The sequence below is a fragment of the Panthera onca genome, chromosome C1 (genome assembly GCF_046562875.1).
Source record: "Panthera onca isolate mPanOnc1 chromosome C1, mPanOnc1 haplotype 2, whole genome shotgun sequence".
NCBI lineage: Eukaryota > Metazoa > Chordata > Mammalia > Carnivora > Felidae > Panthera > Panthera onca.
The window spans coordinates 44,329,436-44,465,263 of NC_138346.1; the positions used below are offsets into that span (position 1 = coordinate 44,329,436).

Below are 135,828 nucleotides of genomic sequence, written 5' to 3' on the forward strand. Positions count from 1 at the left end.
TTTAATAAAAATAAGACTCAGATGGCTTCTGGATAATCTCTAGCTACAAAGGGACAGCTAAATCACCACGACCTTCACTGCTGGTGAAATTCACCTTTCCGTTGAGAAAGATAAACCATTTGCACGCCAGCCACAGAGAAATTATATTTCCTAACTTTGCTTACAACTGAAAAAAGTCTTCTGATTCGAGACAGGGAGTCACAAAGGGGAAACTAAGCACACAGTCCCGGGAGTGGGGAACAGGGCTCTTCAGAAAGGAATGAACACACCTCCATGTAGGGGGAGTCACTGGGGAATGGCATGGAAATATTAGAACTTTCTACAACTACTTTTTATCTCTTCTTTTGAATATCACTATTTATGTCTGTTCTGTGATATGCAGAAAATGTCAGTATAATGTACATGCATGTAACATATACATAATGACACATAAAGTTGAAGATTCATGTTCAAATTTATTTGGGGGTACATAAACGAGAACATTTGAAGACCACTGGCCCAGAGTATACAGTTTATAAACTATGAATAGTTCTCTATCCCATAAGGAATAAAAACTCTTGCTCAAGAATTTTCTCTTGCTCCTGTTTAGCCAAGAAACCATCTATTGATTCAGCTATACAATCTATAAATTCTATTGAATGTATTGATTCAGCTCAAAGAAGAAAGGAGAGGAAGCCTTGTTATTATGTTCAGAGACATACATCAAAGGGGGTAGGAGACACAGTAATCTATTTTTGCTGTAGAGAGCCAAGGATGAGACTTTAATTCTGCCTTAAGGAGGCAGAGTGGGAAAGTTTTATGGAGGAGGCTTCTAAAAAGACGTTAGGCATTTAAAACGGTGGTAGAATCTTGATAAGATGGGTAAGGGACATTTCGAAAGGGAATTAATAGCATAAACAAAGGAAAAGGAAGCGAAACCACAAAGTTTGTTTATTAAGCAACCTAAACAAGGCTACAAATGTAGCCTAATGAGTGGGAGAAAATAAGACTGGCATAGGGGCTGAGGCCAGTTTATCAGGGCCTTGACTGCCTGGCTGAGAAGTTTAACATTATTCTCAAATCAATGAGGAAAAAACTGAAGTTGTTTTGGTTTGGGTTGGCTCTAAAGTTAAAACCTCACTTATTCCAAGATATACATTAGAAAGATTAACTTGGTAGCCACGTATGTCAGTACGATTGGGAAGAGAACATTTAGGGAACTAATACGATCTACATGGAAAGTATCATGGTCTAAATTACATCAGTAATGGTGGTGAAAATGTAGAGGACACATTTAGGAGATGCTGAAGATAGAGATACCTTTGGATAATAGAGACATATCTGGATGGGCTATCAGGCAGTTGGATGGGAGGGTTTTGATTCTGAGATTATAATATTAGTGGACTGGAAGAATGGTGGTACAATTAACTGAAATAGAGCTGCAGGGAAAAATAGGTCTTGGGTAGCAGTGAGGAAGGGGGCCACTTAAGTCAGTTGCTCTAAGATACTGGAGATTTGCATGCAGAAAGTTTTAGGGGGATTTCAGTGATTCACTAGAAAGACTAACAGGACTTGGCACATAGCTGTAGTCACAGATATATGTTATTACAATGAAAGGATGTCAAGAAAAATCAGCAAGGGGAAAAAGGTGCATGGGACAAAGTCCTGAGGAAACCAAGCACAAGCTTCCAAGAGTCCTCTCCCCACAGAGTTACACAGGACTTGTGGGGCAACACATGTGAAATTGTGTCTACTGGGGAAGCTCATTAGAGATTCAGTGCCTACATATTTTATCGCAGGCTGGTCACATACGTATCCCTGGTCTAGCACATACCAAAATCCAGACTCCCAGAGGGAAAGGAGGTGTTTAGCATACATCACATTGTTTTTGTAAATAGTTTAGGCACAGTGAACTGCTCTTATCAGTTCTGGGAATGGTATAAACAAAACTCAAGTTCCCAGGCCAGCCAAGGGCCAAACGTATAAGCAGGTGTTTCAAAGGATAACAGTCTCAGGCTGCTAAGTTAACTCTTTTCTGCATAAGTGGAATATCACCTATATGAAAGGAAAGGAAGTAGGACTGGGCAGAGGCAAAAGTTGAACCATGAAGTGGTTGCGGCAGAGGCCTCACCCAATCCCACAGAGAGCTCTGGAGCTGAATGGTCCTTTAAAGATGTCCTAAATGGAGCCCAGGGGTCAGACCTTCCTACCCCCACATTGACCAGGCATTGTCAGCTCCCTTCAGCTGAGAGAAATTCCTAGGCAAGGAAGAAAGGAATTGAGCCCTCTGAAGGCAACCCCCCAGAAGGCTGGTTCAATGAGTGTTTTGGTCCTATGGTCAGCATACCCCAGCATCCACCTCAGAGGGCATGATGAATTGAGTTGGTTGTATAAACGGCACTATTGCTTCTTTGCTAATTTGATCCAACCACTTTGAAGACATTGGAATTCTAATGGCAAAAACTCAAGTTCCAGGGTATATAAATTCAAACCATAAGGATGTATAGGTATATAAGACAAGCTATAAGAGTATATAGGACACCTAGGACAGAATATTTTTAAAGCATCTCAGCACCTAAGGGCCCTCAGTACAGCCCTGACTTTTCTCCAGAAAACCATATGGGAAACTTCACTGACCAGACATTGACATCTGCCTAAATCCTATTACCAACACCACCAACTCCTTAAAGGAATTCTACATTGGAATGCTTTGCCCAGGAGCATGGAATCTGCTTCTTGGGTAGACAGAGGTAGCACCCTATCCCTTAAGTGAGAAAGTGTCCAGTTTCCAAGTAATCACACTCACAATAATATTGAGACATTATTTTGCCTGATATCTTGGTGTTCACATCTCTTTTGCAAATATGAAGTCTTCTGATCTCATGTAAGCTTCAGCAGGCAGCGTGACAATTCTTATAATTGAGGAAATTGAGGCTTAGGGGTTACAGGATGAGCCTAGAGTTCCACTGCCAGTAAGTAACAGATGCAGTCCTGAGATCTGATGAGTCTGATCTCCGGTCTTCTTTCCGCTACCCCACACATGTCTCTTCTGCATCATCAAATCCCTCTCCTAGAAAACAGAACCAGAGTCCTGGATGTGCATCAGGGAGACTGGAGATTTTTTTTTTTTAATGAAAAAAATTAACATTTGAAAGATATATTCTTTGTTTTATTTGGGGCTGAAGTGCCAGAATCACTAGCACAGAAGAGAGCAACAGGCAAAACACTTCATGAATGAGGAGATTGTGGAGGTCTACAAAGAGCAATTCCTGCCTTGGGAATTCAAATATTCTGCTGTATGAGAGAAATTCTGTTGGTTTTGGAAATATCATGAATCATTTCCTGAAAGAGCGAAATAATGGAAGCTTTTCAATCCAAGTTTCCAAGAAATGTTGTCTAAAGGCAGAAGACACTTGGGAGCACCAGGCCATGTGTAGAGGTCTTTGTTGTGTCCTGGGCAGGACTGGATCTTTCCTTTTATACACTGGGTACCTACTAGCAGGGGCTTCTTCCTCCCAAGTGGTCATGTGGGTAAAGGAGAAGATTTGTTTCTCTTTGTTCTCACAAGTTACATTGGTCAGGGATGCATGGCTTTGATGGCCAGTGACAATATCAGAGCCTGGAGACCCACTTTTCAGAATATTAGTAAGGGTCTTTTTACCAGGGAATTTCCAGTGAAGTCAGTACGTGTGGTGTCTCTCTCATCAGTAACCCCACAAGAAACTCAAAAGTGCAAGATTCGTGTTTGCATCTGTGAAATTTCAGTGGAGTAGCTGCTTGTCAGCATCAGTAAAGTCAGAATGTGGTCAACATTTCCATTCTAACAGACCTCTTGTGCTCCCCCTCCGTCTTTAGCACTTTATAAGTCAACCATAACAATTCACCACAGGTTGAAATTTGAGACCATTTTTTTTTCAGTTGGGAATGTTTTTCTCAAACGATAGAGTTGAGATCAATGTGATCTTTCCCAGTGAGCAACAGAGAAGGAGTGTGGCTATGAGGCGTACAGGGTCCTGTCTCCAAGATGGAGACTGAGTAGGTAGCGATTTTGTCCTATAGGGACCATCTTTTTGAGTTTCACCCAGAAGATACAGAAAATTATGAGAACTCTGTAGAGCCCAGAACGATCTTCTCCCCAGAAGCCTTGCAGCTATGAAGAGGCAGGTAGCAGTTAACAAAGTCAGTCTTTAATTTAGTTGTCAAAGATGATTTCCCAGTTCTGCCACATTGCCTCTCCTGATGATCAAGATTAGTCTTCTCAGTTTGACTCAAATCATCTGTTTGTATTTCTATGCTATCTTCTTATTGGGGAGAAGTGAAGAGTCAAGTTTTAATGATTACAGTTGGCAGTGAACCCCTCTAAACAAGTTTCTTTTCTAAATTTTTTTATATTTATTTATTTTTGAGAGAGACAGGGTGTGAACAGGCGAGGTACAGACACAGAATGAAAGCAGGCTCCAGGCTCTGAGCTGTCAGCACAGAGCCTGACATGGGGCTCAAACCCACAAACCGTGAGATCATGACCTGAGCCAAAGTCAGACACTTAACCGACTGAGCCACCCAGGTGCCCCTCTCTAAACAAGTTTGTTAGACATTGTTGAGATCTTTGTTGCTTTTTAGAACAAAAGAATAGCAGGGTATTATAGGGGTTCAGGTGACAAGAAATCGTGACCTCCAGTGGTCGCTTGTTCAGAAGTAAAAACAAGCTAACATGCTCAGGTGTGCTCTGTTCCTGCAGTCATGTCCAGATGTGACTTTTTATTTTGATAGTTATCACCTGTGCCTCACACACTGGACAGGTGTCTAAGGAGAGGATTATGGGACTGGTGGAAGCTTCTCAGGATTTCTAAACTTTTTTTTAAATGTTTATTTATTTTTGAGAGACAGAGCATGAGTGGGGAGGGGCAGAGAGAGAGAGGGAGACACAGAATCCAAAGCAGGCTCGAGGCTCTGAGCTGTCAACACAGACCCTGATGTAGAGCTCGAACCCACAAGCTGTGAAATCATGATCTGAACAGAAGTCAGGTGCCTAACCGACTGAGCCACCTAGGTGCCCGAACCTCAGGATTTCTATAAACACCAAAGATGCCTCTAGTGGCTAAGACTTTTACAGCCCTCTAGCTAAGCTGCTTGTTTCCTTAAGCCTACATTGAAAATTTGTTTAAGGTAATATATATGTGAACTTGATGGGTTGCATGCAAACCAATGAACCGGACCTATATATTTTCACTGCACCAGGTTATGGGGTGTTAGAGTCACAAATCGACACTGTGTCCTCACATCACGAAACTGAAATGCTTAATTGGGTATTATTACAAAAATCACAGGCTTTGATCGTAACACCCTGGCAGTATATTTGAGAAAGCTGAGTAAAACAGCAACTTTTAATTAGGCAACCAGCTTTTGTATAATGATAATAGGCATGTTACAAACACATTCATTTCAAGAAAAGCCAGGTAATTAATAGAATTACAGATTCTTAATGTCGTAAGGAATCTCCCTAGCCTCAGAATGTTGGGATGTTCTTCAAACTCCAGTGACCTTTACCACCTGTTTATTTCTGACAACACTGCCACAGTGACCCAATGCATCTTCTCATCATCTGAAAGTGCTCCACCTCAGAGATCTTACGCTCCAAACTCTGCTCTCGGAAAGCAACCTCCAAACATTTCCGCTGTCCCCACAGCTGCTTTTCTTTAACCATCTGGCTCATGGTCTTCCAGGATAACTACAGCCTCACCGGCACTCCCTGACTCGCCCTTTGCATTTCTTGCTGATGAGTTTGGAGTGTCCCCACTCCTGTCTTTGAAAAGCTATGTTGAGTCTTGACCTGTCCATGCTGTCATTCAGCTACTTCAACGAATATTTATTGAACTGCCCTTGTGGAAGAATCATTTCCCTGGCCCCTCTGTCTGGAATGTCAGCCTCCTTTCACCAACCCCCATGATGCTCCCTCCTTCTTCTAACTCCCACACACCATTTAAGACACAGTCTTGGAGACACATCCTCTAAGAAGCCTCTCCTGACCATCCACTCCATTCCCTCTTCTCCTTCCCTTATGTTATGTGCCCATAACAATTTGTGCATATCTACACAGTGGATCAGTCTATAGTTGTTTCATCCTCCCCCACTAGACTAGTGGGCTCTAGCATACTCACCTTTGGAGTGAGTACAGGGTAGTGGTTAGAGTTCAACAACCTGTTGTCACACCCTATCTCTACTGCTTATTAGCTGTTACGATCTTAGACAACTTATGTAACTTTTTTTAATGTTTATTTTTGAGAAAGAGAGAGAGTGCATTATCGGGGGAGGGGCAGAGAGAGAGGGAGACAGAGAATCGGAAACAGGCTCCACACTGTCAGCTCAAAGCTCAACATGGGGCTCAAACTCAGGAAACCTGATATCATGACCTGAGCCGAAGTCAGATGCTCAGCCGACTGAACCACCCACACGCCCCTACAACGTATGTAACTTTTAAGCCTTGGTTTCCTCATCTATAAAACTGGTTACTAATAGGGACTGTGAGTAAACTTAGCATAATGCTTGATACACAGTAAATGCAAAATAAATACATTTGAATAAATGAATGTCACAGGAACACCCTTAGAAGATTCCCTAATAGGAAAATATTTATCTTTCAAATACTTGTAGCAGCAAGGAGCTCATTCCATGGTTGGATAACTCCAATTATAGCACAGCTCAAAAGTTTTGGCTTGGGGCTCCTGCGTGGCTCAGTCGGTTGGGCATCCGACTTCGGCTCAGGTCATGGTCTCACAGTCTGTGAGTTCGAGCCCCACGTCGGGAGCCTGCTTCAGATTCTGTCTCCGTCTTTCTCTGCCCCTTCCCCACTCTCACTGTGTCTCTCTTTCAAAAGTAAAATGAAAACATAAATAAATAAATAAATAAATAAATAAATAAATAAATAAAAACTTTTGGCTTGACTCACACTAGTTTTATTGACATAAAGCAGTCCCCCACCCTCAGCGTCCCCTGCTGTGCTTAAGAATCTTGAGAATCTCTCAGCGTACCCTGTCATGTGCATCAGCAACCTGTCCCTCGGGTACCCCTATTTTTGCCACTACCTCTGGTGTAATTGGCTGCTGTGAGATTATCACTTCTGGGCAAAGCTCTTCTCAGCTAGTACCCAAGGCCGGCTGCACCTGCCACCACTGTGGCCTCAAGTCAGGAGTCACAACCCTCCTCTGTACTGGTTAAGTACCTTTCCCTTTAATTCTCAGGACATCAGAAGTCAAAATATGTAAGAAGTTGATCAAATCTTAATGACAGTCAGGGACAATGAATGGGAAAGGGAACACAGAGAATGAGTCAATGCTCCAGGAGGAAGCACGTCGTGGCTAGCAGCCCAAGTGCCCAGGAGCTCATCAGTGCCTCAGAAGGTGCCTTTCCTGGGAAATCCAGCCAGTCTGACTGTAGATGCGAGAGTTCTGATTTCCTGCCCTACCACTGACCTCTTCTGAGGACAGCTGGCTGCGAGAAGTTCCAGTCCCTTCAGGGGAAACCCACCCGCATAATCACACAGTGACTCATCACCAGCGCATTTTCCCCAAGCTGTATCATTCAGTCGTGCCTGTTGCCACTTTGTTGTTAATGAAAATATTAGCTACCGCATCTGGTTTATCAAACACTCCTAGTTCATAGGAGGGTGAAACCTGGAAAGATTTTGTTTTTCTACGATCCCCGTCTTCAACTCTGCAAAGTCTGCAATCTCCCTGTTGTGTCCCCTGACAAGATCTCTGGTAGACCTGTAGAGTTCTTGTCACTTTCAGGGATAAAATGCCCTGTCCAGTTTAGTCCAGTTAAAAATCTGGCTTTAATACAATGACCATGTTCCCTCTCCCAGCCCTGGCCAGCTCCCCAACCACGGAGGGGCTTCCCTGCCCCCCTCTGCTGCCTACTCTCCTCCTCTCTGTGTGGAGACGGGGAAGAGGGACGGAACGGTAGACAAGTGTTTCTTACCCACCTGGGGTGTCGAAGGCCTCTCTGGCGGTGCTGGCTGTTGGCTCCCTCTCTGTGGCAGATGTCCAAATCTGTTTCCCTCACTGTTGCTTATGTGAATTTTCCAGAGGCCCTATAGGAGGCCCCTCACTTCACCTTCTGGACCATCTGCCCCATTCTTGGTGATTCACCCCACTGTTTCCTGTGGCCAGGGTCTACTTTCCTGGCAGCCAGTTCTCTTGGATGTTAGTGAGACAACCTCAAGCCTGGCTGCCTGCCACAGCATCCCTCTGATCCATGGTAAAATCATACATCTATCCCCAAATGCTAAATGTGGGTCATGGAAGCTTCTGGCCTCTACCCTTCTCTCTGCTCTGCCCTCCTTCCAATTCTCTTTTCCACTTAACAAATAGACAGAGGTAGACCAGCCCACTGATGGTACAAGCAGATGCCCCATTGGTAAATGTGAAGAAAGCAGGAAAAACATCTGATCAGAATGTACCCCCCAAGGATACAATGACTCTCCAGAATTCCCTCCTCCTGGCTCCTGCCTGCTTCTAGGGACTGGGAGCAGGTGGCAGAGATGAAGGATAGAGAAGCAGGACTGGTTTAGCCACTTCTTGATAAGTCCTGAAAGGATATCTGATCTTTGTTCCTTTATTATTGTTGGGTCCTTGACATCTTTGCCCTCATCTTTGGATTCCAACTGTTAATTCCAGAGCAACAAAAAAACTTCCCATTAACATTCTGTTTTACTTGCTCAATGCTAGACATTATATTTGGGCCTTTATATAAATGATCACAGATGAGCCTCAAAATTGTATTATTACCTATATTTTTTTGGTGAGGAAATATTTTACTGATGAGTTATTCTTTGAGTAACTCATGGAGTTTAAGTACATTTCTCAAGATCATACAGCTATTAGTGGTAGATCCAGGACTTAGACTCAGTGCATAAGATTAAAGCCCTTTTACCCTGATAAAATGTCCCTCATACAGAAAGTTCTTCTTGTGGTTGAGCTGAATTCTTGGAGGGCATCCTTGGGACTTTAAATCCCTCAATTCTAATTCTGCTTCTAGAGCCACACTAAGGAAGTCTAACCCCCTCGACATGCCAAGAGTTTTGGATATTTCTTGCTCTAGAATTTGGAACATGGCTGGCTTTATCAGAAGATCAAGCAGTTAAGACTTTTCATTCAAACATTTACACACAATTGTCATGGTCCCTGTGGCTTCTTTTCTCCAAGCTAAGCATCTCCATCTCCTTCACCTGATTCTCTCATTCATCCAGACCCTGAGTAGTATTTTACAAACATATTTAAGGACTGGGAGGGGCACCTGGGTGGCTTAGTCAGTTAAGTATCCAACTTCGACTCAGGTCATGGTCTCATGTTCATGGGTTTGAGTGCCACATTGGTTTCAGTGCTGACAGCTCAAAGCCCGGAGCCTGCATCAGATTCTGTGTCTCCTTCTCTCTCTGCCCCTCCCCCGCTCCTACTCTGTCCCGCAAAAATAAATGTTACCAAAAAAATTTTTTTAATTAGAATTTAACATATTAAGGGCTGAAGGAAATTTTTTCCATCCTTTTTGTCCTTTTTCTTTCTACCCACTCTTTCTGGTCTAATTTGCCTTAACAGAAGAGTCAAGATTAAATGACCAATTCTTATATATCAAAGTTTAGAGGTGAAAAAGGGATATTCTGTATTCATAATATATATTAGGTTTTTAAAAATATGCAAAAGAAAAAAAACTATGAAATTTAAAAGTCACAACAACATGCAAGCAATTGCCTTTTTAAGTCTGATGGAGTTAGAATTGATTTCTTTCATTTCTAGTTTCTGTATTTTTAAAATATGTGAGTATATTTATAATAAAATTGATTCATGCTTTGAAATGTCAGAAAATTAAACTAATAAAATTAATGCTATCTTTTAAAAGAAGACAGGTTAAATTTCTTTTCTGTATATGTTCTATCTTTGTAGGGTTTTATATAAAATACTCCCTGGGTGATATTGAGACAACGGGAATATCGAGTTCCAATTTATAAGAAACGACTAGGTTAGTTCACCAGGGTTTAATTTTGAGGATCCTGAAGACTCTGATGAGAGCTTAAAAAAAAATTAAAAGATTTTCTCTTAGAATGAGTCTAAAGGTTGAAGAAACAACTATTTCTCCCAGAATCTTTTCTTAACTTTGCAGTAGGTCAGATCCAGTTGAAACCCTTGCTTGGCCACTATCTGTTATATTTTACAGGGCATACCCACTCTGGACTTCCCTGTCTTCATCTCTAAGTGACCTCTATCTTGCAAGCCTATTGCATTTGTTGAAACAAAATATATAAAAGCACCAACTGCCTCGTACAAAAAAAACCACTTGCATATAGTTCATTACAGTTAGGATACTGAGATCAACGCAGTTCGTGAGTTTGCCTCACATTGGGCTCCTCGATGACAGCTCGGAGCCTGCCTGGGATTCTCTCTCTCTCCCTCTCTCTGCCCCTCCCTTGCTCATACTCTCTCTCTCTCTCAAAATAAATACAACTTAAAAAATTTTTTTTTTAATATTTAACATTTCCGAGATAGAAATCTAATGTTCTTTTAATCCTCTAGCACACTTTACCAATATTCCCCCTTTTATAAAGCATGTACCATGCAGAATTGAACACTGTACTTCCTCATCAAAGATTTAATCCATCACAATTGTAGTGACACTTCTCAAAGGAACATACAATAACTTACACTGCAAAACACATCATTGAAAGGAATGGCATTTACTCATGAAGTCGGTGAAAATATTTTTTTCTGAGAATTCTAACTTCAGTACATGTAAGTCTTCAGTATAGTAAAGACTCTATTCGGTAAGCAAGGAGGCTCCTCCGCATTCTGACTCCCCTCTGAAATGCCCTGAGGTATCTCCTGGCACAAATCTTACCCAGTATTGGCAATACCTGCCCAACCTTTCCGTGGCCTCAGAATTTCCTTTACTCATGATTTCTCATATTTCATACAATAGAGGATAGTTGGAACCAGATGATTTCTGACTTTGTTTTCATCTCTAAGACTTGATGATTCTAAAACATAATTAACTTTTTTTTTTTTTTGTAACTGATTGAATAGCTGGAGAAATGGGCAGGTCTTACCTAAACTGGATTATAAAGTCCTTGAGGGTGCATTTTTCCAGATATACTTCTTGCCATTTTCTGTATTTTTGAAATAAATAATATTAAATTTATAGCAAAGAAATGTAAACAAAAGTATATATTCTACCTTTGTGCATAAATTGTACTCCTATGGAAAGTGCACATTATCAAAAAATTTGTTGTAAACATAATTATCTCCATGGGAGATGGAGTTAGGATCTAGAGACTCTCTTATACACAATTCTTATCACTTCCATTATTATTACAAACAAAACACAAAATTAGTATGAGATTACAAAAGAAAGCAGAGTTAAATGAGCAGCCAGGCACACAAAGCAGCAATGTATTCCTAGCCCGTGTGAACCATAGTATTTCATTTTTCTTATTTTGGTGCTAGTTCTTGATTATAATTGTAAGAAATTTCTGTTATGCAAAACATGTTCTTTAATTAGTCGATTGTCTGTCTTGCAGTTCACATTAAGAAAACTTGCTCTGGAGAAATAGTATCTGTACTCAATACCTAGGAATGGGGGTACCTGGGTGGCTCAGTTGGTTAAGCATTCGACTTCAGCTCAGGTCATGATCTCGTGGTCCATGAGTTCAAGCCCCACATTGGGGTCTGTACTGACAGCTCAAAAGTGAATAAACGTTTAAAAAAAAAAAAAGCCATGAATGGAAGTGTGGTCCACCTCATAACAAATCTTTTAAAGGGACCCAGTCCACCCCAAGCCCTTCAGAATCCCTGATTTTGGCTCTTTGTTCTATTTTGCTTCCATACCTTGGCTCTCAATCTCCCCACAGACCTCCAAATTGGTATCCTGATTTCAGATTTAGTATCTCAGAAGCCTCTTCAGGACACAGTTCTCAACCAACCCAACCATGGATAAGAAGAGATACTCTGTCCCTGAGCACTGCCATAGCATGTGAGATCTTCTGGCCTTTGTCCAGGTCTCACGTCTTATGAGAGGAATGCTGTATAGGTGTCACCAGTAAGAAACACGCATTAGCACTCTCAGGTCATTTTTGCCCTCATCTGTGGATGCTTACTGATAGGGCTGATCAGGGCAAGACAGATTCTTGTCCCTTTGAAAGGTTTGATCCAGTCTAGTTCAGAAGAAAAGACTAGGATTTCTTCCATCTGGAGATTCCATAACCTATTCTTGTCAATGCTTGCAACTACAGAACAAAGTTATTTTGAGGAAGGATTTGTAGTTTTCAGCTCGATTCCTTCAGTGTGAATAAACAGTGCTATTTATAGTTATCTCATTTTATTGCTTTAATTTATGTATCTGCAAGAATCTGTCCTAATTGTGGGTGATTATCAGGAGGGAAATGTGCTCTCATGCACCTCAGGGGATTTGTTTGTGAGCCTCTGGTTTTAAATAGCCCATTTATTCCCCAGTGGGTAGAAAATCAATTTTATGGATCTTCAAAAATACATAGTAACCATCATGAATAAGAAGGTAAATATTAAAGTGATATTAGCACATTATTTGCTTTAATGGTTTTTCTTTTCTAATGATAAAGTCACCTATGTTTCTATTATGTACTTTCAGAGGTATTTCAAGTGTGATATAATACAAAGAGAGACTTTGACCCTTTCTATGAATTACTAGAATTCAAAATTGGTTAATGGCACTGATAGGGAGATACAAGGCCTGAAACAACAGAGAAGATCCTCCAAGGCATAAGAAGTGGCAGGACTGGATTTCTGCTAGTTACAGATGACCTTAAGGAAGCATGCTATGTCTAAGCAAAGTTCACCAGCCCTATCAAGTATTTGATATGTGTCTTTCCAACCCAGTCTTCTCATTAACATAGAGTTCTATTTCTCAACAAAAAATTAGATGAGAACAGTCTTTTCTCAAGACTGAAAATGCATTTTTGTTGCTTTACCTGTACTGTTCCCCCAACAGTGCCATATTCTCCATTACTCTAGGTCTGTGTATGTTATTTCATCTACCTTAACGCCATTGTTCACCTATTAAAACCCTACTCATATGAAGGACATTAAATGACACCACTTCCAAGAAATCTTTTCTGATCAAAATCAACCCTCCCCAGTTAAAATCAACATCCCTCCATCCTCATTTGCAACCTGTTAGTTATGTAATGCCCCCAATTTCGAATCCGAGAGACCACCAAGGAGCTGATACCGATGCAAACGCATGAGGGTTTATTTACAAGTTCGATCTTGGGACCAAGTATACCCGACACAGCGGAGCAGGGACTTGGACCCCTAGGTTAAGAGGCGTAGCAGTTTTATGGGGGTCAGTGGCCAATGAGGTTGTAGCACACACAGAAAGTTGCATAGTCCTGTCAGTCCACACGCAGGTGGCCAATTGAATTACAATTTACCCTATAGTAACTGTTTGAACTAGCCTATCACTCTGGTCAGAATTGGCACGCGAGTTTGGCGAGCAAAAGGTGGGGTTTACATTCTTTGGTGGTTAGGGGTTCTGCATTCCTAAGTGAGCCAGTTTCCAGTAAGGGTGTGCTCAGTGTCTTGACTAGGGTGGGGGAGTATCTTAAGCAATAAGTAGGTCATGTGGGGGTTATACATGAGACGGTGGGTGTAGCACAAAATGGAGTTAGTCTTGCTCTGCTTGTCCAGGGGTAGGGGATTTTTGTAAAATTCCTTGGGTCCCACAGTTATTTCATTTTTTATGTCATGACTAGTTGCTGACATAACTTACATCATTTGTTAGCTTCTACACTCCTAGAATTCAGATTGTCCCATCTATCTATGTATATCCCACAAAGTCCACATGTATCTCCTACACATGAGCTGTAAAGGAGAAGTTATATAATTGCTATATGAGCACCATAATAGTGAGAGATGGGATAAACTAGAATATCCCCCTTATTGTCTCAATTCTATCAAGGGGAAACTTGGAGTCCGAAGAATTTGAGCTAAGCCTGAGCCACCTCTCTTAGACAGTTGATGTGGTGACTCAAGTCTTTAAGTTGGGTCCAGTAAAGAAACAAGTGTCTCTTGCCAACAAAAACAGTGGGTTCCATTTTTTCTGAAAAGAGTAAGAAAAAAAGCCATGCTAATAGGAGAAATATCTTGGGGCGCCTGGGTGGCTCAGTGGGTTAAGCATCTGACTTCAGCTCGGGTCATGATCTCGCAGTCTGTGAGTTCGAGCCCCACGTCAGGCTCTGTGCTGACAGCTCAGAGCCTGGAGCCTGCTTCATATTATGTGTCTCCCTCTCTCTCTCTGCTCCTCACCTGCTCATGCTCTATCTCTCTGTCTCTCAAAAATAAATAAACAATAATTTTTTTTTTAAATAGGAGAAATATCCTTTCTTCAAGGTGAGTTTACATTGTGTTATCTTAACCAAAAGTAATGCTTGCTTTGGTGAGGTGTGATTACTAGCTAGGCTACCAGCAAGGGAAACTGATTGCAGTTCTCATAGTGGGGAAATGAGACTGGGGTTAGAACATCCACTTTCACCCTCATTCGGGGGCTTGGTGTCTGTCCCTCCCCTCCAGAGCTGACCGAACCAGCCTCAGTGCCCCAAAAAACACTTTATCAAAGCCTGAGGACCTCAACTTTTCAAGAACCAAAATGCTTTCTCTGGACAGTGCCTCCTCTTCCTTCTATGGAAGGAATTTCCTCAGAGAGAGGATAAACCCCTTAATGAAGAGTAGGGAAAGATGGAGGGAGGAAAGGACAGGAAGATGGGTCTATGGAAGACATCTCTCCTTTAAAGACCAAATTGGGAAGGGCCTTTTTTGTTTTAATTTTTTTTTAATGCTTATTTGTCTTTTGAGAGAGAGAGAGACAGACAGACAGACAGACAGAATGCAAGCAGGGGAGGGGCAGAGAGAGGGAGACACAGAATCTGAAGCAGGCTCCTGGCTCCAAGCTGTCAGCACAGAGCCTGATGCGGAACTCGAACTCACGAACCACAAAATCATGACCTGACCTAAAGTCAGACACTCAACCGACTGAGTTACCCAGGTACCCTGGAAAGGGCCTTTCTTAAGATGGGACAAAGGGATACCTTGGATAGAAACATAACCACTGTTTTTCTCACACTGCCCTGCTAACCTGGGATCTGACACCCTCATGGGGGAAAGCAACAATAACAGCAACAACAAAACATTTCACTGAGGCTCTCTATTTATTTCATCAGGTAGAGAATGGCAAACCAAGAGGTCAGACAGAGACAGAGCTGGAGGGGACTCTGCCCTCAAGTGGATTACTAGACCTGGTCATACGTGGTTAATGGCAAAGATGAGGAGACCTATTGTCTACAGAAACAACATGATGAAGCAGAGAGATGGTCATACTGGATTCCCAGATTGTATCCATATGTTAGTAGAAACCATCCTAAAAAACAAATAGGAGGGACCTCATCATTCTCTGGTGATGAATAATAGGGATTCTGATACAAAATTTTCCTTTGGGCTGTCATAGTTGGGGGCTTAAGATAGGTGAGTAGAGATTTAGGGTACCATAAGGGGACTCTTTGCTGAAATAAATCATTTAGATAGGGAGGAAAGGCAAAAAATATATGTAGAGGCCATATTGAAGAGAGCGTTAAAGGCTATCTGATCTCCCATTTCCAGCTGGTGAATGCTAGAGTGTTGCTCCCCAGCTGAGTCAAATTTGTCAGAGGCTATCATTGGCTGCACCATATAGAGCTGCATCTCAGAAGCCCCTATTGGGAAGAAGCTCAATCCAAAGCCAAGCAGGAATCCCAGCTCACTATACGTCTGAAGGGACCGGGCAATGAGAAATCTGGTGATGAGACACAGGACAAAGGTTTGAAGTGCCAGGTAGGAGGGTCATCTGACCCAAAGCCCTTAACTTTGCTTTTTTCAGTGAGCCAGGGTCACTGGCATTTAACTACAGAGTAAACTTTTAAATTTTTTTTTTTTCAACGTTTTTTATTTATTTTTGGGACAGAGAGAGACAGAGCATGAACGGGGGAGGGGCAGAGAGAGAGGGAGACACAGAATCGGAAACAGGCTCCAGCCTCCGAGCCATCAGCCCAGAGCCTGACGCGGGGCTCGAACTCACGGACCGCAAGATCGTGACCTGGCTGAAGTCGGACGCTTAACCGACTGCGCCACCCAGGCGCCCGCAGAGTAAACTTTTAATGGTACTGAATTAGCCTAACAAAATGCTTATCTAAGGAATTTTGATTTTGTTCTATTAGCATTGGAGATTCATTGAATTGTTTGTTGTGATGTGTTTTCTAAATTTAGCAAGGCAATGAATGAGAAAAGTAGTGTTGACGGGGAATTATTCTGGGAACAATATAAAGAATGGGTTGGAGGATAGAAGAAATAGAGGTTGAAATTGCATGAGATGAAAAGGGACTGAACGAAAAGGTGACAATAAGACTAGGAAAAAAATGCATATTTGTGTGAGAAAATACAAATGAAGAATTAACAGGACTTGGTATTTGACTGAATATAAAGGATAAAGAAAGATAAGTTTCAAAAATGACTCAGGTTTCAAATTTAAGTGAAGAGAAAAATCTTGGCACCTACCAGGAGTAAGCGTAAGTCACCCTTTCTTTGGTTTCCCCTTCAAATTTTTCCTGAGCATATTTTGGGGGAAAAGCTCATTTTATGGAAGTTGATGAGCCAAAAATATTTGAATCAGGTGATTAGAGCAGAGAAAGAATCAGTTTTTTCCCTAATCACAAAGTTCTTCTAAGGTACATAGGGAAGATAATATAGGCAGAACTTAACAAAGATATAAATTCAAGCCAGTGTAATTTAAGTATTGTTACGCATATATTTTTAATAGGGTTGGAGATAAATGGATATTTTACTAGCAAAAGCTTCTTTGTATTCAAAAGAATTGATTTATTACATGACCTGAATGTAGCATAACATTTTCAGTTTTCAGTTGCTACTGTCATAATATCAATCAAATTTATTTTGCCAGGCCCACTGTAATTTGCTTCATTTGGAAAAGAATACTATTCCGGTTTCAATTAGTAGTTATAGAATATTAAAGTAATTTTCTGACCCAGCAGACATCCAACATTGTTCTATTTAATTTTTTCATGTCACAATTGGAAAATGAAATGTATTCTGTACAAGAAACCTTTAGAGAAACAAAAGAAAGGCACCTTCATTTAGGGATTTTTTTTTTCCTGTAGCCCAAAGTCAAGAGTAAAACAATTTGGCCAGAAGATCCCACTTTTCTGTAGTTCTCTCTCTGTCCCACTGTCTGTTTGTCTTTCTTTCTGGTTTTATTTTGAAGTTTTTTTGAAATAGGAAACTGCCTGGGTATCTCTATATTAAGTGTTCAAAATGTAGGCAATAAAACAAATCGCTTGTTTCCAGTAAATAGCGTCATGCTTTGCCATATTTGGTGAGACTTCAGGAAACTGTCAGCTGATCTCATGTTTGGTATACAACTTGAAATTGCAGTATGCAATAGGCATTTGTATTTTGCAAGATACTCACCAGAGATTGTTTGATATTTCTGCTCGAGAACACCAAAGGAGCAGAACAACTTACAATTAGCCTATTAATGCCATTAACCATCACCATATTCTCAGTTTGTTCTGGTGTGTCCATGTGAATTCCTATAGACTGGAGTCCCGGGATGGTCAACGAGCACCTTTCAAGGCTGCTCTGAGTTTAAAATAATCCTTTTGTGGGAAATCCTGTAGGACTCAATAATTAAACAGCTAGTTGGTTTCTTTCAGAGAACATTATGAAATCACTTGAAACTGGCCATTTTACTATTTGTGATGCCATCAGTCACTAGCTAGGCTAAAGGTGTAGCTCTTTTTTCTGTTCTGTTGTGACATGTTTAGCTTTACGTGGATAATACTAATGTCTTCTCCCTGTTCTTAAAACACACACACACACACACACACACACACACACACACAGTTATAATTCAATAAATCTTTAGTCTGTTTTATTAGGAAGTTTATAAAGGGCAGAAATCAAGAAATTTCCTTCAGAAAACAATGACCTAGTATTAGTTTTCTAGGGCTGCTGTAACAAAGTACCACAAACCCAGTGGCTTAAACAACAGAAGTTTATTTTCTTACAATTCGAGAGGCTAAAAGTCCAAGATCAAGGTGTTGGCAGAGTTGGTTCCCTCTGAGGGTGATGAGGGAAGGATCTGTTCCAGCCTCTGTCCTCCTCTTGTAGATGACCATCCTCGCCCTGTCTCTTCACATCATCTTCCCTCTCTGTATGCGTCTGTGCCTAAATTTCCTCATTCTATAAGGAGACCAATCATATTAGAGGAGGGTCCACCAGAAGACTTCATTTTAATTTAATTACCTCTTTAAAGATCCTGGCTTCAAATATGGCCTCATTCTGAAGTACTGGGGAGTTAAAACTTCAACATGTGAGAGCATCTGGGTGACTCAGTGGTGAAGCATCCAACTTCAGCTCAGATTATGATCTCATGGTTCATGAGTTCAAGCCCCGCTTTGGGTAAGCCCCACTTCTCTCTCCCTCTCTGTCTCTGCCCCTTGTGGGATTCTCTCTCTCTCTGCCCCTTGCTCACATGCGCCCTCTCTCTGTCTCTCAAAATAAATAAGTAAATAAGCTTCAACTATGAATTTTTAGGGACATAATTTACCCCATAACATCTGGAAACAAAGTTTTGTGGCTCTTAAAGGTCTTTCGTGTCTATTTGAGTCAGTGCAGCACATTGGTTCTCAGGTAAAGTGGGTCCTAAGTAAGCAGATTCCCCAAACCATGCCAGCACCCTGCTTGACATGTACTTTGGGCTTGCTTTCTTCTTCTTTTACTTCAGCTCCAGCTTCATGACATCTACTCCTTATAAGGCTGCAGGGAGACAGTTCACCAGCCTCTGACATCTCCAGAGTCTTTGTCCAGGGCATAGGGTCTGCTCCCACAGCTGCCAGTCTTTAGGGAAGTCTCAGCCACACTCCAACCACACATGTCACCTGGGATTCTGGAGCTGCTCTGCTTGTACTCAAAATCTCACGGAGTCTTCTTGACTAACTCACTCAGCTCCAGCCTCCAGGCCCTCACGGCACGGAGGATGCCAAATCAGACCAAGGGATTTGGAGGAGACACTTCACTCTGCCCTTTCCAGCCTTCTCTCTCCACCTCAGCCCATCTGTCCCACAAAAGTCCCCTCTCCTCTCACAGTTCCAAGACAAGGACTTTAATCCTGAAGAGTGGAAACAAGCAACCTCTGACATATGAATGTGTGTGTGGGTGGTGAGAGTGGGCAGTATGACCGGGTAGTGCTGTGCTGTGCAGCAGGTAGGTAATGTGTTTGCATGTATAGAAGGTATTGGTTATTTGAGCACAGAATTTAATTTTTCAGTACTGGCTCTCTGAATGATCAGCCTGTAGCCATCTACAGATAATGGTGAGATAAAGAGAATCATAGAATCTTAAGTAAAGACAAGAAATTTTGAGATACTTTTGCTAATGTCTTTGTGGTTTTAAGTGGAAAAATCTGGGGCACAGAAATATTGGATCCAAGATTACATAATAGTTCATTAAATTTTATAAGTCTGAGAGCTAACTAACATATATGTGATGATCTGATGCTATGAAGTATAACTGTGGAAAGAGTTTCATATGAAAGCACCCTGGAATATATGCCCAGTCTGTGACATCACCATAAAATATCCCCACCACCTAAAGTAGATGAATCTCTACTTCTCTTTCCACAGTTGGTTAAACAGGTGTGTACACTTGACCCAGACAAAGCCATTTAGAATCCCTTCCCTGACAATTTAGAACTGGACTTGGAGATAGAGAGCAGCAATCTATGTGACTCTGTGACAAGGTCAAGTTCCCCACTGTTCAGAAATAGCCAAGTACAGGGGCAGTGGCATCCTTTCCCCACTACCACTACTGCCCTTTGAGGTCACCCACCTTCTCCTTTGGAAAGCTTAGGAATATCCTGCTCTGTTGAAAAGGCTGATTATCAGTGTGGGGAGATCAGATGGAGGTCCTCGAATTCCTGAGTCCAGGAGGGCCCCTTCTGCTGGATGGGCCCAGGTGATGTGATGTGCTCACTTTTGTCAGTGGAAGGGCCTCTACAGGTAGCAAAGCAAAACGCCCAGCTAGTTGTGGCTCCTTGGCACAAAGGATCAGGGTAAGTGTGGGCTCACTCCAGTAGTGGCCCATGATCTGCAGGCCAGCTGGGCCCTCCCATGTGGCTCCCAGCCCTGGTGTAAGGTACTCATCATCTCTCTAGACCAACTCTGCCTCCATCCACATGGTTCCTCAGAGATCCTGGTCCCTTATCCCAGGCTCTGCTGACCTCACCTCCCTTCTCCCTGGGGAAGGGGTGGTTACAGTCAGGAGTTTCTTGCAGCCTCTTTCCAATGTATTATTATTAGCACATAAATTCTCTGCCCTGCTTCCTTTGAGGCTTTTCCTTCCAATTCTCACAATCCTTTTCTCCCTTCAACAAAAACCTACCTCATTCAGATCAAAAGCTTTGGCTTCTATGCATGTGTGGGAAATCTCTGTTAAGTTCCCCTTAATTTTGCTGTGAACCTTAAGCTGCTCTTTAAAAAAAGAAGAAAAGCTTTGGTTTCCAAAACTATTGTTTCTGAAAGACTCTTACAAAAAAAGCCCCTTTTTTAAATTAAAAAAAAAAAAAGAAAGAAAGAAAGCATTAAGCATTGACTGTTTCATTATCTTTACATACTGTCTGGAACCTTCCTAATTCTCTTTTAGTCAATGTAGATGGCTCAGGGGGGTGGGAGGCAGAAGGAAGTACAAAACAAAATATACACACAAATTCATATTTCAAGAAATCACCTCAGTAAGTGGATAAACTCACTGTTGTTAGCGGTCATATTCCACCTTATGAATTAGAAGCAGGTAAAAGCCGGTTGTCAGGGAAAATAATGAATTAGACTCTCAAAAAGAACCAGAGAAAACTGTGGGGGAATCATGGGGGGAGGATGATGGGGTTCCTAATACTTTTTAGCTTCCTGGTTTCTGCCCAGCTAGAACCCTTTTAGCCTCATATCCTTAAATATCACTGTATTTTTAAAATCAATTTCTAATCTTTCTGTAGCTAGCTCAGGTGAACTTATATATTTAGCTAACCAAAATGGTGCTAAGGAATACAGTTTCATAGTTTCAAGGCTAATCTACACTTTCCCAACTGTCTTGAAAAGACACTATAGAGATTAATAAATAGGTGGTTAAATGGTCCAAAACTTATATTATGAAAATCTGTATTATTTATTGTAACTCTGTAGTTAAAATTTTCTTGATAAGGATTTCAGAATGTGGTTGCCAACATACAATCCTAACTGTTGGTACACATCTGGAAAGAGATATGGAGCAGATAATATACTCGCTTCCCATGCTAACTGGGAGTTGCTGGGCTATAGATATCTTCTCTAGACAAAGGCTTCTTCTGAGTGTTGAGGAGTCGTAGCAAGAAGAGACTGGACCTTGGGAACAAGCATCAGTGTTCCGTCCTCAGCTACTACAGGATGCTCTGGATACTGTTGATTACCTTGCCTTGCTTTAAAATATTTCTTTTATTTTATTTTATTTTATTATTTTTATTTATTTATTTTTGTGTGTGCATTGTCTCGTTTAATCCTTTTAGCTCTCATCAAATAAATGTTTTATTTATTATTTATTTATTTATTTAAGTATGAAATTTATTGTCAAATTGGTTTCTACACAACACCCAGTGCTCATCCCACAGGTACCCTCCTCAATACCCATAACCCACACTCTCCTCCCTCCCACCCCCATCAACCCTCAGTTTGTTCTCAGTTTTTAAGGGTCTCTTAGGTTTTGGCTCCCTCCCTCTCTAACCTTTTTTTTTTTTCTTCCCTTCCCTCATGGTCTTCTGTTAAGTTTCTCAGGATCCACATAAGAGTGAAAACATATGGTATCTGTCTTTCGCTGTATGACTTATTTCACTTAGCATAATACTCTCCAGTTCCATCCACGTTGCTACAAAAGGCCATATTTCATTCTTTCTCATTGCCATGTAGTACTCCATTGTGTATATAAACCACAATTTCTTTATCCATTCATCAGTTGATGGACATTTAGGCTCTTTCCATAATTTGGCTATTGTTGAGAGTGCTGCTATAAACATTGGGGTACAAGTGCCCCTATGCATCAGTACTCCTGTATTCCTTGGGTAAATTCCTAGCAGTGCTACTGCTGGGTCATAGGGTAGGTCTATTTTTAATTTTTTGAGGAACCTCCACACTGTTTTCCAGAGCGGCTGTACCAGTTTTCATACCCACCAAAAGTGCAAGAGGGTTCCGGTTTCTCCACATCCTCGCCAGCATCTATAGTCTCCTGATCTGTTCATTTTAGCCACTCTGACTGGCGTGAGGTGGTATCTGAGTGTGGTTTTGATTTGTATTTCCCTGATGAGGAGTGATGTTGAGCATCTTTTCATGTGTCGGTTGGCCATCTGGACGTCTTCTTTAAAGAAGTGTCTATTCATGTTTTCTGCCCATTTCTTCACTGGGTTATTTGTTTTTCAGGTGTGGAGTTTGGTGAGCTCTTTATAGATTTTGGATACTAGCCCTTTGTCTGATACGTCATTTGCAAATATCTTTTCCCATTCTGTTGGCTGCCTTTTAGTTTTATTGATTCTTTCCTTTGCAGCACAGAAGCTTTTTATCTTCATGAGGTCCCAATAGTTCATTTTTGCTTTTAATTCCCTTGTCTTTGGGGATGTGTCAAGTAAGAAATTGCTGCGGCTGAGATCAGAGAGGTTTTTTCCTGCTTTCTCCTCTAGGGTTTTGATGGTTTCCTGTCTCACATTCAGGTCCTTCATCCATTTTGAGTTTATTTTTGTGAATGGTGTAAGAAAGTGGTCTAGTTTCATCCTTCTGCATGTTGCTGTCCAGTTCTCCCAGCACCATTTGTTAAGGAGACTGTCTTTTTTCCATTGGATATTCTTTCCTGCTTTGTCAAAGATTAGTTGGCCCTACTTTTGTGGGTCTCATTCTGGGGTTTCTATTCTATTCCTCTGGTCTATGTGTCTGTTTTTGTGCCAATACCATGCTGTCTTGATGACTACAGCTTTGTAGTAGAGGCTAAAGTCTGGGATTGTGATGCCTCCCGCTTTGGTCTTCTTCTTCAAAATTATTTTGGCTATTCAGGGTCTTTTGTGGTTCCATACAAATTTTAGGATTGCTTGTTCTAGCTTTGAGAAGAATGCTGGTGCAATTTTGATTGGGATTGCATTGAATGTGTGGATAGCTTTGGGTCGTATTGACATTTTAACAATATTTATTCTTCCAATCCATGAGCATGGAATTTTTTTCCATTTCTTTATATCTTCTTCAATTTCCTTCATAATCTTTCTATAGTTTTCAGCATACAGATCTTTTACATCTTTGGTTAGGTTTATTCCTAGGTATTTTATGCTTCTTGGTGCAATTGTGAATGGGATCAGTTTCTTTATTTGTCTTTCTGTTGCTTCATTATTAGTGTATAAGAATGCAACTGATTTCTGTACATTGATTTTGTATCCTGTGACTTTGCTGAATTCATGTATCAGTACTAGCAAACTTTTGGTGGAGTGTACCAGATTTTCCATGTATAATATCATGTCATCTGCAAAAAGTGAAAGCTTAACTTCATCTTTGCCAATTTTGATGCCTTTGATTTCCTTTTGTTGTCTGATTGCTGATGCTAGCACTTCCAACACTATGTTAAACAACAGCGGTGAGAGTGGACATCCCTGTCGTGTTCCTGATCTCAGGGGGGCAGTTCTCAGATTTTCCCCATTGAGAATAATATTAGCTGTGGGCTTTTCATAAATGGCTTTTATGATGTTTAAGTATGTTCCTTCTATCCCAACTTTCTCGAGGGTTTTTATTAAGAAAGATGCTGAATTTTTTCAAGTGCTTTTTCTGCATTGATTGACAGGATCATATGGTTCTTATCTTTTCTTTTATTAATATGATATATCACATTGATTGATTTGCAAATGTTTTATTGAACCAGCCCTGCAGTCCAGGAATGAATCCCGCTTGATCATGGAAAAAAAATTTTTTTTAATGTTTATTGATTGATTGATTGAGAGAGGGAGAGAGAGAGAGAGAATGAGTGGAGGAGGGGCAGAGAGAGGGGGGCGGAGAGAGAAATCCAAGCAGGCTCCATGCTGTCAGCACAAAGCCCAACACAGGGCTCAAACTCAAGAACTGTGAGATCGTGACCTGAACCAAAATCAAGAGTCGGTAGCTTAACTGACTGAGCCACCCAGGTGCCCTTACCTTACCTTGCTTTGAAGTCTGCCATATCCTAGGGATGAAAGTTGTTTGCTTTCCCTATTGTTTTCACTCTGTCTGACTCTTTTTAGGGAATCTGGGCAAGCCCCCTTCTTGGGAATTTTGGTCCCATGGCTCCTTCTAAGCAGGCAGTGATGTGACCTAACTTCTCACAGCTCACTGGAATGTGTTTGTGCCTTGAGTTGGAACAATCAGATTCTCTCAGCAGGGAATTTGGAATTGGGCTTTCAAGACTCTCATCAGTCCTGGTTGATATCTGGACAGAAAGTCACTGTCAGGCTGAGCCAGGCAGACATAAGCATCCTGAAGCAGACTGCTAGTCTGACAGACGTGCGGAGGGAAGGGGAAACTGGGAAGCATTCAGCTTCTGTGATACAGCAAGAGAGAACAACTTCCGCTTCTAAATTCCCAAATCTTGGGCTCCAGTTCTTCCTGAAGTTACCCTGACTTCCTATCCTGGGTTCCTTGAGATATCCTTGTATTCTTCCAAAAAACTTTCCTGTGCACTTAACCTGATTCCAATGGGCTCTGCTGCATTCAATAAAGAACTCACTGTAGGGGCCAGTCATTATATAAGATAGAGTATGTAGCCTGACACCCGTTCTCCTGATTCTCAATACAGTGAATAGCAAATAAAAAGAACATAATCCAAGTTTATTTTTCCCCTTCCCGAGTATTTTTTCAAGCAGAGTGGGGGTATTTCAATTTCTTGAATTTGCTTTTCAATATGAACAGAGATTTAAGAATTTGTTTTACCAAATGCCGTTTTATTTTAGTTGAAGGCCTAGATGTGAGAGCCGGAAGTCACATATGCTTAAGATATGAGGTAATAGATTCAGGAGTTCTCATTCTAAATAATGTTGAGGCTGGGGCACCTGGGTGGCTCAGTCGGTTAAGCCTCTGACTTTGGCTCAGGTCATGATCTTGCAATTTGTGAGTTCGAGCCCCACATCAGGGTCAGTGCTGACAGCTCAGAGCTTGGAGCCCGCTTCGGATTCTGTCTCCCCCGCCTCTCTCTCTGCCCCTCTCCCCCTCTCTCTCTTTCTCTCTCAAGAAGAAATTTAAAAAAAACATGAAAAAATTAAAAGAAAATAATGAGGCCATCAGATATTTTTCCTCACAAATTTCAACTATTTGTGGAGTGATCTAGTGCCAGAAATCTCTTACTCTGTGTAGGATTCAGGTTGAACTCTAACGAATAAAATAGCTAACTGGAAATGGAATGCCATCTTTGTTCAAAATTGATAAAGTTATAGATTTCTTAGATGATTAAAGCTCGAAGAGATCAGTGAGGTTAGGACTTGCTTACCTGGAGTCCATTATGCATTAGATGAGGCAGTGAGTCCACTGAAGTTTATGCAAAAGTTGAGGCCTGTGTACATTAGGAGGAGGGGATCAGTAGACTTCACTGGATTATCAAAGGGCACCTGTTACCAGAAACCAGTGAAAGCCCAGCCTCTTTTTACAGATGAGGAAATTACAGCATGGCAAAGACCCCATAAATGACATATAAAGACAGTGGCAGAGCCAACGGCTGGAATCCTGGGGTCCTGAACCTTATTCAGTATTCTTTTGCTGCATGGCGGTATCTCCTAAGTGCTCAAATAAAAAAGCCCCTTTATTATTATTTTTTAAAACCTCCTTGATTTTTTTTAAGTAGGACTGTAACAAATAAGTAAAGCATGTTTTCAAATGGAAAAGATAAGTTGCAGACTACAAGATGTTTTTTCCTCAGTAACTCGTAGCAATAACTTAAACATTGTAAGAGTAGCTTCATGGGTTCTCAGGGCACTCATGGAACCAGCTGAGGTATATGCACCTTATAAAAGACGGACCATTTTAGAGCACCTTTATGGTTTTTTACATGCCATGATCACCACAGTCCTGCAATTTGGAGAGCATCCCTTATGATTTACCTTTACAAAAGGGAAACTGAAGGTCAAAAAGCTTTCATGACTTGCTTAAAAGTCTCATCACCTGAAGATGAGCCACTTATGAAAAGGAGGGTTTTTGACCCTGAGTCCTTTGATCTGTAGCACTTGGCTTTGAACCGCAAAGTGCACTTCTCTGGATGAGGGAAATGCAGCTTTGGATACAAGATAAAAGGTGGCTTGTTGGTGGCAGTAAATAAATGGTAGGTGCACAGCAGGACTCACATTCATGTTTCCTGAATTGTCTCTAACCACTAATAGTCAACAGGTGTTGGTTGGTTGGTTGCTTGGTTTGGGGAAGTAACACAAACCTTCCCTAGTGGAGAAGGAAAGCGGTGCAGGAGAGACAGCACTAAACCAGGGAGACAGTCTCGCCCTGGCTCTGTCACTTGGGGGAGGTGGGACCTTTAACAAGTCACCGAACAGGTGCACCTCAGTTCATTCTGAGAACTGGGCATGTGATCTCAACATTCTGGACTCTTTCAGCAGAAAAGCTTCCTTAGATTCTTCCATCTATGTGTGTGTGTCGCACTCATAACATTCACCATGTTAGAATTCAGGTCCCCATCTGCACTCAAGCAAACATAGAATGGACATCTTGTGAGAGATTTTGAGAGAATCAAGTGATTTTAAAAACATTCTTTTATGTTTTATTTATTTTTGAGACAGAGAGAGAGAGAAGTGGGGTAGGGGGTAGTGGTAGAGAGAGAGGGAGACACAGAATCCAAAGCAGGCCCTAGGCTCTGAGTAGTCAGCAAAGAGCTCGATGTGGGGTTTGAACCCACGAACTGTGAGATCATGACCTGAGAAAAGTTGGCCGCTTAACTGACTGAGCCAGGTGTCCTGAGAATCAAGTGAATTTTAAAAGATGCTTTTAGGGGCGCCTGGGTGGCGCAGTCGGTTAAGCGTCCGACTTCAGCCAGGTCACGATCTCACGGTCCGTGAGTTCGAGCCCCGCGTCAGGCTCTGGGCTGATGGCTCAGAGCCTGGAGCCTGTTTCAGATTCTGTGTCTCCCTCTCTCTCTGCCCCTCCCCCGTTCATGCTCTGTCTCTCTCTGTCCCAAAAATAAATAAACGTTGGAAAAAAAAAAAAAATTTAAAAGATGCTTTTATTAAGTGAAAGAAAAAAAGAAAAAAGCAAATTTCAAAGAATGAGGCTGATTTCCTTAACTCAGAGGTTTTTATAGAAGTTAATTACCTTGTAGACTACTAACATTTTAATTTTTACAGCTCTGTGGTCTCGATTCTTATGTTCTTTGAGTTTGAGCAGGCCTATCTTTCCAAACTGCCAGGGCACATACCTCTTTTTAGGGTCTGTTGTGTCAACATACACCCCCTCCCTTTGGTGGCAGAAGCAAAGAGCAGATGAGTCAAGTTCACTTTCATGGAATTAAAGGCAGCGAAGTTCAGGGCATGTGAGATCAGGGAGAATATGTTTAGGCTGAACTACAGCTATCAGAGTGTTCTATTCATACCTCAAAGCTGCCTTTAGCATGAGGAAAACAAGCACATTCTAGAGGTTAAAACGTACTTCAAATCTTTAAAAAATATATTGCTTGATGGATTGTTTGGGTTTTTTTTAAGTTTGTTTATTTTGAGAGAGACACAGACAGTGTGAGTGGGGGAGGGGCAGAGAGAGGGAGAGAGAATCCCAAGCAGGTTCCAAGTTCGGTGCCGAGCACTGATATGGAGCTCGAACTCACATAATTGTGAGATCCTGACCTGAGCTGAAACCAAGAGTCGGATGCGTAACTGACTGAGCCACCCAGGTGCCCTATTACTGTTTTCTTCTAAACATTCTCTTCATTCTTGATTTTCACTACTTGTTTCTACCTGTCTCGCTACTTCATCTTAGCCAAAAGGCTGAGAAGCGATGGCTACCTGTTTCTGAAACCATAAAAACCGCAAATAAGCAGGGATGAAATAAAAGTAGTGTTCAAAAAGAAACACAAGATTATAATAAACAGCCAGATGTTTGTGATGGTGGCCTGGCATCATGGGTTGAGAATCAGTAGTATTTTACTGTTAAAAGGTCATTTTACTGAAACACATAGAAAAACCGAAAACAAAACAAATTTTTTCTTTTATACAAATCTGTTCTGCTGTAAGGTCTGGTGTTTCCAATTAGTTGTTACAGGATTCTACTGCAGCCTTTTGAGATGCAGACTGTGATGGCAGCTGGGATGAGTTGCTTAAGGATTCTAGTGCCCTGCCTTCTGGCTTGCATAGTAAGCTTAAATGTGTCCCATAGTTTTAAGTAAATCTATCTTAAGTTTCTGTGATGAAAGGGGCACCTGGGTGACTTCGGCACAGGTCATGATCTCATGGTTCGGTTCATGAGTTCGAGCCCTGTGTCGAGCTCTGTGCCGACAGCTCAGAGCCTGCTTCGGATTCTGCGTCTTCCTCTCTGTCTGCCCCTCCCCTGCCTGCGCGCTCTCTCTCAAAAATAAACATTAAAAAAAAAATGTTTCTGTGATGAAGGAAGGATGTGGTGTTTTATCAAGGTTTAAACAACCTTAGATTTGAATAGAAGAGGCCTGTATGAAGCCAGTTGGTAATTTTCATACTCTTTGTTTACTTTTATCACTATATTGTTTTACTTTAATGGCATTAAACAATTGCATCAATTACTCTTCCCAATTACCCTCTTTGGTAGCACTACCTTAAAGGTTAACAGTGACCTACTTAGCAATAATCAAATCCAGCCTGTTCTCACCTAATTGATTCTTGTCTAATTTGACCTTACTGCTGACCTCTACTCAGTGGCTGCTTGATGTTACTCTTAGTCCTCCTCTCTCTCTCAGACTGCTCTGAGTATCTTTGGTGGCTCCTGTCATCCCACCTGCTCCATATGAGCTAATATTTCTCAGGATTCTATCTTTAACTATCTTCTATTTTTGTCCTCTTCACTCTCAGGGCTTCAACTACCATCTGTGAGACACCAGTACCTCCCAAATCTATGATGCCAGTCTTGACCTGAGCTCCATATTTTTCAATGTCCAGATTTTTGTTTCCAAGTAAATAAATCCTAAGTACCTCCGCTAAGACAGAGAACCTCAAACTCAACATGTCAAACAGGACTCACTGTGGAAGTCAGCTCTCACCATGGCCTTCAGTGATACCGTTTTGGGTACTCATGCCCTTGAGTGGAGGCAGAGCATGGGTCTGGGTGGTGGACACAGTTTGTAGTTCTTATTCTTTGCATTTGTTCAGGTGATAATTTTTGTTGTATTTGGGAAACCTTTGAGTTCTTAAAAAAGTATTTTAACAAAACATTTCTCGATCTTAAAAACAAAACAAAACAAAAAAATCCTCAATGGGGGTGTCTGGGTGGCTCAGCCAGTTAAGCGTCTGACTTCAGCTCAGGTCATGATTTTGAGGTTCATGAGCTCGAGCCCCAGCCCAGAGCCCACTTCGGATCCTCTGTCCTCCTCTCTCTCTCTGCCCCTCCCCTTCTTGTGCTCTCTCTCAAAAATAATAAACATTAAAAAAAGACCCTCAATTTAAAAAACACAGTATATATTTATATTTGACTTTGAGTATCTTAAGCCATCAGTGCCCATGCTTCTTCCTCAAATCTTCCATAATTGTCTCATTAGTGCCTCACATTGGCTCTCATAAAAGAGCTGGAGGCAACCTGTATTTTTTTTAAATGTACAGTCTAATTTTTCTTCATTAAGGACAGAAACCACAGCAGAAATAACCATCACCTGCAAACTAATTCCTTCTCTAGGTATCAATGGGTTCCTAAAGCTCTTGGTGCAGTTTTTTCTTTCAGAGAACAAGGAAAATAATGCCAAATTTGCAGGGTGTGAAAAGGATTTAATTAGGTCACAATTGTAATGATAAAGATAGCCTTGCAAGCTTCAAGTGAAGGCGCTATTTCTAGAATTTTTCCACTCAGTTCAGGATTTCACAATAGTAAAATTCGCTTTTTCTCTTTGTAATTAATAATTTGTAGGTGAAATTTGGAGATGTAAATGAAGTTAAATGAAGCAGTTCCTAATCTAGCTAATTTGTTTCCTTCACCGAACCCTTCCTCTCTTCCATCTAAATACACTGTAAACACACCTTAGCCTTTCATCATGGCGTTTTTCTTTGTGGGTTTATCAGTTTGTGTATACAAACTTTGCTCTTGGTGGAGTCTCTCCGGGAACAGGACTTCAAATTCTCAAAAATCCGGAACTCCATCCTGGACCTTTTACATGATCTTTGTTTTGATATTTCTTGCTGCCTGTAAGGCAGCCCTAGACATACAGATCAACAACACCAAAATGGAATGTATGTGAAACAAAATATTGAACACTAAACTCTTTCCTAAGTTCTTTTTTAGAAAGTGGCACTACTATTCCTTTTCCCAGGGTCAAAGGCATGGTAGTTTTCATCCGATTGGTTAATATGTTCCTTTCTCATGAGCCAGACATTTATTTTAATCTGTTGTCAAGTACTGCCACTTTATCATCAATGATCTTGATTGCTGTCTTCCTCTAGTAAATAGTGAGTGTCCCTCAAGGGCAGGGACCATGCCTGGAGATCTTTGTGTGCCTAGTTCCTAACATTGTGCCTGGGTATTTTTAAGCAGGTGGCTTAATGAATGATTGCATGATTGGGTAGCTTTCATTCTTGTTCTCCCTGGTCCTGATTCTCACTGCTCACTTTGGCCACCTGAACGTTGGACACTACTGTAGTATCCTAGCCACTCCTTCCATACCTCAGAGCCAGAATCACACTCTTTGGGGGCTCCTTGAAACACCTTAAGGATCCAATTTGTATTACTTTGCTCTTATGTTCCAGACATTTTTGGACTGTTTCACTACCCTCCCGAAAAGCTTCTAATTGCTTCCCAAATTAAACCAGAACTTTGTGGGAGTTTCAAAAGATTTCACTGAATGGACATGATCTCCTTTCTAGATGTTTCCTCTCTAATAAAATTTTTGTTTGAAGTCTTTGCTCTAGTCTGTTAAATTTTCTAACGGTACTTGAATGTGACTTTTCTGCTCCCCCATTGTGGGCCTATCCCAAAGCAATGCAATGTCCTTGTACTCCTCTGCTTAAATACCTGCCTTCAGAATGGCTTGATATTTCCTTCCTTTAGGAAGTTTCTGCTGGAATCTAGACACCACTAACAACTTAACCAGCTGATCACTTGGTTCAAAGGAAATTTAACAGAACGGGGTGCATGTGGTCTTGCCATCGAATAAGCAGAATGGCCCAAGTTACTACTTACTAGCTCTGTGATAACTAATTACCTAATCTTAAGACCTGTTTTCTCATCTGCAAAATGGGTTGTTACTTCCTGGAGTTGGATTAAATGTACAGCAATTGGCCCAGTGCTAGGAAATGGTAAATGTGATACATGGCAGTAACACAATTACCACAGGATTAAGAGTATAAACCTGTTTTTAGGTCATTTGCTTTCCAAAGCAGAACTAGTTGTCTTTTTAATAAGGGAACATAGAAAGTGACTTATTTCTCCTGTTCAAAGTCGGGAAATTCGATATTTCTTCTTACTTTTAAATATTACAACAGAGGCACCTGGGTGGCCCAGTTGGTTAAGCGTCTGGCTTTGGTTCAGGTCATGATCGTACAGTTTGTGAGTTCAAGCCCCACATCGGATTCTGCACTAATGGTGCGGAGCTGGGATTTTCTCTTTCTGGCCCTCCCCAACTTGCACGCTGTCTCCAAATTAATAAATATATAAACTTTAAAAAATACATTTTTTATTCTCTTTGAATAAATTAGGTAACCTCAAATTTCTTACCTTGAACTGTTAATTTTTGAAAAGTTAATTTTTAAATAAGTGCAAATTGCTTTTTTAATACCCTAAGCGTTGGAGTTAAGTAGGTGGCTGTTTCTGTGGTATCCTTCTCATTGTACAAGCTGTCTTGTCTTCTCATCAGTAAAAATCAGAAAGATGTGGTCCAATCTGAGACTTAGCCAATGCACGCAAAAGAAATTCACTCAATCCGTATATGGATGTGTTCTGATGAAAGAGTTAACTGGCTGAATTCAGAAAGGAAAAGGATGACCCAGTTCATTTTAACTGCTGATGGAAAACATCCTTACCTTATGCTGTTGGGAACCTGAGGGTGGAAAGTGTGTGCTTTAAAAAAAAAAAAAAAAAAACAACTAAGTAAAATGATGTGACTTCTGGAGGGCCTACAGTAGAAGAAGATGCTACCAAAGAAATCACTGTCTTGTGGGAAGGGTAATAAATAGGGTATGGGGCTAGACCACGAGTGTCTGGTTTAACAGTTCACAGTTGACGATGGTAGGTCGTCTCAGAAAATTAGAAAATGCTTCTGCTGAGCCAGTTACCGGTAAGATCCCACCTACGTATGCACTACTTCAATATCTTCCCACATACTTGAGCCTAAGTGACCTGTCAGCAGAGGGTATCTGTGACAGTCGTAAGAGAATGGCCTTGCTTGCTTAGGATTGTATGTGGGTGTTGAACATGGCACTTTAAACATAAATTTATGAGGTGCAAACTTCTAATGCAAAGATGACTCATAAAGTTTCAGAATGTGTAAATATGAAGCACAATCTAACTTACCCTGTCACTGGTGCTCACCCACAGCAAAACTGGGCTGTTTACCAAACTGTTTGCACTGCCAGGACATTCACAAAATTGGCCACCCTTCCTGAGTTGGTGAGAAAAATTCTTGGGCTGGTGTTAACATTTGTGTGGCACTACCCTCTTACCTTGAACAACTGTTCTGTTTATGTAACCTGCATCTGCAACATGTTTGGTGGCAATATTCAATTAACTCTATTTCTCTGAGTTTGTGAAGAAGTCAGTTGTTTTGGAGAAGTTCCACTGGAAAACTTAAGTAGACAGCAGTTGTATAATAAAAAAGTTAAGAGGAAACTTCTCTCTAAAGTGTCTGGAATCGGTCAATAAGAATAAAATAGAAAGAGGATTGTAAATACACATTTCGTATGTATGTTGAAAAAAACCTAAGATTAGTATTTCATGTGATTCATTTTCGAGGTTCTTGTTGGAGAGTTTTATCCAATCGCTACGAAAATGTCATAAAAATCTCCTTTAGCTGAAGATGAACTAAACTTTGAAAATAGGTATTTAGCTGTCAGAAGAATAACCTTGGAAACTGTGACCAAACATACACAACCAGGAGACCCAGAATTCAGTAAGATGTTGTTTTAATACTTAGAAGTTTCATGGCCTTTAAAAGACAGGGAGGATATGAAAGAATAAAGAAAGAAAGAAGCTTAGTTAACCAATTCTGTAAGCAGAACCAGTCATTATTCATTGTTCCCTTAAAAGTGATTGTTAAAATTTTCTCCACTGATAAAGACTTGCCAAGTTGGAACTTAAAAAATAAATTTCCGATTAGCTTTTTCTGCACACATACAAAAAAATAAAAAGACCTTCAAGGTAATTAAAATTTTTTTTTCAAAGGTCGGTAGAAATGGAAGTCAGAGAAGAGGTTTTAAAGCTTTAACCAGTGCATACTCAAAAAGTAAGAAAAACTCTGGCCCTCGCATTTAGCTTTTGGTCACTTCTATGTAAAATAAGCATCATCTTACAGAGTCAGTAAGGAAATAGTTAACAGTAGGGTTTTTTTAAGATTAAACGGGTTTACAATAAAAATAAATTTCTGAACATTGGCTCATTCTTTTATTAATTTTGGAGGCCCACTTGAGAATCTCATTTATGAGGACACCCACGGATAATATAATAAATAAATAAGCCTGGATTCCCTGAAACAACACCCAGGCACACAGCTGGACCATAAGGTGGTTTTTAGTTAAATAGCAGCTACCATATTTGGTTATATGCTTTAAGCTGTTACAAACACAAAACATTTACTCAACTCTAACTTTAGCTGTTTACTTAACCGAATTCATTTCCTATAAGAGACAGACCTCCTCAATTTCAGTAGGTTAATACCTTGGTTGATCTTCTTTTGAAGTCTCAGTGCAATAAGTGAAGTTACACGCATACAAGTAAAAGAGGTATCGTGTCAATAATACTTTTTAACATTTGAGTAACCAAGTATGTGAGAAAATTCCTTGCATGCTTATTTAGGTTTTAAGTCTTAAATACCGCCAACTATAATTATAAAGGTACACTAGGTGCTAGTAGCCTCATAATCACCACGTCCTAAAGCTTTTACCCAAGTGGTTTTGTTAATCAAGGAAAATCAAGAAAAAACACAATTTCCCCCTGCCTTTTGACAGGTTCAGTGGGCAGGTCAAAAGAACTACTATCCTGGCAAGCAGATGTAACTGGTATTCAACTTAAAAAAAAAAAAAAACAAAAAACAACAACCTAATAATTTTTTTTTTAAGTGGCCTCAAAGAGAAATGCGCAACTGCTATGGCTTTTTATCACATCTCATGGCCTTCTGTTAACTATTCTAGTCGTGGCTGATCTCTTCTGCATCTCAATCACTAAATATGCTTTCTTTCACCTGTGAAGTGCCTACTCCCATAATGCCTACTAAACACAGAATACACATAAATGTCAGCTCCTTATTCATCCCAAGTCTGTAACACATGAAAATCTGTATTTTTATCTGAGTGGTATTAGTTCCAATTCAACTAGGTATTGGATTCACAAAGGGCAAGGATCATGTCTTAGGTTTCCTCTGTGGCCTCCACCCTCATCCTACCATCTAGCACAGTGTTGGGACACAATGAAGCTCTTTATTAACCCACCAAACTCATCAATTAAAACTTCACTGCAAAGCTTTTGCTAATTCTCTACCACAGTTTGGCTCAATATCATGTAATTAGCTGTAACACTGAGGCCAAATCACATTAACACTTTATAAATATTAGTGTATCATAAATGTTAAATCCTAATGTTCCTCCTTTAATTTATTAGTTGGTTAGATACGGTGGATAGTTTTTACAATGTCTTTGTAAACTTCTCTTAAGTGAGAACAATATAAACCAAACGCCATCCCCGACAGAGTGAAATTAAGTAACTGTTTGCCAAGTAACTTTCTAGAAATGAAGGCAGACAATGATATTTAGTTTTGACTTAAAGAGAGAAGTCCTGGCCCTGGCTCCTAACACCCAAGTCCAGCCCAAAAAATCACAGAGGGGAGGCGGAGAAGACTACTAATACCTACTGTGAAAAGTGCTATGCAGAAAGTTCTATACACATAAATGTGTGAGGCACAGAAAATCTTTATTGCCACAGGAAGCAAGTGCACTCGTCCCACCTCACCAACAGATTTAAGAGTCACAGAAACGCAGACTTCACATAATAAAGTACAACACAGACTTGGGGAGAAATGGTCCCTTGGACTATATTGGCTGTAATACTGAGGTAACCAATTGACCTTGTTCAGTGAAAATACCTCCAACACAATGAAAAAAATCAACTAATTATAACATCCAATTCATATATACAATTCAAATAAAAATATATATTATTTGCTTCAATGTATAGCAAATTTAATACATTAGTGTTTACAAAATAAAAACTGTATTCTACTGAAATTTTTCTTGTGCTTCCCCCTTATCACTAAGCTTGAAAGACCAGGAAAGTATGATACTTACGGAAACTTATTTATGGATTTAAAGATGCAGTTTGTGGGGCCATGAAAGATGGATAAATATTAGTTGGAAGATTACCGCATCTTTAAAAATTGTTGCTTATTAAAATCTACAAACTTGAACTGTAAGACACAATTAAAAAAAACCCACAAAATTTCTCAAAATAGATTAGAATACAGGAAACGTTTCATGAAACTACTGAGATACTAACCAGTTCTATGGCTAATATTAAAAACTGAACAATCTATTTAAATCATACTCCTACTATTTCTACACAGTGAACAATACCACCACAATAATCAACCTCACGCTAGCAACGAAGTTGCAAGGTCCATAAAAAGCTTCTTCAGTGGGCTAAACACTATGGTACAATTAAAACATTTAGGTAGGGGAAAGAGCCTTTCAATAGTATAAAAGTTGTTTACTGGTGTTTCTACTGTAAAGCTATTCTACATATCAAAATGAAAAAGCAATTATATATGTGACAGTGATCAGAGACTACAGTCCTGACATTTCATCCAACATTTGGCTGATGAATTTTAGTATAACAGAGTACAACTGAGTATTTTGTACACAATTATGACCTAGAGCAGAATTAAAAACAAAAAAACCCCACATATTCAACTCAGTATGCTGTTGTCAGCAATATCTGGGTTTAGATGAATCTGGAGGAAGTAGGTAAAGCGGTCAAATGTCTTCTTTTAAACCAAAAGAAAAAATGTAAATTGGTAGAAATAGTATTTGGTTCTTTTAAACTATGGATTCCAATGTGAAATTCTCCTAAGTATGCAAGTACATTATTAACATTTAAGCACACCCCCATAAATATGCACACAGCCCACTAATTAGGGGGAAGAAATTAAAACATACTTTCAAGCTAAAATGAATTTTAAGAAAAAAACTGCAGACACAAATATGAAAGGTCCACAAAATTGTAAAATAAATAACAAATACAGGTGTCAACTAAATGTCCACAGAATTATGCCTGCAAATGTGGATGTAGTGATTGTCCACACTTGTTACGGTCTGGGTGGTGAGACATTCCCCAGGGAGAGCCACCTACTTTCTCAGACTTTATCTAGGACATAAAAAAGAATTTCTGGATATAAAATGGTTCTTACTCTATAATATTATATATTATAGCCTTTTTACTAGTCACCATCCTTATCACATTTGGGGTTAACTTATTATGCCTTAATCTATTTAACACATTCTTAAATAACAATGTTTAAGTCAAGGCTTTTACACATCAGTTCACTTGTTTCAAATACTCTGTCCAAGTAATAGCTTCCTATTTTTGTTACGATACAATGATATAATGCAATCTGAGTCGACTAAGAGATTTGCTACTCTAGTGCCCATTTTTAAACTTACTTTAGTATTTATAATTGCATAAATGTGCCTGATTAAGCCAGCAAAAGTGACATTTTACTACTAAAAAAGACACATTTCCTATTAAAATCAGTTTTATCAAATATTAAATACACAATATTTTTCTTGGTTTAAATTAAGCCATTTGCTTTCCATTTTTCCAAAGTCATTGCAACCTTGCCAATAACTACATCACTTAAACTTTCTTTATGACTGCAAAGATCTAAACTCTAACAAATAATAATATCTATGCTAAATACACTTAAAAGTAGACAGTGAAATTTCAAGTAAAATAAACTGTATCCACATCTATTGGACCAAACAGGTCTCCACATCTAGCTTTTACTTCTATAAATTACACAAATACATTGTACATTCTTAAATAATGAATGCTTACAATATTAATTTGTAAGCTTTTCCACGTAAAATGACTTACACAGGAATGTGAATGGATCAATATTTCTGTTACAGATTGCAACATTCTCTCAATTTTCTCTTTTGTGGCTGTTGTTTTGTCTTCCTGGTTTCCACAGACTACTGTATCAATCCTTATGCTTTGGCTATGAAATCTGTTTGAGCTGAATGAGGCAACGTTGGTTATTAAGGCTTATTTCTATGATGGAGCATTATTATCCTTAAACTGAATGCCATTTCCAGAGAACAGTGGGAGAATCACAGCTATCTTGAATCTTCAGGCTCTGTTTTGATGACTTTCTTTTCTAAAGTAAAAGCTGAGTGAGGGTAGTCTTTTAAAATCCCAAGACTCTCTGCATAAAAATGGAAACAGGGTGTGTTGATACTTTAAAATCAATGGATCACAAAAAACAAATTCAAACATATGAAACAAATCCCCCAAATCCACAGCAAACAGTATCAACTATTCATAATTCTGCAATTCCATAAAAACATTTTATGTTTATAGAGTTTGTGATTAAGAGCTTCGATTCTGGATTTAAATTCCATCTCTGCCAATTACTAGCTGTGCACATCTCCAGGCAACGTACACACCTCTCTAAGCCTTAGTATCTTTCTTCATCTGTAAAATGGGGATAGTATCTATATAGGGCGGCATGAGAGTTAAACGATGAAAGGCACAAAAAAGCATTTAACAAATAGACCATATTTTTATTTAACATTTGGTTCAACATGATAAAAAAATATATGTGAAATAAAATGGGTCACACGTATACAAAGTTACTGGCTAAAATATTTAATCACTATCAATGAAAAAAAGAGACAAAAAAAAAACTTCCACATTTCAACACAGAACTATCTTTAAAAGTATCTCCAGCCATGACACATGATAGAAGAACGAAGACTACTTTCATAAGGAACCATTTCCTGGAGTCAGGTGTGTGCAGTTATTTCAACCTCACAAAAACACCAGAGAATGACAGCATAGAGCACTGATAGGAAGCACTAGCACTAAAAGACAAATATATATGCACACACTTTGAAAAGGATTCTAGAAATGTAACCAATACGAATAGCTGATCCGAAATTAGGCAGTTCAATTTATGAATTTACTCTCTCTATGAAAAAGTAGATTTTAAATTTAGCAAGAGTATAAAAACAGTAGCTACCATTTACTGAATTCCTATCAGCCAGGCAATTCTATATATATATATGCTATCAGCCAGACAATTCTATATATATGCTACCTGTAGAACACTCATTAACTCCATGCGATAGAAATGATACTTGTTTTACAGATGAAGCAATGGACTTCAAGTGAAGTTACTTTAACTCAAAGGCTGAGTGATACTACATATTTTCAAATGGTGTTGTTCTCTAATACTGTGTCTAACTCACTTTTTCTTGAGTGAAAATAGGTAAACATCTAACAGTAATAAGGAATAACTTTTCCTTTATGGAGTTCAGTTTACTTCTGAAATATAAATATCACCCCCAAAATGCATCTGTAAGAAAAGTTTAGACTTGGTGTACAGGGTTTTCTTAGTATGAAAAGAAACATGTAACCCCTCAATTTCACATTATGAAAGGCTGGAAAAAGGTAATTACATAAATCAGCCATGTATTATTTGGTTTTAAATCTTGTATAAAAGTAACCATTCGTGTAATAGCTAATCAAAATAGTATCAACCTTCATAAGCTTCTGTCAATTCTTTGGAATACCATTTTCTAAAAAAGATTGGCTAATGGGGCACCTGAGTGGCTCAGCCAGTTAAGACCCTAACTCGGGGTCAAGCATCCCGAGTCAAGCATCCCAGGGTCATGAATTCAAGCCTACTTTATACAAACAAACAAAAGACTTGCTATTATTCGAGCAATCTATTATTTCCCAAAGGAGAAAAACTGACTAGTAACATTGTTAGTAAATGACCTTTTTTTTTTTTTTTTTTGGCGGGTGGGGGGTGGACACAGGGTTGGAGGGGAGTAGGGAATGACAGTGGAGGGCAGGAAAACAGAATTTAAAGATATTTTATTCAAGTGTTACTCTAATAATATCCCATATTCTTACCTGACTGGGACTTTGCCTCACTGGGATAAAGTCTACTCAGCTCTCCATCCACCACAAAATGATGGGGTTGTCTGTTCTGTAAATTAGGCATTCGGAGATTCAAAGGTCTTTCTCCTAATGAAAAGGGGGAAAAAAGCAACATGAACAATACTAAAAACACTTTGTGGTTTTTCTTAAAAATAAGTTTTCACAAATTGCCTGAACACTCCTTAGGAAAGAAGTAAGGAAGGCCAACAGGCACTGAACAATTTGAATAAGAGTTAGAGAAATATCTTAAATGATAACTTAAGAGGGAAATGGCAATTCACGCTAGTTCCAAGGTTTATGAATCTGTCGGGACATTAAGACTGAAACATGAACTAAACAAAAGACTGGGATTTCCAGTAAGCACTCCAGCTTTAGCATGTAATACATCCCCCGAGTAAGGCATTTTCTTAGCAGTGCAACCATTTTATTTACCAAGACATGTCATTAACTATATAATAACACTAGAGACAGAGAAGGCTTCAAGCAACTTCCTGTTAACAACAAAGTCTATGGTAAATCCATGAAGACGGAATTAGCACAGATGTGGTAATCACGCTTAATGCACCAAATCCTATTCTCGGTCACAATCCTAAATCCATCACACAGAGCTGACTGCTACCCCACAGTGCACTGTCCTGGTTTCACAAATTAAGAGTCACCAAATCTTTCATTAATTTTGCTTTTGCTTCTTAACCCTTTTGAGTCTTAACTGTCAAGGATGACTTAGAGAAGTTAAACAAGACCTCAACTATAAAGTTTCCATAATATTTTAAAAAGGAGGAATGTTCTTCTCCTCCAGTACTCTGAAATCAGCTGACATATTTTACTCTACATTTGGCGAATGCTTATTAAGATGGTATTGTTACTGGGGCACCTGGGTGGCTCAGTTGTTAAGCATCTGACTTTGGCTCTGGTCATGATCTCACAGTTCTGAGTTCAAGCCCCTCTTCGGGTGAAGCCCACTTCTCTTTCTTTCTCTGCCCTTCCTGGGATTCTCTTTCTGCCCCCTCGCTCACTTGCGCCCTCTCTCTCTCTCTCTCCAAAAAAAAAAAAACAACAAAAAGATGGTATTGTTACTTAGAAAGAAATCTAATATTTTGACAGTAGTAACCACTCTCTAGAAAACTGTAATAATATGTAAACAAAACAAAAAAGACGGTCCTACAAAAATTATTGTTTTTCTTCAGACACATATCACTATTTGAAGCTAGTTATTATCTTCCTCCACTGCAGCATAAGCTCCAAGCCAGCAGGGACTTAACTTCACTGATGCATCTTCAGTGCCCAGAAGGATGCCTGGCGGCACCCAGGAAATACTATGAGTAAATGACAATGACTTGAGATTTTCTTCATGTGTGAATACAAAAAAATGAAAATAATTTTTAAAATGATAAAAATACTCATGAATCATAGCTTTCTAAACCTAAATGTCTAAGAGAACAATCTCCAACATACCACACAAAATATTTTCATAGGGACTGTAGGCCAATCTAAAGCCTGAGAGAATACAAAATTTCTTCAAGTCTCTCCATTTGTATACTATCTCTACAAATCTCTACTCTCGTCACAGTACTTTAGAAGCAGTTAACCATATTCCCTTAGAAACCAAATGTTATAAATTTCATAGATAAATCTGTTTTTGAAGTCTAAAAAAGTATGAAGTTGTGGTCTTTTAAAAAATGACAAACGTCTCCCATGGAATCAGTTTCTTGGGGGGAAATGATCTGTAATGTTTACGTTCCCCATTCCCACTCACCCTTTACAAAATACATGGCAAATGCATGTGTCGGCTACTGTTTAGGGATAATAAGGTAAAAACCAAACATACAAATAAAAAAAAAAACCCCAAATAATTACGAGTTACATTTGCAGGATGAATTCCTTCTTTTTAAAAAAGAGACAATTTACCAATTAATTTTTACACAGAATGTATAAAATAATCTCTCTAAAATATTAAGATTTAAAAGTAGGCAAACTTTTGTTTCTCTCTGACGTGCACCTAGCAACTGCGCTAGAAGCGTAGGCCACTCTCGAGAGGTACCTTGTCCGTCAGAGCTGTCAGCAGCCAGGCCATTAGGGCTGTGCTCTTCCGACGTCTGCCTGTACAGCCCCGCGGACAGTCTTCTCTCAGCATGCTGCAGTCTCTCACAGCCAGCTGGGGCGCAAAGGAACTCGATCTGCTTTGCCATCACCTTTTCAGGCTGCTAGTAAGTAAAGCAAAAATAAAATCAGTAACTAAAACATTCTACATGGTTTTAATGGTTTAAAGATGCCAATTTCAGACTCCAGCAAATATATTTAGTATTCATTAAATTAGTTCACACTTCATGTGGTATACACATTCCATAAATATGCTTAGATGTCTATATCATCGTGGTAAAACATAAAATGTTGGATTTTGTGCAAAAGAAAAAAACCTTCCTGCTCATCCTTGAAAGAGAATTCCACTTCAGCTCAAAGGCAAAATAACCTTAGCTTTGTTTCCCAAAGTACTGAGTCCTTTAAAATATTTTTTTTAAAAAGGAACCTCAGAGCAACAGCAACATCTGCTATAATCTGCTTCTAACACACAGGGTGACATCTTGGCATTTTTTATTTTAGGATCTGGCACTACACATGCTCTGATATGATGACAGTATGTTTGGGGGAGAAAAGGTGTAAAATGGCTGTCTAGAAGAACAAGACAAATACACCTCCCACCAAAATCAAACAATGCAAATTATGCAGGAAACACGAGTGCCAACAAGAATCTTCACCTTGCTTGTGGAATGAGACTGCGGTATTTCCCAACCAATCGTAAAAAGACATGCTTTAAAAATCACAATTAAGTTGGCTGACATACAAATTTATCTCTGTGTGTGTTTTGTAAGTTTCTTCTTTATGTATTGCTTTAAGTTACTTACATGTGACACTGAAAGCACTGTATTTATGTATTTTGCCAAGCAGGTAATAATCAAAATGCAGATAGGAATCACTACCATTCCATATAAAACAGTAGCACAAGGAAGCTCCTATATAAAATTAGTTACGAAAAATCCTGATTCACAGTAGTAAAAATCAACAGGTGAAAAATATTAATTCAGAGACTGGGATAAAAGCTTATGCTATTTTTCTGAATGCACATAAACCAGATCAAAAGAACAGTAATGTCGATTCACTCGAGCTTATTAATTGATAAAACTTCAGCAAGATTTCTGAGGAGGAAATGGAGTTTTCATCCTCTGAACAAGACAAAAACAAGACTTGGGACTACTGAATTTGACCCGAAGCAGTCACTAGGCAGAAGATCAACAGGAATAAAACTTACAGTGTTTTCTAAAAGGTTAAATTAAATTAACACCTTTTAGAAATGTTAAATTAGATTTAAATTAAATGTTAATTTTCACATACAACAATAACTCAATAGCAAAAGCACCTGAAGCTACACATTAATTTAAGGATTTTGTTACCATACACGAATTGAAATGATTTAACAATAGCTACCATGGCAATTGATGTTGTGTTGAGAACGAGTTCTAGTTTATCTCAGAGTTGTATTACACACAGCCATAGTCAACATGGCTGTTTTCCTGGTACCAAATTGAGTTTTCTTAGGTAGAGAATCTGTCTTTCTTCCTACAAACTACAAAGAATAAATATCACTCTATCAGATTCTGCTCATAACCAAATCAAACTACATTGTTGTTGCTATCTTGTTGATACAGCTGTGGATCAGATGACATTTAAAAAACCACCAGAAAGGAATCCAATCCCTGGATGCTTAAAACCGAAGCTAACCGAAGCAGCCATTTATTGTTCATCGACAGACATTATTAGGAAATGTTAACTGGTGGTTTACGTTACCTGTGAACTAAGAGCAGCAAGTTCTTCACTCTTAGCTTTAGCCTGCTGGAAGAGTGTCTGCACAGAATCCTGGAAATCTGGAAATCCATCCTATGGGCCAAAGCATAAGTCCTTTTTAGTTGGAGTTTGTAAATAAAATATCAGAACTGGGAAGACAGGCCCAAGTAAACAGCTTTAATCCTACAGTTCAAGTAATCATGATTAAAATTTTAATGTATAATACTTCACTTCAGACTTTTATGGTACGAACTTTATTTCTACAGCTGTAACATCAGTAAAAATACAAATGAAAAAGAGAAAAAGATTTATACGTTTATACATTTCACATAGCATTTCATTCATCTAGTGGTTCAACTAGTAATATTCACTATCTTCATACTGGACATTCTTTTCTTTTTCTTATTTTTGGTTTGAAAACCACCACAAAAATATTTTCATGGAAATAGCATTTTCCATAGCTTAGATTTTCCGATACAATAGATTGCAGAAGTACAATTACAGCAAAGGGATGGACATTTTTATGAACATTTTTCTTTCACAGCCTCTACCCAAGGGCCTTCACTGGTTAATCTTACCATAAGTTTTCTTTGCCAGCACTGGGTGGTGTTGGCTTCTTAATTTTTGCCAGTTTGCATTTTGGTATCAATATTCAAAAATTTTTGTTACATTTTATTTACTGTAGTTGTGTATACATTTATTTTGTAAATTCTTCTATCCCTATAAACTTCAGAAATGCACTCTGCTTTACAGATTTGATAAATACTCAACTCTACCCTCCAGTTTTTCTAAAGCTTTATCTTGTTTGCTTTGTTTTTTAAATTGAACTCTCTAGTCCATCAGGATTTTATTTTGTTATATGTAATATCGTAAAGAACCAATGTAAATTTCCTTCGAAGTGCTACCCAATAATCCCAACCCGAATTTCAGAATTCTTCCATGTTGACTTGTGATTTCTCCTTCAGCATTTCATGTAAGAGGCAATGGGGATTTGAATTCTCAACACCTGCACTCAAGTTCCAATTCTACCACTTAACACTGGATGAGTAATTTAACCTTTCAGAAGGTTAGTTTCCTCATATGAAAAATAAAGATAAGAGCAACTATCTGTTAGGGTTGTTGTGAGGAGCAAATGAGATACTGCCTTCAGCATGTAATCACTGCTAAATAAGTGTATCAATGCATACTTAATTCTTACATAAAACAGAGCCTACCTCGGGCACTCTACTCCTGGACAATATACCAACTTACATTATTACCACTGTACACTATATGTATATATAAAAGTGTCAATCTACTACTTTTCTCAGTTATTTTGTGGGTTTTTTGGTAATTTATTGCTCCACATGAAATTGTTATCTACAAATATCATGACAGCATGGTTTTAGTAACCTTACTAAAAACTACTAAAGGATTCTTCACAGAAATGGTCATTGACCTCCAAAACATTTCTCCCCTTGTTTCATGAACTATATATTTGTGTAACAAAGGGTAAATCATTAAAAACCAAAGTTCTTATAATAGCAGCAGAAAGAGATGTGATAATAACAAAATATTTTATCTTATTTGAAATAAGAGATACGGATTCAAAAGTTTTTCCCCAACAGGGTCTTGTTTTTCCACTGCAAAACTCATGTTTTCAAAGATTTCATCTACCAAACTTCCTTTCTTAAGTAGTAATTTACTATTTTAAAATTCAAAGACATGAAATGAAACGGAGTCAGAAGCAAATAAATTTGACATCTTGAGATGGTCTCATGTAGCTTTATGGTGGGTAAACATATAATCAATATTTTTATTTTTTAATATTTATTTATTTTGAGAGAAAGAGAGAGAATGTGAGCAGGGCAGGGGCCCAGGTAGAGAGAGAGAGAGAGACAGACAGACAGACAGACAGAGACAGAGAGGGAATGCCAAGCAGGCTCCACACTCTGCATGGAGCCCAATGTGGGGCTCGATCTCACAGCTGTGAGACCATGACTTGAGCCAAAATCAAGAGTAGGACGCTTAACCGACGAGCCACCCAGGCACCCTAGAATTTTTTTAGTATTGAAAAAAGCTTCCTGTCTAGGCCCCTACAAGACCAAAGACCCTTGGCTCAGAAGAATGTATGGAAAATCATTAACGGAGCCAGAATGAACTTTATGCAAGTGTATATAATCTAAGTCTAAATCAAAAGTACACTTTTTTAGTCATTCAGTGTTTCTCTCAGAACTTAATTTAGACCTAAAAATCTAACTTTCTGTTTAGCAATCTCTCCTTTAAGTTCTGAAGTTCAACAAGGTAAGGTAGTAGAAGACTTGGAAAAGAGAAGCTATCATTTTCCAGGTGACTACCATGTACCACCAATTCCCAACTATCATTTTACATATATTATCTCATTTAATCCCCACCACAAACAACCCTGGGTTTCTCTCATTTTACAGCTACGGACATTGGCTTCAAAGCCCGTGCTCAAACGATAAAGTCCTAGACTTACATACTTAATGAAACTCCTAACAATAAACAGAGGCACATCTCTTGGATTTTCATAAGCTGAACGGGTTTAACCCTCTGATTTATACTGAGTTCCAAATCCAATTGTACTACTTATTTGCTGTGATACTGGACAGACCATTTCATCTTTCTGTGTCTACTCTGCTAACTTTAGAACCATTTTTTTTTTTAACGTTTATTTATTTTTGACGCAGAGAGACAGAGCATGAACAGGGGAGGGGCAGAGAGAGAGGGAGACACAGAATCTGAAACAGGCTCCAGGCTCTGAGCTGTCAGCACAGAGCCCGACGCGGGGCTCGAACTCAAGGACCATGAGATCATGACCTGAGCTGAAGTCGGACGCTTAACCGACTGAGCCACCCAGGTGCCCCTAGAACCATTTTAAAGAAGCAAAAATTGATAAAGAACACTTAGCACAATGTTTGGCACACAGATATTACCCAACAAATGTCTGCTACTGATATTTATTAAGTTCCCTTTAAAAGCTACTGGATTTAACCACAGTAAAATAGAGAACACGCTGTTAAGTGACTTACTGCATTTCTATGATATAGCATAAGCAGCTCAGAGATTACTTACATACTAGACATCTTGGGTTTTTAACACTAAAACCAGCAGGACAATATTGACCATACTGGTAGGGAACTGTTCTAGTGGAAAGAACAGTGGAAATCTGGAAATACTTGTTTGTTCATTCATACAAAATCTCTTGTTTGCATAATAGGTTCTAGACTCAGTACTCGATGCCTGGACTCCATGCCTCCTGCCCTTCTAGCAAACAGTCTAGAGAAGGCAAGGACGAAGAGATCCCGAGCACAGACGCCGTCAGGGAAGGCTTCCCAGAAGGCATGACATCTAGGCTGAGACTTGAAAGAAGAGAAGGCTCTAGGGAAAGAGAGCAGCTTATATAAAAGCCTGGAGGCAAAAAGAACAGGAGGGCACACTTGAGAGGCTGGAGACTATTTAACATAGCTCAGGGAGAAACATAGCTCTCAGGGAGAAAATGAACCCAATCTGTGTTTCTGAAAGTCCAATCTGAATGTGATGGGGGCAATGTACTGAGGGGGCAAGGATGGTGGTAGGGAGACTGGTTAGAAGGCTGTGACCAAGACAGAGAATAGTGGCCTTACAACAGAGAAACACACGAATTCCTAAGATACGGCTTTGGCAACCAGGAGTTTGGTGGTAACATTCTCTAAAATAATGAATTCAGCACCAAGAAGGAGGCTTGGGAGGGAGCAGAAGGTTGATGAATTCAGTAGGGGACAGGCTACATCTTACCCTCTGGAGACCTCTGTGTAGGTAAGTTTGCAAGGCAGGTTCACGGAGTTGTGAACTTGGGGCAAGAGTCAGGTTGGATAACTACACTAGAGAATTCCAGCTTCTCAACAAGCCCTGGGTGGGGGGTGCCCAGGCCAGAATCTCCAATATTCCGGTATTTTTAAAGGAACTCACAGAAGAAAGAGTGATCTATCTAGTCTTCTTATGTTAAGAACTAGATGTGTGATCCCAGGTAGGAAAGTTAACTTCATTATTGTTCAATGGAGATTTAAACCATCTGCTTTATCTGGCCAGTGGAGATTTGTGGGGATTCCATGAAGTAATGCAAACAGTGACTCTTGGAAAAGCCCACATTGCTATACAAACATACAGTGGCATCACTGTCAGGATTATTCAACCATGAGAATTTGGAAAAGCTGGAAGGGGTAACTTCAAACTCTACATGCGTGCGCAAGTTTTTGGGAAATGGACACTGCTCCTTCATTAATAAAGAGAAGTAAAAACATGCAATAAGCAATAAACAATATCCAAGTAATGAGTGGTCTGTCTCTGTAATGAAGACATTAGTCATTCTGATTTTCTCCCACAGTCTTTGATAGTTCTTAACGGAAAAATACAGGACTGAGGAGCTATCACTACATGATCTAGGTTTCAGGTACCCAAAATATGTGGCTTAGAAATAAAAGTGAGAACATTCCCAAGAAACTGGTGTCTTTCATATTATGTTTGGTGCAGGACTTTTGTTATATGTCTCTCAAGCTTTTTTCCCAAGAACCAGCTGTACCACGCTATGAGCAATTTATCTTCATGTCATATTCTTGGCTGCTGCCATTAATCACAGTGTTCCCTTACTGGTGAGACTCTGATTCTGAGCACTGAGAAAATAAAAGACACAGGGTGGGATGCTGTTCGTGACCTAATTACTCTCATCCCATTGGTCTCCACCCCCATTCCTCCTCAACTTTCCCACCAAATACCGGCAAGCTTTAAAGCCACTGCTTAGCTGTCTTTAAAATGACTTGTTCCAACAGATGTTCTCAGCCTCACACGTGCATTTTCCTTTTTTTTTTCTACTCACACTTTCTATATGAATAGCAGATTGTAATGCTTCTGTTTTTCTGATCCAGAGGGGAAGAGTCTACATCAAATTAGACCAGCTTTCTCTCAATAGCTTAGTAACAGCGTAGGTGGATGTTCTGACCCTCTTCCCTCCCCCTGCCTCCCTCTCCCACCCCCACCCCCCTGGAACTGCTAGCAGATGTTTCCTCTAAGTCTTTCTTCTTCAAAACCCCAATTCTCTGACTTTCTGGACTCTATTAACAAACTGCATTTCTTTCATGCAGTTATCTCTGATTGCTTGGCACTCCCAGCCCACACAGGATCAAGAATGCTGTCACCTCCCATCTCTCTCCCTAGTTTCCAGCAATGTCAGTGAACGAAGAAAACTTACAGATGAGATTGGAACAGTAACCACCATATCCTTCCTCTCTTCCAAGACACTACTTACGACACTGAAGGTAATGACAGGGTTTGTTCTGAGAACATGTTATGTTCTTAATGAAAAAGAAAGGCTATCAACTCAAATCTATTTTAATTAATATTAAAAAAAAATTTTTTTTTTTTTAATCTTTATTTTGAGAGAGAGACACAGTGTGAGCAGGGGAGGGGTAGAGAGACGGGGAGACACAGAATCCAAGGCAGGCTCCAGGCCCTGAGCTGTCAGCCCAGAGCCCGACGCGGGCTCGAACCCATGAACTGTGAGATCATGACCTGAGCCAAAGTCGGACACCTAACCGACTGAGCCACCCAGGCGCCCCTAATTAATATTTTTTAAAAATGAGGGAAAGATATGAGTGCCAGGGACTTTGGCTGTTGGTTTTTCACCCCCTTTAGTTGTCAAGCTGTCTTAAACACACTGTCCTAGGTACAGTATAAGTAAATCAAGCTAATTTTTCTTGATTTACTCGGTTTAACCTCCTTCCAAAGACAGTGCTTTTCCTCATGCTAAGCATTTAGTTTAACAAATGGTAACGTCTTATATTTAAATACATTTTGTAATTTATGTTGTTAAATTTTCTACTCAAAACTTAATTGTTCGGATAAGCTTCCTTGAAACAGAAAATGGTAACTGCCACCCTTTCCCCTTTCTTCAAAGACTTCAGTTGCTATACACGCTTGGCTTTTCATACTAGACTAGCAGGAGAAAAGGTATAATTCTAACAGTGTTTTTATAGCCAAGGTTCATGAGCACCCAGGAAGGTAGTTCTGCTTTGCAGTTTAGGAGTCAGACCTAGATTAGGAGCCCTGGCTCTGCCACTAGATAGCAATGTGGCAACTTGAGCAAGCTCCTGAGACTTCACGGGTGTCTCCTTGGCTATACACAGAAATCATAAAGCCTCCATATAATGAGAGACAGGAAGGTTTGTGATCATGAATTTCAAATGCCTAGCAGGGACAGGCATACAATACATTCAGGAAAAAGCAGTTATTTTTCCAAGTGTCCCAGAGCTTAGGTTTGGGGTTTCTGATAAAAAAGGAAAGAATAAACAAAATTCATTTTTATTTTAGCTGAAAGTGGATTTACACCAAGGGTTGTATTCCAGGTGGACAAGTTATTCATCTAGCCTTGACAGGAGAAATATTCCCAAGCCTTGCTTACTAACCTACAGGGTTGAAGAGGTGCCTTCCCTAGAGGCTCCACTGAGTTACCCTAAGGCCTCCCCAAGCTAGCAAGCTTTTCCTCTGTGTCCACTTCATTATTCTAGGAATTACAGAAAGAAAGTTCAACATCTTTATGTTGTTTTGTTTTTTTAATTTTATTTGAGAGAACATGCAAGTGGGGTAGAGGGACAGAAGGAGAGAGAGAATCTTAAGCAGGCTCCACACTCAGTGTGGGGTGGCCTGACCCGGGGCTCCATGCCATGACCCTGGGATCATGACCTGAGCTGAAATCAAGAGTCAGAGGCTCAACTAACTGAGCCACTCAGGCGCCCCTAAAATCTCTAGGTTTTTTAATGTCAAACTTTCCCTGTAGAAAGGAGTGCTACTTAAGGACAACAGATTATGCTGAGTACTTTACTATAATATGTATCCTGTATTAAACAAAAACAATCAAATAAATAGCTAACTATCCTTCAAGGGGAACAACTGGGGTGCTTGGGTGGCTCAGTCTGTTGCAAGTCTGACTCGATTTCAGCTCGGGTCAGGATCTCCCAGTTCCTGAGATAGAACCCAGAGCCGGGCTCCATCCGGCCAGCAAGAAGCCTGCTTGGGATTCCCTTTCTCTCTCTCTCTCTCTCTGACCCTTCCCCACTCGCACTGGCTCACACTCTCAAAACTACCATTACAAAATATCTTTCGGGTGGGAGGGAGGTGAGGGTGGGTGATGGGCACTGAGGAGGGCACCGGTTGGGATGAGCACTGGGTGTTGTATGGAAACCAATTTGACAATAAATTTTATATTAAAAAAAATCTTTAAAAGGGAACAACTCACTACATAATAAGAGGAAAAATATCAGACAAGGATTTTAAAACTTCTAGCCAATCCTTCACAAACAGTTCAGGAAATTACATAATTCAGCAACAAGAAAACACTTTCATTTAGTTTCGTTAGTTTATCCTAATGCACTGATAATGGCACGCAAGAAATTTTTTCTTTCCCTTACGTGTCTATTTGTGATGTCATTTCTATTTTATCTACTGACATTACATTTCTTTTTGTTCATTATAAAAATTATCTTTTTTAAGGGGTGTCTGGGTAGCTCAGTTGGGTAAACGTCCAACTCTTGGTTTTGGCTCAGGTCATGGTCTCAAGGATCCTTACTTTAAGCCCTGTGTTGGGCAGGCAGGCTCTGTGCTGACAGTGCAGAACCTGCTTGGGATTCTCTCTTCCTCTCTCTGCCCCTCCCCTGCTCATGCACTCTTCTCCCTCTCTCTCAAGAAAAATAAATAAACTTAAAATTTTTTTTCTTAATTATCTTTTTAAAATGAAAAGAAGTCAGCAACTTGGCATGTATGCCAATTAGTTACTGTCAAGGATTTCAGAAACATGAAAATTAAAGACAAAATTCTCATTCATATGGACCTAGTAATTAGTAATCTGCTGTCATTTACAATGTGCTAAGGTTATCTTTATAGTATATTCTTTTAATAGAGAATTAGTAATTCAAATGAAATAAGAAACACTATGTTAAAAGAATTCTAAAATCTTTCTAGTTGTACTTATGAAGTCCTTGGTGTCAGTCATATATTCTGAACAAACTGTTCTCACTGTTCTCTAAAAATGCACAGGATTTTCTCCTCTGTGTCTTTGCCCATGCTAGATAGACTACCTTTGTGATGCCCTTCTACCCTCCACCCCACATCTTTACCTTCTGAAATCCTACCCTTATTTTAAAACCCAGCCCTGGGTGGCTCAGTTGGTTGGTTGAGTGTCCAACTTCAGGTCATGAACTCGCGGTTCATGGGTTCAAACCCCGCATCGGGCCCTGTGCTGATAGCTCGGAGCCCGGAGCCTGCTTTGGATTCTGTGTCTCCCTCTCTCTCTGTTCCTCCCCCGCTCACACTCTCTCTCTTTCTCAGAAATAAATAAAGATTAAAAATTTTTTTTAAAAATAAAATAAACCAGCTCAAACAGTTATCTACTCAACAGAGCCTCCCTTAATTTCTCCTCATGCCAGAAACTCTCCCCTTCGCAGTAGCCACATAGAAAGTAGATCTAGACAAAGCACTAATACTTGATGAAAAGTCTTAAGGGAGTAACAAACCTATACAATACTAACTAGCTCAGTACCAGCTTCCAGAACCAATGAATAGCTCCACTATCTCAAATCTGAATTACAGTACACAAAAGAATTTGGACAAGGACTTATGCCAATACTGTATATCTTGCAAAGGATTACAGTGGATACAGGTGTAGGTACACACATGCATAACACACACACTCACACACTCTGAAGAGATACTGTCACCCTGCAACACAGGAGTGCTTTTAAAAAACTAAGCAAAAACAAAACAAAATTAAAAACAAACCAACAAAAAAAAGTAAACTGCCCTAAATTCAAAGTTAAAGTCCCTATTTCTTTCTGGGAAACATCAAGAGTGGTCTGTAAGAGCATTTAACATTCAACCTCAGCTGAGGTCATGATCTCACGGTTCATGGGTTCGAGCCTCGTGTCAGGCTCTGTGCTGACAGCTCAGAGCCTGGAGCCTGCTTCAGATTCTGTGTCCCTCTCTCGCTCTGCCCCTCCCCCGCTTATGCTCTGTCTGTCTGTCTGTCTGTCTCTCTCTCTCTCTCTCAAGAATAAACATTAAAAAATAAAGTAGCCTGCAGTTGACTAGTCATGTATCTTATTTGGGAGAGGTTAGAACTGTTATTCACAGAAAAATAAAATGCTGATTATCTTAATTCTAAATCCAGAACCCTTCAAATGGCTTTATGAACACTAGTAAAACAATAAACTAACCATACAGAACTATCATTCAATTATCTATAGTGCAACATATTTAAAGGAATAGAAGGGTCACATCTAATGCTATAACCTAATGCTCTGAACTACTAAAATGAAACTCAAAACATTGTGACTGGATACAAAAAATATTTTGCTTAAATTTCAGATAAGAGCCACTGAGAAGGTCAGAAAGATTTATCAATACAGCCTAACAAGAAAAAAATTACAGATCAAACAGTCCATGAGATTCGTGATCTCAAACTTTCTTTTTTTTTTTTTAATTTTTTTTAGCGTTTATTTATTTTTGAGATAGAGAGAGACAGAGCATGAATGGGGGAGGGTCAGAGAGAGGGAGACACAGAATCCGAAACAGGCTCCAGGCTCTGAGCTGTCAGCACAGAGCCCAACGCGGGGCTCGAACTCACGGACCACGAGATCATGACCTGAGCTGAAGTCGGCCGCCCAACCGACTGAGCCACCCAGGCGCCCCATCGTGATCTCAAACTTTCAATGTTCAACAGTGATCTCTGCAGACAGACAATGAGGGAAACTGGGGCTTAAATGTGAGAACAGCCTGAGTCAGGATCACAACAGGTCCTGAGTCAGGGCCAACAGTGGGAGAGGAAGGTGGTCAGAACTTCTAGCCTAGCAGCTGACTACCTTTCCCAGTCACTGGGTAGGTTTTATACCTTTTCCTCTAAATCCTCTCTCTGATGGCACGTGCCTTCTTAGCAGTCTCTGTGTTTACCTGCCTTCCCTCTCAGTGGCAGAGTCACCAAATCTACAGGGATTCTCTCTCATTATCTTGGGATGCAACAGGATAAAACTATTTCACTAGTTAGATTATCTTCTAATGGCCTTTTGGATCATTTCAACAGTTTTTTTTTGCATAGTATCTGAAGCTAACCCATCTTAAACATTACTCAAGATCTAATAAGAGGTTGATTACAAATATAAGCACAACGTTTTAAATTCTTCCCTTCTTTAAGAACCAATGCTTTAGGCTAAAGTTTTTAAGAAATCAAAGATGCTTAACCATGGCCATTCATTATTTCATCTAACAGATTTTATTAAGTGCCTATTAAGTGCAAGGCACTATTATAAAATCTGAGTATAAAGTAGTGGACAGATAAGAGCTGTACTCTCATCTAATGGGGAAGAATGACAATAAAAATAAATACATAATAGTTTCATGTACCAGTAAGTGCTATGAAAACAAACAAACCAGGAAAATGAGCCTAAATGTGATTTTGAGGTAAAGGTGCCCTTTTAGAAAGGGAAGCAGCTATGTCAGAGCAAATTCTCAGCTATGAGCTAAAGCCAGGTGAAGAGCTAAAGATCTAGGTAGGGGAACAGTGAGTGATGAGGCACAAATGAGTTTGGCATGTTCCAGCAACAGAAAGTGGGTCAGTGTAGCTGGGACACAGTAAGAATGGGGAAGTGTGGTAGCAGATGAGGCCAGAGATACAAAGTTAGAGTCAGATCATAGAGGATCTTAGATGCCTCAGGAAAAAGTGTAGATTTTATTCTAGGTACGGTAGAAAAGCCCTGGAAAGATTTAAGCAAGGAAGGGATTTATGTTTGTTTCTTTCTTTCTTCCTTTTTTTCTTTTGTAATTGTTTGTTTTTTTTATTATTATTTTTTTATTTTTGACAGAGCACAAGCAGGGGAGAGGGGGACAGAGGATCGGAAGCAGTCTCTACACTGTCAGCAGTGAACCTGATGTGGGGGTCGAACTCACTAACCATGAGATCATGATCCTAGCCAAAGTTGGATGCTCAACCGAGCCACCCAGGTGCCCCAGGATTTATGTTTTTAAAAGATAACTGTGGCTTTGGTATGGCTGAAAGAATAGTCCAAACAGATGCTTAGTTAAAATAATGAGACAATTTAGGATAGTCAAACATAGTTTATTTGTTTGAACTTGAAATTAAATAATGGATGGCTAAGAGAATTAATGACCCCCCCCTCCCCCCCCTTGTCAATCCCCTGCCCAAGAAAAAAAGGAAGGAGCTCTCTGACTTCAAATTTCTACTCTGCTTCAGACTGGCCTTTAAAAAGTATTTATTCCAAATTAAGGGACAGTGGTTTTTAAACCATTCTATAGTTCTGACAGCCCTAACAAAAGCACGTTTTTCTTGCTCAACTCCCACCTTACCTCTTGCAAGCCTAAAATCTGAAGGGACAGCCTCAACCACAATCCTCTAAGAGGCTTAATTATAGGCAAGTCTCCATTACTTGCAGCTACTAAATTGTCATTTCTCTCAGATTGTTAATATAAATAAACCTTGGCTCCTCTAAACGTATTTGATAAGATGACTAAATGATGTAAATAAGATTATAAAAGAAATCATTTGGAGCCCCTGGGTGGTTCAGTGGGTTTAGTGTCCGACTCTTGATTGTGGCTCAGGTCATGATCTCACAGTTTGTGACTTCGAGCCCCACAATGAGCTCTGTGCTGATGGTGCAGAGACTGGTTTGGATTCTGTCTCTCCTTCTCTCTGCCCCTCCCCTGCTTGTGATCTCTCTTTCTCTCAAAAAAATAGATAGATAGATAGATAGATAGATAGATAGATAGATAAAGTTAAAAAAAAAAAAAAAAGAAAGAAATCATGTAACCAGGAGAGTTTTAAATCTATAAGCAACACCCACCGACATATCAAGCTGTAATAAAATGACTGGACATCAATCTCATCATTGTTTTCTAAGAATTTCTTCAGTTTCCTAGTTCAAATTAGATACTTCAAAGCAACAAAATTCTGTATTGTTTTAAAGATTCCAAAATTCACATTTTTCACTTGTTCATGGAATATCCTTTTTTTTTGGTTTGAATTAGTAAATAAACATTATTAGCATGAAAATATATAATGCATAATCTTACCTCCACTTTAATTCTCTTCGGAGATAATTCATCTCTTTCTCCACATTTTGACCTGAAGAGAAAAACTTGAGAAGGTAAAAAATTTTATCCTGAAGACATCTCAATCTATAAACTTCCACCAAAACATATACCACTGGAACCTTTACACTGGAAATAAGAGATTCATAGTGAACATGGACATAATAAAGAAGAGACTTTTTATCACTCCTAAATAAAATTAGAAAAATATGCAGACACACTTATACACTTTAAAAGGCCACTACCTAAGAACTACCCACAAAGAAATTACTTAATAAATATGTAATGATCACAAAATGAAAAAGGAAAAAAAAAAATCAAGGAGGTTTACACTGCATGATATCCTTTTATGAATCAGTAGAAACACTTCAGGATAAAATGACCAGTGGCTCTTTAAGATGAATGCTTAAGGCTACATAAGATTAAAATACATTTTGTCTATCTATTGAAACTACAGAGGCATTTTCCCTTGACCTACAGATCCCTCTTCTGGGAAATCTCCCAAAGGTACCTACAAATATATGAAATACTATGGCCACTTAAACTACAATAAGCCATCAATTCTAAGTTATCCCTCAAAATAAAGACATTAAAAAGTAAAAAAAAAAAGTATATCTCAGAACCAACAAAATACGTATGATGTTATCTATTATGGTGCTATTTATAATGATAAAAGACTAGAAATAACTCCAGTATCCATCAATAGGGGACTGGTTAAATAAATCATGGTATATCCACGCAATGCAATACCATGCAGATGCAAAAAATAATGCTAGATCTGTACGTACTAACACGACAAGATCTCCAAGATACGTTAAAAGCAAGATATAGAATAATGTAAATATATGCTGCCTATTGTTTTTTGGAAAAAAGGTAAAAATGAGAAAATATATTTATATTTGTTTGCAAGTGCATAAACATACACTAGAAAGCTGAAAAAAAACCTAATAAAACCGTTTACACACTGAGGAGAGGAAGAGGGTAAAAAGACAGGAACCAGAGTGCAACTTTTTTATATTACATATTCACATAGTTTTGACTTTTACATGATGTAAGAGTCTTATATACTTAAAAATATATTTAACTTAAAAAATATAATGTACATACTACAAGAAATAGCTAAAAACTGTTGAAAGCAGCTGCCTCTAGGATGTGATGTGGTACTCAGAAGGGGGAAGGCGTGGAGCAGAGAAACTGCTGAGTTTCATCATAAGCCCTGTGTACTGCATGACTCCCTAAATCCTGTATATGTATTACTCTGATTAAAGCAAATCATTTAAATAAAGCAGTCAGAGAGGCGCCTGGGTGGCTCAGTCAGTTAAGCATCCGACTTCGGCTCAGGCCATGATCTTGAGGTTCATGGGTTCAGTCGGGCTCTGTGCTGACAGCTCAGAGCCTGGAGCCTCCTTTGGATTCTGTGTCTCCCTCTCTCTCTCTGCTCCTCCCCCCACTCGTGCTCAGTCTCTCTCTCAAAAATAAATAAACATTAAAAAAATTAAATTAAGCAGTCAGAAATTTTGTAGAATACAGTGAAAAAAATAAATATATCACTGAATCAGCTCTTGATTAGCTTGTTCATTCAGTCTGCAGAATTTTACTTTGTGTCAGTTTGTAAACATGTGGGATCTTTCTTTAGGCAGGGTAGCAAATGAGGCTGCTAGGAGTTAGGGGGAAATCATGACAATGACAGCAAATGCCTACAACAGTGGTTTTTCAATCTGGAGCAGGCACCAGAATAATCTGAGATACTTGTGAAAATGTGGATTCCAAGGTTCCATCCAGAAACTGTGATTTATTAGGGCCGGGGAGGGTGCTCAGGATGTGGTTTCTGAATACACATTCAATTACTCCAATGCCAGTGGTCATCAGCATCTCCTCAGAGAAGCAGTCGCACATACAACTGATGGTGAACGAGAAGTTAGGGTCCATGTGGAACCGAAGAATACAATCAAAATGGTACTACACCATTTTGCTTAGGGTTTAAGTGAGGATGAGATAAGAGGAATAAGATATTTATATCAAATTTTAAAACCACACTGCTTTTCAACAATTAAGTTTATTTCAAATATTCCATATTGCACTTCCATATTTTACATGTCCATATTCCACATCATCTGGTATCTTTCAATTTTCCCTTAAATACTCATCAATGGAGTCTTTTTTATCTATTCTGCTAATCTCATTAGCTTGCAAACACCCTGCAGCAAAAGGAACCCCTGTGCTTCCTCAGAGAGTTCAACAAGTTCATATGGTAAGCGAGTATACAAAAAAGCCTACACATGCTGACTGACTAAATCCCATCCTCACACTCAAAACCAAAGCATCTGTGTGCGAAGAACATCTAAAACCACTACCAGAACAATGTTGTGATACTAGGGAACTGTCTTTCAAAAGAAAGACAAAAGAGGATTTCAACAAAACAAGAAAAACCACTTTAGCAATGTCTGGAAAAATGTCCTACTCCCATAAAGCAATGTAAAAATATTGCCAATTAGTTAGACACTTACTTGGTGGTTCTGTAGGTATATTTGTAGGTGACTTCTCGAGAAATCTGCCTAGCCAGGGCAAACAGTTCATCTCTTCTCGTCAGCAGGGCGTTATCCTTCACACAGAGCTGAGCAGCCGCTTCATTAACAGTGAGCTGTGGATCCAAAACCAAGTTTAAAAGTTATAAACACCCTCATTTCACCAGTATGAAAAATGCTTCACTTAAGGATATAAAAATGTGAGGTCATTATATAATGAGATCGTAATTTATAAAAATCAGGATGGGCTTTTCTTTATTCCTTATTAGTCCTAATGTCTAATTTCACAAGAAAATCACATCATCTACCATCTCTCAGGACTCAAATTAATCAAAATAGCCATCTTGGTTTTAGGTATTTATATGCTTAAAATACTTTTGTTTAGGTATGAGAATTTATAGAAAGTAAGCAAAATAAAATAAAAATAAAAAGTAAAAAATGTTCTGTATCTCATTTTTATGAAAAGCCAGGGGATAGGATATGATTTGGTGATAACATTCCCCTAATTAAAAATGAGTATACGTGGTCTGACACATTTTTCAAAGTGAACGGATATGAAAATTCTTAGAAAGGAATAAAAATTAGATGACTGGAGTTAAATATTTATCAAATCACTTAGTACCAGAGTTATCGCAAATTAGGGCCAAAAAGGAAAATCACTGTCTTAGAGTCAGTAATTCTCTAAAATTCATCGAATTCTACTTTTTCATCAAAGTGTTAAATAATGCCAATACAGAGTTGCCACCTGACAAAACATTCTGTAATGAAATTTAAAGTAGCAAATGTTACCTTTTGAATTCAAAACCTATTAATTTTTTCATAAATCAGAAAAAGTTTTTTTCACATATTTTTACCAACTTAAATTGATGGAGGGAACTGCGAAGAGGTATATCACACTTTTTTAAAAAGCAAGAAACATGCTGGTTCCACACATGACTGATGGCAAGATGAGAATGGGATTTGATGGCAGACAGATCTGAGAGGAGTCTTGCTCCATCACTTAGCATCTGTAGGACTTTGGGCATGTAAAATCTTCTCAGAGCCTCAGTTTTCTCAGAGGCAAAAACAGGATAATCAAAACGGGAACTACCTCAAGGGATTTTAACAAGAGATAAATGAGGAGACACACGTGGCACAAAGTTGTTCTTAGTTCTTGGTTTCCTTTCATAAAAAGGCAGGCATTTACTTTCTCCCTACCCAGGCATCCCACTTTATTCATAAAAATCTTCTGCATTTAAATTTTCAAAAATAGAAGCAAAAGAAGAAAATAAATGCAGAATGCACACCTTCCATCTACTAACATTTTCATGTATATAGTCTACTATCTGTGAACATATAAACATACACGTGAATATAGATTTGCAATTGCCTTTTCTCTAGTACGCTACATTTTTGTACATCACGTATTAAGGCAGAAAGGTGGTTTGTTTACATCAGTACCTGGCATGTAAACTGATAAATGAATTTAAGTATTCTTTATGATCTCATTTTTACTAACTAGAAATATTCCATTATAGTTAAGAGTAATATATTATTTAAATCAACCTCACTCTGAACATTAAACTCCCCAGTTTTTCATGTACTACAAAGAAAGCTGCAAAGAACATTCTTAATTGTATATCTCTGCACACATATTCAATTATTTTCTTGGAATAAATTCCTATGAATAAACTCGTAAGGCCACAAAACATATTACATTTTAAAACTTATATATTTCACCAAATTACTCTCCAGAAAAATTGCTCCAAATCATAACGCTAGCAACAATTGTATGAAGATCCATTACTCAGAATTAACTAACACTGGTTATTTTATTTTAAAAGCTTTACCAATTTAATGTATTTTCAGTGACATTTGATTATAATTCACATTTCTTTAACTATAAAACTGATCCTTTTTTAATGTTTTTAAGTTGTTTTAAAATCTGCTTGCTCATGGCAGTTGCCGGTTTCTTCTATTGAACTATTTTGTTTCTTATGGACTTCAGGAATTCTTTACGCATTAGGAACATTAACTCTTCATGTGCAGAGGTATTTTCCTTTTTCAGTTTATCATCAGCCTTTTAATTTTTGTCTTGGGTGCCAAGCATAGAAATTCCATTCACACCCTAATAATACATAAATGTTTTCCTGTAATTTAGTCTAACAGCTTTATTTTTTCCACTTAAGTACTGAAACCATTTAGAATATGTTACGATAGGGAAGCCTGGGTGGCTCAGTCGGTTAGGTGTCCGACTTCAGCTAAGGTCATGATCTCACAGTCCGTGAGTTCGAGCGCCACGTCAGGCTCTGTGCTGACAGCTCAGAGCCTACAGCCTGCTTCAGATTCTGTGTCTCGCTCTCTCTCTGCCCCTCCCCTGCTCATGCTTTGTCTCTCTCTGTCTCAAAAAAAATAAATAAAAAACATTAAAATAAAAAAAAAATTTTAGAAAGAATATATGATATAAATTACATACCTTACATCCTCCTCCCCAGATTTCCACCTGTAATTTACACTGGTTTATTCTCAAATAATTTTGCTACTGACAATGTTATAATAAACCCAAGTATCCTATTTTATTTTTAATGTTTGTTTATTTATTTTGAGAGAGCCAGTAAGCGAGCAGGGGAGAGGCAGAGAGGGAATCCCAAGCAGGCTCTGCACTGTTAGTGCAGAGCCCAAAGCGAGGCTTGAGCTCATAAACCGCTGTGAGATCAGGACCTGTGCCTAAGTCAAGAATTGGTTGCTTAACCAACTGAGCTCCGCTGGGGCACACCCTCCCCCCCCAATCCCAGGCTTCCTATTTTAAATCCACAACTGAATAGGAGAGCATAATAGAAGCAATGTATTTTCAGTCTTTTCCCTCTTCCTAAAGAATCATCAATAGACCAATTTCTTCCCTAAGTGCTTTTGAAAGGCACAGTGTTAATGGAGCTAAAAGTGAAATATACTTAAAGAATGATTTCCTAAATAAATTAACTTCAATTTTGGCTTAGTAGTAGCTACAATGACCTTGAAGTCCTTCTCAAGCTCCTTCTTATGTAGCCTGGTCTTTCCTGTATTCATAACCCTAAATTAGTATGGAGAACTTCTGACTGTCATTAAGATATTTTAGTTGACAACACTTTAGAGGTACCACCTTATGCACAACCAGAGAAAATAACCTTTCAACATAAACTGAAAACAGTATTTGGTATTCTTTCCACCATCCTATCAGGAACCAAAAAAGCAAACAAACATAACACATCCTTCGTTACTTGAATTCAGGCTTAAAAGATAAAAAAAAGTAGACTGAGCACTCCAGGCTGTTAGGGAGACCTCTGGTATTAAAACTGAGGTTGCAGAAATAACTATGGCCCACTCCAAGTTATAATAAGAAGCTGACTCATCAAGGTTACCCGTCAAAAATGTATTTTCTGTCAGTGTTTTCTAGATTTCATACTAATTAATAATTAAATCAATAAATATTATGATATATTTCAAAAACTTATACAAATACTCTAATACAGTAGTCACTGCAGTACCACACTAGCTTTTTAAAAATTCCAAGTGTCTAATTTTGTTAAAAGTATAAAATATTCTAATTGTTTACTTCCTCCAATTCCTCTTTTTGTGGCTAAAAACACCAAAATTCCATTCAATCTTGATGTAAAATATTTCTTGAAGTTAGCTTTCTATCATTTATAACTAGACTTAAAATTTCCTTTACTGGTAGTTAAAATTATAATCTTTAACAATCACATGATTTGACTTTCCACTGAGTATTGTTAGCATAAAAATACCATGAGAACGCTGTGTGATAGGGAGGCTCAAAAGGCATTCAAGGCTTTCATTTTCCAGTACAGGGAAGGCATGACTGGCCCCCTCAAAGGAAACAAGTAAAAAATGTTGGATGAAATGGAGGGGAAAAATATCTTAAATGCATCAATAAGCCAGCAAGACAACAGTAAGGGTTAGTCAGGCTCAAATGAATGAAGACAGTATCTCAAAGGAGTAAATTGAGGACAGTTGCTAAACCAGATGACCCTGAGTTTCAGTCTTCACGGCCTGAAGTGTGGGAACATCTCTCTGGGAAGAGAAGAAGAAAAACGCAGGATCCACTAAAGGTGAGGCGTCTAAGACCCCTCCTCCACAAAGCTGAAATTCCAAAGCACTACACACCCACTATTAGCCTGAATTAAAAATACACCTGTACTCCCAGGAGAAATGCACCTGTACTCCCAGGAGGTAATGCTGGGGAAATTACCTGTCTTGACCCTTGTTACTATGAGTGGGAGAAAACAGAAGATACTCTCTGGAGATTTCATAACTCCAAATCAGCCCTCACATGATTTTTAGCCCTAATTCACACTAAGTGGGCTGAGAAGTTTTTTCAGGGGGTCCCAGAGTTGTATTGCGCAGAGAACAGGTGCCTGGTAGAAGCAAAAGCAAATAACCTCTAGGAGAATCCATTTTCTTCCCAGACCTCCAAACATTCCCACAGTTCCAAGAAATATGAATGGTAGAAATCATAAAACATCCAAAGAAACAAGGCATCAAAAGTAATAATCAGCAGAAATGACAGCAGAATGAGCTCTCAAAGATTTCATTTAAAGAAATAAAAAGAGTTGAAAACATGACACGAATAATACAGTAAAGAAAAGACCAAGAAAAACTGAGAAATCAGGAGAGAAGAAAACCAGGGAGAGGCAAACAGAAGATTTCAAAAGCAGCCAGTAGTCAGATGACCACTGACTTGCAAACATAATAATGAAAACCAAAAGCCAAGGAAGTATATCTTCAATTACTAAGGGAAGATAACAATATAGAATTTGATACACAGAATAAACAGCAGTTAAGAATGAGGGCAAAATTAAGCTATATTCCAGTGGTTGGGGTAGGTCAGTAGGCTTTCATTAAGAAATTCTACAATATGGGGCGCCTGGGTGGCTCAGTCGATTAAGCTTCCGACTTCAGCTCAGGTCATGATCTCGTGGTTAGTGAGTTGGAGCCCTGAGTCAGGCTCTGTGCTGACAGCTCAGAGCCTGGAGCCTGCTTTGGATTCTGTGTCTCCCTCTCTCTCTGCCCCTCCCCCGCTCACACTCTGTCTCTGTCTCTCAAAAATAAACATTAAAAAAATTTTTTTTCAAGAAATTCTACAACATGTACCTCAGGCTAAAGGAAACTTAATTCCAAATAGTAAACCTGAGATCTGAAGAGGGGGAGGCAGGATAGAAATATAAAATAAGGGAAATGAATTCAAAATATTAGTCATTATAATAAATGTAAAAAGGTCAAATATTACAGTGAGAAGACAAAATTTGACTCGATTTTTTTAAGAAATCCAACTATTGGTATTTACAAGAGATGTATGTAAAACATGGATTCAGAAAAACTGAAAGTAAAAGGATGCAGAAAACATAAAGCAATTACTAACAAAAAGAAAGCACATGTATTTATATTAATATCAAACAAAATGGGCTTTTTTTTAATATTTATTTTTTGGCAGAGCGCAAGCAGGGGAAGGGCAGAGAGACGGGGACAGAGGATCTGAAGCAGTCTCTGCACTGACAGGTTGTCATCGCAGACCCCAATGTGGGGCACAACTCACAAACTGCAAGATCATGACCGGAAACAAAATCTGATGCTCAACGAACTGAGCCACCCAGGTGTACCCAAAATAGGCTTTTAAAGCAAAATGTGTTATTAAAGACTGATATAGTTACTGCAAAGTACAAAGAGAAACAGACAACTCCACAATCACAGTAGGTGATTTTCACACAAAAGTCTTCCTAATAGAGCAAGCAGACCGAAATGAAATGAAATGAAATGAAATGAAATGAAATGAAATGAAATGAAATGAAATGAAATAAAATACTACTTTAGAAGGTCTAGTGAAGTTAATAAGCTTGTTAAAACAGACACAGAACGCTCTACCAACAGCTACAGAAGCACATAAAAAACACCACATACTGAACTGTAACTAAAATCTCAACAAATTTTAAAGCTTTGGCATCATGCAAACCTTGTGTTCTGACCACACTGTAATTCAGTTAAAAATCATTAGAAAAATAATTAAGGGAAACCCCTCATATTTGGAAATAAAAAAACATATAAATAGTTCATGGGTACGAAGTCATAAATAAAAAGAGAAGTAATCAGAATTGGAAAAAATAACTTCATACCAAAACTTTGGGAATTATGCTAAATCAATATAACCAGGTCTTAAGACCACTGCTGATTCTTTAGCTTAAAAAAAAAGTTTATAACAATGATTAATTCTGTAATTCTTTACTGCCCATGTACAGTGCATTTGGAAACAAATATAAAAATACATACAAGAAAAAAGAATTTTAAGTACCTGAGAAAGTTGAAAAAATGTTTTCAGGTGTAGATAACTTCTTGATTTTCATCCACTAAAGACCTACATACAGCTCTATGTCTTGAAAGATTGAAAGAACAGTATCCACTGCGTGTATATGAAGAAAACTCACAAACAGGAACAGTGAATTAACAGTAAATAATGTATTTCTATATTTGGAAATTGAAGACAAACCAGTATCGTTCTTTAATCTTAGGAATTTAGAAAAAACTCAAATATCTTTCATTCATTTTAAACAGTCAAGTGAGAAGATGTGAAATTATCCTACTTAGATGGTACACTTAATGTAGCACCTTCTCTTTTAATTCTCTCAAGATTTCATAATTTCCACCAAGCTGTTGAATGGTTACTAGTTTGAAGGAAGCATCCTGATTCATAAACATCTATCCTAAGCTATAATTTTGGACCAGATTCACATACTTGAGTTACAAATAACAAGTGGTCTAAGTTTCAAAAATACAAGCCACATATTCTAAAGCCCCCACCCCCACATCTCAGCCTACTAGCATTCATTTTGAGTGTTCTCTTATTTTGGGAAACCCACGATAATCTCATTACCTAAATACCATCTGTACCTATTTATCTACAGAAGCAAAGAACCCTTTAGCAAAAACCAAGTGTGAAATAATTTTCTCTCTTTTAAAAGTAGGTTAGGACTTCTAAAAGAAAAAAGTGAGGTTGATTTGGTTTATTAAAGTCATCTCTTTAACATACGTTTGCTTTGATAATAATACTGGCTCAATTCTGTGTTTCATCTGCTATGTTTAAAAAAATCACATAAAAACTAGATTAAAGCATGAAACTAAAACTGCCAACATGTTTTGCCCTTTGTTTTCTACTAATGACAACCACAACAACTCCTCTATTAATTCACAGGTAGTGAAAACGTCAAAGTGTATCAGAATTATAACACTAAGTGTATTTTCTGGATCTATTCCTAAATCCTTGTGAGTCTGTTATTGTATGGCAACAATACGTATAACAATTGCAAAAGGATATGCCCAACATATATCAAATTACAGACTCGCTGTTACTTTAAGACATTTTACTAACCAATTTCCTTTTCTGAGCTCCATTATGCATCCAAATCTAAAGCATTTAAAAAGATGAGGTAGTGAAATTGTTGAAAACAAGGTCAATATACAAAAATCAGCCAGTGATAGTAATTAAAAAAAAGTGGGGAAAAAAATTTCATTTACAATTATATCCCTTTTAAATCCTATATATTTGCATACCCTGTATTAAACAAAATAAATTTAAATATATAATAAACATTTAACATGCATATATATAGTACGCAATACTTGACCTAACAAAAAATGTGCAAAACCTATATGATATGTGAATAAAGAACTATAAAATTACTGAGGAATATGTAAATATAGACACTATACTTATTGTATGGGCGTTTTCATTATTGTAAATATGTCAGTTTTTCCCAAGTGAATCCATACCTTTAAGGAATTTCTAATAAAAATACCAACAGAAAATTTTGGGAAATTTAACAAATGCATTAAAAATTTCATTTGAAAGGAGAAATGCATATGGCTACCTAAAAAAACAGAAGCAACAAGACTACTGAAGGAACACTTGCCTTTCCAGATACCAAAATATATTATTTAGCTATACTAATTACTGTAACTCTACACTGGTATAGGAATAGAGTTAGACTAATGAAATCAAACAGGACAAGATCAGTAAATAACACTACATAAAATCAAACTTCAGTATGGCAATGAGTCTGAAAGGTCAAAGGACAAATGATAATCTGTGAAAATGTTTACAACGTGAGACAAAAGGTTAATATCCTTAAAATATAAAAAGTTCTATCCAATCAATTTTTTAGAGGTTAAGAAAAACAACCCCAACATTAAAACAAAGGATAAGAACATAAAATTGGATGTCCATTACACATATAGAAAGACACTCATCCTCCCTAAGGAAAGTAAATATGAGCAATGAAAATTTTTCATCTGTTAGACTGGCAAAGATTAAAAAGAATGAAAATTGTAGTATTAGCAAGAGTGTGGAGAAATGGATACCTGCATATAGTAATGGCAGTATAGAAGTTGCAGAAGGCAATTTAGCAGTATCTACTAAAATATTAAATCTAGATATTCTCTGATCCCATAATTTTATATGTTGGAAGCTATTCCATAGAAAATATGCATGAGTCTGTCTGTAAAGGACCAGGTGTATAATATTCATGTACCACCACACATAGTATCGAAAAAATAGAATGACCTAAATGACACCAACAAGTGAATGGTTCAGATAAATAAATAATGGCACATTCACATTATGGAATATAATGCAACACAAAAATTAAAAAGGCACCTCTACGTTTACTTACTTGGAAAGATATCTAACGGTATATTCTACTGTGAGTGTACTGTTAAGTTTTTTGGAAAAAAAAAAAAAAAATGAATTTGGAGGGCCACCTGGGTGGCTCAGTCGGTTAAGCATCCGGCTCTTGGTTTCCGCTCAGGTCATGATCTCACAGTTTCCTGAGTTCAAGCCCTGCATCCGGCTCCACGCTGGCAGCACAGAGCCTTTTTGGGATTCTCTGTCTCCTCTCTCTCTGCCCCTACCCCACTTGCTCTCTCTCAAATAAACTTAAAAAAAAAAAAAAGGAATACCAATGTGAAAATTAAAAAAAAAAAAGGAATTTGGAGAACAGTGTGCAAAATATGATCCCTTATTTGTATGTGTAAAGAAAACTATCTGAAAGTTTACAGATTCAATTACTTTACATCCTTTTGTAATGACTGAATATTTTTGCAGTAAGTATACATTCTTTTCTGTGTTAAAGTACAAATCTTAGGAGAAAAATCTAACGTTTCTTACATGGAATACTATATTCAACTGAACATTTTTTCAATCTTTACAGGATAAAAGCTATTTAAAAAATCAGCAATAAAATCGCCTTTTTAACTCTTGAAAATGCGTTTATTTTCTAAGCACATATTGAGTGTGTTAGACTCTGAAGATATAAAAATGAATGAGACATTACCTCTGCCTTGAAGGAACCCAAAGTAAACTGTGAAGGACAGACTAGTATTCAAATAAGTACAATGAAGTGCCGAAGTTACTATGACAGTAGTATACGTAGGGATAAAAATGGAAACGGAAAGGGAGATCATTCTACTTGTGGGAAAACATATCAGAACAGACTTAAGCTTATGCTTGAGTGAAATCTTAAAGATGATGCACTGACCAGATGGACAAGAAGAGAAAGGAAGTACGTGCAAAAGAGATATATATGCATTCTTCTAATTAAGGAAGATATTTCTGGACAGAGTGCTACAAATATACAATGATGAGAATTTGAATGCCAAATGTCAAACCAAAACAATTTTCAAACCTATAATAATAACGTTCATCTAATATAATTTTATTTTCTGTGCTAGCTGAAAATTCCTTTTAAGTTCCAGCTATTTTTTACAAATTTTTTTTCTAAAAAAGGTCTACAAAAATGCTTTTTAAATGGTTGTATTTAAAATCCTGTTTTATTTCTTCATTAAAATACAAACTGCCTTCTAAGTGCACAGACTTTATGCTTTCCCTGCTTAAATTCTTCCCCTACACCGTAGTTCCAAAGCTCAACATGTTTGAGTCCAACGCAAAAACACCCCAACACAATAAACAAGGTCTATTTTCATAAAAGAGTTCATATTTTGCGAACACCTAAAGGTTCTTAACACTGCTTTCAGGGAGTGTATCTCCTTCGCTGCAAAATATTACCCAACTTACCTCTAAGGAACAAAACCTACCACACACATACAAAGAAAAATGTGGGCTTTTTACCTCATGAAGCGTGAGATGTTTCCCATCCTTTCTCTTGGAGTCAAACCTGCCATATATTGCACTGTACTTTCGAATTTCCTCCTCTTTGTGTGGATCATCGTCACTCATCTCAAAGATGTGCCCGATCATTTTGGCCAACTTCTTGTTGGTTTTTAGCAGCTCTTTCACTTCATTCAAGTCACTTTTTGGCAGCGTGGGGGCCATCCGCTCCACACACTCGGCCACAGACAGCGCAGCGGCAGCGTCCAGGGCCTCGCTGCTTTCCTTCGGGGAAGCCGGGGAGCCAAGGTCTGCCGGAGAGAGGCTGTGCTCGCTCTCAGTGGCGTGGTGGCCTTGCCAGAGTCTGGACTCCCCGATACCCTGCAGCACTAAGCTCCCCACCACATCTGATTTCCCCTGTCCCAAACTCTGCACACAAGTGGTGGCAGCGCACTTGGGGATTTTTAAGTGAGGTTCCCGGGCACTGCTACTCCTGTCATAACTGCTGCAGGATATCCCCAGCCACGTTGGTGATCCCTCTGGTAACTTATAGATGGGTATGCTACTGACAGGCAGGGAAGTCAGTGGCTGATTGAAAAGGCCAGGGTTTGTAACCCAGTCTCTCAAAGCTTTCTGTAGCCTTCTGACATGAAGGGGTTTGCTAGCCATGCCCACGAGTGCCATGATTTCCAAGAATTCCTCTTCTCCAGCTTCACAGAGCTGCTGGACATCATCACCACCTTGTTGAATAAAGGCATCAAAGTAAGACAGCAGATTGGCTTTTTGTAATATTCTATACAACTGCAACTCCCCCAGGGTCCTGGGTAAGGCCGCAGCCATTACTGTGGATGGTCTTAACCTGCAAGAAGAAGAGAGGAAATACTCATCTCACTTGCTCCAAAATTCTTAAACCTGTTTTTCAAACACCACAGGATTTACAAATACAGTGTGGGAAGAACAAAGACAAGGAGCATTTGCATAGCAACTGTTAAGGAAGCATCCCCCCTCTACATAAGTTCTCTCATTTTATTCTCCTACCAATCCTAGTGGTCAATATAATTGTTTCCATTTTAAAGTGAAAACTATAAAGAATGCAAGTAATTTGCCTAAAATCTCACAACTAGTTAAGCAGAAGTCTAAGACTCAAACGAAGGCTTACAGGGCTCTATATCCTCTACTTTTGACTTTTCACGTTGCTGCTTCCATGGTATGGATACAGAGGTGAAGTGAAGGATAATCAAATTCAGAAGGACATAATAAGTATGTTATACTGCCATTTGCCGAATACTTATTTTGCCTCAGACAATATGACAAATACTTTACATTACATCTACAGATGGTCCCCAACTTACAGGTTTGACTTACGATTTTTCAACTTTGCAATGGTGCGAAAGCCATATGCATTCAGTAGAAACCATGCTTCAGATTTTGAATTTTGATCTTTTCCTGGGCTAGCAATACTCTCTTGTAATTCTGGGCAGCAGCAGTGAGCCAACGCTCAGTCAGCCACACAATCATGAGGATAACAACCGATATGCTTACCATCATTCTGTGCCCATGCCAACCACTGGTTTTGACTTTCAGTATTCAATAAATTACATGGGTATTCAACACTTTATTATAAACTAGGCTTTGTGTTAGATGATTGTGCCCAACTGTAAGCCAGTGTAAGTGTTCTGAGCACGTTTAAGGTAGGCTAGGCTAACCAATGATGTTCAGTTAGGTTTGGTGTATTAAACGCATTTTCAACACATGACATGTTACAACTTACTGGAATGTTACCCCAACTATAAGTCAAAGAAGATCTTTAATCCTCTCAACAGCCCTGCGAAATTGGTACAGTAATTCCCATTTTATGAAGAAAAATTAGCAAGATTAGTCTGGCAGGCAGAGGAAGATAGATTTCAGTATGAATTGGAGGTGAGAAGATAGAAGGTGGTGGTAATTTAAGAACCAAGAAAAAGAGAAGCAGGAAAAATTCAAACAAATAAATGACAGGATTTGGTGATCACTTAGATGTAAGTGATGAAGGAAAGGAAATGGCTACCATTTTTTGACACTTTCTGTGATTCCACGAAGAAAAGAGTTAATAGATGACTACAGGATTACACAGTCTAAGAACCGCGACAGGCATTGGGGATACAGAAAAATCAGGATGATGAGATTCTCTTTCAAACATATGGCACTTGAAGATGGCGTAAGGTAGAATGCTTAAATAGATATGCCCTGCATGCAAAGTAACAGACTGGAGCCTAAGTGTGTATAACGGTTAGAGATACAGAATGGAAAAAGGGAGGGTGGAACAGCCCTCCAAAGAAACAGTGGAGAGCCTAAGACAGAGTCCAGGAAGAAACATACTCTTAGAACCCAATCAAGACAGAGAAGCCTGCTTTTAAAGAGACAGAACAAGACCCAGCAAAGCACTTCTTGACCTCTTAGCAGCCTTTAAAAGTTATTCACAGTTGCCTGGAGACCTCCCACATACAAAGAGGAGTTGGCCAAGTACTTCCATTTAAGAGAAACAAACAAACATGTTGTAATCAACCTACTCCTTTAGGATTAAAAAGTATCCTATAGCCCTCCATGGAGAAAGTTACCGAAAGCCAAAAGAGTATGGACATCAGAGGAAAACGGAAGCTCCACTTGCAACTCAAAATTGTACAAAGCAACAGTTAACTGGGAGATACGGCAAGCAGAGGAGTCTTAGGAACATCTCTAAAGGCCAGGAGGTCACCAAATCTGGGACTTCTGTTTTATGTCATCGACCAGAATGCTATACAAAATCCTAGTCTCAGTCATCCCATTGAAGAAGAATGTAACTCCCTAACACCCTAAGGACTGACTTCTAAGGGGACCTCTGTGTCATCCACAATCTGCTTGGATCAAGTAGTGACTTCCTCAAATTTTATGGTTCTTTATTTTACCAGGGTATTGCCAGGTGACTTGATGACCTGTCACCAAGGGTTATATCCCTTTATAAGGGATATAAAAAAAACAATTTAATTGGGGAGCAGCAGCCATCACTTGGGGTGCTACTAAAAAATACAATTTCCTACGTCATAGAGTTGTACCCTAGGAGACTCATGATTTGATAAATTTGGCAACATACACTAGAAGATCCCTATTTAGTATACCTTCTGGGTACCACAAACTCCTACATATTGTGATCATCCAGATTTTTTAAGTCTACCTTCATATTCATGCCACCTCAGCCCTCTGGCTAAAAACATTCTCGCATCTTCCAAATCACCCACAAGAGGATCCGCTTGCCCTCCCACTCCAGGGAGCCTCTCCAGGGAGAGAGCGTTTCATCCAGCTGGACACTAACCCCTAAGAACACAGTTCTTTGGAACTACAGACGCAAGATAAAGTTCGTATTGAACTACATTATACCAAATAGAAGGACTTCTAGAAAGTGTCTGAGGTAGAAAAAAGGAAACCTCCTTTCCCATCATGCACCTAATGCAAGAGCTTCAAAGACTTTCAGCTCAAGAGTATACAAAAAAAAAAAAAAAAAAAAATACAGGTACACACACAATCTTTTTAATAAAAGGACTATAACTTTGCAGGGTTTGTGATGATTTCATCATATGTGCTCCCCCAAATTATACAATAAAGGAAAGACTACATGAGAAAATCTGTAAGAATAGTTTTTGAATCTTTTTATTAGCAATTAAGAAAGGAAAGGAATATATGTTAGACAAATATAAAAGAGAAAAAACTTAAGAACTAAAGACCCAAACTTAAGTTTTATTCTTCTGACATTAAGTCTATAAGTTTGGAAAATATTAATTTAAAATGTCTATCCTTTCTCATCCTTACCTAGAAAGAAAAGAAACCCTCTAGTTCCTAAGGGGGTAAGAAAGTGGTGCCATTAAGAAAGCAGTAATTATCATACTGCCTCCGTAATGACTGATAGGACCAAATGTGCATTTCCAAAGTCAAGATACCAGATGAAAGATAAATAAGTCAACTATTTAGAGTCCCAGGAGGCTTCTAAAGGCCCACACTGACTGCTGGGAAAGGAGTTTTCTCCTTAAGCTTTTGCTTTAGGAGAATGTTTCAGTTTCCTACAAAAGCCAGTTGTGATAATTTAAACACCCACCACTTCATACATTAACTTGATTTGATTTAAAAGAAAATTCTTATGAGATTTTCTGTTTTTACAAACGCTGTATCTATTCATGCTTCAACATGAAGGTCAAACAAGAGCAAGCATCTATCTACATCTCTCCAATCTTTAGTAAATATAAAAAGATCCGAACGACAACACGATAAGCAGGTAGCTAACAGTATAGTAAATCTACTCAGCTGAAAACTACTGCTACCTGGCCTTTGTAGGATGCTGAAACAACCATGCTGAGTCTGACCTTTTTATGAATTCCAAAGTTAAGAGAAACCGGTTACTAATTTTTACTGCATTCAAAATCTCAACCAAAGGCCTGCTGCCTATATACAGCAAACCTCCACTTGTACTAGCTTGAATGTTCTCAGCCTGGTCAGTTCAAGAGGAAGAGGAATTAAACAACAATGGATTCAGTTAAGGCCATTTGTTATTCATTAATCTATTTTTAATGGTAATAATTGTTACAGAACCTTAAAAACAAACTCACTTTGCTTCCTTACTGGATACCATCAGTCACCTGTCAGATTTGAATTATGTTCAATAAAATAAGGGGTTAGCTTGGCCCAGAAAACTTGACAGGTCAACTCCTACTATTTTGTCCTTGAACCACAACGAAGCACTTAATATGGCTACAGGAAACAAAACTTCTCTGGCATTTAGTGTAGGACAGAGGCCTTTACTGGTCACTAGAGAAACGAACCTTTCCCTTAAACCTGCCTGAATCCATTCCAAGAAGCTTCAGCCTGCCTCCTGGTCCTACAACTCTATCAAAACTCTCAGGCAGCTATTATCATTAGCCTCTCTCTTTAACCTCTCTGCAGCTTGACAGAACTCCATGAAACACTCTATGCCAGACTTTGGTAATGGCAATGCCTTCCTTAAGTGAAAGAGTTCTCTAAACTTTTACATTAAATCTCTTTTCTATTGTCTTTCCATATTCTCCATCAAAAGAGAATCTCAACCACTCCCAGGCTTCAATTATCACAAAAAGCAGACTGACCTCCAAATCGTTATCTGAAGATTGGACCAGTGCCAGGGACCATGGGGTTACTGGCAAATGTGCAACAAGCACTGGCTAGTGAGTAAAAAACATGTCTTTCACACAGGCCTACTTTGTAAATGAAAGTAAACACTTTGTGATTTAATAAAATAATAAACTTATTTAAAAGTGTAACCGAATTCAGGGGTGCCTGGGTGGCTCAGTCGGTTGAGCGGCCGACTTCGGCTCAGGTCATGATCTCACGGTCCGTGAGTTCGAGCCCCGCGTCGGGCTCTGTGCTGACAGCTCAGAGCCTGGAGCCTGTTTCAGATTCTGTGTCTCCCTCTCTCTCTGACCCTCCCCTGCTCATGCTCTGTCTCTCTCTGTCTCAAAAATAAATAAACGTTAAAAAAAAAAAAATTAAAAAAAAAAAAAAAAGTGTAACCGAATTCACAGTAGTGGTCGAAGTGGTCACAGTAGCTGTTGTCATTACAGTATATGTTTCTCACTCAAAAATACTAAAAATTATCAATGAACATGTGCAATTTTTTAATTAAAAAAATAATCTTCGTAACTGAAAAGTTTTGAGAACCATCAGACCAAATCATTTTTCTGATAATTTCACATTTCAACTACTACCTGGAAATTGTCAAAACTTCACATTTTCCTCCCTTCTTCCACACTCCCAAATCTACTCTTCCCAACTCTTATTTCTTTAGTTGCGCCACTACTCTTTCATCTTTGTTTTCCTCTTCCTTTCTCAAATCCTCATCTCTTTAAACCACATCACCACCCTTTTTCTTTCTCTGCCTCAAAAGCACCCAATTCTAGTTTTGACTGCTTCTTGCTTCAACTTTGAAAACAGCTCCCCCTTACCTTCAATACATCCCATACTGCAATACCTACTTTATCTTCCTAAAGATCTTCCTCTTTACTCCACCTGTGCAAATGCCCCCACTGCAAGGGAAAGAAATCCAAACTACTCATACAGGCATCCCAGACCCAAACCTACCTTTCCAGCCTTCTCTCTGGTCCCAAACATGCCCCTGTGCTCATGCCAAACTGATACACCGGGCATTCCTCGAATGTGCCTCCCACTTCCCTGCCCCTGTGCCAGGCACGCTCCCTCCCACCCACCTCCACTAGCCTTTTCCATAAAGCCTTTCCCACACCCCCTTGGTGTAGGTGTCCTCTCCCTTCTCTGAACCCCACACTACTTCCTGTCTCATTTTTTCCCCACTTATTCAAATATGCCAGTTACTGACCTAGTCCTGGGGATCTGGAAGAAAGATGACCTTCATGGGGAATGAGTTAAGAGGGAGTAGGAAGACAGATAAGCAGACACTTAAACACTGTGACAAATGCCATTCTAAGTGTTATACATAAGAAGCCACAGAACAGAGAAGCAACCCCACCTGGCTCTGCGGAACAGGTTACTGTCAGGCTATAAGCTCCCTGAGGGTAGGAACCGGCCTTGTTGTCCCCCTCTGTTCCTAGCAAAGTGCTCAATGTAGAATAAAGTCTCTATGAAGGCTGCTGTTGAATGAAACCAACATTTGAGACAAAATCTGATCATTGGCCCCCTTTCACATACCAAAAGGGATGCTCTCTGTGTAAATTGGTGTCCTGAAGAATTTCGAATCTAGTAACAGTGCTTTAGCTGTTACTTTCCCTATAATCTCCTACATTCTCTCATCCTCAATATTTATTTCTCATAAGGCTGTATGGTTGATTCCCATAACATGGCTATTTTTCCAAGAGATCAAAGGATGCATTCCCTGATGCAGAAACTACACATGATTAGTGTTAGAATATACTTCATGTGTTAGTCCAGACCCAGCACCAGCATTTTAAGAGATCATGAAAGAGAAATCTTTTCCCTCCATTTCTACAAATAAAAATGCAATAGAAGCTATCCTCAAATAACAAATACCAAATGGATTCATAATCACTACTCTTGAATCCTCCTCTTCATGACATAGGAAATATACACACTTTTGTGAAGTCGGTGGCATTCCAAAGAGGAGAGACTCTTCCAGCAGTGAGGAGAAAGCAAGGGCAAAATCCCAGTAAAATGTGACTGATTTTTTATGCAAAGGACTATAAATTCCTTCCTCCCAACACAGCCTGAAATTTTTACTTTAAAATTGTCTAAGTTAACAGCAGCTTCTTACAGATTTATAAAAAATGTGAAAAAAACTTGGGAAGTTAGCTCATGAGTCATTTACAGATTAAGGTGAATTAGTTCCACCAGACTGTTTTCCTCTTAACATCTAGATGAGATCCAGTGTGTGCCAAAGGAATGAAAGATAGGGACTGGAAATGGTAAGGAAAAAACAGGAAACTTGAGGGTAGAGGCTGCATTTAAAGCCTCTGAAGTACCACCAAGTTCGGAAGACTGTAGCTTAAAGGTATAGGGCCTGGGGAGAAGGGCTCAGTGGGTTACAACACAGGTTGAAACACAAAAGGTTTACGAAAAGCCAGAACTGAGCTTAGGAACGGATGAGCCTTAAGCCTAGGAAATGAATTCTAACTTTCATCCTAGTCCTACAACTCAAGTTAAAATAATTAAGTTTAGTTACATCATGGCTTACACTTAAGACTGCAGACTTGGCCTAGGCACTAACTCCTGTATGTTCCAAGTGCCAAATAATTTACTTAAACACATTTACTACTAAGCATTTAGTGATCTTAAGGTATTCTGGATCTCATTGCTGTCATAGCTGTGAATTAAACATATAGCTCCTAATGGATATTAGTCATAACTTGGGTAACTTAAAATGTTCCCTCCTATTGATTTTTTCTGATTTCTGAATGAAGCTGGAGAAAATGTCTTACAGACCCCTTAAAGTTTTAATTAAAGTATCCAATGCTTAAGTTTAATCTATTAAATTAGAAAAACATTATATTAGATTTATTTTTTCAATTAAACAATAACTACGCATTAACATAGGTATTCTATAGGATACGGCTGGAAATTCTTCAATTAACTCACAGCCAAATCATTCAAGAAACATTGTCCCCTGAGCACACAGAATGCATGTAGTGTATATAAATGTTATCACTTTTTTCAGAAATTTCTCTTTGGGGCGCCTGGGTGGCTCAGTCAGTTAAGCGTCCAACTTCGGCTCAGGTCATGATCTCGCGGTTCGTGAATTTAAGCCCCGCGTCGGGCTCTGTGCTGATGCCTCGGAACCTGGAGCCTGCTTCGGATTCTGTGTCTCCCTCTCTCTCTGCCCCTCCCCTGCTCATGCTCTGTCTTTCTGTGTCACTAAAAAATAAATAAATGTTAAAGAAAGAAAAAAAAATTTCTCTTTAAAATTAAATTAATGTACTGTGCAAATTAACGTGCAGCCCCCTAAATAGAATGTATTGAGAAATGACAAACTATTTGAAACCCTAATGGTATGTTTTAGCTGTGAGAATTCTGACAAGATGAGGATTACTATTTTTTCCCAGCATCAACTTCTCTGATTTCCCACTTGTTCCATTATTAAGTTTAAGAGAGTTTAAGACATTCTACTATTGTACTAGTTTTTTGAACATGTCAGATCAAAAAGGAAATTTGCATTTAATATCGTAACTGTGCTAATCTTCATTCTACTGAAAAGTATGAAAGAAGCAGGTAAGATAAAACTAAATCCAAAGCAAAGGGGCTAGGGACCTTTTATTATGCCTGAATGGGGATTATTTATTCCTTAATAGATTTAAAGAACTCCATGATGAAATATTCATATGCAAGACAATTATACATTAGCAAGATCTAAACTGTTCAAAACATTATAAAATGGTCCTTTCCATGAAAGAAATATAAAGCATAAAACATCATATTCATAATGCACATGAAGAGCACCAACAAAAATAAACAGACTTCTAATGGAATAGATGAGACCCAAGTCTTAGAAGAGTCTAGGTCAAGAGACACACAAACCTGCCATATTTGTTTCCATTCAACTACCTTTTACTTTAAATATTTAAAGCTCATGCAATAGATTCTTCAAAGGTCTCTCCCACTTTGTAATACATTTAATTTCTTCTTTCAGAGCATCCACAATGCAAACCCCCAAAATCCTTAATAATAAACCATTATGTCCTTAAAGTGTGATTAAAATATCGGAAGCTTTAGCTGATTCTCAGAGGAATGAAAATCTATTAACTTTCCTATAGGAAAATGGGTGTTCCTTAATAGTCACAAAAAAAGGAAAATTTTAAATTATTTTAGTTGAGATTAAATTATATCAATAATTCTGAAAAAGGATGAGATTTAATTAATATATCAAATTACTTATTAGACACATAAACTCACTAAATCTTCTTTTATCAGGTTTAGTATTCCTAAGGATTTCTGTCATTTTAATTACATCCACAATTAGCAGGCAGAATGACATAAAATTAAAAGTCTACAATGCCTCAATGTTATTATTATTAATATGGATTAATTCACATATAACAGAGATCACCAGAGACAAGGAATAGGAGATTTTTCTAATACCAGGATGGCATATTAACTTTTGTGCAAGATGCTAAACTAATAAAATTAAAACAAGAAACTTTCCCATGGTTCCTTGAAATTATTTTCTTTCAAGACCTAATTTTCCAGCATCCAACACCCCAACAAGAACAAAGAAGGCTGACCTTGCCAGACAGCTATACATTCTTAAGAGGACTTTTATATGTATTTTAATACCTAGGGGTATAACATAATTTTTAAGCTTAAAGGACAATATTAAATGTCTCAAATGATATTGAAAGATGGAGGAAAAAGGATACCCTTGAATCTAAGAGCCCACTTCTACTGGCACTTAGGTTAGAAGCAGCTCTTTTAAGCCTTCACCCAAAATAGAGAAAGTCCTATGCATCCTTTTCCAATATTTCTCCTTAAAACCCACACATAAATTGTGACGTGTCATAATTTGGTATGTTTCACAAGGGAAAATCTCCAAAAAAGTGAAAATCTAAAAAGGTAATTCACTGTGTGCACACTTTTCTAACAAAACAGCCTAGCATTTCCTACGTGACTAATCTATTTTAAATTCCGTTCCTCTGTTCCTATGCAATCTAATATTATCTATTAAAACTGCCAAAATATTTTTAAACAAGATCTGAGAATTTCCCTCTCAGCTTCTGATCTTTGCACTCCTTGAGTTTGCAGACACGTCACTGGCAAACCAATTGGTAGTGACAGGTTACTCCAAGTCAATTCTTTGGGATGCAATCTGAAATTGAGTTACCCCAAATTTTCCATGCCTCACGGATCTCAATGAGTGTGGTGGGATAAAGCTACATGCAAGTCAAAGATTCCTTCAGATAACCTGCTGCAAACTTGGTCTGCAGAATCTATACCTGCATCTTCCAACTCAATTATCCTTTTCCAAGACCTCGGAATATTTTTATATTTTTAGGCTTACTTGGAAGTGTCGTTTCATATCTTAAGCCTTGTGAACCCTGAGATTGAAAGCCATAAACCTGATAGCACTTGCAATGTTTCTCCATGAATAAGATCACACACCTCTGCCTGCATCCAAGGCTTTTATGTCCCACATGTGTTTGCAAATTCCACACTCGGCCTTAGTGAGCACGAGTCTCTCGCTTCCCTGCACCTTGGTGCCAAGTTTCTGTAAGCCACTTCCAAGCAAAACTCTCCTTCCGCTTTTAAAAAGAAAACTACATTTGGAAGGAGAGGATACCCAGGAGAAAAATTAAGACTGAGTGTAACATTTCTATAAAGTAAACAAATCAACAAAAAGATTCCCCCCCTGGGGAAGGTGGCTGCAAAAGTCAGGGGCCAGCGCGAACACCCACCACGCACAATACACCACGCACCCCCGAGCCCCGCGCGACGACCCCAGTCGCGTTAGAATGGACTCGCACCCCCGGCTCTCTCGGAGGAAAGACGCACAACCCAGGCCCGCTGCCTTGCTCGCCCTCTTCTCGCTGCCCCGGCGCACCGAATTTCTCCGGGAATCGCCCACACGAGCCAGATGCCGCCCTCTCCTTCCGGTGGCGGCCGCGCGGGGCCCGCTCCCCAGGACGCCGGCCCCCGAGTGCCCGCGCGGCCCGGCGACTCTGCCGCCCCAAGTTCGCCCGCCGCCTCACGAGCGCCAACGCGTCTCGCACTTGGCAGACAGCGAGCAGGTACGTACTCGGCCAGCGGCTGCAGCGGTCTTGGCACACTCTCCCGCGAGGACTGCTCAGCCCCAACTCCGAAGTGACGGCCCCCAGCTCTCCCTCCTCAGGCGGCAGCGGCGGCCGGGACGCCCCCGCTCCCATCGAGGGGGGAAGGGAAGGTGGTGGGCGCGCTCTCCCTGCTTCCCCCCCAGCTCGGACCCGCCGCTCCTTCCTGCCCGCCAGCCCCGACGGCGCTCCGCTTGGCCGCGTTGGCGGCGGCGGCTCCTCAGGGCTCCGGCGCGCGGGCGGTGGCAGCCGTACCTCCCCCGCCGCGTCCTCCCTCCTCCTCCCTTCCCTTCTCCTCCCGGCGCGCGCTGCACCCTCCCCCTCCCCCGCCCGCCTCCGCCGCCTCCACCCCCCGCGCGCTGTCACATTGGGAGATTCCGCTCTTGCTACATTCGCCGCTCCGGCTCCCGCCCACGCGCGGCCGAGTGACGCAGATCCCGGCGTGGGCCGCTGCGGGGCGGGGGCGGGGGCGGCGGCCGCCGGGACCCGGGCTCGGCCTCTTCCCGCCGCCCCCTCCGCGGAATCCGGAGGGCGGCCCATTCACACGGCAGCTGGGAGGAACCAAGTGGGCGCCCGGGAGGGGGCGGCTCCCGCGAGTCCCGCTCCGGGCGGGGGGAGGGGGCGGGAAGGAGGGAAACGGGGGTGGAGGGCGGGAGGGGACGCCGCCTCGGGCCTGCTCTCCAGCTGCCAAGTGAACCGGGAAGATTTGCAATTTAAAAAAAAATTCTTTTTTAATGTGTGAGGTTCCCAATATAGTATTTCAAAGAGCATACCCCGCCAAATCCAACATCCTCCGGGAGGCTGACTTGAAAAAAAATAGAGAGCGCCCTCGGCCCACTAATCTGGGCGCCGTCCTCGCCCCCGCAGGCGAGGCGGGTGCGCCAGGTGCGCCCCTTGCCCTTTGGTCCCAGGCGGCCTGCGGGAAGTTAGCCGCGACCGCACTGAGTGGGGGCGGCAGGTGCGCAGAGCTGGGAGAAAAACTGGCGATTTTGGAGAATCTCTGCCTCGCCCATCTTGCCCCCTCCCCAGCACTGCCTCGGCGTTGGGGGTGGGGGAGGAGGGGAAGAGTGAGAACCCACAAACCCGAAGTGCGGATTTGACGACTGTACTGCTTTGCCCGGCAACTTAATTCCACCCTTCTCAACCCTCCTAAAAACCTGCCTGTGTTATTTTACTGGTTAATATTTTCTATTTCCTGGGTGAAGAAATCCGATGGTGCTTAGAACAGTTCTGGGGTGTATTTAAACAGAGTTCCCGAGGCACGCTATAGAATTTTTGAGTTTGGTTCGCATCAACTTTTCTAACCCAAGAAAGTATTAAAACACCTCCATAAATGTACCTCAACTACTGTCACAATCTTTGGAAATTTGTTTTAGAATCTATTATCTCTTTACAAAAACGGGAAAATGAAAGAATTCCCCGAATGTTTAGCAACGTGCTCTTGAAGGGCAGAACACATTTAGTAAATCTAAACTACTGCAGATACAGGTAGAATTCCGTTTTAACATACATATAAAAACTCAGTTTTATAGGAAGCCATTCCCACATCCTGGCTGGGTTCCCAGTGTGCCTACTTCGCTGATGGGGATACAAGGCATTCTTTGAAATGGGAAATTCTTCATACCACATCTTTATGTTGCAGCAACGGATAGGATGATAACATTGAAAGAAAAAGGCCTTATTAAAGTACTGAACTTCTTTTTTTCTTTCTTTCAAAAACACGTTGAAAGAATGAGTATTACCACAACGGGATATATATAATTAAACTTCTTTTTCCAGTGTTACTGAAAGGTTCTGTATGGAGTAGTTGCATTGACATATCAAATGAATAAGCATGCTTGCTTCCTCAAATTCTTCAACTGAAGAAATCACTGCTGGAAGTTTGTCTTAGCCTAATTGTCATGGTTTTGAAGTTGTGGACCTTGTTCTGCTAAAGAGAAAGTTAACAGGTTATGAAATAAAGACAATTTCTTGGAAAGATACAGGTTAACAAATTTTCAGGCAATGAAATCTGCAAACTTCTAGTTTCTGTCTGGAATACTCATGTTTTGCAAACATTGTTGGTTCTGAATAGCTAGAAAAAAAATAAGTTTCTTCCATAAGTATGTACAGTTAGTGATTCACAAGTCATGAAATGAGCAGTCTTAACCTGGACTGTTGAGCCTCCCAGTATAATTGTTTCCAGAGTTGGTAGAAATGACATTAAATCCTTTTCCTGAGCCTTTGTATGTTTGGCCAGTCTTGAACATGCGCTGAAAAGGAAATATGTCACAGCAGATATTTTTTCTTCCGACTTGTAACTGCTTATAGTTGTTCCCCCTCACCCATGGGGATATGTTCTAAGACCCCCCAGTGGATGTTTGAAGCCGCAAATAGTACCAAACCCTATATATATTATGTTTTTTCCTGTATATATCTATGATAAATTTATAAATTAGGCACAGTAAGAGGTTAACAACTATGACTAATAATAAAATAGAACCATTATAATAATATACTGTAATAAAAGTTATGGAAATGTGGTCTTTTTTTCTCAAAATATCTTATTGTCCTATACTAACCCTTCTTGGGGTGATGAGATGAACTGAGGTGAATGACTAGGTATTGTGACATAATTGGCCTTCTGATATATCAGAAGGAGGATCACCTACTTCTGGACGATGGATTACTGAAACTATAGAAAGTGAAATCTGGGGCTACCATATTTCTACAGTTAAACACTGAAAACCTTCTTGTTTGTTTTGTGGGCACATTTAGGTAGCCTATTCTTCCATCTTTGCATTGCCTTAAACACTCTATGGTGCTGGGGTAAGTGATGGGAAGAAGGAAAATGAAGAAAAGATAAATTTTTAAGCTTTTAGGCATCAATTTCTATGCTTGTATAGTGTCTATATGACAACTATATAGCCAACTAGTCAGTGTGGCTGCTCACAAAGAGAATTCATCTGTATCTGATAAAGAAGCATGATTCTTGAGGTGCCTGGGTGGCTCAGTCAGTTAAGCATCTGACCTCAGGTTAGGATCTCACGGTTTGTGGGTTCATAGCCCCCTGCTTCCGATGCTGTGTCTCCCGCTCTCACTTTGCCCCTCCCCTGCTCACATTCTGTCTCTCTCTGTCTCTCAAAAATGAATAAATGTTAAAAAAAAAAAAAAAGTATGATTCTTACTTACCTCCATACCACTTGTCATCCATACTGCCCCAAACACCACCTCCTGTTCCACCTCCACCCCACCCCATGTCCAGACACACACAGTTATCTTCCATTGCCAGGCCCTGGTGGTTTGTTAAGGGAAGACATTCCATCCCCTGTGGTAAAAACTATAAATTCTGATTGTTCCATATTCCATTCCATCTTGTAAGTGTGTCTTATACTTCTCTTGAATTCAATACATATGTGTTTAACAGGATCTAAAAAAAAAAAATATGTTATCAGAAATTCTTCAGTGATTGGGGCACCTGTATAGTTCAGTCAGTTAAGCTTCTGACTCTTGATTTTGGCTCAGGTCATGGTCTCACAGTCCTGAGATCAAGCCCTGCATCGGGCTCTGAGCTGAGCGTGGAGCCTGCTTGGGATTTTCTCTCTCTGCTTCTGCCCCTCCCCTGCTTGCACAGTCTCCGTTTCTCAAAATAAATAAATAAACATTTTTTAAAAATCAAAAAAATACTTCAGTGATTAAAGTGCATTTACACAAATAAGGAGTTCTTTGGACAAAACCATTTCCACATTATGAAACTAAAAAAGTTTTAGTAAAACAAAAATGTGAAAAGTTGGTAGTGGTTCTGACATTTGAGTGAAAAATTTTGCTGAAAGAGCATTACTTTATTACTTTCAGAAAGATTTTTTACTTTAAAATGCCTCAGTGATTCAAAACAAAAGAATTCATAATATATTTAAAATGTTCTTAGAGGAGAGAAAGAATAGCATTATGGCTTATGACCTACAAGATTTAAGATACAATATAATGCTATCCTCCAGATTTGCTATTACTGCCTCAGAACAATTCTATACTTAACGAATTTTCCACTCTATGTGGTGGTGGCCCTACTATTAACTGAGTCATGTGTAATATTCATATAACCAGAAATATAATTAAAACTATCCTTGTTTTACAATAAGAAATATAAAGCTTTGGACGTGTACTATAAATTAAGTAGATTTTTGAGTGCGTGAGAGTTGAGTATTTTCTCATTTCAATGAGACTTGAATATTTAAAAAAAGTTTCTTCAAGGTAAGCTAATAGGAATGTGTTTCATAGCTGGTAATTTCAAGAGCTTGCTCTTTTTCAAAAACTAAGCATATTTTCGCACATTGCATTTTATTATAAAACACTGTAAACAGATCTTAAGATGTAAAGGATTATAAAGTTCACCAACCTAATTCAACCTCTTGTGTATATTCAAAGTATGTTCAAATACCTTGCAGAAACTCAACATACAATTAGTTTAGTTCAAATAGCTCATTTATAAGTTGGTTATTTTGAACTTGTATTGCCATTCCTATTGGGGAAGAAAAAAAAATGAGACTGATTCCCAGCATGGGAATCTACAAATGTTTATAAAGTGCAAGTTAAAATACAGAATTACAGACTTTGGGGGGACAAGGTGGGCTCTTAGAGGTCATCTAACACAATTGACTTCTACAGTTAAAGACATTTACACTATACATTGCTAATATGAACAGCAGAAAAATACTAATATAATATTAAATAGTAAATACAACCATTTAATTGAATGAAGAGTAATTTTGGTTTTGTTTTTTATTTTTTTTAATGTTTATTTATTTTTGAGAGAGACAGCGCATGCGAGCAGAGGCAGAGCAGAGAGGAAGGAAGGCACAGAATCTGAAGCAGGCTCCAGGCTCTGAGCTGTCAGCACAGAGCCCAACGTGGGGCTCGAACCCACAAACCTCGAGATCATGACCTGAGCCAAAGTCAGACACTCAATCTAGTGAGCTACCCAGGCGCCCCAATTTTGGTTTTATTTTTAAAAATTTGTGTTTAAGGTAGAAGGGAATGTAAATGTAAAGTTTTGAGAAGACTTTCCAAAGAGAATTTCTGGACACTTTTTAAGGAATTGGGACTGGTTTTTCTTCCTTCTTTATCTTCTCTGGCAGTAGTGATTACAACTCAGCTACTCTTTCTCTTCCTATCCTTTTCCTTCTCTGACATCGTCCATGCAGGATTTGTACAGTTAACTGTTTCATAATGCTGTTTTCAGGTCTCAACACTGACTACTGTCCACCTATCCCTGGCTGTGATGAACTGAGTGTTTGTGTCCTCCCAAATGTCATTTGTTGCAATGCTAATCCCAACTATTAGGAAGTGGGCCTTTGGGAGATGAGTAGGTCATGATGGTAAAGCTCTCAACAATGTGAGTGCCCTTGTTAAAGAGACACCACAGAGTTCTCTTGCCCCTTCTAACATGCGAGGACATAGCAAGAAGATAGCCACCTATGAACCAGGAATGGCTCCTTTTAAGACACCAAATCATCTGTCAGTATCTTGATCTTGGATTTCCAGATTGTGAAGAAATTAATGTTTGTTGTTTAAGCCACTCAGTCTATGGTATTTTTGTTATGGCAGCCTTAATGGACTAAGACACTGGTCACTAATAATTCTCAGCTAACTACACAAGGCATAGGGTGGAGAATGGGTGAAATACTCTGCTCATAGTCTCTGGAATTTATCCAAATTGTCTTCCATATGCACACCTCATTCTGGGCTTTCTCATTCCTCACAATCCCATGTTTGGCTTCTGCTCTCCACCCAACTGACTGAGACTGACAGAATTCTATGCTCAGTCACCCACCTTTCTCTGAGCTGCTCTCTTACTTCAGGTCTGCACTTTGTAGGAAGGAGACCCTCTTTTTTTTTAAATTTATTTATTCATTCAGAGAGAGAGAGAGAGAGAGAGAGAAAGCATGCACACAATTGGGGGAGGGGCAGAGAGAGAGGGAGAGAGAGAATCTTAAACTGGCTCCACACTGTCAGCTCAGAGCCCAATTCAGGGCTCAAACCCACGAAATGTGAGATCATGATGTGAGCCAAAATCAAGAGTCAACTGCTCAGTGCACTGAGCCACCCAGGGCACCCCCAGCTAGTGTACCTCTTTTAAGCATTACATATGAGGGTGGATGAAAGATTTTGGTATTTTCCTTGCCAAAAGTGTGTTGACTTGTCAGCCAAGATACGGGGCTTTTTCGAGTTCATGAAAGGAGGAAGGGAATAGGAGTAGCATGTAAGAGAAGAGAGCTGTTCTTAAGGTAAATGGGCAAGAGTTGGAAGAAAGTGGAGGGAGAAAAAGAGACAAAGAAAATAACCATGCACCTGTGAGAAGCTGACTCAAGTGGACATAACTATTCTGAAAGAAGTAGAAAGAAAGAAAGTACTGAAGTGCATGACTCTGCTGAAGAAGAAAAAGAAGAGACAGAGAAGAGATCATCCCGACATAAATTCCACAAAAGAGTGCTCTTGACCTAGGACAAATGGCAATGATGGAAGGGAGCATTAGGGATTGATCCTCAGGAAGTAGGGACAGAGGAAAAGTGGTTTTCCTGTCCCCTTCACTTAAAGAGAGCCTGTACGTTATCTTTGAGTTGGATTGGGAGTGGTGGTGTATATTTTGGGTATATGTATATATCAGAAAAAGAAAAGAAGAACAGAATAGTTTCAAAGAATACCCACCACACCAAGTGCTTTCACCCTGCGATTATTCAAATATAAGGAAATTGAGTGTGTTAATGAGTTGAGCTACTTGTCACAACAAATTTCTCAACACTGCCTTCAAGGAGCAGACACTTTGAAAGGGCAATGCATGTACTGAAAAATAGGAGATTTAAAATTATTGAAATAAAAGTAAATCAAACACGGTTCTGTCCACATGTAATTTCCAAGTTACATCTTTATAGTTTTATAGAATTATATTGTTGTGCACACCCAGACTTATACTTTGTGACCATCAGCTTGCCCGGGATTGGCAATAATTTATGGTAGTCAAAAAATATAAAGACTTTGATTTCCTCATTTTTTGTCAGTATATTTTTTCATTTCCTACTGAAACAACAATCTGTAATAGTGACAGAGTGAGAATTTTTTCCAGCCATACAATATATTCCTTAAATAAAATTCTCCAAATCATTCTGCTCTTGGTAAGGTTAGAGGCTCCTATGCACATGTCTGATAAAAAGGAAAACAACATTTTAGCAGGGCGATTTGGCAAATCGAACCAGTAGTTTCAAAGTGTTCATTCTATTTGACCCAATAGATTCACTTCTAGTATATTATCCTAAGTTTATAAACATTTAAGAAGAGGATATTTATCACAGCATTATTTATAAATTTGAAAGACAAAACACCCCAAATAGTGAATTCGTTGAGTTATATCACATCAATGTGATAGAACATATTCAATTTAATTTAATTCAATTAATATTTAATTTCATTTTAATTTAATTCAATTTAATAATATTGGGAAATGCTCATGATATAATGTTACTATGCAAAATAGAACAGAGCAGAATAATCCACAATCTCTCTACCTCAATACATATGGGAAAAAGTTTACGAAATGTTAGCATAGTTATCTCTGGGTGATGGTATTACAGATAATTTTTATTTTTATGCTTTCTTAATTTGCAAAAATTTCAGCAACAAACGTATTACTTTGAAAATCGGGGGGGGGGGATTTAAGTGTTATGTTTAACAAATATTCTGGTTCAAAAGCAGTTTACAATGAAATAAAAATTAAAACAGAATTGTACTATATTTTTCTACTTCTTTGAGGAGGGCAACAAAAATCAGGAACTTATTCAGCAAATATGTATTGAGCCCTTTGTACGTAATCCATCGTGTATAATTATGTCTTGAAAGTCTACCATGTGTCAGATAGATCTAGAGATATAGGCTTAGCTTGATTGCACTTCTTTAATCTGATATTACAAACACAGTCATATCTCTTTGTTTTTGTCTGATTAATCATTCAAGTATGTGTCTGCTTGTGTCTTTTTCTCGTGGCTTCCCCCTACTCCAGAGACTTCTGCAGCCCCAGGCTTTTGTACAGTGATTCAAAGAGTGGTGTTCCTTTCTTTCATATTGGTTTCCACATCTCAAGAGTGACACCCTTGGTGTCTGAGCCGCCTCTGTTGTCACTGTTTCTCACTGTCCCTGTTTTGCTGCAGAAAGCTGGCCAGAAAGGGGACCAGGTCCAGTGCTGGTCCCCTGCTGCTTGAGACCCTTCTGTAGGCCACTGGGGTTCTTTAGGGGAGGACGGAGGAGCCCACTCTCTCCAAGACTTCAGTTTGCAGGTCTCTGGTCTTACTTCCTTTCACAGATGCAGCCGTGTCCCAAGAATGCCAGTTCTGTGCTGGCCCTTGCTCACCTCCAAACTTAAAGCCACCCCTACCCCCCATCCCAGGGATCAAACCATGGCAATGACTCTTTCTCAGACGACTTTTTGATAGATTTAAATTTTATCTTACTGTATCTTTTCTGGATTATATCAGTTTTGAGTCATTCTTCTCATTCCTGTTCTTCGGACCTCTCAGTGTGCCTAACAGTGGAGGTTCATTTGTGTAAGGACTATTTACATTGCTGCGAAGGTTCCTGTGGCAGGCTGCCCAGATGCTTAGGATCCAGATCCTCGGAGCACCAGGGCAGTTACACAAGGCCCTTCTGTGTGTCCCGTTTTCGCCCTGCACTCCCACTCACACATACTATGGATGGGTAGGAGTATTGAAGAACTGAACGCTCTACCTTCCTTGTATGCCAAGGTCAAGAAAAAGGCAGGTTACTTACGAGGTGGCACTTGGCAAGCAAGAACAGACACTCAGAAACAGGTAGATAGTCTGGGGACAATTAGAGGCAGGAAAAGGTATTGTAAAGAAGTCTGGGCAGTCTGGACTTCCCACACGGCACAAGGGCACAACGCTCTAACAACCAGAAGTCCTGCCTGAGAAAAAAGGGGGGACTCAGGCCAGGCGGGATCGCGCCCTGCCCCCACCCCAGCTGCCTGGAGTGGTGGGACTACTCCTCTCTCCCCAGGGCTCCACAGAGATCTAGGCAACGTCTGGCTCCCCACCTCTCCCTTTGCATTTCACCCTACTGCTTCCATTTGCTTTCCCCTGCCTCCCTGGCACCCAGTGCTCTCCTGACATCTGAGTTTGTTTCCTGACAAGGAAGGACATGATCTAATTCAGATATACCTGGAGGTGTTAGTGTGTAGAGGCACAGATGTTCATGCCTGGAGATTATTTATTTGTTCAACAATTAAGCACCTACCGAAGCACACACACGAAGCCTACATGCTCAAGAGAATTAAAAAAGAAAATTCTCAGGGCGCCTGGGTGGCTCAGTCGGTTGAGCATCCGACTTCAGCTTAGGTCATGACCTCATGGCTTGTGAGTTCAAGCCCCTTGTTGGGCTCTGTGCTGACAGCTCAGAGCCTGGAGCCTGCTTCATACTCTGGGTCTCCCTCTCTCTCTGCCCCTCCCCCGCTCATGCTGTCTCTCTCTGTCTCTCAAAAATAAAAAAAACATTAAAAAATTTAAAAAAGAGGGTGTCTGGGTGGCTCAGTCAGTTAAGCGACCAACTTCAGCTCAGGTCATGATCTCACGGTCCATGAGTTCGAGCCCGCGTCAGGCTCAACTGACAGCTCAGAGCCTGGAGCCTGCTTCGGATTCTGTGTCTCCCTCTCTCTCTGCCCTTCCCCTGCTCATGCTCTGTCTCTCTCTCTCTCTCTCATAAATAAATAAACATTAAAAAATTAAAAAAATAATTTGTTGAGCTGCATATTTCTGTTTTTGGTTCTTAATGTGTGTTCTATTTCTCAGTTGCAAAAAAGAAAAAAAAATGAAGCTGGGTAGTTTGTAGAAAATGAAATTCCAGGGCTCAGACATTCTGATTGAGTAGGCCTGGGCTGGGATTTAGGAATCTGCATTTTTAAAACAATTATGTTAGAGGATCTAAAGCCAAAAGGGACCCCTAAACCACATTTGAGAATGCTAGGGCTGTCAGGGAGTGATCCAAAAGTTTAAGCAAGAAATGAAGAACAAAGATTTGCCTGTCTGAATGTGCTAGATTAGGAAAAGAAAGATGCTGAGGATGACTTTCATCTTAGACCCAATAGAACTTATAAGTCCTATGTCTCATCCACCTGTGCTATTGAAAGATATGTGACAAACAAGGCATAGCGATTTCTAAGTACTGAATGTATTTTTTTGAGATGTCATTTCTTTGCGAGGTTTCTTAAATATGAAATTTTTTGACCCCCAGTACATTAATTTATAATAGTCTAATTTAAGGCATGGAAGAAGCCCCTGCAATAGATATTGTGGGACAAGGAGCAGCTTTCAAGAATTTTTTGAATGAATGCATTCCCAGCCTGTGAGTAATAGTTGTTGAGTTACTGACCCATCATCATTGTGGCATGTGCTTAGGGATAGCCGATTTGCAGGGATATAGCTAAATTCTTTTTCTTGTGCTCTTTATAACCAGAGGGATATTTTTGTGACATAAAGCAACCAACATAGTATTCCTCCAAACCCTAATCCCTACAGACAAAAAAAAAAAAAAAAAAAAATGGCAACTTTTGTTTGAAAGCTGTTTTTTTCTTTGGTGTTCACAGAGTTGGAAAGAGGAAGGGGAAACTTTACTTGGGACAGTTCAAAAGGCTGAGACAAAATCTGCACATATTTTTTCGTCATAATTGAAGTACTGAGGAAATACTGTAAAGGTTTTTAATTGCCACAGTTATTATTTCTTTGTAACCAAAGTGCACCCATTCATCAGATTAGCAAAAATGTCAAAGTCTGACAACACAAAATGTTGGCTAGGATTAAGAACATAGGGACTCATATATTTCTGGTAAGAGTATAAATTGAAACAATCACTTTACAGAGCCATTTGGCAATATTTAGTCTAGTTAAAGATATGTATACTCTTTGACCCAGAAATTTGTACTCTTGGGTATATTCTGAGATCAACCTCAGGAGTTACGTGCCTAAGCAGATATGTACAAGAATATTCACAGCAGCCTTGGTCTCCATAGTAAAAAGTTGTAAACAACCTACATTAGATGAACAGAAGAATTCATGAACAGATCATGGTGTATTTATATAGTGGATATAGTGTGAAAATAAATGAAATAGATCTACATATCTCTCTGGAAGATTCTCACAAATATGATATTGAGTAAAAAATCTAGTTGCAGATGAATATGTACAGTGTGATGCCATTTATATCCAGGTTAAAATTTGTAAATACAAATGTGTGGGAAATTACCTTTGCACTATGGAAGTCTTTAAGTACAGTAACAGGCAAGCTATCCAAGACATCGCCGAACAGAAAGGCTTCCAGACCAAAAGGAGATGATTAAATCTCATGGTTTATTAAATCATTTGAAAACATACAGCAAGATGCAAGGTGAAAGAGATAGGTTGGGTCAACACATTTAAAACATGATGTAGGCAGGGTGGAAAAATGACACTCCCCGGTCTTCAGTCCTTTCTGTCTTCCTTGCTAAGGGTATGCTTGCAAGGACCAGAACTGAGATTTGAACCAAGTCAACACTACACTCAGAAGGTGTTTGGAGTCAAAACACACACTTCCTCTATAGGTTTGGAATCAAGTGCATCTGCTTGATGGCTGTAGCTCACATGTAAGCCTGATGAGCAGCTATGGATTTTATTTTGCATTCCTTGTGCAGCGGATGTGAGGAGCCAGTGGTTGCCTGAATTAAGACCTTGTTAATAGCAAGTGCCTCATATTCCTCATGTTATCTTCAGTGTGTCATGAATATTTGATGATTCACGATCTCATATATGTTTACTGTGTCATGACTACTAGAAATCTCTTCCTCTTTCCATCCCTTTGTAATTATGTTCATTACACAAATGCTCTACTTACTTTACCTAACATATCTAATAGGTTACTAACTTACTTATTGAACATATATTAATATTTTGCTCACCTCTTTAGCTATTTGCTTCAGTTTTTAGTTTCATTCTTCTTCCTATGTATTCGCTTCTCTTATTTTCTATATCAGAATACAATACTCTTTTTTTTTAATATTTATTTTTGACTGAGAGCACGAGCGGGAGAGGGGCAGAGAGAGAGGGGAACAGAGGATCCAAAGCAGGCTCTGTGCTGACAGCAGTGAGTCCAATGTGGGGCTCAAATTCACAAACCATGAGGTCATGAACTGAGCCGAAATAGTTCACTCAACCAACTGAGCCACCCAGGTGCCCCTATCAGAATCTAGTATTTTTTTTTTTTAACGTTTATTTATTTTTGAGACAGAGAGAGACAGAGCATGAATGGGGGAGGGTCAGAGAGAGGGAGACACAGAATCTGAAACAGGCTCCGGGCTCTGAGCTGTCAGCACAGGGGCCCGATGCGGGGCTCGAACTCACGGACCTCGAGATCGTGACCTGAGCCGAAGTCGGCGCTCAACCGACTGAGCCACCCAGGCGCCCCAAGAATCTAGTATTCTTAAATAATTCAGCAAACACAGATTATAAATACATGTGTAATATGGTTAAAACAAATGACTGGAAAGAATAACCCCCAGTGTTCTTTCTTAATATGGGTGGTGGGTATATGAGTATTATGTTATTCTTCATAATTTTTCACATCTATGCTTTTTCCAAGTAAATTTAAGAAAAGCTTGAAATAATAAATACCTGGTGTCTTACATGTAGTAGGCACTTGATACTTATCATTTTGATTTTAATAAAGTTAAAGAATTTGGGCTAACTAAATTGGTATGTCATCTTTCTATAGCTTGTGCATACATATATTTTCCAATAAATGTCAAGTACGCAGTATTTGCAAGGAAGACATTGCCACAATTGACATGGAGGATGAAAATTTGAGTAAAACAAAATTCTTACTTGAGAGCAAAAATAAGAATACAAGGGCATAAAATAAGTGCCTCCAGAGAGGTACAGATTGGGGGGTTAGAATATTCAGAGCCTCCACCAGAGGATGAGATCAGAGTGAAGTGACATTCAATCTGGGCCTTGAAAGAAGTATGTATCAATGGGGGAAACAGTAAGGAAAGCATTCCAGGAAAAGGAAATACAGTGGACAGAGAAAGTAGAGAGCATTCAAAGAGCCAGCAACCTGTCCAAATTGTGTCAAGGATGGATATGGAAGAGCAGTACAATAGGGAGTTGGGAAGGTAAGTTAGGGAATCTTTTTACACAACAGTGGTTATCTATGGTTGGAATTATGGATAATTTTGATGTTTTTCGTTGGAATATTCTATATAGTCAACTTATTCTATGGTGGCCACCTATTGGCACACATTACAGTGACCTTAATAAAACTGATTTCTGATGAAATAGCAGGACAGTTTGAGTATGGAGCTTTGACCATCTGGGAAGGCAGGGACAAATACTTATTCCTGCTCTTTTTGAGATTTACCAAATCTGGTTAAAGCTCATTATCATATAAGAATAATGAAGCCCTGAAATAAAATTATCTCTAGAAATGATCAGACCTGAGTTGGTGTTCTGGCTTAAACATAAGGGCCTATGCCTTACTGGAGGAAGCTTAGCACACAGCTGAGCTGGAAGTTCCTTAGGACACAGTCACCCTGGCCCAATGTGTGAGTATGTGACTCTAAGAAAGCTGTAAGTATGGGACTCTAAGTAAGCTGTAACTGCAGAGCCCAGGTCAGGCCCCACCACGTCTGGACAATGGCCAGAACCATCATGGGCATTGCCACAGCATGGACTGTGCAACAGTGAAAGGGTCTAGACCAATTCCCTCTAGGCCTGGCATTGGAACTATAACTCAGCCTTATCTACATTTGGACTAAGCCCCTGGAGTCTTTAGACAATTTGGGGAGAGTCTGTATTAGATTTTGTGCTGATAGAACAAGTAAAGATCTAAAAAACATAAAAATAAAAATTATGACTATCGCAATAAAATGGTTTTGTGGATTAAGTCATACAATATTTATTTAAATATTCTGCAATAAATATTTGTTAATTCATAATCAGGTAAAAGTTACTTTTATAAGTCCTACTCTGAATACCAAATTAACTTAAAAACTGCATATGATCTTTGGTGCATAATTAGTATAAAAATAGTAAAATATTAATATGAAGAGTTACATTACATTGATCTAATAAAATCAGTTGATGTTATAAGTGATCTTTGACAGTGTCTAAGTAAGGTTTGTTTCCTTCACATTAAGGACTTTGCTATACTGTAAACATAGAGAACCTGATAAAAAATCCAACGTGATCCTATCAAAGTTGGAAGTGTACTGTATGCCCCATTCCTTACAACCAGCAGAGGGAAGTTAAATTGTGTGTAATCTGCTTCATCAGGTTGGATGCATAAGCATCTTGAAAGATACTGTTTCTTCCTTGTCTAGAACCCTGCAGCATCCGTCCAAAATCTTCTAAAGAATTTAAGCTAGTCATACCTTCAAAATTCTTGAGATTTTTGTAGCTAATGCTCATGCTTGTCCTCTTGAAATATGAAAATAAAATCTGCAAAGTAGTATTATTATTTCTTAATCAACACTGAAGTTTTCATTGAGAACGATATTAGAGAAGACTGAATTATCTCACCAGTGTGCATCGGGGAAATATGGCGCACTCTGCTTATCCAACTTTTTCATTAGATTGAAAGCTCCTAGGAGACAGGGGCTGTGTCGTGATGGCTTTCAGACCTTCAGCATTTGACCTGATATAGAACATGTAGCAGCTGCCCGATAGATATTTGGTGAATTACTGTGTTTTGAGGAGGGGATAGCTGGAAGTGTTGGGCACAGCTAGGAGTGATACTCTTCACCATTCTGGACCGAAAGCACAGCTTTCTGCTACTTGGATATGTGTTGTGATTACTTCTGGGTTCTTGTAGTTCAAATTCTTGCGAGTTTGGATAATTGAACTTGGTAAAAGGATTATGATTGTGCTTTGTTGTCAAAACACTTGCAAAGTCAATGTTTTAGGAAAGACTTTTTGTTGCATATTAGAGAGGTGAACTTCAGGCCAAATATTGGAGGCAGCCCAGTATCCTGAGGGACTAGACCCAAGAGCCAGCAAGCCCGTAGGAAGCCAGGAAGCATGCTCTCTCTCTTGTTCTCCTCTCTGTTTTTCTCTCTGTAGATTTGTTTTTCTTTTCCTCTCTCCCCTGCAGATGTTTTCACTGCCTTCGGGTGCATAGCCCCAAACACTGCTAATCCACACCTCCCCAGTGCACAGGCAGATGAGCATTTCTGTCTCGATTCCAAACTCCACTGAGAGTGACTGATCTGCCCAGCTCAGGCCAGGGGACACTCTTTACTCAGTGTTTTGTGTGATAACAGTCTGGGGCAAAAGGCATTACAAACCTGATTTTATATTTTCTAAGGAAAAATGTGTACTGCTTACATTGCTACTTAAAACCATGTTACACTGTTGGGCTCTATACTCTCAGGAGTCTCCAGGATTTCCTTCCATGCAGGGTGAAGAGCAGTAACAGACAGGCCTTCTCCATCAACTCCATCTCTCCGGGCACCTAGAACCTTCTCTTGACCTCCGCTTTAGGAAGAGGAGGCTAACTGCAAGATATTGCAGCAGTTTGCTGATCCCAGTACCTTCTCTGAGCCCTTTTGGATGATGAAGTGTGAAGTCTAAAATAAAGGCAATAATCAGCAAATGTTCAGTGGTGTAAAAGAAGCCAGTCCGAAGTCACTGAGCTCTGACACGCTGTGATGCTGTGATTTCCAGGACACCCAGCAACACCAAGCGGCACGACAGGACAGCCGGAGAGGCTGGAGTGCAGCCGGCAGGGGAGCAGCTGGTGGGGCTGCGGGCAGCTGGGGGGTTGGGGCCCAGGGAGTAGGACAAGCATGAGGGGGGTGGGAGCCTCCTCCCTGCAGTCTGTTTCCCTCCGCTTACTAGGTTGGCACACGGATTGAAAAATGTACGTCTAAATCTATTTCTGGCTTCTAAATGTGTGAAGGAAACACAGAACTTTATTATTTTATTTCTGTCAAGTTAGAGACAGATGCCCCTAAAGCGTATGCATTCTGTAAGAAGTTCTTATTCTTTAGGGGCGCATCTTTGGAAGCAAAAATCTCTAAGTTTTCTGCATGAATACTGGCAGTCAAAAGAATAGAGTCAGCACTGGTAACTAATGGAGAGGAGGGGAATAAAACCAGGGCAGATTGTTAAAAAAAGTTTTTTAAAGAACTTTTAAAGGAAAAACAATGAAGTGTTGATGGAATGTAAATATGTTATTATTTGTTAAATATCAAAAATACTGCAGGTATAAATAAACTTCAAAGTTAGTGAGAAACACTTGGACACTCTAGAAATTCTCTCACCAGAGGTATTTGGAAACCTTCAAAGCTTAATGTATCCTTTTGTGAATGGCCAGTCAGTAACTTAGGAATGGAAGAAATCTGGAAAAATAAAAACACATTGCCAATACAACAGATATATTCCTGGGAAGGGTTTTCATGTTAATTTTAACTTCAACTGTAGTGCCTCACAGCCAAAGAAAATCTTTTAAAACAGAATACGGTAGACATTTATTCAAAAAAATATTTTTGGATAAAAATACTATGTGCCAGATCCTGTGCTAAGCATGGGGAACATACTGGTTAATAAGATGGAGACTGTCCCTACATGCATGTCCCTGTCCACCCTTTGAGATGACCCAGGGAAATATAATCACCAATTCAAATCGCTGCATAGAATCTAAGAGCTCAGTTAGTCCAAAGTTTTATTTTACAATTGAGGAAACTGAGGCCCAAAATGTTAAGTAAAACTGTCCATGCTCTTGGCTTCTCAATTTTTGCTTTCCAAAAAGCATTTCTTGTTTTATAGATCCTTCTAAAATTCTCAGATTGTATGACATATAACAAATGTAGATGCTAATCCATTTCAAAATACTCTTTATAGGTTTTGAATACTCATGTGCTTTTCTGGAAATAAAACAGGAAATCAACACCACCCCCCCCAAAAAAAACCCCAGAAAACCCTGAGGTCCATTTTTCAATATCTAGTCCAGTTTTTTTTAAGGAAGTGTTAGCCATGTGATTCTTATTAACATCAAAAACACTCATATTGTGACTTCACTCATTTGAGGACTTTAAGATACAAAACAGATGAACATAAGGGAAGGGAAGCAAAAATAATATATAAAAACAGGGAGGGGGACGAAACATAAGAGACTCTTAAATATGGAGAACAGAGGGTTACTGGAGGGATTGTGGGAGGGGGAATGGGCTAAATGGGTAAGGGGCACTAAGGAATCTAATCCTGAAATCATTGTTGTACCATATGCTAACTTATTTGGATGTAAATATTAAAAAATAAAAAATAAAATTAAAAAAAAATAGAACTACCCTGCAACCCAGCAATTACACTACTAGGTATTTAACCAAGGGTACAGGTGTGCTGTTTTGAAGGGGCACATGCACCTGATGTTTATAGCAGTGGTATCGACAATAGCCAAAGTATGGAAAGAGCCCAGATGTCCATCAATGGATGAATGGATAAAGAAGATGTGGTATGTATACACAATGGAGTATTACTCAGCAGTCAAAAAGAATGAAATCTTGCCATTTGCAACTACGTGGATGAAACTATGCTAAGTGAAATTAGAGAAAGACAAACATACGACATCACTCATATGAGGAATTTAAGATACAAAGCCAATGAACATAAGGGAAGGGAAGCAAAAATAATATAAAAACAGGGAGGGAGACAAAACATAAGAGACTCTTAATTATAGAGAACAAACAGGGTTGCTCGAGGGGTTTGGGAAGGGAATTGGGCTAAATGGGTAAGGGGCATTAAGGAATCTACTCCTGAAATCATTGTTGCACTATATGCTAACTAACTTGGATGTAAATTTAAAAAAGAAAGTAAAAAAAAAAAAAAAAAAGGAAAACAAAAAAAAACCCACAAAAAAACAGTCATATTGTGTGATAGTGACCATCTGTTTAGGATATGACTGACACATTTGGAATATCCAGAGTAATGGGAACTCAAAGCCATCATTGGTTAGAAAGGTTATCAGTCCAAGGAGATACCACTTTGGTCAGATGTACAAGAGGCATTATTAGATGCACCTCCTGGATTTCACGCCTACTTGCACTCTAGACCTCATGCGATAACTCTGTGTCCTTTGGCTATCTGACCTGCAGTTGTATTGCACTGGTTAGCACAGCACTTGCCACCCACAAGGGTGTTGTGACAATTGTCGAAGTAAACGCTATAAAGCATTCTGAGCACTTGAAAAGAAGGGTGCTGCATAACTACCTAAAATCATTATACACCCACAAGTACAGCTCTTTTTTAATATACTCTTAATATGATAATATAAAAGGGCATTCCTCAGGGTACATTTGAATGTGTGTTTCATTCCATTTGTTATTCATTCTAACTTTTAAATTGATTGTTATTTTCAGATATTAACCTGGCACTAAAAGGAACCTATCATTAATTTAATAATTCTATATCACCATATTTGGAAAAGAAACATTTCGGTCTCTAGAGTCCCCCTGTCTGTTAATCTGTGACTAAAATGAATTTGGTCAGGGGCTCCTGGGTGGCTCAGTCAGTTGAGTATCTGACCCTTGATTTGGGCTCAGGTCATGATCCCAGGGTCATCAGATTGAGTTCCATATTGGGCTCCACACTGAGCATGGAGCTTTCTTGGGATTCTCTCTCTCCTTCTCTCTCTGCCCCTCCCCCACTCATGCTCTCTCACTCTTTAAAAAAATAAATGAATGAATGAATGAATTTGGTCATACTTTTCTCCCTAAATCTGGATTACTTGGCCATGGACTCAGATATGTTACAAACACATGTTTGAGAATACATTTGGCTGGATGACTTGGATTGAAGCCTCAAAATGTAAAAAGAAAAGGAAAGGAAAAAAAGAAGGAAGGAAGGCAGGCAGGCACAACTAAACACAAGCTAACAAATGCAAATACTTGACAGCATTGAAGTTGTTAGGGCTGATGGTGACCTAAATAGACCATCACAGATTATGTACGGCTCACTTTTTCTTTCTTCCTTCCTTCCTTCCTTTCCTCCCTCCCTCTTTTTCTTTCTTTTTTTTCTTTCTTTTTTTCTTTCACAACAGGTTTAATGAGATGTAATTCACATGCCAAAAAATCTACCCTTTCAAGTGTGCAATTCAGTGTTTTTGGTGTATTCACAAAGTCGCCCCATGATCAGCACAGATTCCATAACATTTTCATCACCCCAAAAAGAAACCCTGAATCCATTAGCAATTACTCCCCAATCCCCTCTCCCAAACCCTGGCAACTACCAATCTACTTTCTGTGTGTCTCCGTGGATTCTGGAAATTTTATAAAAAAGAAATCATACAATATGTGGCCTTTAGTTTCTGCCTTCTTTCATTCAGAATGATGTTTCAAGTTTCATCCATGTTTATTCCTTTTTATGGCCAAATAATATTTCATCGTATGAATACTGCATTTTGTTTACTTATTCATCAGCTGATGGACATTTGAGTTGTTGCCACTTTTTACCTATTATGAATAATGCTGTTACGAATCTTAGTGTACAAGTTTTTGTGTGGACATATGTTTTCAGTTCTCTTGGACGTATACCTAGAACTAGAATTGCTAGGTCAATGGTAGCTCTGTATTTAACTTTTTGAGGAACAGAAACTGTCTTTCAAATTGACTGTGTCATCTTACATTCCCACCAACAAAGAATAAAGGTTCAAATTTCTCCTTATACTTGCTAACACTTGTTATCGTCCAATTTGTTTATCATGGCCATCCTAGTAGGTGTGAAGCAGTATCTCATTATGGTTTTGATTTGCATTTCCCTAATGACTAATGATGTTGAGCATTTCTTCCATGTGATTGTTGCTCATTTGTGTATCTACTTTGAGGGAATATCTATTCAAATCTGTTGCCTATTTTTAATTGGGTTATTTCCCTTTATATTGTTGAATTTTAAGAATTCTTTATATATTCTGGTACAAGTCCCTTATCAGATGTTTGATTTTCAAGTATTTTGTGCCATTCTATGGGTTGTCTTTTTATTTTCTTGAAGTGCAGCACAAAAGTTTTTAATTTTGATGATGTCCAATTTATCTTCTCTTGTTGTTGCTTGTGCTTTTGGTGTCATATCTGAGAAACCTAAGTCAAGGTCACAAAAATTTATTCCTATGTTTTCTTCTAAGACTTGTAATTCTATTGATTCATTTTGAGGTATCATTCTAAACGGTGAAAGGTCAACATCCAACTTCATTCTTTTGCATGTAGATACCTAGTTGTCCCCTTGAATTGTCTGGCTGGCTTCCTTTTAGAAAATCAATGGTCATATATATGAGGGTTTATTTCTGGACTTTCAATTCTACTTCATTGATCTATATGTTTACCTGTATGCCACTACTACATTGTCTCGTTTGCTGAAGCTTTGTAGTCAATTTTGAAATAGGGAAGTGTCAGGCAATTTCTGCAAAAAGAGCCAGCCAGAATTCTAATATGTATTATATTGAATATGCAGACCAATTTGCAGAGTATCACCATTTTATCAATATTAAGTCTTCCAATGTATGAACCTGAAGTGTCTTCCCATTTAGTTAGGCCTTTATTTCTTTCAGTATTGTTTTAGAGTTTTCAGTGTACAAATGTTACACTTATTTTGTTAAACTTATTCCTATTTTATTCTTTTAGATGCTACTTTAAGTGAAATTGTTTTCTTAGTTTCACATTGTTAATTGCTAGTATATTGAAATATATTGAGATTTGTATATTGATCTTGTATCCTGCAACTTTTAATATTGTTTATTAGTTCTAATATTGTTTTTCATAGAGTCCTTAGGGTTTTCTATATACATGATCATGTCATCTACAAGTAGAGGTAGTTTTACTTTTTTCTTTCCAATATTATGACTTCTGTTTTTTTTTTATTTTTTTTCCCCCTGCCTAATTGCCTTGTCTAGGTTCTCCAGCACAGTGTTGAACAGAAGTAGCAAGAGTGGATATCCTTTTCTTTGTCCTAATCTGAGGGTGAAAGTATCCAGTCTTTCACCATCATGTATGTATCGGAGTTTTTTGTAGATGACCTTTATCGGGTTCATGAAGTTCCCAGTATAGCTCTCTTTAAATTCCATTGATGGGCACGGCTGAATTGCTAACACTAATGAGATCTACAAGTTCTTTTGGGACTTCTTGTCCTTTTCAATATTGTAATAAGATGTGGAAACAATGCCCACTACAGGTTACATATTTTCTCTGGAAAAGGCTGAGTATTGCAAAAGGAAATTTTTTGTCTTTTCCTGTCTTCCAAGCATTCTTTTTTATCTCCCACCACCTGAGAGCAAACAACTGGTTGTGGTAAGTAACTACAATAGCTTCTTTCCATACTCTTCTGATGCTTGTAAGGATACAGTACCTTTGTGCACAAATTTTAATAGCACATATGCCACAGATGTTTATAAAATAAGCTGCAGGAAGTCAGTAAAGGTGTCAACTTTGGAAAACCTTCTCAAAAACCTTCTGAGAAGAAAAGATGCTATCATATCCGACTAAGAGTTTAGTTCTCAAGGGATCTGGCAAATCAACACTTGCTCTGCATCCTGGGAAAATAACCACTGATTTGATGATGATAGTGATGCCAGGTGCCAGGTAGTACCTTTAAGAAGCTGAGGCCCAAGAGCCAACGCAGGACTGGCCACCCAGGCAAAAGCAGTCCCAACTAGGGAAGATACAGAATGACAGAATTAATTGAATGGCTTTGGTTCTATTTTCTAACTTTTAATCTCTGTTTTCCAACTGCCTATTGCCTAATAGCTTGCCCTTTTTCCCAGTGGCCATTATTCATCTCTCACTGTCAGCTTTTAGTACTTTGCTCTTAGTTCTATGCCATGCCTAGGGAACAGTAAGTATTGCCCTTGGCTGTCTCCTGAACCTCTCCCTTAGGCTGTAGAAACCTGTTTTTTGTTTCTGGAACTGACCCTGCATACACCCCAGGTTTGATTCTGCTCAGCCATGCATTATTTGTGTATGACAATTACGATCTGAAAAGCAAACCATTAAAAAAAATTTTTTTAAGTCCACCTCTTGTGCTTTAAGAGCCAAGCAACAAATGGGTTACTATTAGTCTTAATAGCAAAACCAGTCCTGCTCTTTGAATTGAGAATCAGCTTTGCTACATCTGATAGAAGAGAGATTATTCTTTGCTAACTTTCATTCTACCAACTCCCAACATTTTAGACATTGTGAGGATAATAAGAACTTTAAAAGAATAAAGAATCTTCTATTTTCAGATAACACTATAACCCAGTCATAGATTAAGTTAGAAGTTAATAATTGGGAAGAGGGGGGTTGGGTGGCTTAGTCGGTTAGGCTTCCGACTCTTGATTTCAGCTCAGGTCATGATCTCCTGCTTCATGGGATTGAGACCCACATTGGACTCTGCCTGACAGTACAGAGCCTGCTTGGGATTCTCTCTCTCCTTCTCTCTCAGCTCCTCCCCGTTCATGCTCACTTTCTCTCTTGCCCTCTCTCTCTCTCTCTCTCAAAGTAATAAATAAACTTAAAAAAAAAAAGAAGTTAGTAATTGGGAATTATCTCCTTTGTTGAAGATGACATCATTTATTCCTATCTAATAACTTCTGCTTGGTGGAAGGGATGAAAGGAATGATGGTGGGAGAAGGAATTAAGATACATAAAATCTCACAGCAGTACTATACCTTTGAAGGGTCTCAATGGGGGAAGTTTGGGTGTTTCTCACGAAGTGCTAATGATCCCTAAGAGATATACTTGTAGTGCTCCATCCTGGCCTGGAGAGTCTAAGAACTGCTTGCTAGAAACTGATGATAAGGACAAAGGAACTGCCTGGAACACCTGGGAAAAGGTGAAGAACTGATAGACAAAAGGAGAGAAGACTAAAAAGAGATTTGTAGTTTGGCCACACTAAGCCAACAGTGGGGCAAAGCCACGGAAAGGCAGGATGATAGTGCTTAAGCCTTGATGAGTTATGCTGATGAAGTTGTTAGCACAGTGGAGAACCTGCTCAGATCTTGGGCTTCTGACCTAGTTCTATGATCTTGAGCTTGTAACCTATGATGAGATAGCGTATCCTTGGAGGCTTCTCATGTGACCTTCCTAAGAATCCCAGGAGAGGGATTTTCCATTTAGCTACTTGATACTAAAATTTAAATCCTGATTTTCGGGCAGTTTAAAAAAAGGACAATAGCTAATGTCATTGTAAAAGCCTGAAAAATGGAAACGAGGAAATGATCACAAAACTCTAAAAACCATTTCCAAGATTGAATCATAAAAATGTAGGCTAAAAACTTAATAGCGATAATCATGGTGATGAGGATACAGAAAACTAATGCAAGTGAAGAAATCCTTCAATTCCCCCATGGCTGTCCTAAGAGAAATGAGGCTCTAGTATAAAGGAAATATCAAAACTTGTTTTTAAAGAGTGTATAATCTCGTTATTTTCCAGATAATTTGCATTTGGAGGTCTATTTAGAGTAAATTTCCTCAGAGAAATGTTATTTTTTCTTAGTCTGAAGATATAGACTGCAGTAGAAATAGGGACAGAGAAAGTATTGGAAATGACACTCAAAAATGAAACAGAGGTCAAATGGAAATTCTGTGCAGGTGAAATGTTTTCAATCAGTATATATATTACTTACCTCTCTTATAGGGGTAATTTAGTTTGGGGCGAGAGTGGGGGTGGGATGCAGTAGGGTGAGAGTGGGGAGAAATTCTGGTATCTTGGAGCCATACAACTAGGAAAGGAAGAGAAGAATATAAAATCTGCATTTTTTTTCTCCATCTAGATTGCCCTAAACCATTTCCAAATAGATAATACTTTTTCAAGAATACTTCTTAGAAAAAAAGATTACTGAACTTCCAAATGAAGTCTGACTTTAGATGACATAAAGGCCTTGGGTAGTGGACTTTCATTAAAACCAAAGAGGAGTAGGTTACCTAAGGGCTAGGAATTGAAATGTTCATAAATCCAATTATTCAAATATTCTAAAACTTATTTTTAGGGAAAAGTCACAAAACATAGTTACACTATACAGATAAGATGACCAAGGGGAAATTTGTATGAGAAGCAAATCTTAGAGTTTAGGATTAGGAACTCAGTACAATAGGTTCTGTATTTGTGAGAGCCAAGGGGCCATGGGAAGGATCCAAAAGTACCCTTTTCTTCAGTCTAAAAGAGGATGCACTGTAGTGAACATTCCCTCTGGTGTTTTGGGTTTGTGAGCAGATCTCCATGCTATGTGAACCACAATTTATGAAGCCCCATATTTGTATGTAAGAGTTTACAGTTCTAATCAAATACAACTAGAAATAAAGTATTAACACATTTAAGTTTGAACACATTTTATTATATACTGAAGTATTGTGCTGGATAGCGATTAGACATAAATATTAACTTTGCATTTTTTTTCTCATTTTGCCATTTTTTCAACATCTAAAACTAAGGTGAATGTTTATTATGTCCCTAACGTCAAGTACTATTTAACTGTCATCGTTTTTCTTCTTAATGTTCTCATCATGTACTTGCTTATTTGATTCAATATCCTCTCCCTCAGTACCTCAGCTCCTGGTATGGGATACTCTGTGCATAAGTACTTTATCCCAACATTTCTCTGCTAGTCTCTCATGCCGTCCACCCATACTCCAGGATTTAAGCAACCACATTCTGCTCCCATTCCTGCTCATCATGTCTTGAGCAATAAAAGGCTTGAGGTGGAAGAATGCTGGGCCATGACCAACAGGAGGGCAACAGTAATGTTACTGTGTTGTAGGTGGGGAAGAGAGAGACCAGGGATTGAAAAATGAAGAGTGAAGAAGAGAAGGGAGAGAGTGGGCCAGCAATAGGCTGGGGATTCCTGATGACCTTAGATACTTCCCTAAATTATAGTAAAGTTCCAGTGGGCCAGGAGCATCAAAGCAAGCAAGAGGAGACCTCTTTGGGACTGTAGTGGATGGTGATATGTCACCCAGCTCCCCTTCACCAGGGGGGGACCAGAACAAGCACCAGGAGACTAAAGCAAGCAAGAGGAGACTTCTTTGGGAATGTAGTGGATGATATGATATGTCACCCAGATTTCCTTCCAATAATGAAGACCAGATGCAGGGAGTGCATGTGGCCAACAGTTTTCAGCTGTCAGCCTTCTTTGGCATTGTCTGGCCTGAAAAGAGCTGCTTTACTCTTGGTCATAGCCCCTTCTGGTAGTACCCCCTATCCAATGACGGGTCAAATATAAAGGCTGTCCCTTTCACCCAAATGAAGGACATCTCTGAAGGTTCTTCTCAGCTTCAGAATTCATTGTGATGATCAGTTGAGTCTTTCCTTGAGCCTTCATCACAGCCCAATTTCTCCTGCTGCCCATGCTCCTTTCCCTTCCCTTCCACAGGTGGTGATACCAAGAGTACTGCCTAAAATACCATATATACCAGCCTCCATCTCAGTCTTCTCTATGGGGAGCCCAACCTGTGGTACTTTGTGCACACATTTGCAAAACACAGGGGTGATGACATTAAAAGTACAGGCAGCAAAAGAAAAAAATAGATGAAATGAACTTCATCAAAATTAAATACTTTTGTGCATCAAAGGATACTATCGACAGAGTGAAAAGACAATGAGATGGAAGGCAGTTATGCTCACCACTATACCACTAATGCACACGACAACTAGTGAAATGGGAGAAAATATTTGCAAATCACATATCTGACAAAGGATTAATAACCATAATACATCAAGGACTTATACAAAAAACCAACAACCCAATTTTAAAAATGGAAAAATTACTTAGACATTTTTCCAGAGAAATACAGGTGGCTAATAAGTACATAAAAAATGTTCATCATCACTGATCATTAGGGAATGCAAATCAAAACCACAATGAGATACTATTTCACACCCATTGGGATAGCCATTATAAACACACACACACACACACACACACACACACACACACACAAACACACACACACACACACTCTAAATAGAAAATAACAAGTATTAGTAAAGAAGTGGAATAATTGGGGGGGGGGGTACCTGAGTGGCTCAGTCAGTTGAACATTTGACTTTGGCTCAGGTCATGATCTCACAGTTCCTGGGTTCAAGCCCCATGTTGGGCTTTGTGCTTACAGTGTAGAGTCTGCTTCATATTCTCTGTTTCCCTCTCTCTGCTCCTCCCCTGCTCGCATTTGCTCTCTGTCTCAAAATTAAATAGACATTAAAACAAAACAAAACAAAACAAAACAAAACAAAACAAAACAAAAAACTTGTGCACTGCTGGCGGGAATGGGAATAGTGCAGCTGCTGTAGAAAACAGTATTAAAGTTCCTCAAAAAAATTAAAATAGAATTACCATATAACCTAGGAATTCCACTTCTGGAATTGAAAACAGGGACTCAAATCAATATTAGTACACCCATTTATACACCCTTATATGGGTGTAAGTTTCTGCTGGTGGATGAATGGATCAGATGTGGTATGTACATGCAGTGGAATATTATTCAACCTTAAAAAGAAAGGAAATTATGACACAAGCTACCACATGGGTAAATCTTGAGGATATTATGCTAAATGAAATAAGCTAGTCACAGAAGGACATGTACTATATGGTGCCACTTACATGAGGTACCTAGAGTAGTCAAATTTAGAGACAGAAAGTAGAATGGCTGAGGGAGGGAGGAATGGGGAATTAGTGTTTAGTGGGCACAGAGTTTCATTTTGGAATAATGAAAAATAATGAAAAGTGATGGTTGGACAACAATGTGAGTGTACTTAATGCCACTGAACTACATACTTGAAAATGGTTAAAATGATCAATTTCATGCTATGTATATTTTTCCACAATAAGAAATTAATTAATTTGAAAAACACAGCTCCCACTTCCCCCATTCTGAAGGTCAATGATTATCACACCGTTACCTTCATAGCTGAATTTGGATTGATATGATTTTGAGGACTAGATTATATAGCAGCTCTCAAATTCAGCTACATATTAGAATCATTTGGGGAACTTTAAAAAAAAAATGAAGCTTCAGTTCCACCCATAGTGGTTTATATGTAATTGTCTAGGGGTCTAGGCTTTGGTATTTTTAAAAGCTCCCAGTTATTCCAGTATGCAAACATAGCCATGATTTCCCCCGGGCTAGAAGAACCCCAGCCCACATCTTTCCCACCTACTTGCTATTGCCCCTGAGGATTTGGCCACCCGCTTACCTTTTCTAGCCTCATCTTTCTGACTCCCCTGCCCCCGCCTACATGCACCCAGGCTACAGCTGAACCAAATGACTTGTCATTCGTCCTCTCCTTTCAAACCCTGTCTGACTTCTGTCCCCTTTGTTCATGTTTCCTCTAACATGACTGCCCTCCTCTGACTGATTTCAGCCCTCTTGGAACCCTTCTTTGGGAAACTTGCCCTCAGCACACCTCACTATATCACAAAGGTGGGAAATTCCACTCCCCAGTGCTAGGATCCAGTCTTTTTCCTGTGTTCTCAGGTGTGAAGCAAGGCACCAGGGAAGCTTCAATAGATACTAGTTGAACAAATAGGTTTCTTTAATAAGAGATCATGCATTCCATAATTAAATAGCAATTTTGAAAGTAAATACATTGGAAAGAATTAGCATATTGGTATTAATAAGGCAGTCTTCTTTTAACATTAATTGGGCCATTTTTTGTAATGTTTATTTATTTTTGAGAGAGAGAGAGACAGAGTGTGAGTGGGGGAGGGGCAGAGAGCGAGGGAGACAGAATCCGAAGCAGGCTCCGGGCTCTGAGCTGTCAGCACAGAGCCTGACATGGGGCTCAACCCCAAGAACTGTGAGATCATGACCTCAGCTGAAGTTGGATGCACAACTGGCAGAGCCACCCAGGTGCCCCTTAATCGGGCCATTATTATGTGCTTAGGATAGTGCTAATACTTTATGCACAGTTGTTTGTTTGTTTGTTTAAACTGAATCTCCATGGCAACTCTAGGAGGCAGGTATTTTCATATCTGTATTATAAATGAAGAAACAATTTCAGACAGGTTAAGAACTTGTCCACAATCCCAGCTAGTGTGCAGTAGAGCTGAGAGTTTCAGTTCTGATACAAGTGATGATTCTAGATCCTTCCTGATTTGGGGAAAGGGACAGAGGAAATGTAGATGGTCACTGGGGATCTAAAAGGAGAGGGGCTGTTACTGATATGAAAAAGGGACTAAAACAGAAGAGGTCACACACATAAAAGACAAACTTTGAAAATCGCCTATTTTGCTCAGGCCTCAGCTTAATCATAAGGAGGTATCTAAATCTCAAATATAAGCACTATGAGACCGTTCTTCCTCTGATGCATTCCAATTAAAACTAGCTCAGCGGTATTGATTGAGGATCTACCATGTGCTAGAAACAATGCAAGATGCCTTGAGTTCCAAGCACAGACAATATAAGACCTTTGCCCCTATATAGAGTTCTGTCTCCAGTGGGGGCGAGACGTACTCTATCAACAGACACTCCAAGAACAGTGGTGTATGTTCTTATAATCACGGCATGTATCGACAGTGGTGGAAGGTGCAGAGGGACCGAGTTTTCCAGAGAAGTCGAGGAGGGTTTTATAGCACCCTCCATACATATATATATACATATATATATATACATGTATATATATATATATACATGTATATATATATATACATATAGCACCATGTATATGTGGGAGAAAGAATCTATAGGACTTAGTGGCCAATTTTTTAAAAAGAGAATGACAAAAAGGGGAAAGTCAGGAGTCCCAGGTTTCTAGTGTAAGTAGCTGACTTGATTGAATTAAAGGCTAGGAACATAGGAACAGTGTTGCATTCAGTTTTGATCACGTGGAATGTGAAGTTCCCAAGAGACATTTAGGTGGAGGCAGAAATAATATAGGGGGCATGAGGATATTATCCAAGATTTCAGGTTAGGGAAGCAGCACAATTAAATTGTCAATTTTTAAACAAATAAATGCCAGACTGCCAGACAACATTAAAAATCCATCTGGGAGTAGACATGGGCTTTATTGCTGAAGACACCCAAGCTTCCTGACTTGGCCACTTAATGTTATGAGCTTGAGGATGTCCCTAGCCTCCCTGAATCACACAGGTGAAATGGAAACAATGTTAGCCTGTCTTGCTGAGATGTTGATGCCTTCTCCACATCTCTTCTGTAACACAACAACCTCTGCCCCCATTCTTGGCCCCAGCCAGGGAATTGCATTCCCTTAGCCACAGTTTGTTCACTGGGGCATGGACTAGAAGAAGATGGGTCAATTAAAGCCTTCACCAAGGAAGCTGGAGAGGGGCGATTTTAGATTTCTGATGACTTGGGGGCACTCTCTGGATTCCGCACTGCTTGTGGTGGTTAATACAGTCTTCCAGGACTGTTTTCAGATTAGCAATATTTGCAGACTCCTAGCAATGCACAGAGTTGGCACATGGTAATTAAAAAAAATTTTTTTTTAATGTTTATTCATTTTTGAGAGAGAGAGAGAGAGAGCGTGAGCCAGGGAGGGGCAGAGAGAGAGAGAGAGAGAGGGAGAGAGAGAGAGAGACACAGAATCTCAAGTAGGTTCCAGGCTTGGAGCTGTCAGCACAGAGCCTGACGCAGGGCTCAAACTCACAAGCCATGAAATCAGATGCTTAACCAACTGAGCCACCCAGGCCCTTCCGGCATGTGGTAGTTTTTGTTAAAGCCCGTGGATGACAAGAGTTGAGTTAAAGTTGGGGGAGGGGACTGGACTGTGTTCAAAAGAAAGAAAGATATTTGCCTAAAGTGGTTGGGGTAGGGCAAAGTGGACTTACGATCCATAGAGAAATGGATCTCCAAGATCCATAGCTCTTTCAGGTCCTGGAAATAGATGTTTGGTATATGAAAAAGTGCATGACCATCTTTTTTATTGGATGCCTTCTAGTCACCCTCAATGGCTTAAAGTCATTGTACTGTAAGGGGTGCTCTTTAGGGTGGCCCTGTCTATGCCTCTTTCCCACGTACTCCCCAAGAAGGAAAGCAGAAATGGAAGAAAGGAGGCACCCATAGATGAGCAGAAGGACCATCCCCATCTGCTTATTCATACCTGGCTTTCCTTTTAGAGTGTAACACATTTTTTCATTTTATAATCAAGAAAAGTCAAATGAAATTCATTAATTCCAAATTATTATCAGTTGACTAATTTACAAATAAAAATGATTAAAATGAGGTTCTTTCCTATTTTGATAAAAGGAAGGAATGGAAAGGGTAGGGGAGATCTGAACATGAAAAAGAGAAATATTAAAAAAGGGAAATTTAAAAGAGGTGAATAGTGGGTGGGGGGAGCTGGGCGGCTCAGTCAGTTAAGTGTCCAACTCTTGATTTTGGCTCAGGTCATGCATGATCTCATGGCTTGTGAGTTCGAGCCCGCATCCCTGCTTGGGATCCTCTCTCTCCTTTTCTCTCTGCCCCTCCCCTGCTTTCTCCCTCTCTCTCGAAATAAATAGATTTTTTTTTTAAGGTGAATAGTGGGGATATAGGAAACATACTTCAGATTTTGCCTAGAGTTGGTTTCCAATATTTGGCAGACATTAGCGCACGTAAGATTTTTGGTATAAGCAGCTGCCAGTAATGACAGCTGTGCATTTAGAAATCTGTAAGGCTGTTGTTATAACATTGTTGACTTTGTTCTAAAGGAACTTTGTTTGCTGAGAAGTTACAGAACTATCATAGCATTCTCTATCTTCCTAAATGGCCAGGATCCCCAGATATCAATGTTCAGTTCAGCTCAACACACACGGGTGCACTGTGCTATGTCAGAGACCACACCAGGGAGTAAGATAAATCAAAGGTAGTCTCTATCCTTATGGAGTGTGTGAGACAAGTGGGGGTAGCAGCCTTGGGGATGGAAGCAGGAGATGAGAGTAGGTGAGGCAGATGAACAATGGCCATATAAACAAATACATTTCTTCATTCCCTGATATGACTGGGGCCTTGACCCATTCGTAGCCATTATGTAATCATTGAAATAAATCCAGCTAAATTATTCAGAAAAATCTCCAAATGCCAATTCCATTTAATTTTAAATAACAAGCATCCCTGAGAGGGATGATTTTTGTAACGATGACTAAGGGAAAATATTTTTCTAGCAGGGTTTCTGCACAGGAAAGAATTCATTGCTTCCATCCCCACATCCCACACCCCACATTCCACACCCGTTGGTGTAAAAATATTTGTATTTAAATAATTTTAAATGTCATGCATTTATAATTAAAAGCAATTCTGTGTTCAGAGGAACAGAAATTACTGACTTCAAATCAATGAGAAAAAGTAAATTTTCCTCAAAGAAAAATTTCATGAGATTCAAAGGTAGTTTAACTCAAGCTAATGTGATACATGCCCATCAGTTGCATTTGATATCTGATGTGACCACTGGAAAAACTGCCCACCTCCAGCTGCAGGAGCATATAGGACATTCCAGCAAGAGCCCTTCTTTTCTCCCAAAGGGTCTCTCCTCTCTCCCTTCTGTTTCCCACCTTTTAAGTACTCAAGGTCTATATGCACAAAATGTTTTCTTTTCCTTCCCAAAATGACACTCCCCTGTCCCTTACTTCTGGTGGGTGGGATCCCTCTAATTGAACAGCTCCTGATGCCCTCTCAACATCCCTTCTGTAACACAGCAACCTCTCCCCCCATTCTCAGCCCTAGCCAGGGAACTGCATTCCCTTAGCCACAGTGTTTGTTCATGGGGCATGACTGGAAGATGGGTCAGTGGAGACCTTCACCAAGGAAGCTGGGGAGGGGTGGATTTTTGATGATTTGGGGGCACTCTCTGGATTCCACACTGCTTGTGGTGGTTAACTTTATGTGTCAGTTTGCCTAGGCTGTGGTGCCCAGTCTTTTGGTCAAACACTAATCTAGATGTTTATGTACAGGTTTTGTTTTTTGTTTTTTGGGTTTTTTTGTTTGTTTGTTTGTTTGTTTGTTTTGCTTTTAATGTGATTAACTTTTAAATCAGAGTTTGGGTAAAGCAGTTATCCTCCATAATGTGGGTGGCCTCATGGAATCATTTGAACACCTTAAGAGCAAAGACAGATTTCCCAAGAAGGAATACTTCTCAAGACTACAATATAGAGACACTGCCCGAGTTTCCAGCCCTCTGCCCTGCAGAATTCAGACTCAAGACTGCAACATCAACTTGTGACCAAATTTCTAGCCTGCCAGTCTGCCCTACAAATTGCCTCACAATTATGTGAGCAAATTCCTTAAAATAAGTACATCTCTTTTCTCTCTTGTCTGTCTCCCTTTCTCTCTGTATCTTTGGTTTTTTTCTCCTCCCTTCCTCCCTCTGTCCCCTACCTTCTGTCCTTCCTTCTGTCTCTCCTATGGATTCTGTTTCCCTGGAGAACCTTGACTAATACACTACCTAAGTCCTACTTGCACCCTTGAATTGCCCAGGGTTTTATTTGTTTGTTTGTGGCGGGAGGGCAGGAATGCTGGCTGCGTTGCAGAGCTAGGGACACGTTGCTATGGTCCCTACCACTTCGGTCCATGACTGCTGCCATACAATCCTACAGTAAGCAAGTAATTTCTATTCCAGTGGCCCCAGTCTTGCTCTCAAATGAATGCTGATAACCCTCCCCGTGAGCCCTCCACTAGCAAGTCTCTTTCCCTTCTCCAGTATCTTCTGGTTGCTTTTTAACCTCTCTTTTCTCCCTCTGTGAAAAGAATAACCAAGAAACAAGAATTACAAACAACATAAAAAGAAAAGAATGAGCAGAAGAACAAGAGAAAGTGTTTTTAAAAGAACAGCTTTTGGGGTGCCTGAGCAGCTCAGTCAGTTAACCTTCTGACTTCCGCTCAGGTCATGATCTCCCAGCTCGTGGGTTCGAGCCCTGCATTGGGTTCTGTGCTGACAGCTCAGAGCCTGGAGCCTGCTTCGGATTCTGTGTCTCCCTCTCTCTCTCTCTTCCCCTCCCCCACTCAGTCTCTGTCTCTCAAAAATGAATAAATGTTAAAATAATAGTTTTTGTTAAAGATAGCGAATGTATTGTTTTCTGTGCTATCTGCAGCTGGGGTTAGAGCCTCTGAAAAGTAACTTTCTGAGGCTCCAGTTGCTTTGTATCATTCAGACCAGCTAGGGGTGTAGGATGTAGAGGTGTGAAGATGACACTCAGCCATGGGAGAGGGCGGGGGCCGCTGTGCTGCTGCAAACTCTCCATGTTGGTCAGGAAGGCACCATAGAGCTGACTGTTGCCAAAGACATGTCTCCCAAGTAATTGGGGAATGGGTCTGGGATTCGGGAGGCAGGAGACCTTGGAGGAGGTCAGTGAGCTTGAGGGGACGGCTTGCCTAAGGGACACCGCAAATAGGCCCATGTGCCATCTTTGTCATACTTGCTATATAGGTCACAGACACCTACTCTTGGAAAGCTTCCAGTGTAGTCCCTGATGCATAAAGAGCTGTGAACACCTGGCTTATATCAGTTGGATAATTTTACATAACTCCCACATAGCCAAGTAAATCAACACAAAATTGGAGACCAGGCACCTAACATAAAAGATGCAGAATCTAAAAGCAAGTAAGAATTAAAGTTAAAATCCTTAAATGCAATAGTAATATTCACACTGTTCCTATTTACTGGTATTTAACATATTATAATAAAACAGTAGCAAATATGGAAAAACATGATGGACAATTTATAGGCCAGAAAGTGTATATTTTTACCAGAACTCACTCATCTGAAATTATAGGCATTTCAAGAGTTTAACCTGTGATATTCTGGGCCTGCCATCTATCCAGAAGAAAATAAAAAGTTAGCCTGAGACTGTCTGTTTTTTTGTCCACTTAATGCCAAATAGTGAAGTGATAAGAAACAGAATTCTCACCACCTATTTTAATCTTATAATATTATATGTCTGGCTTTTTAAAAACCCAGTCTCCCTTTTGTAGATTCCCTCTCTTCTAGTCTTTTTTTAGTCCTGCATTTAGAGATGGAGAAAACATTACTTTTGTGATAATCTTCACTAATATCAAAATAATAGAGAAAAGATTCATCACAGCACAATTTTAAAAGAAATACATCTGATTTTACTGCAAAAACAAAATCTGCTAAAAACTGGCATAAATCCTTGCTCACAGTCAGTGTTCAATAAATGATGTTGAAATAAATTCTGGAAGGAAAGTCCTGGAGTGCTACCACCAAGAAACAAACACACACACAAAACCCCTCATCCTTTGTACTGTTTTCCTCTCCTTTGGAAGTAAAATACAAGTCAAGATAAGATATAAACACTGAATAAGGGCGTATTCCTTAAGCTTCAGATTAAGGTATATTAATTCTGGTCACATTTACTTAAGATATTAGGTTCGGTCATAAGGTTACTTGGTAAGGTCAGTGTTGTATCAAAGTATAATTTTGCTACTTGCAAAATATTTTAAGACTGTGTGGCAAAATGTCAAAGTGGATCTAGGTAACTATGCCTCAATTACATTCAGATTAAAAATAATTTCTCTCCTAACAAGTAGACGAAGTGGGTTCTTTGAGAAGTGCAGTTAAAAAAAAAAAAAAAAGTTAGTCTGCTAAAATGTATCTTCAGCAATGTATCAAAGTGGTTTGCAAAGTTTGGGGGAAAACCAGAGCACTACTTGATGCTATTACAAGGGGAAGGCCAGCGGTGACACAAGTTGTGAAAACAACAAATGAATCAACAGCATTCTTCAAGGCAAATGCTTGAATCCATGAAGACATGCTGTAGAAAGTGGTTATGAGTTACAGTTTAAAATAATATTTGCAATATTTGGCTTGTTTGGAATGACAGCAGCTTCCTAAAAACACTTATAAGCATCTTCGAATAATTTCCATAAATAGAGTAGCCCTGAGAATAAGTATCTGAATCCTAGAGAAAAGCCTCATGTTACTCACTCTCTGTCTTCCTTTGCTCTCTCTAAAGATCCTTATCTCAGCCTGAAGTTTTCAACCAAGGGAGATTTTTGTCCCCCAGGAGACATTTGGCAATGTTCAGAAATATTTTTGGATGTCAGGGGAGATGGGGGTGCAGGTAAAGAGAAGGGGGAGATAGCACTGGCTGCTGGTAGGTGAACCGAGGCATGCTCACAAACATCCTACAATACACAGGACAGCCCCAGAATAAACAATTAACTGACCAGGGGCACCCGGGTGCCTCAATTGGTTAAACTTCCGACTTCGGCTCATGTCATGATCTCGAAGTTCCTGATTTCCAGCCCTCCGTTGGGCTGCCTGTTGTCAGCACAGAGCTTCTGTCTCCCTCTCTTTCTGCTCCTCCTCCTCCCCTCTCTCTCTATGTCTCTCAAAAATGAACACTAAAAAAAAAAAAAAAAGACTTAACTGACCCCAAATATCAGTAGTTCAGAGATTGAGAAACACTGGCCTGGAGACATAAACGGGGCGGGTGTGTGTGTGTATGTGCACAGTACTGGCACACAAACAGAACACATCCATACTTGAACTCTAAGAGCCCTTTGAAACCCACATAAACTGGTGGCCTTACAGATCAGCAGTTCCAGTAAAGAAATTCTACTTTCAAACTAGATGTAAGGCAAGCTCAGAAAGGATTTTCTTATTCTTCGCTCCACCCCAACTCCTCAAGTAAAATGTCTAAAGAAAGCATTGTGATAAACAATTAGAGGGATTGTTGATTTTATTCTAAGGTTTTAGAACTGTGGCTGAGCCTTAGCCTGGGATTCTCGACTGCTGTATGGGGCACCTCTACGAGGGTTTTCCTTCTGTAGTGAAAGTTTTAACTGTCTATTTCAGCAGTGACTGACACATGAGCATTCTTTGTGTTATTCCTTTCGGTTGATGTCCATTTTTTCTTCTTACCCTCCAAGCCCTTATTCAAGGCAGCAGGAAATTTTCAGGCAGCGTGTTTCCTTTCTCAAGAGTTGCTCTGTGGATGATGATGAAGTCTTTAGTATTCACAAGATTTACAGGACTTCAGCATAATTTTATTTTCACAAACCACTGATCACTTATGGCAAGTACTTTTTCTCTCTTGAAAACCATACTGCACACTGCCATTTCCTCATCCAGGCCCCTGTCTCTCTGGCCAAAGCTCTGAAGTGACTGTATTCTTCAGTATGGTCTCCCTGAGACAAGTCACCAACCACCCCTTTTATGAACACTACCATCCACAGTAAACCCACTTGAAAAGGGTTTTGGCCTAAGTCAAACTTCAACCAGCATCAGAGGCTTGCAGACGCAACTGACAGATAACTGGAAACGTCAGTCATGTTGGTAGATACCACACAAGAAATTTCAAGCAGGTAAAGAAAGCCCCATTTAGCAAAACCACCTACCAGCATCCTTCAAACAAACAAAACGACAAAAGAAAAAAATTAGCAGTAACCCATATAATTAATCTGTGCAAAATAACACGATTAATGTATTCATAGTAACAATCATAGAATGCTAGGCTGGAGGGGACATTCTGTACTGCTTAGGGGAGCTATGTGATGTACTAATGCCAACATCTTGCTTTCTCTGTCTCTGTCTCTGTCTCTGTCTCTGTCTCTCTCTCTCTCGTTTTATTTTGGTGATGAAGAAACAAAGGCTTAAGGAAGGGAAGTGACTTGACCAAACTCATACCGGTTGCTGGGCAAAGTCAGAACCGGAAACACAAGGTACGTCGTCTTCTGTGTATGTAAAAGGCTGAAAACACAAAAGACTGTGGTATTTATATGCATTTGTGTCCAATTTGTTTCTAGTACTTTTCTTCCCCCACTCTTATCTTTTCACCCAAATTTCCCAACTCCTCACATAGACTATTTTGGAAATTAGAAAACATTTTTAATGCAAATAATGCCTTTTTTAAAAAAGTTGTAAACACCCACAACATCTTTATGCTTAGTGACTTGATGCCAACTATATATACTTATGGGTGGATGGGTATCTGGATCTATAAGTGGCATTTGTATATTCATATACATTTGTATACCAGATTTCCAAATCTAGTTGTTTTCCCCCACCTTCCGGAAAGAAAGCATCCCTGACATTTTGATAGCATAGCCATATCTGTACAGTTCCATCATGGCAGTTTGCATTACATACTTGTTTGTGGTAAAGGCAAAAATAAATCTTGATAGTTTTCTTCCGTTGATACTTTACCATCTTTTGCTAGGGAAGATGAAAGCATAAGCAATCAGTGCTCTTCTGTGGAAGGGAAGAAGAGTTAGTTAGATCTAAATAAAAATAAGCAGCATCTCAGGCTTGACAAACTTTTCTAGAGAATTCTTTTTTCCCATACTCTGCAGAGAGCCCCTAGCATGGAGCATGTGTCTGCCAGCTAATAGATGTGTCATGCAAAACTTATTCTGTGCTTTCTCTAATCACCACCTGAAACATAGAACTAAAGCACACAATCTAATTTATTTTAATGTTTGCCCTCATACTTTAAAATAAGCATTATTTTGGAACTTTGATTGGGTCATCATGCTCTTGTGTGACATGAGTCTCTCTTAAACTTTGTTACTACCTCAGCATATTACTCGTCTGACATAAAATTAATCAATCAATTAATCAAACATTCCTTGTGAGTATACTTGGCAAGTTTTCTATTTAAACTGCACATAGAGACAAAACAAAACAAAAAACCTAGATTATTAAATGCAAAGAACAAATTAGTGGTTACCAGAGGGGAGGTGGGTAAGGGGATGGGTGAAATAGATAAAGGGGATTAAGAATATACTTACCTTGATGAGCACATGATGAGAAATGTGTAGACTTGTTGAATCATTACATTGTACACCTGACACTAATATAACACTGTATGTTAATTATACTGGAATAAAAAAATAAAAATAAATACATCTCATACCTAAAAAATAAATAAGTAAATAAACTGCATATAGGCATACATGTGAGTTTGGTTCCAGATCATTCAATGAAGCAAATATTGCAATAAAGCAAGTCAAATGAATTTTTTGGTTTCCCAGCGTATATACAAGTTACATTTACACTATACTGTGGTCTCTGTGCAATAGCAGCATCTCTTAAAAAACATTGTATACAAAGCTATCTACACATTCAATCCAATCCCAATCAAAATTGCACCAGCATTCTTCTCGAAACTAGAACAAGCAATCCTAAAATTCATATGGAACCACAAAAGGCCCCGAATAGCCAAAGTAATTTTGAAGAAGACCAAAGCAGGAGGCATCACAATCCCAGACTTTAGCCTCTACTGCAAAGCTGTAGTCATCAAGACAGCATGGTATTGGCACAAAAACAGACACATAGACCAATGGAATAGAATAGAAACCTCAGAACTAGGCCCACAAACGTATGGCCAACTAATCTTTGACAAAGCAGGAAAGAACATCCAATGGAAAAAAGACAGTCTCTTTAACAAATGGTGCTGGGAGAACTGGACAGCAACATGCAGAAGGTTGAAACTAGACCACTTTCTCACACCATTCACAAAAATAAACTCAAAATGGATAAAGGACCTGAATGTGAGACAGGAAACCATCAAAACCCTAGAGGAGAAAGCAGGAAAAGACCTCTCTGACCTTAGCCGTAGCAATCTCTTACTCGACACATCCCCAAAGGCAAGGGAATTAAAAGCAAAAATCAATTACTGGGACCTTATGAAGATAAAAAGCTTCTTCACAGCAAAGGAAACAACCAACAAAACTAAAAGGCAACCAACGGAATGGGAAAAGATATTTGCAAATGACATATCAGACAAAGGGCTAGTATCCAAAATCTATAAAGAGCTCACCAAACTCCACACCCGAAAAACAAATAACCCAGTGAAGAAATGGGCAGAAAACATGAATAGACACTTCTCTAAAGAAGACATCCGGATGGCCAACAGGCACATGAAAAGATGCTCAACGTTGCTCCTCATCAGGGAAATACAAATCAAAACCACACTCAGATATCACCTCACGCCAGTCAGAGTGGCCAAAATGAACAAATCAGGGGACTATAGATGTTGGCGAGGATGTGGAGAAATGGGAACCCTCTTGCACTGTTGGTGGGAATGCAAATTGGTGCAGCTGCTCTGGAAAACAGTGTGGAGGTTCCTCAGAAAATTAAAAATAGACCTACCCTATGACCCAGCAATAGCACTGCTAGGAATTGACCCAAGGGATACAGGAGTACTGATGCATAGGGGCACTTGTACCCCAATGTTTATAGCAGCACTCTCAACAATAGCCAAATGATGGAAAGAACCTAAATGTCCATCAACTGATGAATGGATAAAGAAATTGTGGTTTATATACACAATGGAGTACTACAGGGCAATGAGAAAGAACGAAATATGGCCCTTTGTAGCAACGTGGATGGAACTGGAAAGTGTGATGCTAAGTGAAATAAACCATACAGAGAAAGACAGATACCATATGTTTTCACTCCTATGTGGATCCTGAGAAACTTAACAGAAACCCATGGGGGAGGGGAAGGAAAAAAAAAAAGAGGTTAGAGTGGGAGAGAGCCAAAGCATAAGAGACTCTTAAAAACTGAGAACAAACTGAGGGTTGATGGGGGGTGGGAGGGAGGGGAGGGTGGGTGATAGGTATTGAGGAAGGCACCTTTTGGGATGAGCACTGGGTGTTGTATGGAAACCAATTTGACAATAAATTTCATATATTGAAAAAAAAACATTGTATATAATTAAGAAATAGTTTATCACTAGAAAATGCTAACCATTCCATCATGTGTGCCTTCAGTGGGTCCTAATTTTTTTTTTTTTTTTTTTTTTTTGCTGTTGGGAGTTCTTGCCTGGATGTTGATGGCTGCTGACTGATGAAGATAGTGGTTGCTGAAGGTTGGGGTAACTGTGGAAATCTTTTAAAATAAGACAACAGTGAAGTTTGATGCATTGATTGACTCTTCCTTTCATGAACAATTTCTCTGTAGCATGTGATGCCATAGCATTTTACCCACAGAACTTCCTTCCAGATTGGAGTTATTCCTCTCAAACTCTACTGCTGCTTTATCAAGTAAGTTTATGGAGTATTCTAAATCTTTTATTGCCGTTTCAACTATCTTTATAGCATCCTCATCAGGAGTCTATTTCATCTCAAGAAACTACTTTCTTTGCTCATCCATAAGAAGCAATTCCTCATCCATTAAAGTTTCATCATGAGATTGGTAGCAATTCAGTAACGTCTTCAGGCTCCACTTCTAATTCTAGTTCTCTTGCTATTTCCACCACATCTGCAGTTACTTCCTCAACTGAAGTCTTGAATCCCTCAAGGTCATCCATGTGGGTTGGAATCAACTTCTTCCAAACTCCTGTGAATGTTGATGTTTTGACTTCTCCCATGAATCATGAATGTTCTTACTGGCATCTAGAATGGTGAATCCTTTCCAGAAAGTTTTCAATTTACTCTGCCCAGATCCATCAGAGGAATTACTATCTAAGGCACCTATAACCTTATGAAATGTATTTCTTAAATAATAAGACTTGAAAGTCAAAATTACTCCTTGACCCATGGGCTGCAGAATGGATGTTGTGTTAGTGGGCATGAAAACATTAATCTCACTGTACATCTCCATCAGGGCTCTTGGCTTAGCAGGTACATTGTCCATGAGCAGAATTATTTGGAAGGGAGTCTTTTTTTCTGAGCTGTATGTCTCAGTAGTAGGCTTAAAATATTCAGTATATTATGTTGTAAATAAATGTGCTGTCCAGGCTCTGTTGTTCCATTTATAGAGTACAGATAGAGTAGATTTAGCATAATTCTTAAGGGCCCTAGGATCTTCAGAATGGTCAATGAGGATTGACTTCAACTTAAAGTCACCAGCTGCATTAGCCCCTAAAAGAGAGTCAGCCTATCTTTTGAAGGTTTGAACACAGACATTGATTTCTCCTCTCTAGCCGTTAAAGTCCTAGATGGCATCTTCTTCCAGTATAAGGCTGTTTCATTTACACAGAAAATCTATCACTTAGTGTAACCACCTTCACCAATTTCCTCAGCAAGATCTTCTGGAGAACTTGCTGCAGCTTCTACAATCAGTGCTTACTGCTTCACCCTGCACTTTTATGTTATGGAGACAGCTTCTTTCCTTAAACCACATGAACCAATCTCTGCTAGTTTCAAACTTTTCTTCTGTAGCCTCCTCACCTTTCTCAACCTTCACAGAATTGAAAAGAGTTAGGGCCTTATTCTGGATTAGGTTTTGCTTAAGGGAATGTTGTGGCTGGTTTGATCTTCTTTCTATCCAGACCACTAAAACTTTCTCCATACGAACAATAAAACTGTTTCACTTTCTTATCATCTGTGTGCTCACTGGAGTAACACTTTTAATTTCCTTCTAGATCTTTTCCTTTGCATTCGCAACTTGGGGAGCTGACACAAGAGGCCTGGCTCTCAGCCTGTCTCAGCTTTTGCTGTGACTTCCTCACTAAGCTTAATCATTTCTAGATTTTGATTTAAAGTGAAAGACTTACAACTCTTCTTTTCAACTAAACATTTAGAGGCCATTGTAGGGTTATTCACTGGTCTAATTTCAATATTGTTATGTCTCAGGGAGTGGGGGTGGGGCACCTGAGGAGAGGGAGGGAGACAGGGGAACAGCAGGTCGGTGGAACAGTCAAGTACACACAGCAGTCATCAATCAAGTTCATCATTATATGGGCACAGTTTGTGGTGCCCAAAAACAACTATAATAGTAACATCAAAGATCACTGATCACAGATCACCATATTTGTTATATTTAATGAAAAAGTGTGAAATATTGCAAGAGTTACCAAGATGTGACACAGACACGAAGCGAACAAATGCTATTGGAAAAGTGGTACCAATAGATTTGCCCAGTGCAGGGTTGCCTCAAACCTTCAGTTTGTGAAAAATGTAATATCTGTGGAGGGGAGTCTGGGTGGCTCAGTCGGTTAAGCGTCCGACTTCAGCTCAGGTCATGATCTCACAGCTTGTGAGTTTGAGCTCCGCGTCGGGCCCTGTGCTGGCAGCTCAGAGCCTGGAGCCTGCTTCGGATTCTGTGTCTCCCTCTCCGTCTGCTCCTCCCCCACTTGTGCTGTGTGTGTGTGTCTCTCTCTCTCAAAAATGAATAAACATTTAAAAAAAATTTTTTTAAACACAAAAATGCAGTATGTGAGAAGTGCAATAGAGCAAAAAACAAGGTATGCCTGTAGATGGTATAATACCAATTTTTACAATTGTATGAGTGTGAGCATATAGAAAGAAAGTCTAGGTGAGTATTTACCAAAATGTTAACAATGATTTGCTTTCAGTGGTAAGACTTTTCTTTATACTTGCCTATATATTTTACAACGCTTATTGAATTCTTTAATGTTTAGGAAAGTATTAACTAAAAACAAAATACTTATGTAAAAGCCTTTTCAAACGGCACTCCTTATCTCTCTGAAGCACTAGATTTGTAGCTAGTTCTATTCATTTAATAAAAATTTACTGAATACCTACACTGTTCAAGGACCTGTACTAATAGCTATGAGATAAATCGTTTTACTGTTTTACAAAGATCAAACCTGTCAGCTAACAGATAATTACAGACCGCCTGCTATATGTTCATAGGGCCATGGTGCCTGCTAAGAGCTGTTCACGGTGGTGAACAGTATCCTATCTCCAAAAGCATACATACTATAAACATGTAATTAAATAATAAAATGATAGTGGTGGTGATGCAGGTGATGAAGGAAATATTTTGGGTTATGTCACTGATGGTGACTGACAGGTAAAGGAGCTTTGGCTAGAATGTTCATGGAAGACCTCACTAAAGTGGTCACCTTGGGGTTGAAGCCCGAATATTAGAAAGAGACAACTTTGTAAAGATCTGGTCTCTTGAGCAGAAGGAATAGCATAAGGGAAAGAACCAAGATGAGGACAAGTTTAGTATATTCAAGGAAGAACAACAACCAAAAGACAGTGGCAGAGTACAGAGAAGGAAAAGGAACAAGCAGAAGACAGGAGGGCAGCATTCCAGGCCACAGTCCAGAACTTAGATTTGATTGTCATTGCAAGGAGAGGTTTGTGGTGAGTTCTAAGTAGAGAAGTGATGTTGTCTAGTTTGCAGCTGTTAGAGATTCTGCTGACTTGAGTTAATGGTGGATTTGCAGGAGGCGAGGGGAGAGACAGGGAGGCCAGTCAGGGTGCTTACTGTAGAGGATGCAGCTAGGAGCTGCCACAGAGGGATGATAGTGGGAGAGACATACTAAACACTTTGAAATGGAAGAATGCTTCCTGACTGGGGACTTCCCCCCAAAAAGGGGGGACGGGGGGAGGTTCTGCTCTTCTATTACCTATCTACTCATCTCTTCCAACTTTTCTCTTATGGAGTGTGCATGAGATTGTTTCTCAGGATCCTTTCTCCTCTGTTTTGTAATAGAGCTCCTTGATTTCTAGCTAGGCTCATGGCCATTAGTTTATAAACTACATTTCTCAGCTTTCCTTGGTATTAGGGGTGACCTTGTGACTAAATTCAGGCCATTGAGAAATGAACTAATGTATGCACTGTCTAAATTATCTCCTTAAGGACACAGCCACTTGGTAAGACTTTCTTACTCTTCTCTCTGGCTGAAACTCAGACATGGATCAACCAGCTTTAAGCCCAGGGCATGAGAATATAACCCCAGGGCATGGTAGAGCAACAAGATGGAGAGACAGACTTCCCTGAATGACCTCATGGAACAGCCCTCTGGCTGGCCCCAGTGGTCTGCTTTAGTCTATATCACATGAGAAAAATAAACTTTCTTTTTAGAACTATGCTGTATTTTAGAGTCTTTGGTTAGAACTACTTATTTCATACCCTCAATAATATGAGGAGCTTTGGGAAAGCCAACAGAAGCATTGATAACAGAGAAGCTAGGGCAAGGCAGATGTCTTGGGGCTGATCAGAAGTTTTAAAAAGATAAGCTAATGTCTTCCCTTCAGTGCCCTCTGGTCTGATGTAGGAAGAAAGCATAGCTGACTGGGAGAAAAATTATTTTGATACGGTAAATCTACACCAAAGCCCTAGAGCCATATCCAACCCTTGGGGAGAGCTCTGACTTCCAGCTAAGATTCAGGGTGAGAGATAAAGGAACATTCCAATCATGAGCTCTGTATAACTTTAAGGCTGTGATATGTTGATAAAAAAGAAACCAAAAGATAATATAAATTTGTTTTCTTTACCCGTTGTTTAAAAGAACCTTTAGCGGCACCTGGGTGGCTCAGCCAGTTAAGCATCTGACTCTTGATTTTGGCCCAGGTCATGATTTCATGGTTCGTGAGTCCAAGCCCTGTGTCTGACTCCACGGTGACAGTGCAGAGCCTCCTTGAGATTCTCTCTCTCCCTCTCTCTCTCTGTCCCATCCCACTCTCAAAATAAATAAATAAACTTAAAAAAAAAAGAAACTTTACATTTACTCTTAATGAGGAATTATGTGTATACTATATGTATATGGAAAATATACCAAGCTCTCGGTTAATTGAGCACATGTATACACGAGGCCTTATTCCATCAGTACTGGATAGCAGTAGCCAACTATTCTCATCTGTTTGAAGTGTACCTGAATTTGGGACCCTTACTAATTAAAAATAACAACAACAACAAAAAAAACCCACACCTATCTCAAGGTTACGAAGGGTAATACACACACAAAACAAAATGAATTAAGTAATACTAAATATTATAGTAGGTAATAAAATTATCTCCAATATGGGGAAAACATGACCTCCCTTACAGGGTTTTTTGAAGATTAAAAAAGAGAATTATGTAAAATAACCAGCAAAAAGTATTCTTGTTGTTTCCCCTCTCCTTATACTCACTCAATTATTTGGCTTTCAAACTGCAAAATACCCTGGCCTCTGCCACAAATCCCTGAAAGAATGACCAAATGATGACTCCCAGTAAGCTGGTAATTTGGCTTTTCTACATCACTTAGTACAGGAATAAGGGGTGAATGGTAAGAGGGAAGAGGGACTAACATGTATGGAGCACTTACTTTGTGTACGCATTAGATTGGTCATTTCCTTTCTTTAAAGAACATTTGTTTATTTTTGAGACAGAGAAAGACACAGAGTGTGAGCAGGTGAGGGGCAGAGAGAGAGGGAGACCCAGAATCCAAAGCAGGCTCCAGGCTCTGAACTGTCAGCACAGAGCCCGGCGCGGGGCTCGAACCTACGGACTGCGGAGATCATGACCTGAGCCAAAGTCGGACGCTTAACTGACTGAGCCACCCAGACACACTCCTGAGATCTCATGATCCTGAGATCAAGACCTGAGCTGAGATCAAGAGTTAGACGCTTAACCGACTGAGCCACCCAGATGTTCCTAGATTGGTTATTTCCTCCGATCCTCATAATTCAGTATAGTGATATAAGCATTCCTACTTTAACAATAAAGATACCAGATTTGACAGAAGTTAATTTCCTAGTCACAGAACTAATAAGTGGTTGTTAATAGTTGAGCTGAAATTCAAACCCAGGGCTGTGTGACTCCAGAGCTCACCTTCCTGCCTGCACCTCTGAGGAGGTCTAAGCCTCATGGTGCACAGAATGCAAAGTTAAATGTAACACTCCCGAACACAGTACTGGACCTCAAAACCACTTTACACTCTCAATTTTCTCGTTCAATCCCAGGCAGAGTTAATCATTTCCACCTCTTTATTCCCATTTAGTATTTTGTATGCACATTCACATGTAAGAATGGTTATTGGTTTACAGGCCATTTAATGGTGCCTCCACTAGATGGACAGCCTTTCATGGACAAATGTTTTAGCATCTGTGTTTTCTTAGTGTCTCCTACAATACCTGCAGATAGTAGGGTTCAAGAATTCAAACATTCAATAAGTGTTTATTGAATCATCCACAAACTCCCCAACAGCACTAATGTACCCTAGTCCAGTTGCCCATGACCATTTCCAGGGATATCGCTGAGCCATCTTCAGTCTCCAGGGCCCTCAAGCTTCATGAGGTTTCCGTGAGCGTCAACAATCACACACACGTGTGAAAACATGTGAAGCACCGTGTGTCAGAACTGTTACGCACTGACTGATATAAACAAAGACCTTCTGAGGTTGTGCTTTAGGATAACCGCAGAAGCCTTTCTTAGCAAGTGAGAAAAAAGCTCCTTCACTTTTCCTGGGTTTGAGGAATTAATATGTTCTGAAGGGCAGCCTATGTGCACATGCACACACGCGCACACACACGCTCACACGGTGCGAGCTAGCATTATCCCTACTGTATCAGGAACCTCCTGAACTGTAATCTCACAGCATGGAGGCTGAATCATACTAGTAAACATACGAGGAGCTTTCACAACAAGTTCTTTAAACATATTCATGGCTATCAGCAATGATATTAAAATTTCAGTTAGGCAACCCTGATTTGAGCTGCATACCATCGTTACTGTAATGAGAGTCTTTGTTGTACACATTGTCACCGCGGAGGAAAGGTCATTAGGAAGCACACTCTCATGTAGATAATCACACCCTGGACCCTGTAAGTGTGATGGCAACTGGCAAAGAAAATCCACAGGTTCTTGTTCTGCATGGTAATACAAAGGAAACAAATAGTGCCTGGATCCTACTCATTCCCAGTTTTTTGTCAAAACGTTCTTAGCATAATCTTGCTGAGTCCGTAAGAGCATGTAACAGAGTCATCACCCTCAGTTTGACAACACTAGGCAGAAAGGTAAAAAGCAAGCATCATTTCTTTAGAGCTGTATGCTGTGAGTGTTTTACAATCCAGACTGCTGTTCAGTGTAGGATAGTGTCAAGGACTATGAAAAGTCTGATGTTGTACCCTACTTGCAAGCTAACAAGTTAGCCTCGTATAATTTCATTTATTCTAGCAGAAGAAATAAGAAAATAAGAAATCAGAGACAGAAGACGGTTTATTATTTACAGCAATAGTAGGTGAACCGACCAGGCTAGCCTGAGGTTGCCATGAGGAGAAAAGTAAAAGTATCTTAACTGGGAATGGCAAGAGTAGAGTCTTGAGTTTTCTAGTTAGGACTATATAACTTCCTACCCCTTGCATGCTAATCATTACCCAGGAAGCAGCTGAGAGAAAATGATCCCATTCTGGGGAGATTACATTCAGTGATCAGATTGTCTTACTAATGTGTGTGGACGAGGAGGGGATGAGGGAGGTAGAGATGGAGGTAATATTGAGCCAGTTACTGAGGAGGCCATTCCAGTGCTCAGGATGCAGGATGGCTTTCAGATGCAGAAAGGCAGGGAGCATGGAAGGCCCATCAAATGCCTTGACTGTCAGCTCATTGTTGAATGGCTTGTGATAGAAGACACACCATTGTCAGACTGCAAATGGTCCAGACAGCCACAAACTTGACATGGATTAGTTTCAAGGGTAACAGCAGTGTGGCTAGAATTGGTTGACCGGACTAGAACAAAAACACCATCACCTGAAAAAGTATCAATAGAAGTGAGGTCCTGTGGGTAACGCTGAGAGGGAATGAAAGGCCAAAAGCAGTCAGTCTACTAGGAGTGGGTGGAGTCGATGCCCCGGGTGATGTGTCCTCCCTCATTACAAGACAAATGAGTCAACTTTGGCAGGAGCTCCAAGTCTGGCATGCAGCTGTAGCCTCTGTATCAGAAACATAGAGGCCTTTACTTTATGCCCAGTCTGTGATGGTAGATGTGTTTCCATGTCTACTATGGGGATGGATCCAGGCATGGATGGTAGAAATCTGGGCAGTGCAGGCTTAGCTTAGTCAGTGACTTGAGTCCAGTCAGTCTCAGCAGAGAACAGATTCTTAGCCTGGGCTTAATCCAGACAGTTCTATCAGCAGCCACAGTTTATTCACACAGTTTATAGCCCCAAAGAGGGGTGTCTTTAATCTGTCAGTCTTTAGTTTCTAAGAGGCAGATCAAATAGCTAGACCATTGACCATGGCCCAAGAGTCAGTAAAAAAATATGTATATCAAAGTTCTTCAAGGACAGTATTGCCCATTGCTATGAGAACAGCCTTGATTTCAGCCCAATGACTAGAGCAACTTCCTTTATTTTGGGCTTGCATCATTGGCACTGAACTTGAACAACCATAGCAGCCCTATGAATTACACCAAGTTTCAGCCTATTGGAATAGTGAGGCTCAGGGATTTAGGGAAACTGCTGTGAATTAAGGGCCTATAGAGCCAGTGACTTTGCCTTAGTTGGCATAGTGGGGAACAGTTTTCCCCCAAAGAATAGGTACCATTGTTATATGTAAAGTCTAGAAGCTGCTGAGGCCAAGCTGGCTGTGTTCTTGAATATACCATTTACACTTGACAAGTGAAGCTTGTTGGGCCTGAATCTGAGGTGACTCACCCAAAAATAGGAATATCACATCAGAGAGTTGTAAGGCTTCCGTGGGTCAGGTGTTCAGTTTTAGCAAGCTAATAGGTATTTGTCAAAGGAATTTTCCTGATCGTTGTATCATGAAGGTAATGAATCTAAAATCCCAAAGGGGCATCTCTGGGTGGAGGCTGCCTCCCTGTGCTAGAGGCTCTAATCAACAAAATCATCAGGCACAGAGACTTCTAGCTCAGAGGTGTCTTTAAAGTTATGGGTTAGGGGCGCCTGGGTGGCGCAGTCGGTTAAGCGTCCGACTTCAGCCAGGTCACGATCTCGCGGTCCGTGAGTTCGAGCCCCACGTCAGGCTCTGGGCTGATGGCTCGGAGCCTGGAGCCTGTTTCCGATTCTGTGTCTCCCTCTCTCTCTGCCCCTCCCCCGTTCATGCTCTGTCTCTCTCTGTCCCAAAAATAAATAAAAAACGTTGAAAAAAAAATTTTGAAAAAAAAAAAAAAGTTATGGGTTAAAGTTATAACACTTTATGTTGTAACTTTCTGGATAGCTTCCAATGCAGTCTAGTCATTTGGGCTCCACTCAAAGGATGTTGATTTGCAAGTGAACCCATATGAAGAGCCAAATAGAATCCCCAAATGAAGCATTCACTGTCTCCAGTACTCGAAGTATCCAACATGGTCATCCTTTTGGTGGCAGCTTGTCAAAGAGATGGCAGTTTTTCCTTGACTGACAGAAAAATTGAATGTTGTGAATCCACCCACATAGCTTCAAGAAACTACTTGGTCAGCAGGCCCCTGAATTTTTTCAGGGTTTATCAGCCACCTCTAAGAGACATATGATAATACTGTAGTCACAGTGGTTGAACTGAGGCTTCTGATTTGCCAATTGACGGGACATCACGTAAGGAAAGCTTTGGATGTTAGAGGGTAGAGGTGCTCACTAAATACATACATCCTGGCAACTGAATTCAGTTGTTGCCCCCATTACACCACCTGTGCCAAACATTGTGACTTCCACTGGATCCATTTTACAGACTAATGGCACATCTTACCACTGGCACTTGTAGGTCAGTCTCCAATATGTTTTTAGTGCCCCTCTGGGAGTACCTAAATCCCCTAGGCATCACTATAAAGGCTTGTGTGTCATCTTAACATTCTCTACATGCACCTCTTCTCAACTGAGGAGAATCCTCTCTGATACTTATGGAACAGAGAAGTATAAGCATCAATTCTCATTGACATTAAGATGTAGAAGCAGCGGGGCGCCTGGGTGGCTCAGTCAGCTGAGCGTCCAACTGGTCATGATCTCACACTCCATGAGTTCGAGCCCCGTGTCGGGCTCTGTGCTGACAGCTCAGAGCCTGGAGCCTGCTTCAGATTCTGTGTCTCCCTCTCTGCCCCTCCCCTACTCATGCCATGTCTCTCTCTGTCTCTCAAAAAGAAACATTAACAACAAAAAAAAGATGTAGAAACAGCAACAACAGTACATTGAATTGGCTAAAAAGGCAGCACCCACAAAGTCAGGCTAGCTTCCTTTCCCCACTATAAACCCTGCCCAACTCCATTAGGTGAATCTGCATGCCTTTTCCTTCCACTCTTGCAGGTAGGATAGTGAATTGGGCTTCTGTACCAATAGAGTCATAAAAGTTTTACTTCCCTCCAGGACTCCCCAGCTCACCGAAATGGATGTGTATGGCCTTTAATCCTCCTTGGAGATAGGAAGGGAAACGTCAGCCCCTACCTCTAATGGTTTCTCCTTAATGTGGTTGAGGTCAGAGAGGGTAGAGAGAGATCATTTTCTCTTTCTCTTTCTCTTTCATTATAATGTTATAATTAACATTATAAACCCAATCCAGAGAAGTAAGAGCCTGGACCCTAGTCAGTGCCTCATAAATGGTTTTTCAAACCATTTCAAAACAAGAGTTTTTCTGTCTCAGAAAAAAATCTCCCAAAGAAGGCCAGTATTCCCTTATAGTAGCCAGGATTCACTGCAAAAAAAATTCTATGACCTTTTACTGTCATCTCCAAATGGATCTAAAATTAGCTTTATAGATTATAGGAGGCTTTGAGGTATAAGAAAGCACAGTTGTTGCATTCTTCCTTGATAACCGTTATAAACCCCACCCCCTCATCCCCATGTGACCAGTAGAAGCTCTAATGACCCATCTGGTTTTTGCCCTCGGTGGTAGCGAATTTCCTTCCTTTCATGCTCTTTGTGGATACGTGTCTGTGTAACTTGCCTGGATGGGGGTGGAAACTTCTGCCCACCCAGGATAAATCTTAGCACTGGCTGTTACACATTCAGTGTTGACCCCTCGGTTGGTAAGGAAGTTCCCCCATCCAGGGGAAAGGTAGCAACAATCAAGGCACTTAGGCAACTATCTCTGAAACTACTTCCTGATATTCAGCCTGCAACCACCTTTCTAATTCCTTGTCATTATCAGGCAACAAAGTAAAATAAACAAACATCTATTTCCTAGTTGGCCACAAAATTTAGTCCATTCACTAGTGATTCCCATGGACTTCCCTCAAATCCTGTTAATTGGCCTGTGAGGCACTCATCCGTTCCCTTCCAGAAGGCCGTGTCTTTTATATCAGCACCCACCATCATTGCCAAAACTGTCAAGAACTGTGAAGGGTCTGACATTTACCCGACTTGCAAACCAGTAAGTTAACATGCCATAGTTTCATGGATGCTAGCAAAACAACAACAACAACAACAACAACAACAACAACAAGATTCCTAGGTCAGAGATGAAGGAGTTTATTACAGCAATAGTGACGGCCAGAGCATTGGCATTTTAACATCAGCTCCTCAGTCCCAGTTCTCACAGGGTGAGGGGAATATGCCAGATGACATCACGTGCAGTGCTGAGTTACAGGAGATGAACCCTGAGCCCAGAATCTGTAATGGTCAATGAGTATTCCTGCTACCTCTCACTTTGAAGGCTTTTTGCCGCATAAACATCCTTTAAAACAACAAAGGGCAAATCAGTGCTTTGCTCACAGAAATACGATTGACAAGTATCCAGTAACAAACAATGTGAGAATGGCACTCAAACAGCCTGTGATTAGGAAGTCCACAGCCTATGTCATTCTGTGGATAATACAGGTGGATATGTTGGGAGCTTATGATTACTTAAATAAATTTTCAACCTGCCACAAGAGGTTAAAATAAAAATCCCCACAAGAGGAGGAAGAACATGATAATTTCAGGAGCAGAAGGGACAATAGATGTCAAGGCATGTTAAAAACAAACAAACTAACAAACCACGGTTAAATTCAAGAGCAGCTAAAAACTGTTGAAGCAGGAACATGTGTATATGTTGGGGTTCCTTTTACTAGTGACTCTATGTGTTTAAAATTTTTTACATTAATCTTTAAATTTTTTAATTAAATAATTTGAAAATAGCAGAATTCTCCATTGAAGAGAAAAGTGCTTATGATAAAAACCTTTATTAGTTGAGGTTTGTATAGAACTTTTCTCCCTCAGAAAACCCCTTCTATGATAGAATTGGGGAAAATATGTAAGCGTCTTATCTAAAGGTAAGATTGAAATGGAACTGTTAGTTTTAGAAATACTTAATATATTTTTTTAGTGTTTATTTACTTTTGAGAGAGAGAGAGAGGAGAATGTGAATGGAGGATGGGCAGAGAGGGAGGGAGAGAAAATCCCAAGTAGACTCTGCACTGTCAGCACAGAGCCTGATGCAGGTCTCGAACCCACAAACTGTGAGATCATGACCTGAGCCGAAATTAAGATTCGGATGCTTAACCAATCGAGCCACCCAGGCGCCCCAATATATTTTAAATATGGGAACAAAGACCTGGGATGAAAGAAAGCTGAACAATTAAATTTCACTGGATGACTGGGTGCAGTATCCAACATTCTAGAAGGATCTAATTACATAACCCATGCATCACTACAGTCCCAATGTTCACTGAGCAGAACAAGGAGAATGAGGGCCTTGCAAATGTGTACAACAGAGGCTGCTTCTATACAACAAGTGAAACCAAAACAAAACTGACTTTAAGGGGAATCTAGTCATTTATTCTCTCGCTGGGTAACAACCAAGTGTCAGGCCCTGGGGTAGATGAGTGGAGGACAGGCTTAAAGCCTTTTTTTTTTTTTTTAAAGGAAAGGGGAAATAAACTCATGATCTTCAGTATTTGTTTGTAAGTGGTGTTATCCTTATTGCTAGTCCCTGTATTACTTAGGATTCGAATATGTTTTTGGAAAGGAAATAGAGAATGAAATCAGAAGAGTGACAGGTACAGGTGGTACAGTTCTGCACTGATGAAGATAAAATGAAGAGAGACCTCATCAAGCTCGGGAAATGGATAGAAAAGTATCCGGGAGTTCTCAGTGTGGGCAACAAGCAGATGGTAAGTCTGGGGCAAAGGAATCTAAACTATGACTATAAGATGATCATCTCTGAATTATCCACTTGAAACCCTGGAAATAGAATTTATTATTGACTTGTTGCTCTGGCCTCTGTTTTGTAGCTGCTCTAAAGCCCAGCAGCCTGCTGACGGTCACTGGATCCTGAGGGTCCCAGGAAGAAGGCAGAAAGTGTCTGGGGCTGCTCCTCAGCCTGAACCCCACATCCCAAGAAAGGCAGAGAAGGCTCAATAGCTCTAAATTGGGAACAAATAGGAAGACTAAGATATCTCAGGAAGGCAAAACCGGAGAGAGTTTATTATCAAAATCTGTAAAGTCTTTAAAGGATCTATGTGGTGAGGTTCAAGGCTGCTGCATGCCATTGTACCAGTTGGATGCTGCAAGGGCACCTGGCCAAGGGCATAGTGAGGAATGGGGGACGGAGCGGGGGCCACACTGGGTCTGAAATCTAGCCATGTTCTGCTCACTGAACCATGCCCCTGGAACAAGGCCACATCTGCCTGAAAGGCGGAGCACCCATTCCTAAACTGAGTGCCAGAGGGTGCTTTTTCCTCCTCTGCATAAAGCCCTGTCTGTGCTAGCTGGGGCCCCAGAGTGAGAACATCCTCAAATCCTGGAATGCTGAAACTCAAGGGCACCCATTGAAATTCTATGAAAGTAGTTTAAAGATAAATAAAAGATGGCATTACTTTATACAGTGGGTAGTAAACATATGGAACTCATTATCCTCAAGATGTTGCGTAGTCCACAAATATAAATAGGATAAAGAAAGATTTAGATAAATTCATGCTTGTTAGATTCATATGAGCTGTTAGAGCATTGTTAGAAACACACAGGGAACGTCTCCAAATGCTTTCAGGGAAAATACCGAGATGTCCTATAATGCCAGTGCCGTGAATTGGATAAGCAAAAATAACTGTCCAGGTTTTTCAGGGAAAAATAGCCAAGGTTTCCAGATATCTGAGAGTGAAGCTACTATGTCGTAAGTACATTCTTTATATTAACAAATTGTGTAAACATCTGTCTCAATGGCAGTATGTACTTTGATGTGATCTTAAACTGAGTTTGTCCAACTCAACTTTTTCTTAAGAACTTGGAGTTTTCATGACAAATGCACAATATTGTACTGGGCTGTAAAAGAGTGCATGTCACTGTTTGACTATAACCTGGTCCCATGGAGCTATTGCATTAATTTTTTTTTCATTGCTTTGAGTATCTCTGTTTACTTTAGATAAAAGTTTTGATCTTCTTCCCTGTACTTCAGGCTTCTGTTCTCAGATTGTGATTGGCTTCCAGGAAAAAACCTTTCCTTCCTAATATGCTGCCCTCACCTCTTTGACTCCCGAGGAAAGCGCTCACTCTGTTCTGTGTCATTTCATCTCAGCTGTGAAACAGATCTTCCCTTCATTCACTAGAGCCCCCGGAGACCAGGCTGCGCTACTAACAAGCTTAACTGAAGGTTGGGGAATAACAGAAGAGGAGCACATTGTCTAACTGCCGCTAGGTTTGGCTGCCAGATGTGCTTACCCCTGAACTCAGGGAGGCTCAGACCCATTCTGAGTTTATGCCTATTTGGTTCCCACCCCAGTGCAGCTCACTCCAACCGCAGAAGCGGATCTAACAACCGCACAACTCCAAACACAAGCCCAAGCCAAGCTCCAGAGATGGAAAGGAGATGTTTCCTCCTTCCAGTTCAAGGCCAACCTTTCCAATCATCGCTCATTGGTACCAGTATCTTACTTGTCCCATGGTTCCCAGTAGGATAATGCATCAAAACACAACAGCCCAACATCAATACACTCTAGACAACTCAAACTTATATTGCCCACAGGCGCTGATAGTCCTGGCCTGGTTGAGTCCTTTCTGCTCCTTTGTGTGGTCTGTCCACTCATAGGAGGCCCTGCCTGCTCATTCTTCGTGCAGTCTCCAGATTTTGCTTCTGGACAACAATGCGCACAAATCTCTAAGTGAATAAGTGATACTTTTCAGGCACAATATAGTCTAAGTTCATATGCTAAAGAAAATAAATATTTGTCTAAGGGAGATAACAATGCTCAGAGATGCAACTCTGCAGATTGCAAAACGGGCATTTGTTGTTGAGTTATAACACAGGGATGTTTAGCAACACAGAGTAACCAATGTAAGACAAAGCCTTTGCTTATGTATGAACACCTAAATGACTCATTCTGATTATTTTTCCAAAATACGAAAACATTCTGTCCTGCAGGTGAATTCCAGCTTCCATCTTTTGAGAGGAAAACAACGTATAGCTTTGAAATCACTGTGCTTTTCTTCTTCTTTCTGCTCATCATGTTTTCAGAAATCTTTAAGGCTAAGGTTTAGTCATCCCTCTTAGTTAAGTATGATATTTAATAGGGTCTAAAATACATTTAATCTATTTATTTTGTATATTCAACATCTCTATAATCAACATATCTTACAACCTATGGCTTCTCAAATCACACTCAGCCAAGCAGGATTTGTGACACAGTTGCCTCTATCTGTGAGAAATTAGTCCATTATAAAACCGAGCTCACTGAAAGGATAGTGACTTGGTTTTTCCTGTCAGGGTCTAACTGGACAACTGCACAGCTCCAGACAATGTCATTTGAGGATACTTGAGGTGGGAGTATAAACGTGTGGTCTGAAAAACTTCCATGAATAGCTTCCAGTAGGACCTATAAAGCTCCAGAATTAAAACTTTTATAATGGGTGCCAGTGGTTTGGAAAAAAGTATTAGAGACAGTAATGGAGCCCTCTTAGGAAATGCCACCTCGCTCATGTTCTTGGTGGCACAGTGTCTGATACGCTGTAGAGATACCAGTTGACTCTGCATCCAAAAGTGATTCAGAGGAACCAGCTTCTACACGTGAAGAAATTTTAGGGAATAGTTAAACCAATTTGTTTTGACTAATTTACCCTTTGGTATGCATGATAAATGATTTTCTTAAATCTTTGTCCAGGGGCACATTGGTGGCTCAGTTGAGAGTCCTGCTTTTGATTTCGGCTCAGGTCATGATCCCAGGGTTGTGGGATGGAGCCCTGTGTCAGGCTCAGTGCTGAGCGTGGAGGCTGCTTCAGATTCTCCCTCTCTCTCCCTCTCCCTCTGTCTCCTGTGTGTGTGCTCTTTTTCTCAAACAAACAAATAAACAAACAAAAACCCCAAAAAACTATGTATCCAAATAACCCATTCTATGTTATAATAAAAGCCTTAAGTCATAGTTTAATTGGTATTTTTTTCCCTCAGAAACATATAATGTAATGGTGTGTGTGACTGGACCAGTGGTGCTTACCTAATCTGTTCCCTATGCTTCCCAGGGCTCTTTTAAGTAGGTTGTGCCACATGACTAGTTCTGGCCAGAGGGATATGGGTGGAAAGTGACTTGTGTTATTTCTGGATCAAAGTATATAAAAACCAGGTCTTGACTTTCAAATGACTTTTCTGTCAGCACAGTAAACCCTGAAGCCTCTTATAGAGGTGATGGAGACTTTATCAGCATATGGCTCCTGAGTGACCCAGTAGAGGAGAAGCCCCAAGTGACCCTCATTGTAGCATGAAATAAGCTTTCATTGTGTAAACCAATGATGTTTGGGGATTATTTTTACTATGACATACTATAATCCGCCCAACAACCAATGGTATCTTACATCTG

General features: G+C 39.6%; 1 protein-coding gene, 1 long non-coding RNA gene and 1 pseudogene across 4 annotated transcripts; 2 read left to right on the plus strand and 1 right to left on the minus strand.

Annotated features, from left to right (window-relative positions):
* Positions 1 to 35,376: 35,376 nt before the first annotated feature.
* On the minus strand, positions 35,377 to 79,859 carry NAB1 (NGFI-A binding protein 1). Of its 3 annotated transcripts, none has more exons than XM_060622397.3 (8): positions 79,512 to 79,859; positions 68,285 to 69,122; positions 58,120 to 58,253; positions 55,595 to 55,646; positions 43,490 to 43,579; positions 41,688 to 41,847; positions 39,620 to 39,733; positions 35,377 to 37,904 (listed from the first exon to the last, which is right to left on the minus strand). In XM_060622397.3, the coding sequence occupies exons 2-8, from the start codon at positions 69,101 to 69,103 to the stop codon at positions 37,816 to 37,818; spliced, it is 1,458 nt and encodes a 485-aa protein (XP_060478380.1). In that variant the 5' UTR covers positions 69,104 to 69,122; positions 79,512 to 79,859; the 3' UTR covers positions 35,377 to 37,815. The 3 variants fall into 3 exon arrangements, with proteins under 3 accessions (XP_060478380.1, XP_060478378.1, XP_060478379.1); XM_060622395.3 differs by having other exon boundaries at positions 41,688 to 41,850; positions 79,512 to 79,858; XM_060622396.3 differs by lacking the exon at positions 79,512 to 79,859 and adding an exon at positions 79,317 to 79,438 and having other exon boundaries at positions 41,688 to 41,850.
* LOC144617142 (uncharacterized) lies at positions 79,391 to 117,746 on the plus strand. Its single transcript, XR_013557220.2, has 3 exons — positions 79,391 to 79,503; positions 100,483 to 100,577; positions 116,098 to 117,746. It is a non-coding gene; the product is annotated as an uncharacterized LOC144617142 (long non-coding RNA).
* On the plus strand, positions 116,941 to 117,050 carry LOC132674126 (small nucleolar RNA U13; annotated as a pseudogene).
* Positions 117,747 to 135,828: the final 18,082 nt, after the last annotated feature.

What these genes read in the sequence shown, in the direction of transcription:
- NAB1 (XM_060622395.3), bottom strand. Translation starts at nt 69,103, where the DNA reads ATGGCTGCGGCCTTACCCAGGACCCTGGGGGAGTTGCAGTTGTATAGA. An exon ending in CGAAGAGAATTAAAGTGGAG is followed by an intron (nt 43,580 to 55,594) that starts GTAAGATTATGC and finishes TTTGGCCCATAG; the next exon opens with GATGGATTTCCAGATTTCCA. An exon ending in TGACAGCTCTGACGGACAAG is followed by an intron (nt 39,734 to 41,687) that starts GTACCTCTCGAG and finishes CCTTTTCATTAG; the next exon opens with GAGAAAGACCTTTGAATCTC.